The sequence below is a fragment of the Cylas formicarius genome, unplaced genomic scaffold, assembly GCF_029955315.1.
Source record: "Cylas formicarius isolate icCylForm1 unplaced genomic scaffold, icCylForm1.1 PGA_scaffold_1__22_contigs__length_36826433, whole genome shotgun sequence".
NCBI classification, from domain to species: Eukaryota; Metazoa; Arthropoda; class Insecta; order Coleoptera; family Brentidae; genus Cylas; species Cylas formicarius.
Window position 1 is genome coordinate 15,070,026 of NW_026844264.1, and position 132,421 is coordinate 15,202,446.

Sequence of the window (132,421 nt, forward strand, 5' to 3'; positions counted from 1 at the left end):
TCTTGCTTCGCGGGAATTGTAATAACAAAAAAAATTATGTTATTTTTGAACAAAATCTTGAAAAAAAAAACGTTTCGGCAATGCATAGTGGCAATATTTTCTTTCTTGGGAAGCTACTCGATATCTTACTAAAAGCCTAAAAAAATCCAAATCTTTTGAAACGCAATCGATAGCAATTCGAGATTTTCTGCCCTATATGGACAAACATTTTATAATCCTATTGATACAATCTTTATCCGGCCGTCTCACAGAGAGATCTTTTCGTAACAGCGACTCTTATTGCTGTGTTTTACATACAGGGTGCTTTGATGCGTTAATATAAAACTTCAAGCGATGAACCTAAAGTAAAAATTTTCATAAACAAATTTTATGACCATGGTGTCTGGTGGAACACCCAACATAACGCTACATTTATTAATAGATTTTTTATATCTTATATATGTTTTATACATTTATCACACTCAATGCAAAAATTTCAAATTCGGACGGCTGTAGCTAAGATGTTTTCGTCATATGCAGAAATTTATCAGCGCTGACCGAAAGTCCTGAGTAAATCAAACCAACCGATAAATTAAAAAAAAAAAGTGAATTAAATTTTTTATTTAGTCAAATTTTGGAGCGATGCTGTCAAGCCATTATTTCTAATTCTACTTTCAAATTTAATCACAATGTCAACAACATATATCATGGTCATTTTTAATGGTCTATTGGTATTGGGCTAAAATTTAGGAGTCGATACATCCCTATTGTATGAGACACAAGCTTGGTGGTAGTTACATTAATTTTATTCAGCACCTTTTCTTCCTCTATGTTTTCGTCTCACCCTGTATACATTGAAGAAACAAGTTAAACCGAAAGTTTTCCGTATTGAATTCGCAATTTTATTTAATTTCGAAAACAGTGTACCCGGCCAACACCACACAGCAGCCGTTCCCATGCCGACGACACGCCTTTTCTACAATTGAATTTAACACACTCCGCTTCTCTTTACTTCCGCAACAGCGATTTTAAATTCCGCCCGTTCAACGAAAAAGGCAGCAACCCTTTCGCCATTGTACGAGTTCAATGTTTTAGAAAAATCACACTGACTTAATTATGTCGTATCAAACACAATAAAAAAACAGTTGCACTGGGCATGTACCTCCCGTGATGATGTTTTGCTGAGTTGGGGGACCACCCGGTAAATTGCGTCGCAAATTTGGTGACTACAGATTTTCCGTTCCTATTTACATTTACCGGTTCTTATTAGTAAGAAAAACGGTAAGACATATGGTACGATAAAAATTACTTTGTATTTGCAATAGCTTATGTGTTTGATTATTACATAAGTATTATTTTTGAAAAATTATTAAAAGATATACAGGATGAAGGACCAAAAAAACAGGGTTTTTTATTTCATAAAAAATTACTATGTTTGACTACACAACTAGACTAGATTTTCTTTTTTACACTACTTTTTACGGCTGGTTAACATCTTCCTTCTGCATATCAGTCTAGGAGAAATGAGAATGATTAGTTAGATAAATAAACTTGGGTGCATAGATTTTCAAAAATGCAAATATTTTTTTTTAGGGTCTATTCAACTGACAAAAAAATAAACATGCTATTTGGAAGACAATTTAATGTGGTTTAGTATGAGGTTAAATTTGTCAAGAGTAGTGATCTTTTATATGCGTAGCTAGATAGTAACAAACTTGTTGTAGACTAAAATTAATCGCCTTTGCAACTGGAATTTTCGCATTATTCGTTTGTAACCATTAGGATACCGTTTAATTGTATTAGCTTAATGCATACTACACCGCAAAAAGCCGCTCAAGTTATAGCTTTAATGGAAAGTGGACTTCTCCAGTGAGCTGTTGCTGGACAACTGGATATGACACGCGCAACAGTTCGTAGAGTATGCCAACAGTATGAGGAGACTGGATCTTTTACTAAGAGCCTTGGAACAGGCAGAATGCGAATTACAACGGCTCGTGATGACAGTTTTATTGTTTCAACAGTAGTAAGAAATCATCACCTCAATGCGATTCAAGTGCAACAACAGCTCCACGAAATTCAAAGAGTGGCTATTAGTCAGGGGACAGTGAGGACAAGACGGAACCCCAAAACAACTGCAATTGGTCTAAAACTTACTACAGCTCATCGACAAGCACGCCTACGGTTTGCACGCGATCATCTCAATTGGAGATGGGACCAATGCGGGTCTGTTCTGTTCTCAGATGAGACCAGAATATACCTTTTTGGTAATGATCAACGAAAAAAAGTACCGAAGACCAGGAGAGCGATTTGCAGAATGTTGCAATGAAGAGCGAAGCCCTTGTAGAGGTGGTTCCTGCACGATATTTGGTGCAATTTCTATGTACGCAGGAACCGACCCTGTTTTCATCCGTAAGCGCGGCCGTGGTCACGAGGCAAGAGGTTTAACAGGGATATTTTATCCGATCACGCGGTACCATATGTCGACTACATTGGAGAAGAATTCATTTTTATGCATAACTATCAGACCGCAAGGATCGTGTAAGATTACATTACAGAAGCCGGTTTTCGAGTTATGGAGTGGACAACATGCAGTCCCGACCTCAATCCGATCGAATATTGATGTGATGAGCTAAAACGGAGAATTTGAGCTAGACTTCGTACCTCAACCTCGATCCCAGAGTTTATTGTTGCAGTAGAAGAAGAGTGGCTTAACATTCTACAAGAAACAGTAGCGAACTTGATTTGATCGATGCTTAATCGAGTAAGAGATGTTATTAGGGCAAGAGCGGGTGATACCCATTATTAAAACATAAGTGTTTAGTTGGTAATTGTTAATAACCCTATTTGTTTTTAGTAATGAAAAAAATTAATTTGACTCGTGCAGTTATTTTGCTATGATAAACCTAAAAAGCAGAAATAAATTTTAATCAATTTATACTCGTATTAAAGCATATAAAATTGTCTTTCAAGCAGCATATATTTTTTTATCTGATCAGTAGTCTCTAAAAAAAATGAAATTGAAGTCAAAAGTTCACAATGGACTGATTTCTATGCACGCAAGTTTATATTAGTTATTAAAGAAAATTAGTTGTAGTCATTTGAACTAACATACCGCCGATTGAAGTAAGAAATATAGTGGAGTTTTAGGGGTCTTCTGATAAATTAAAGGATTGTTTTATTTAATTATTAATTTTAACAAAAGTCTACCTAACAGGCATGAAGCCCAACTAACAGATAGGTTGCAGAATAAATTGCAGATTAAGTTAGATATCTAAACAAATCAGATATCTAGAGCTTATACTGGGAACAAAAAAAAATTGTCCAAATATGTGAGCGCAATCAAACCAGTTGTTTAAAATTTCAAAGTCGGTAAATATTGGTAATCATGGTGATCACTAAAAGACAAATAACCAAATTTATTTAGTAATATTGGATGCGAAAAGCCTTGTATCCCCCACTGCGTAAATTTTAGTACCATATTTGAAAAACCCACAATGAATATTTTCTTGGCGACCAAACTTCTGATATGCATACTCTAACTTTTTGCATTCTCGTACGAGTTTCATAATATTTTTATTACTTCTGTATTGTTAAAGTCTCTAGTGCAACGTACGATAAATCCATAGCTTTTGGGGGCATCCGCCCAGTCACCTTATTAAGTGTTAGAACGGGAAGGAATTTTATCAAAAAATCATATTTAACAGGTTTTCTGTTCTCTGTACAAAGCTGCAAGTTATTATTTCGGGACTAATTGTTGATTTTCTCCGAATTATGTAGGAGAGTGAGACAATCCTCAAAGAATTGGATTTAACAGAATATAACAGAAAACCCACATCAAGACATTTACCAATGTCATTAAAGAAAATGCTTTAAGCCTTGAGCAACGCTTGGAGAAGGAATGTATTCATCGGTGTGACCATAGAGGTGGACGTACTGAGTGCGATTAGACAAGTATGAAAAAAACAAGTTAAGAAGCCATTCAGAAAATCCAAAAGTCGAAGCTGTGGATTATAATTTGGGATCCAACCGTTCAAACGATTTTGAAGAATCAAGAAATATGACGCTCACTTGAGAACCTTCATCGATAGCCTAAAAACGTAGCATAAAAAAATTTGCTCCTTTTAAATTATCTCTATCTATAGCATATCAAACTCGAGAGGTGATTCTTAAGAATAAAAAGGCGAATATGTGCCGAAAATGATTGTACTAAATATCAAACTGTGCACCACTCACTTTTTTCAATTCAACTAACCAAAGTTTTTAAACTTGAGGTTTAATTTCTTGTTAACAGAAATTTATTGTAATCTACTAGCCTACCTTTTATTCTTAGAGATTAAATTTAATTTCATTTTTTTTTTAAATTTAGGAGGTATACGGACGAATTTTATTTTTATTTTATCAATTTTAATTAATATATCAACACGATAATGATCGAAACACAATAGAAGATTTGCATACAACGATTAGCATATGTTTAAAGCAGGTGCACAGTGATATCGTAATTTTAAATTAAGCGTATCGGTAAACTGTATGTTAATCGTAATCCTTTAGTCAGGGGATTGAAATAAAACCGTAATAAAAGGGCGGCGAAAAGATTTATGCAAATGTTACGAGCGCATTGCAAGAACTGTGCTGCACTTGAGGGTACAAGCTTTAAAAAAAAAACTCGTTAAGTACTTTCTAGTTTTTAGAGCTATTTTGCAAAACTAGAATGTATTTTTCAAAAACGTTAAAACTTATTCAAACTTTTTGTGACAAATATATGATCATTTTTTTTCCTCTTAGAAAGTGGTATGAACCCTTAACGCCCCAAGATAACGGTCCAACTTGGATCATGTGGATGGAATGCGCATGTGCCTGAATCATTCTCCATCTGCAAGAGATTTGCGTCCAAAAATTATGCAAAACGGTTATTGAAATTTATGCAAATCGAGAACTGGGTAGTAGAAATTAACACGTCACGCCTTGCACTATTATTTAGATTAAAAAGGCGACAAGTGTAGTTTGCATATTATCTACATCTGCGTATAATAAAGCGTTGCGCCCCTACATCTCTCGATAAATAATAAATCAAACTCCCAAAGGCTTCGAGTTAACCATCAGATTTTCGAATGCGAAACGTTAATAAAGCAAAGATAAAATTTTAGTTACGCTAATTCTTCAAAATCTAGACGAACCTTCAGCAATATGCCAATAATTTTTTAGGGAATGAAAATGTATTTAGTGGACGAACGTCCACCTAAATAATATGGTCGCACTATAAATTGGATAATAATGTACAGAGAAAGCTTTTAATTTGAAAGCTCCCCCTCATAAATCATCAGATATTTTATGTACCTACGTACGTTGGACCATTTTTTAAAACAGCAATCTCCACACACTTTACTCGTTTTTTCCCATATAGCTACTAGAGATATAGAGGCCTCGCCTATGCCGATAATACAAGAACTTATGAAGCAACTATCAATAACATTTTGAGGTCCATTCAACATGCCCATGCGCAATGGTCTTGAGGCATTAAATAACCAATACGGGCACTTATTGACAGAACGTAAATAAGTTTACATACGGGATTTTTACAGCAGTGTTGTCTTTATGCCTAGATCTAGTTAAATGTTCTAGGAAAACAAATGTGTGAAATTCGCTGTTTAGAAAAAAAAATGGTGCAAAGTGTAGGTTAGTGGGTGAAATATAGAAGCATGTATGAAACATCATTAACTTCGGCGGAGTACCAATTTTTACTTTAATAGTGCCACTATATTATCTAATAGCTATATGATTTCTTATCAACAATTTTATGCCATCTGTGGAAGACACGAACGTTCAGCGGCCTTGTTAAATGTCACAAGGTCTTATTGGTTGGAGCGAGGTTGGAAATGACGGAGGCCCACGTGATGTCTCAACTCAGATGTGTTATAAGCAGCGTCCTTTTTTTTCGCTACATCATACCAAATCACTTTAGCCTCCTCCACGGTCGCCGGTCATCAGCCGCTACCATCACATCTACAAAGCATTGATGTCTTGGCGAATTGATCGCTGCTACTGAGTCGTAGTCACCGACGACCGGCGACTGTAGAGGAAAACGTGGCTTTTGGTGCTATTGCGGTTGTGACGGCACAAATGCAAATACCCTAGCGTATTTGGGCAATCACGCTAACAGATCAACGAAGTTGTATGAAAGACCATGCTAGGAATAGGGTTGAGTGGGTTTGGTTCAACTACCAAAATTCTTTCTTTCTCCCTTTTACGGGTGCAATCGGTATAATTCACAACACCAAATATGGTTTCAACCTCGAAATGCAGCAGATGACAGACCACTGACAACCATCACTCAAAAAGTTATTTTCCTTTTTGTTCGTCTTGATGTCATAAGTACAAACTACTGTCGTAGCAAAACGCTCCAACATATGCAAGAAGTCTCTACACTGTTTTTATTGTTTTTGAAGTTTCAAATTAGTTTTATATATTTTTTTATTTTTAATTGTGTTCCATAAATATTTGATTTTGTACATTTTCTTAAATTCTCTCTACAGTTTACGGAATTATGATTCAAACAAAATCAGCACTGTTACATTTCATATGTATTATCATAAATATTACACTTTGCAATCTAGTTTTGTTACAATTTTTACAGAATTTTTTAAAATGCGCGCTGTCACATTAAAATATCGTTGCAAAAATAACACAATGGCACAATTCGAAACAAACACACAAAAAAAGGGAAAAGTTACAGACAGGCAAGAAAAAATATATAACCATGCAATATCGCAATTTGTATTACACCGAATTAGGTCCCTTACTGCTTCATCTCACTATAGGGCGTTCGATATGAAAGTATCAGAAAATATGTTATTCCGTTTAAAATAATGGATGCTAACCGTAGTGGACGGACTCTTCAACTCTTAATATTAAATGTTACTTTATTTATGTTAATTTACTTTAGGTAAAAAATATACTGCGGTTTTTTAAAGGTGATTTTTTCTCAACCGATAACAATTTTATGTACATATCAATATCAACTATCATAGGACTGATCTAAATACCTGCGCCTTTATGTCAATGGATTTTTTTATGGGTCAAAAATCAACACAATTCCTTACAAAATAGAAATATCACATTGTTATTTTTAGTAATTAACGCGATATAAAATTGTTTTCTATAAATAAATATAAATTATTATAATGTGAATTAGTAACAAGAAAATCAGTCAGTACTATACCCCAAATGTTATACGCTATTTGTTATGGTTTTCAAGAAATTATTAAAACATCAAACTCAATTATCATCTTTACCAAGTGTGCGTGCGGTTATTTTCGCAAACCATCATTATTTGCCAATCAAGAGTTAAGTAATGTCATAATGTTGGTTATAGTACTCAAATACTAGCGTTCTTGAATGCCACCAGGGGCACTCGAGCGTTTCGTCAGTCCAACGAGTTGACCATCATCGTTTCCACCTCACGAAATAACGCCCCTACGGTACCGGGCAGCGTCACTTTCTTTACAGTTTGCGTACGCAATTGGGACAACAGTTCGTGGCACTTTACCGATTTCTTGTACCGCTCCTCGCGAGGTATGTCCACGCCGAAACTACCTACCGGACACTGGATATTGCTCCGTATCACAGGCCCGAAATGCCTGAGAATTAGTTTTAGAGTATTGCAGCCTATTGTCATATATCTGAAACAACAAAAACGAACACTTTAAATAAAGATTAGAAATTTTTATTCCGCTCAGCGATTTTACTTTACTTTTACTACAAATTAGCGAATTATTGTTGAAAACATATTTTTGGTTCCTCATAAAGTTTTTTAATAAACATTTATTCTCTTACTTATTTATTGAGCTAGACCTTTTTTATATTGAATAATACAAGAACAGTGGAATAAAAAACAACATCACAAAATCACTTATTTTATAAATTAAAAAAAAAACAAATAAAAAAGGAATAAAAACAAGGACACCCAAAACATTTTAGAGGTAATAACACAACTCGTTTCTTCTCCTAGGTGTGCCGTTTTCATTTACGAATTAAAATTATGAATATCAAGTTTCAATAAAATTTTCAAACAAGGTTTCTAAATAAAACTGTTCTGAAATAAAGTTTTGGTTGGTTGGAATATATATATATATATATATATATATATATATATATATATATATATATATATATATATATATATATATATATACACACATTCGGTTGAAGATATATTTCCATACACTTTAAAATTATAACACATAATGTGAAACAGTCTGTAGACCGCTCGCAAAAGGTTTGCAAAAAAATTAAGTCCTATTTCGAAGTAAAGAATATATCCTTAGAATATAATAATAACTTTGAAACACTCTATATATCAAGTCGGTGGTTTCTGTGTTAAAATAACATGTGAAGTACAAAAATTCTTACTTACTGCTCATATTTGCTTTGAACCAAATCCAAGAGCTTTGGCAGAATAATGACACAAAGATCCAGACTCCAGATTGTGCTGAAATTAATTAGTTAAGGAATTTCAATCAATTACAGCGGACATCCGAAGAATTCCATAGAAATTTCAACGTAAAGTAGCTTAATGCCTGCAATAATGGGCACATATCATTCGTTTGTAAAAAGCGGGAAGAAGACGTAGAGATGATTTACGATGATTTTTTTATTTTAAAAAAACTAGTAACTCAAATTTCTTTTAACATTCATTGGGACAGTTCAAGCGACATTGTCAAAATAAATGGCGCGTCTTTTCAAAGTAGAAAAAAATGTTCCTGACACATTTTTATATAAAACATCTTTTAGTGAAACTGACCACATAAATATACACATTAAACAAAGAAAAATGCGACGAGCATTCGCGAATTTCACATCTTTTGAAAATGCGAATCTAGACCGTGCTTATCGAGATGTTATACCAATTCCAAAGTAAAAGTTTAATGACTTAATTGTTGGTTGTAGCTTTTACCGTAGAATAGCTTAGCTTTTGTTTACATGCCATGATAATTCATCAATAATAATCTGATAGTTGTTTCTTTTATGTTAGAAATAATTCCTACTTCGACATGTATCAAAAACTATAGGTCGATTATTTTTTAGTTATAGCTTTTCGATGTTTTTGTAGTTATCGTTTAGGTGCCAAAGTTTATAACGGCACATTTTTTAGTGTTTTATTTCCCAGTTATTTTTTTTTAAGTATCTATCTCGCAAATGAACTTGCCATATTATATTTTTATAGCTATTTTTATAATAAAGTGATGTTAAAACTTTGATCTACTGTTTTACTGGGAATTTTATTAACAAAATCGATAACGGCACAAAACTTAAAAACATTTAAAAAAGAACCTCAAGAAATACTTTTTGTTTTAAAAAGAGAACAATACAAAACAATATGTAATTCAAAATTTTGTATTAAGTAGAAGAGTTGATATGAGTTATTTCAATATTTGAGTTTTTATTTTCCTAAATCACTGATTTTCTCGGAACTAGTGGATCTGCCACTATTGCAGCCAGTGAGCGATATAATTATAAAAATATACGTACTACTTCACGTTAATTACACTCAACACATCGACGAGTACGCTAACGTCGTCCATGGTCACGGCGGCCTCTACAGCCGATTTAATATCTTTGTTCGTCAACTGCGTCAAAACGACCTTCATGCTTCTCATTCTAGTCGATATGATACCCGACATGGGTTGATTTCCCCGCATGAGTACGCCCAAACCTTCCGCTTCAGACATTTCGGGCAGATGCTGGTGGAAACCAAACAAACTGTGGTTTTTCTAAAAAAAAATAATTCCAGCAAACCCAGTTAGAGTAACGCAAATTTTTGTGAAGTGTTACGGGTAAAAAGTCATCCAACTCCAACCCGACGGGTTTGTCGATGTAAGTAGGGATAAATTCTGGTTCCTCTACAGGCACTTCGTCTGGAGACAACTTTGAACTTCTGACGTATATATCGACAGGTTGATTACTAATACTGACGGGTCGAATGGCAGGTTTGTCATTTATTCTGGCACCGTTCGTAGCTTTAGTTATGGAAACGTTAGGTACACTTGAGTTACGACTAGGTTTGGAGAAAGAATTCTTTCTCGAGACGTTTCTCGACGAAGAATATCCTAACAAACAAAAATAGAGCCATATAAAAATAATAAATAATAATAAAAATAATTAATGCAATGTTACTGTGTGCGATGGGATGGAAAATTTATTTATAAGTTGGTTATGGCAAACTTGAACTTATGTTTATATATACACTATGAAATTTGTCTTCTAACATCATTAGAAGTTTAGTCAGGTATATTAACACACACCATTACGAGATTGTTAAAAAATATTTTATTCGGGGGTGGTGTCAGTAAATTCTTAAATTACCCTACGTGTTGCGTGATTGAAAACGAAACTAAAATTTTGTGTCAAATTGTTATCATCAGAGCGACTCGACTCGGTTACCTTTGTTAATGTTAGCTTCTGAAGCGCTATGTTTAATACCGGCACCTTTGGGTACTTTTTCAGGCACATCTTTAACGCTACCTTGTCGCTGGAGGTTGAATTTGGGAACATTTTTTATTCTATTGGCGTTAGTAGTCTGCAGATTTTCTCTCTCTTGTTGTCGGGTCAATCGACTGAGGTAGACCTAAATTTAAAGAACGCAAAAAGGAGACAACATCGAATCAAATTCAATTTGCGATAATAAAAAAAAAAATCCTTAAAGAGCTGCCACAATTTGTTGGTGGAACTGTATACAAAATAAACTAGTAAAACACTTAGAAAATTCAGAAAAGTAAATAAAGTGCTTGAATTTGTGTTCATTTTGACATTTTAGTTCAATTTGTCATTACTATTCCCACTTTCCAGAAAAGCAAAAACAATTATTATCCTTAGAATATCAATGTTTGCATGCACTCTACGCCATGATGAGATCATAAGATAATATTTAAAATTCGTTGGTAATTTACATATTATTATACTTCCTTAATAATTGTTATGTAACACTAAATAAATATAGCTGCAAAACATTAGTCTTGATATATAAATAAACTGCGATTTGTCCCATGCATCAGCAGCAATAGGTTACGACAAAACTCACGTAACATAGTTTTTTAAATATAATTTTAAATACAAGATTCAAATTCAATCTGTAATCTGAATTTATGTTAAAACCGTGGTCTGAAATTTATATGCAAAATATTTACGTCTCGAATAAGTATTTCGCAAATTAAATTACGCAAACGGGCAAGCAAAAATCTCACGGCATACTTCCAGCTTTCCACTAGTTAAGCGTTTAAAGTGTAATTGAATGCCAAAACATGAAATTGGTTTAAAAGCATTAAGTCTGAATATGGGATTTATCAAAAAAATGTACTGGTGCGGAGTGAATTTTTAGTAAAAGTTCCAAAATTTTGTAAGAAAACGCTGTTTACATAAATCCTGAAAAGCTAAAAACCTGACGCTTCAATGCGGGGCTTCATCAAAGCGTTTTTAGTCATCTTTGGTGGATTTCCAATAGAGCTTTCTATGCGAATTAATATTTTTATATTTCAAATAATATTATAAAATTATGTAAAAAGTTGAAAATTAAGTGAAAGCTCCCATAAATGGACACTCACGGTTTCACCAATTTTGTCCGCTTATGGGAATTATCCTTTAACAAAGAGGACTTAAAAGGTATACATATACATATCTAATATGTACTTTATACATAAGTACATATGACACTATATTACATTAACATTACATTTCATGTTACATTCAAAACACAAAAGACTTTTGATTTGTATTAATTGCAGATTGTCATTTACCTCCTAATATCTTGCCAAATCGCAAACTGAACTTTTTCTTTACTTAAAAATATAACAACTTTCCTTTTTTCGGTACCACTTAATGTTGACATTCATAAAATTCCGAATTTAATGCACAGTTTTCTAATAAGCGGTCCCAAAAATATCGTCGGGCTATTAGACTTTTTTGTTAACTTATGGAAGATTTTTTGGTTACAATGGGAATAAATTAGTGTCCGCGTCCCTTTATGAGAGCGTCCGCTTGTCCGATAGAGACGTCCGTTTATTATTGCTGTACGCAAGGAGAGCTTTCACTGCACTATTACAGTGTAACAACTTTTTTTGATTTTACATTTGACTCTAATTTGCATCTCTAATCACAACGCAGAGTGAGCATAGAGTTCGGTAACTTCGATAAAATGTGATACTATAATGCAGTTGCTACCCAAAAAAATATGAATTCATAAAAGCACCCTGATACAGGGATACCATGCGATGATTTTTCGATAGTTTTTGATTACCTATCGTTGCATAATATATAAATGTACCTGGTCTAAGTTCGACTTTGATCGCGAATACTGATTAGGAGCGATTGTCGGAGGATCCGAATTGTGATAGTTGTTCAGATTGTTGTCCAGCGAGAGAGCCTCGAAGTTCTCCTCTGTGGCCGTGTCGCCTAGTATTTGCGGCTCTGCGGGATTGAAATGCCCGTCCCGCTTGGTAACTGGCAAAATAAAAAAGATCTCCAGATGGAACGTAAAGAAGAACTAATAACAACATACCCGCTATGTAATCTCTTTCGGGTTCCTGAAACGGCTCCGGTTCCGGAGGCGGTGTTCTCGACACTGTAACATAATGACATTTAAATCATGTTTATTGCGAAGTAAATGCCAAAGGGGCATACGCGAAGATAACAAAGAGTCAAAGACCATTGATTTATTCACAATGTTAGCAATAATCTGGGAAAACCTGGGAAACAACAATTTTATTTTATCCAACATCTAAATAACCATGAATACCACTCCAAATTTTAAATAAATGTTCTACATCATTTTCTATCACGAAAGTCAATTGCGTTGGATTTTTTAACATTTTGACGCTGTAGGTATTTGAACGTTATTTTGGTAATTTTTAATTACCTATTTACCTAAAATTACCTAAAAGACCCAACTCTCGTTCACCACTCATAGTTGGGGAGCGTTCACTCAGAACAAGACTTGTCCTTAATAAATTAATGTAACAAAAAATAAAGAAAACAAACAGTCCGAACCGAAAAAACACTCTTGGATATGCTTGATTTGGGCTAAGCTGTGGATTTACATGCAAATTTAAATGGATTTAACCATAAACTTAAACGCACGCTCTAAAACTGTTCGATTAACATTTTATGTAAAAAGTGGAGATATCTATTTCTAGTCAGAAATTGTTTTAGTTTAAATCCCAAAATCCGGAAGTCATAATTTGAGAAACATTTTGCGGTAAATTTCGAAACTACATAGACATTCAAACTGGCGCAATGAGACAGGCAGTGACGCAAGCATCACGGGTAAATGATATATTAACACAATGGTGGTCGCAACGAAACGCGGCTTTAATGGCACGCAAACTCTCGATAAAAATGCGACTGTTTCGAGTAGGTATGGTCTGTCTCAAAGTATATTGTTTGCTCCACGGTCAAAGGGGTTATTCAACACTGCCACTGACATCACCTGAGTCGCCCCTGGTTGTTACCCAGAAGAAACAATAGGTATGAAGATTGTAATAACTTTTTGGGGGAGTGTCCGTTAAAAGCCAAGACGATATACTTTGACGCTGACAATACATGAACACTTTGTTCCTTCTCGGCAGATATGATCGTTAAGGTTTCCGGCGCTTGTCTAGTCTACCAAGTAAGTACGAAAAAAACTACCGATATCGGCGATTCGATCAGCTGCTTCCCCGGAAGTGCTGTAACGCGTTCTATAAAATACTTCGCCTTCTTCGATGTTAAGAACGTGAAATGGGCCAATTTCGTGTATTGAAAAAATCTATCGGCCGAAATTATTTTGATAATTAACAGAAGATTTTCGATAAGCGTAAGCAATTTTGTACAATTTTTGTATCTGGCGATAAAATCGCGAGTTTGAAACGTCTCCGTATAACACCGAATACATTTATCTAGACCGAGTAATCTTCTTTTTGAAAATAAATAACAGAGTGTATTTTTTTAATCAACATGTTCAGACTATAATAAACATTTTTCACCCGATTTTCGTGAAAATTGGAAATCATCCAAATCTACTTTAAAGTCAAGGCAAGTCATTGATTTTTTAAAATTTTGCTACATTTTCGAATATGCCAACTATGGACAAATTTTTGGCCATTGAATTATATTTTACTTCGTTTTTGGCGGAAACATTTTTTTATGTGGGCCGCGTATGAATAACATAAAAAAAACGTAGACCTAATCTCTTCTATTAGCGTTTACCTAGCTTAAATTGCTAAATTCTCATACAAATAATTGCATGGTCGGTATGCGTCATATTTAATTAATTTTTAACAAATAAATTAATTAGTTTTAGTTTTTAATCAAATGCGTCCAAAATATTAGCTTTCTAGGGGAAATAAAAATTAAAAAATAATAAAAAGATAATTTCTCCAAAACCACTCACTATAAACAATTCATAAGAATTGAGAAACAATATTTAAATCAGCCCGAGATATTATATTTAATGGGCTAGCGATTACATGTAATTCCTCTCGTTTTCTAACCAATATTTAATTCATTATTTAATTATTCAGTTGATGAACAGCAGAAGCGAATTTATGCAGGATTTCCTGTGTTTTATGAATACATTCGTTTCTTACGGGCCGCGCTGTTGATAATTAATATTCCGGCAACGCTATCTGTAACTTGAATCTTAACTTAAATTTAATGCACGCAAATACAGAATATAAACGTTCATTGCAGTTTTCCTTGTATTAATAATAGAACAGATCTTGATAGTAGATGCGTTTTTTTTTTTCTAAAACTATGCACTATGATAAAATCGAAACCATAGTTGTGCTGGGTCACAATATATTAAAAGCAATATTGAAACCAATTTATTACCAATAAACTGGATTAAATAAAATTTTCATATAAATCTTAAATTATTAACAAACGGTGAAACCAAAAATATACCTGGCTGCAACTCCATAATTTTTTCTGACCCTTTCATTTTTGTTTATAAAATATTATAAATCATCAATCATATTTCAAAATTGGGGTTGAAAAGATTTACTTTATCATGATGATTTAACGCTTAATTATTTCCTCATTTTACAATGATTTCAATTTGAAAAACTAATGCAAAATACAATTTGTTCACAATTTTTCGTTACAAGTCAACAATTTTAAGTGTCAATTGCGTGTTGTCCGTATACAACTGTATATGGTATAAAAAAACAGGGTACACCTGGACTGTAATTCTATTCATGTTACAAAAAAAGACAGAATGTTCTCATAATGTAAGTAGTATACTTTAAACAATTTAAACCAACCGAATTCTTAATCTTTATTTAGTTCAACGACCCCAAGGAGACGAATTTATTTTCAGCCTTTTAGCTATAGCCAGGGAGCAATTGGCAACTGTATTTCATAATATTAGAGTTATAGAACAAAAAATTGACAACATCTGGTACTTACGCCCCCTTCCCCTGAATATTTCTTTATAATCCTTGAGGTTAGTAATATCAGCAATGGATTCTTCTTCGGGATCAGTGCCCGATGTGTTTTCTTCAATAGTTTTTACATCTAGAGTGCGTCCTTTTAGACTAATCGGTCGTTCTGCTTTTGAAAAACTCTTTCGTAGACTGGAATTTGGTACAAAAGGACTGGCTGGATAAGGGGACTCGGTTGAATCTTCTGAGCCCAGAGGAAGGCATTTTTTCAGGTCTACTACGTAAATTTGGACGTTGGTCAGGTAGAACGATGCTCCAACCTTAATGATAAACAAGGAAAAATTAAACAGCAGTTTGCTGTAGATCAATACATTTATTTTGATTTTTTTTAAATTGAAAAATTGTTAAAAGAAAAATGAAAAAAATAAGATAAGCAACAAATAATCAGTCTAACTACAAATAACTAAAATAATTATAATCTGTATTTTAAAAAATTAAGTCACTCAAAGATAAAACAGCTGAAAAAAAATTAATTTAGTTTTGATTAATTATTTAGTTATGTCTAGAGAAGCAGATATCAGAAATGTTAAAGACATATTGTTTGGCATGAAATTTTCTGTTTGCGATCTCTCTCCTTAGATTGAATAATATAATGAATAACTGGACTTTAAACATAGACACTCTTGGGAGGAAGTACTAAAGTATCACCACGGTTTGACCTTGGGTTTAACATTAACCAGAGGTGCTTTCAAGTAAATAATTAAAATTAATTATTGATAATGGTCGCAACTTTTTCAAATTTTTATACATATTATTAAACCGCATTTACAAATTTATTTGATACCTTCCTTTTTCTAAAAAGTCCACTTTCATATCTATTAATGGAGCATAGCATAGCATTTTCAAATATTTTAACCTCTCAAAGGCTAAACAAATCACTATTACTTTCTTTGTACTACTAATTTGATGAGGATAAAGATAATTGAAAAATTAGTAAGTCACAGGTTTTTGGAATCAGCACTGTCTAAAACTATGTACTCACCAACTGATTTTGAGCAGTTGAAATATCACAGACTCTTCCCCATGAAACTGGTATGGAATCATGTAGTCTACTGGGCTCCCAGCCAATAATTTTTAAATAATCACGCACTCCCGTAAACAAACACTCACCATCGGGATTAAAATATAAGCACCGTACAGCTTCTAAATCATTCTCGCTTGATACTAAATTAAAATTTTCCAGGTCAAAGAAATGCACTGTGCGATCTACGCTACCGGTTGCTAACAAAAATTCATGAGGGTGAAACTCTACACATGTAACAGCATTTAAATGGTCACTAAAATCTTTTAACACACGACCCACTCTTAGATCCCAAATTTTAACAGTAGCATCATCACCACCAGATGCCAACCACTGTCCATCAGGGCTGAACTTTATATTATTCACAGTGCCCTGATGTCCATTGTAAGTATAGATTACTCCCTTTTTACGGGTGTCCCACAATTTTATTGAGCTATCTGAACTGCCTGAAGTGAGCAAATCTCCATACGGATGAAAGTCTGTACATTTTATCTTCTGTTTATGACCATTTAGGGTTCTCACTAATTTTGCAGCTTCCAAATCCCAAACTTTTAGGGCACCTGCTCGTGATCCTGCACACACCAGTTCTTCTAACTGATTGAACTGAACACATTCAATTGGGGTCAAGTGCCCACTAAGGCTCATAAAACAGCTCTCTTTACCCACAGCCCATAAGTTAACTTTCTTGTCATCTCCTCCTGTTACCATCACTCGTCCGGACTTGTGCCCCAAAGCAAGGCAATTCACATTGGCATTGTGGGCCATAAAATCTTCTGCAAATTTTTAATATAAATACAAATTTATAAACCTTCATTTCGTAGAACTTACGAAGCTTCCATGATTTCCTGCTTAAAGAAGCCATTGTAGCATAAACTATTTTTCACAGGACATTTGGTACTTTTGTTCATTGTAATTTACTACTCATTGCTAAGTTCCATTAATTGCAAATAAAAAAAAAACGCACTGAAATGAAAAAGTGATCGCTAAGAAAACTGCAAGATATTTCCTTTAGAAGTTTGTCGTTTCCATTTAAGGTTTTATGAATCAGCTCAACAGAACGTAACTCAAGGTAATTTTGAATAAACAAATAGTGTATATGCACAAGTGACAGAACAATTCAAGTATTCCTTTGATACTACAAATAAAACTAATTCAACAAGATCAACAGATTCTACCATAGTTAATAAATAAACTAGTTCTTACCTATCAAGGTTATTCCGTAAACTCATTGACGTTATCGTAGATAAAATATATAAAATTATAAAAAAAATATGGTAATAAAGAATACGTTTTAAATTGTGGCTTTACTATCAGAGTGTTTTGTTTGTTGTTTGTCCAGATATATAACTTATGGAAAAAATGTTTTATTTATTCTATGATTTTTACCCCGTATTTGGCCGAAAGATCCTAACAAAATCAGTAATAATAAACAGGAAAACCATAAAACACAGAATGCATTACTGATCTGTGCATAAATGTAATATTTATAGAGGACGGCTACGTAAAAGACGGTAAATGTTTGACCATGGCGTAAAGTTGCTGTTGACTTTCTGCATTTTAATTGCATAGAAATAAACAAGTTTTTGGTGTTTCTGCTGTTGTTGTTGAGAATATATATATGCAGTGAAACATTTAACGCTTTCTACATATTTGTCAGCCTAACCTATGACGGCATAGCTAGCTAACTCATCCACCCACGATCAGCGAATTTATGGTAAAAGAAAGTATTTCACAAAACTAATTACTTTTGGAAATTGTCTTTCAATGAATTTCGACAAAGCATTTTTGGAAAAATTATAATTAAATTAGGATTATTATATTATAACAAGCCTACCAAAAAAATATATAAATTGCATTTGAGCGCCACTTAAATAATTACTGTTAAGAAGGGTAATTAAAAATAAAATATAGAAACATAAAACAAGTCAAATACCGCATAAAAAAATATTTACATTCCAAATATCATGCGAAGATCCTGAAGAGACAGCTTGCTTTGGGTGATTTGTTTAGTCCCGGAGAGCATCCCGTCCGCCATTTGGATTTTTCTGTCTTGCAACAATTTGATGCGCTCTTCGATGGTGTCCGCGGCCAAAAACTTATAGACATAAACGGGTTTACTTTGACCTACTCGATATATCCTGTCCTGAGCCTGATTTTCAAGTTGCGGATTCCAATGGAGGTCTAAAAGGAAGAGATGATTGGCTCCAATCAAGTTTAAACCCACACCTCCAGCAGTCAGAGATAAGAGCAACACTTGAACTTTGTCATTAGTATCATTCCACTTGTCTACAATTAAGACTCGTTTGTTAACTGGTACTTTTCCATCAAGCTGATAGTAAGGAATATTGGCTTCTTTTAGGTGGAATCCAATTACATTTAGGTACGACGTCCACTGCGAAACTACAATCGCTTTGTCTGAAGATTTTAAAACTCTTTCTTTAAGCAATTTGAACATAGCTTTTTCTTTACTGCTCTTCCACTGTTGCGAGAATATCGGGTGGGATGAATTTAGCAGTCCCTTCGATGCTTCTTTTAATGACACTTTTTCATTTTGGCTTGGATGCATGACCCCATCATTATCTTCATCTTCATCAATATTTAAATTGCTCAGTTGCTCCAACAGATTTAATTCAGCGCTTTCTTCATCTTCATCGTCCCCCATATCAGTATCTTCTTTGAGCATAGATGTTATTAATAATGGATGGCAACATATTTGCCTTAATCTAAGTAATAATACGAGAATCTCATGTTGACTAACATTTTTTACTTTGTGCATTTTTAACAGTTTTGCCCTGATTTTAAAATATTCAGCGTTTGGGGCACTCTGCGAACTTTGGGGCATCTGCTCTTCAAAATAGTCCTGATTTTTTTCAGCTCTTTGATGCAAAAATTGGGCAAATAATGTCTGAGAGAATATTAATATCTTGTGATAAACACTCATCTCTTCTTTTTCTAAAGACACCCGAGTAACATCCCATTGCTTTGATGGTAAGCAGGTAAGACCACCACTCTCCATCAATTCCGATTTCGTTCGTCTCAGCATCAATGATGAGACTACAGTGTGAAGCCTCTCTTGACCTCCGGCAGTTTTATCACTGACCCATCTCTTCCATATTGGCAATTCATTAAATGGAGAGCATCTTAGGAATTTCAAAAGGGCATACATATCAAGTTCTTTGTTATGTAATGGTGTACCAGTAAGAGCCCATCTGGAAATACCTTTTAGTGCGCAAACTGCATTTGAACTTTGCGACTTATGGTTCCTGATTTGGTGAGCTTCGTCCAGTATAATACGACGCCATTTTATCTTGAATAGAGCGCTTTCCTTAATATTTTCAATACCAACTATGGAGTAGGTTGTTATTACTACTGAGTATTCCGCAAGCTTCTTGGGGCTACTCTCTCGTTTAGGTCCATGGTAGATTAAGTGTGATATAAGACCCCTATTTAAACGACGTTCGATCTCACCTGACCATTGCTGGAGCAAACTAGCTGGGCAAACAACTAATGTACCTCCTTTGAAAGTATTTTTTTTGCTCATAAAGTCAGATTTCTTATCTTCATCCAGTTTATTTGTCTCAATACTCTTAAGAATCAGAGAAATCATTGTTAAAGTTTTGCCTAGACCCATATCATCTGCTAGGATTCCTCCAGATGGTTTTTGAGTCTCCCTGAATATAAGCCAACTTAAGGCTCTTTGCTGATGAGGCATTAGTGAAACTTTTAATCCTTTGGGATCCTCTGTATAATCATTCTCTTTAGGGCATTTTTCTAGAGAGCCGTGAAGGCGATGCAATGCTTCTAATGTAAGTGCTCTCTGGGAATTATATGTTGCCACTGCCTGTGTACCAAATGTTTTAGGTAAAACTGCTTCAGTTCCTGCTTTTAAATCATTCCAATTGGCCACGGAAGGTTTTACTGGTCCCTCTGGATCAGATTTAATCACAATCATTTTAGCTAACTTTTCTCTTTCAGCCTCTAAATTTTTTTCTATATTGGCATATCTAAGTTTTAATAAATCTCCTTTATCTGGTAATGCATCCAGTTTAATTGTACGAAGCATGTTTGCCACTTTTGCCACTTGCTCTTCCAAATTCTTAACTTTATTTGTTTGTGTATAATATTCAGTAGAATTGACACTAAAGGGTAAGGCAATAATAGGGTTCTTTGCAAAGCCCATCTTTGATTGCTTCTCAATTAAAACAGTGTTTTCATTCCTCAAATTGATTGCTTGCGGTTTCTGTTCTGATTTCTTTGTAACAAATGATAACAAATTCCCCTGTTGTTTTGCACCAGAAAGTTTTTCTTTTACTGTGGGTAATTTTACAGGGCTAGGCTCATTCTCACTGCTACTTATCTCAACAATATCTTCAGTATCAGAGCATACATCCACGCTTGAACTACTATCACTGTCACTGTGAATAGTTTGCAACTTCTGTCGATGCGCAAACCCCTGCGAGTCGAAGACGCTGCTGTTAAATATCCCTTGATTATTCAGTTTAAAGTCGCTAGAAAGTCTTGTATTGCTTGGAATATCGTATTCACTTTCATCACCATTCAACTGTATATCGTCTTCTTTCGAAGAGTCGTTATTTTTTGAATTGTTTGAAGCAGAATCTTCAATTACATTACTGTCGTCCCTTTCCGGAAATTGGTCTCGACTTCGAGAATCATCGGAATCATCTGTAAAATACGGATCTGATGAATTCATTTTGAGATAAAATTACTTAAAGGTTGTAAGAGTTTTAATTTTCAAAATTTAACGCTGTCCGTTAACCGTCACGGCACAAAAAATATGCTTCTTCTTTTTTACCTTTCACAAATTGCTTGTCGTTATTCGGCCATTACCGATACTGTCATGGAAAGAAACTTTAAATTGTCTAAAGTAGAAGATGTATTATTATTTGGTAATCCTACAATTTCCAAATATAGTGGATAGGAAAATTTTAATTGTGTAAAATTATATAAAACGTTAAAATGAATGTTGATTATTTAATACTGCACATTTGATAATGCAAGTTATATTAACTGATATAAATTAAATTGAGTTGGTTCAAGGGTGGTTTAAGAAAGCAACAAATGTTTTATTAAATTTCGTCACTGCAGGATTAGCTAGTATTTTGACTGGAATTTAAATTTACACGAGAGTACCAAATTTCCAAATATTTGGTCGAATGATCGTACCAAATTTGCCTAATTAATAAGGAAGGTTGAAGAACAACAAAATCGTCTAATTATCTCTGACCAGACTATTAAAATTAAATCAATGCATTTAAAATCATTTTGTGTTATCTTATTTCAGCTCTTGTACGATACGTGTAGAATAAAAGCGTTGCATTTTATTAACTGAAAATTTTGATTTTAATTGTAATAATGAATTCAACAGCATTCGAATTGTTTCGCCAAACAGTATTATTAGTGTTTCCTCCTCAATGTATCGACATTTATTTTCTAGAATTCAATTATTTGGATGGTAAGTTAAAATAAAGTAATCCACAGATAAATGCTACTTAATTTTTTTATTTTAGTTCCCTGTTTCAAGGCAACTTTAAGTAAAGGTTTAGGATTGGGTATTATTTTGGGTTCACTATTGGTGAAAGTTCCTCAAATTGCCAAAATATTAAGGAATAAGAGTGGACAGGGAATAAATTTATACAGTGTGACTTTGGATCTTACGGCAATTACGATTTATATGTCCTACAATTTTGTGAAAGGCTTTCCATTTAGTTCATGGGGTGACACATTCTTCTTAGCCATACAAACTGTGATAATTGGGGTTCTTGTTTTGTGGTACAGCAATGCTAGTGTACAAGCAGTTCTGTACTTTGTGCTCTATATTATTGGTTGTGTTGTACTGATGGGTGGAATAACACCTATTGAGTTTCTCGGATCTTTGACTGCTGCTAATATATTAATTGTTGTATCAGGTAAAGTTCTTCAAGCATGGACAAATTACAAAAATGGACATACTGGGCAACTTGCAGCAGCTACTCTTTTAATGTTATTGGGAGGTTCAATGGCTAGAATATTTACTTCCATTCAAGAGACTGGTGACATAATTAATATTCTGACATACATTGCCAGTACAATTGCAAATGCATTATTAGTTTTCCAGTTATTTTATTATTGGAATGTTAAGACTAAAGCTGATTAGTTCGATGTGTTTATTTGTTTTGAGATATTTCAATTCAAGTGGTTAATTATTTAATATACCATTGTTTGAAAAATGATAGTTGTTTTATTTACATATTTGAGAAGCTAATCATTTGGATTATTCAAGTTCAACTGGTGATTGGTGAAATTAGTAGGTAATAGAGTTTTTTTTTTTTGTTGAATTATGTCCAGTTTATTTTGCAATTTGAATTTGGAATAGATTGGAATGGAATAGATTATTAAAAACAGAATTTTGATAGTTCTGAATATTTTTAAAATTATCTTTGGCCTCTTAGATAATCCAAGTAAAACCGATTAATTTAGAATTTTAAACGGATGAGTGACACTGGCAACTTGCATTTCCGAAGGTCGTAATTGTGTCAATAATTTTGAGTACCTACTCACAGAAAAAAATAGTTAAGATACAATTATAGGATATAATTTGATAAATGGATTGCATCCGCCATCTATCATGAAATAATTTAAACTTGGTCTTCCCGTTGAGCGTTTGGCATTAACTGGGTAAATTTCTCAATATATTATATACATACATACGTGGTGATCACGAAATAATAATTTGGGAATCGAACTATGTGTCCCCTAGTAATTAAGGAGTTTGGAACTGGTTTTCTAAGAATAAACAATAACAATCAAACGCGACTACTCGTTTCTATGCCTCTAATTAACTAGAGATTCTTTTACGAACAAGAAACTTGAATCTCATATTTCAAAAACTTTCTAGAAAGCTTAGATTATTGTAATTAAACAATTTAAAAAATGGTCGCAGAAATCTCTCAAAAATTCTTCTTCAAAAAAAAAACTAACCAAAATTTATCAGAGGGAATTGGCACATAATCTATCGATCTGTCAGTTGCATCTTTCTATTAGAAAATATAATGGCCTACTGACGGTAAAAGTTGATGTCGCGCAATTATGTTTTCGTACTTTGGGCCATTTTCTATCTAAATAGCGTTCTCCACATCCTTAACTTGTTTTCATAGAGTATTGAGATCGAAGCATATTTTAAGACAATACTGTCGTAAAAATGCTACATTTAAAGTGAACTTGTCGAACTGTCAGCTGCTATATTGGTTTTTGAGCGCCGCTAGGCGTAATATGAAATATAGGTGAAAGAGCATAAAAAACGTTTTAATTGCATTATTTTAATGTTTAAAATATAGTACGAATATGTAGAACAGTTAAAAATGGTCTAGAAATTCACGCAGGACATACATAGCTATTTTAGAAATTTTATTATTATTTTTTTAATGAATTATATAAAGGACATATTTTTTACCTATTTTTGATAATCAAAAGTATTTTATTAAGATTAGGTAATATAAAATTAAATTTTAAAAAGCACAGGGACTTTGTCATCATATTTTTTAATATTAATCTATTTGGAGACGACAAAGCTGTGTTAATAAAAGTCTAATTAATAAGTAATCATCTCCGTGCCCTGATAGTAAAATAGAGGTACTGCACCTGCAGTAGGAGTTATATTATTAGCACTGAATTGAAAAAATAATGAATAATAACTACTTCTGATCAAACGCGGTGTTTTTAACTTGGCTATTAGCTCTTTTCCATATTGATTCAACAGTCCCGGTTGTAACTACAAATATTTTTTAAGCAATGAATTTTAATATTTTTTAGGAATTCGAATATTATATATATATTATATATAATTTTTGTACATAGTAAATTGGCTATTATTTTATTTTTTTTAATCTTACACCTAAGTACCTCTATCTTTTATGAATTAAAAGCAATTCCTACAAGACAACTCCTATAATATAAATTTAAAATTAATAGCTCGGCTGACGCCAAAGCCTGGACATTTTGGGGAATGTAAATTACCCCTAACTCTCAAAATTTCATTCTAGTCTTTTTTTCTATTTAATTGAAATTTTATTGGAACATAAGAACCCGATAAACTATCGTCAGTAATTTTTTTGTATTTGGCAGTACAATTTTTATAAGATATTATAATACCTAAATTATAAATTCAAATTTGTAAAATCCGGATATAAGGGTTTCATTTCAATTTTGCTTCAAATCAGAAATGAATTGATAAAATATGAATGGCTTAAAAATGAGATTTTCCAAATAGTAGGGTGCGGAAAGCGGATCACCTCAAGTCAAGCTGGTGTGATACGATTTTGCCTTTGGTACAGGCGTTTTCTTAATGCAATAAAATTTCACCCCTCCCGAAACGTTTTAACTGATTTAAGTCAATAAGAATGTCCGGGGTCTATTTTCGTAGATAGAAGCAATACAACGGCATCGCGAAGTTGAACGGACTTATACTGCGGATCAATATTACAAAGATTTATAATTAGCGTGGGTTGATGGTTTTAAATTTAAGCATAAGCATTATTGTTCTCCAGCGTGCGCTGAGTGACGGACTGAAGTAAAGCGTTAAGCGTGTTTTGTCCATTAATTTAAACAGGAAGAATCCCAACAATTGACATGAAACTTACATCAAAGGCGGTATGCAACGTAATACACAAAAGAATCTACAAATACAATTTTGACACCCAGTCAAAGTTCTCTTCTGGCAACTTCTTAAATCAAATGGGATATTAGGTATTCCTTATTTAAGTTTAAGCTTAGGATTATTTTTTTCGTAAGGTTCGAAAACATAAAAGAATATGCTGAACAGTTATTTAAAGTAAGGAAAATTTAATGCAAAATTGATAGATTCGGACGGAAATATTTTCGTAGAGATTAGAATGACCTTCAGCGCATGTCCCTAAATTTCACACTTGATCGATTGGGCGAGATTTGAAATAAAAAATCTTCATCGAATGGCTCTTCTCAAATTTTTTTCGAGGCAGCTTAAAATGGTCCTCTATTATCAGAATAGCCTGAGCCTCGGAACATATGAATGAGTCTTAGGCAGCTGACATTGATTGTTGAACCCATTATGCGCATATTGAATGTCCCTTCTCCACATTTCTAGCAGGTCTTTTTAAGAAATATTGCATCTTAAGGTAGCGCAGGCTTTTTTACCTAGGATTATGACAGACAAAGCAGTCCAGTTTGACCATTACCAGTAAGCTTAGACTGCATTTTCAATAGTTTCAATCCTCAATGAAGTTTCGCATTCAACTAATGCGCATTCATAAAAAATATTCTTCAGTCTTCAGTAGGCCGCAAATGACACGAAGATAGACTTAAGTAAAAGTTATTTTGTCTGCACCAACCGCGTGGGTTTTTAGGTTGTCCTCTTCCCACAACTGCCTGCGATAGCCGCTCGTCGTGCTAATGTTTATTTATGTATTGAATCTCTCTCTTTCTCTCTCTCCTTTGTTTTAATTTATGAAAATTTTAGGTAGATCCTTAATAATCCAAAAATATAAGAGTTCTACCATTCGAAACTGATACGAACACATTTTTATTCACGTGCATTAATAAATGTCATTTAATCTCGATATGTTGTCGCCGAAATTAATGTGCCGAAGTGGTTGAAGTGTTATTCGGAAAATTGGGTCGTGGTTTTTGCGATATCGTAATATTTCATAGTCAAAATTTCAAATTACTGTCATTAATTCAGTTGGTGTTGAGATACATCTTATAAGTACTCTCGAATTGGTCTGAATTTTTGCAGGCATCGATCCTTCCTGATTTATTTCTTAATTTTGTACCGGAAAAGTGACGTTTTTAATATCAGAGGTTCAGGTCCAGAAGTTATTTTGATTAACGAGATTGTTTTTTAACCGTTTTACGCTCTAAGCCGTGATCGAATATCGTAGTAAATAGCGAAAGGGACATTGCCACTTAAAATTGTGATTTTGCCTGAGATTGTGGATAGTAAACCGTTTCAGGCTAAATTGTATTGGCTAGCCTACGTCACATAACCAGGGCTGGGTTTACTTAAAATAAGTGTGTGACTCATGGGTCATCAGCATATATTTTTCTATTTTATTTTTGTCTTCTTTTGTTTTTATTTTTTAAATGTTTGAATGTTTGCCAAATGTTTGACTCTGCGTTACCTTTTTACTATGCGTTTTAATGTTGTCTTAATTTTAATGTCACGTTTTCTTTATTTCAGCACTTCTAGGTGATAATAATAAGATTTTTGCATCAAAATCTTCCATCGTTCGATTATCAAGAAAAGGCAATGGGCTGTCGTGGATAAATCCGAGCCTGGAGAAACCCAGAACAATAGCGGGGCGATACGAAGCAAAAACGGACGATTTATTAAAGTAACGACGTGTGCCTGCTGGAATTTATTGGTAATGAAGAAAGATGTAAGATTATAGCGAATATTTTACTAGTAGTATAGTGACATCCGCAAAATGAACAGTGTATCGGTTGACTAAAATTTTGGCACTAAAACTACCTAATGAAAAAAAGTTGAACTTGATAACAGTCATTTAATGATAAATGATTGTGTGATGTGCTTGGCGATTTCAATCATTCACAACAAAAAATTAAGATATAAATATGCTTTTTGAATAAATTGAAAGAGGAAAATATTATAAATATGATAAAATGCAATGAGTATTCAATTTTAACATTATATGTATAAAATAGTTCATTTCAATGATCCAATATAATCCAATCCAAATAAAATCTTGAAATTACTTTAACTTTTATGATTTATAAAATAATAATTTTTAATTTGTATAATAATACTTTTTATTAAATACATGCACCATATTTTTATGGAATATTCTACGTCGAAAATAAACCCTAGTTTTTATATAAACATATGTCAGGAAACGCCTTCTTTCCGAGGTAAAGGCTGTTGAAATTCTAAGAAAAAACTACTTCTCTATCATAATTTTCAAACAACCTTACATTACATACAAATTTGGTACTGAAAAAATGGCTTGCTGTTCGAAAGCAGTATACAAAATGTTAATGAAAAATCGGTTTAAAAATTGTGATAAAAAATAGGTTTTAAAATGTCTCTTAAAATGTATCTTGGGAAACAACTTTTTGCGGACATATTTTTATATAAGAAACTAACACATTTTCGATGTAGGATATGCCATAAAAACTTGGTGCATAAATTTCGCAACACCCTGTATTAATTACTGAACACCCTAGTAGATGCAAGTAAATAAGCTTTGGGGTGGAGACCTGCTTATATGTGGTAAAGGGTAGCCGTTCTTCGTAAAGCAGAATCTCTGCGTCGGTAGCGTCGTACCTGAAAGACTTGCAGTCTGGTGGTTCCGTTTCGAGAAAAAAACGCGAATGGGTTTGATTTTATACTCATGTGTGTCGCGAACGCCGGAGTCTTCAGTCGGCATCCGGTAATAGACCGTAGTGTGCGAACGAGCTGGAGTATTATTTCGAGTTATCTGCTTCGTTCCCGATAGCATCATCAGTGAGGTGATACCAATCTTTCACACTTTGGTTCAATAATTGTTAAGGTAATTATTCGGGCTTTTGTCGAAATATCAACTATTCCTTGTTTATTTATTTTTTGGATTTTTTTTAATTATAATTTTGTTCTAAATTAATCGTCCATTTTATTTTTAAAACAAAAGGTCGAGGGCGAGTATCGTTTATATTTAGCGGCAATTATATTAGAAAGGACGCATAATTGCATGTTATTGTATACGTACGAAAAACAATTTTTTAAATAAATGTTTTTTTATAACTGTAATATTTTTTTAACAAAATCCTTAGTCAGAAAATAGCAGTATGTATTTTTGAAGAATATTATTTGAAAAAAGGATAAAAACACACGTGTTTGCCTATATTTGTGAATTTAACCAATTTTTTTTATTTCTCTAGAAGGGAAAACAATTTAAATTTTCTTTCAAATGATAAAATCAAGTTAACAATTTTTATATAATCATATTTACCTATTTTACTTATGTAATAACTCACAGATTTATTATTTATTTATTTAATTTATTAAGTGTCATTAAGATAGATCTAAATGTTTCCATGTTCGAAATATTCTATCATTTAAAAAATTAGTTATTATTTAGGACAGAATTATAAATTTTTAAAATGTCAATTGACCTCGTTCCAAATTTATTTCATAAATGGCGGTAGCAACTCCCATAATGACCAATTTTGGTAATCCTAGCGGTTTTCCACATTCTCACAGACGCATCTTGGGGATGTTTGATTTTAAGACACGCGGACATTTTCTTGCCTATAAAAAACGCTGAGTGCAATCGAAATCATAGACACCTACGCGCACACGTCAATTAGTTGTAAACACCGTGTCTTCGGTAAATACCACCTGTTGAAGTCGTGATTATAAAGACTGGTACCGACTTTGCTGCTTTGGCGACCATTTAGACCAAATGAACTGCAATTTTCTTTTGCGAAAATAAAAGGCTTTATTGCGCTTTGTCGCATCACTCACGTGCCTATATAGTAAGATGATATGGAGCAATTATCCTACAAATTCCAGGTTTAAGTGTTACATGGTACCTATTATTATCGACGATTAGCTGAACATTTAAAAAAAAATCCATTCAATTTCCGAAAGTAATATACAAAACACTTTGTATAATGCGGGTAATCAATATTTAATATAATGCAAAAATAATTCCTTAAATCATAAGCCGTATTTTCGCTTAGCAATTTAATAAAAAATAGTAAAATTACTACTCAGCTTAACTACATTAGTTTTATTTAGCGAGCAGCTTTACGGTATTTCTGTTAATTGAATTCATATTCATTTTACCTCGAAAGACTTTAATTCATTAGTTCACCAGCAAATTGGTCACGATGCTTTTATATAAATATTAATTTTTCTACTAGAAATCAAGTAGAACTATATTTTTAGAAATATAATTGATTTTTCCCATTATTAATTAAAGATAAACAGATCCTGCAAGTTATTAATGAAACATAGAATTGTATCAGAAGCTTATACTTTATTTAGATCGGAATCGTCTTGGATTCCGTCATGTTCCGTGTTTGTGAAATACCTCAAACGCGCACACGTGTGTCTAAACACAAATCATCTGTCGGTGCATTCCGGAAGTACGACTGGCCGTAATATAACCATTCTGAAAGAAATTGAACGTTTCTTGCATTCCTTTGATTTTGTAGTATGTCGATACATACTACAAAACTAAACGAATTCAACTATTTTGCCAGGGCGTTAAGTCAATAGCGGCAGCACATTCGACAGTTCAAAGTATTAGGGCAACTATAGTTCAATTCCGTAAAGAGAGAGTAGAAATAAACATCTTAGCTTACCACATAATCATTTATCTAACACCTTCCTCTGTCGGGTCCTACTTTGGCGTGTTAAAAACTTAAAAATTGCAAAATAAAAGAAATAATCATTAAAGATAAATGGTAATTACTTTGCAAGTTTTGCAAATAGAAAGACTGCATTTCTTAAATTATTATTAGATGATATTTTTAATGTGTAGCAAATTTGCTGATGAAAAATGAATCCCTCAAAAATTATTTTGGAAAAATTCGATATAGAACTTGCAGGAATACTTCTTAACTAATTCAAGATATTTGCCTCATTTTTACTTACTGGGCGTTAAATCATCTTCACCGCTCAAAGTTCTGACACACTATTGGTCGTCGACAATGAATCAACCATTATTTGACAACTTCCCCTAAATCCTTATCTTTGACTAGAAAAGCAGGTCGACGACGTGGTTGACGAGTTCATAGTTTTGAGGACTTTCTAGTTCAAAGAGTAAAAATAAACATCTTAGTTTATCAAATAATCAGCTATCTCAAATATAAATGTTGAAACACTGGAACCCTTAAATTCTTATTAAATAATATTTTTTAATGATTAGCAAATCCTATAACGATCATAAGCAATTTAATAATAAATGATAGCGCAATGAAATTCGCAACAAGGGAGATATGAAAAACTATTTGTATTCATAATTGTCAACTTATACTAATTTTTGTATTTAAAATGAATTTCTTGAAAATTATTTTTTTATTTAAGTTTTATCAAAAAGCATTTATTCATTTATCAAAATTAAGTAATCCCCCCCAGATATAATACACCTGTGCCAATGTTTTTTTGCAATCCTCTAAGCACTTCTGGTACAACCTTGAGTTCTTCCAGCGATTTTTTTTATCTTCTCAATCGTTCCAAATCTCCTTCCCTTCATGGATTTCTTGAGTTTTGGGAACAGGAAAAAGTCGCAGGAGGCAATATCCGAGGAATATGGTGGCTGAGACATGATTGTTGTTTTGTTTTTGGTCAAAAAGTTAAACACAAGCAAGGATCAGTGGGCAGGTGCATTATCGTGATGCAAAATCCATGAATTGTTTTCCCACAATTTGGAATGTTTTCTTCGTATTACTTCTCGCAAACGGTGCAAGGTAATACTCTTTATTGACCGTACGACCTTGTGGTAAGAACTCTTGATGTACTACACCATGATAATCAAAGAAAACAGTAAGCAAAACCTTGACATGTGATCGGTCTTGGCGATTCTGGGTTCTTCCGTTAGGACGACTGGGCTTTGGTTTCGACGTCATAACCATATAAACATAATTCGTTACATATCAGGATCATCATCGACGTCATTTAAGAGCTCTTGAGTGATGCTCTTTCGACGGTCCCTTTGTTCAAAATCAAGCAAAGTAGATTCACCATATGCCGTTGTCAACAAAATACAAAATTTTATACAAATCCTCTATTCGATTTTTTTTGACAGTTGGAAATCTCCGAGCACACAAAACACGTCTAACGCTTGTTTCTCACAAAAAAAGTAAATGTGCAAACTGGCTGGATCTGCGAACATATGTTAGGGACACCTCCTACGTGTGCACTGATATATTTTTGATGCTAAATCTAACAGGAAGTTGTAAAATATTGTGCTCGTAATATTATTGACACGCTCGTATAATCTTCGTTGTGGTGTCAGAAATATTTTTAGAAAATTTTTATTCACTTTATGCCAATATACTCGCCACGACTATAAAATTTACGACCGTGCATTGCTGTTTTGTTTGCCGCATTGGCAATTTCAAACTATTCCGCACCATTTTAAAGACAACTGAACCGATCGTTTGCTCAACTGGGAAAAATGGTCGTGGTCTGGCCGCGAAAACAAAATTTTTATCCTAATGGGCATTTTAGGCAATAAATTTCAATTGCGCTGACCATCTCTAACGTCTTCTCAATTGTTCACGATTTTTTGTTTATTTATTTTAAAAATATTAAAAGATATATGAAATTAATTGAACAGATAATAAAAATTACGGGAATAATCAGAACTTTTTGTAATAATTCATATACGCATATGCGTTGTTGTTTTTGTTATTAATTGAATGCTATTAATAATCCTTGCAATATGATATCTTCCATTGTTGCCGAAATGTAAATAGAAAAAATTTGAAAAAATTAAACGTCCTGTACTGCATTTCTTAACCGATATTCATACTAAAACTTTTTTTGTTGTAACTTATACACTTATTTTTGTTACTCGGTTCTGGGTAAATTCATATTGAAAGTTTTTAGATGTAGGTTAAAATTTTGAGTTAGATTTCTTGTGATGCTCGTTTCTGTTGCCCAATTTGTTTCATTCGGGCTATCATTTTCACGTGAGCAAGTTTCTCGCAATAAAATGCAAGGCCATTATATTTGGCATTTCAATAAGTTATAAACTTAAACACTTTCTCCGAAAATTGTCTTCACTTGCAGCATTTATATACCTGAAGTGCCGAAAAAATGCTCTCCTGTCCTTTATTTATTTTTATTTGTGAAAATCATGTTAGTATAGTGGAACATTTATGTCAACAATTAGCAACAATATACATGGCCAGTTTTTTTTTAATTCAAGCAAAAAACCAGAACGAAGTATACACGACCAGAAATTAGCAAAGATAGTGATGAGAAAACAGAGCGCTCATATTTCTCTTCGGAAATATTAGTTTTTTTTTGTCTTAGAGGTAATAAAAGAAGACACATTTTCGAAATTTTAGCCAACATAAAGTCAAAATATTTCATTCTTTCTCTTTTTCTCTTCTGATGTTACAGAAAATCTGAAATCTGATGTCAAACAGCAGAAGTAAGTTTCAGTTACTTGTATGTTTTGTTCGTTTTAGACGGACATAGCCACGATTTATTTACCACGGTTGACCATAAAAATGTTGGTTGATTCAAGTCTGATGTCAGCTAATGCCGCAATAATAAACATTTCACAATTACCTTTGTGATTCACTAAATTTTCTCGAAGTTTGGTTTGTTTAAATTGCGTTGATAACTACAAATAGTGCTGAAAAACCCAACCATATATTCCGTTCGAACCGTACGTTTCGATACAGGGTAAGTCGAAAGAAATATGCTGGTAGTGGTGAGGTAGAAATTACTCTAAAAAGTGCGCAATAGTCGCTGAGTACTCTATTATAAAAAATATTACAAATCAGGGAATATGAGAAAAAAAAATATCTTCTATGACCCTTTATTTAATAACGATTTTTTTGCCAAAATTAAGTACACAAATTAGTTTAAAATTTTCTATAATTATTGTAAATCATTTTCATTAAATCATACGAATGTGTTTCATTAAAACTATACGTAGATTATGAGCCACCTCGTATGATAATTTAAAACGCTACCATTATAAACAGCAGATGCTTAGGGTATTTCCTAATAGGCAAGCGCAAAAATGACAGCCGGCTACGTGCCATTTTATCGGTTATTTATTATCGGATTAAGGACGTTAAATCATCGATTTTTAAACTTTGATATCCTTAAACAGTAGCAATTGCAACACCGCGCAAATCACAGTTAATACGTGCCCATTTCGTAGTCGGTTGTCTGTTTCTATGACATCTGCCACGAAAGGATCTAAACTTTCAATGTAAATTCGTTTCTTAAGTATGTTTAAATGACTTCCATTTTAATTTTAATAGTATATAATGCAACGATTTTAATAAACAACACTTTAGTCACGAATGGATCACATGAATAAGGAATTGTTGCATACTGTAGTTTTTCTATGACTCTTAGTTTTTGATCAGTGCATCTTTTAGCACGAATGTATTTGCATGCAATTTATGGATACACCCCATCAGAAAATATACTTCAGCTTGCTCTTTACTCTTTCTTATTAAGTTTAGTTTGTAGTAAAAAAATGTAAAAAAAATATAAACTTCCCGAAAACTTAAAATAATTTAAAAATATGAACAAATAACATAATATCTGAACAAGCTGGGCACTATCGCTGCAGACGAGTGGGTCTTAATTTATATGTATGGGTACGTTCTCAGTTCCGAGATGTACTTATATGAAGTCGGAAGCTAAAAATGTGTAATTTCCATTCGCTCGACCTACGACCTAACCTGAAGTTCACAAAGATAAAAGGCTGTTTTTAGAGTACCCAGCTACAGCACTTAATGATTACCTGGGACTGAGATTTTTGCATGTTTGACGTGACAAAATGGATGGTGTTCGGTGGTTCTTATGCGAATGTGTTCGCGCCCACGGCAGTCCAAGATTTACTACCTCTTCCGCTGTTAGACTGGTCGTTTTTAAAATTAATACAAAGTTGTTCGCCTTAATGACACGGATCACGTACCATATACCGAGTAAATTTTAATTTAGTGTTCGTTTGATTGCTTGCGATTTCCAAAAGGCAATTTTCTTACCGTTTGCTACTTAAGACTCCTCTTGCGACCGTGAATAAGTTTTAGCTAACGTCATTTAAAATATCTCACAATGAAAAGAAAGAGAATAGCTGCCAAGCATTTAAGATTATTTTTCTTCAATTGAAGATTATATAAAAGAATACATTTAAAGACTTGTGTCAAATGGAAGAAAGGTCAAATTGAGTACACTCACACACCTATATCCGATGAATTTAGATGATGTGAGGAATTAAAAAATAGGCTTTCTAGAAAAACACCGCTTGAAATATTTTTTATATTTTTACACTCACACACCTATATCCGATGAATTTAAATGATGTGAGGAATTAAGAATAGGCTTTCTGGAAAAACACCGCTTAAAATATTTTTTATATTTTTTGATAACGGAGTGATTGATTTGATTTTAAAATTTTAGATAAAATATGCTCAAGACAATTATCACCATGAATTCTCGATGTCAAAAAATGAACTTTTAAATTTTGTAGGCATTTTATTGTTCTCGGGTCATCATTCATTGCCACATATTTAGCATTATTGGTCTACTGATGAAGACAAAGGAATTGATCTTTTAAAAAAGTGTTTGAGCCTCAATAGATTCCAATTGATAAATCAAAACTTGCACTTATCTGACAATCTGTTGGATAAAAATGATAAATTTTCAAAAGTTAGACCCTTCTTTGACGTAATAAATAAAAAAAATCTTCCGTTTGGCATATTTTCGTTCAACTTATCCATAGGTGAACAAATGGTACCTTACTTTGGCCGCCATTCCTGCAAAATGTTTATAAGGGGTAACTATTTCTACATTTAAAAACTAATGGTTATTTTGCCTCCGGTACTATCCGGGAAAATAGAACAAATAAATGACCAATGGAAAATCATTTGGACCGCTTATCCTATCTTTCAACATATGAATCTGAATCAAAATTTTCTATTGTCCGTTGGCACGACAATTCAGTTGTAACTGTGGTAAGTAAAGTTTCTAGCGTAGATGTCCAAAATGTAAAACGCTATAATAGAAAAGGACGGAAAGATGTAAATTTAATATGGGTGGGGTAGTTTTTAATGACAACGGAATTGCTAATTACAGGTGCCAGATATTTGGAAAAAAATGGTGGTTGTCTTTATTTTGTAACTCACTGGATTTAGTGGTGAATGCATGGATATTGTATAATATTGTCAACGAACAAAAGATTTCCCAGGTAGATTTTAAATCTTACATTGCTTTGCGACTTTTAGAAACTGATAAAACAATTACTCAAAGAAATCTTGCACCTGCCATAGATGAAGTGCGTTATGATAATCAAGGTCACCTCATGATTGTTCATGCTAATAAAGCCCGAAGGAGATGTAGAACCTGCCACAGCCACACAATTTACGTTTCTAATAAGTGTAATGTACATTTACACACTTTATGCTTTGCAAAATATCACCAAAAATGAAACTGGGTGTTACCAGTGGTGCGCTCACGCACCATAAAATATTATGCGTTTTTTTGTATCAAATCAGGTTCTATTTGGAAAGCGATCTACTTTTAGTTGTTTCCTGTCGAATTTGAACATTCTTTTGTATATTTATGCATAAGTTATATGTTACATCTTATGTGCCCCAAAACATTATTTAATGTTTTTTCCCAGTGGTTCGTTTACGCAGCAATATTTTTTTGTATGTTTCGAGTTTTTACTTTTTTTTGACACCTGTAATGTATTCTTAAGTGCAACAAAATAAATAATTTCAGAGCAAAAAAGTAATTTTTTATTTTTTTTTATGCTTGGGATAATATGGGTTAGAGCGTGGTTGCATGATGTGCGTTGAGGAATTTTAGTAAATTGTTTCATTATGATTGCATCTACCAGCACAGAAAATGTTCGTGTCTTAAGTGACTACAAGCAGTGGTAAATAAACTATGGATGAATAAAATTAGATCTATCATTGACTATTTGCCTATTTTAAATTGCCGCTATCAGGTAGCGATAGTGAACAAAAGTAAAGGGTAATTAACGAATCATAGTGAAACAACTATAGATGAACTCACAAAATGTTCATGATCAAAGATTTGTTAATTAAATTTAAATAAATTTAATGCCTATTGGTTCAATTTTGTCTATTTTGTTGCCATACAAAATTTTGTTTGCTATTATATAACAAATTGTTACTTTTGGTTAGTTATTTTTCAGTTCTCACGATTTTTTGTACATGTGCTCACCCCATATTTTATGCTTTTTCGGTAAAAAAAAGTCTCATACATACATGAGTGTTTTTCTTTCTAGAAATAAGTGGAAAAGATCCCTCTAAAAAACAAATGTTCTGTTGTATAAAACCTACCCGCTGTCACTTTAAATGAACTAGCTCATTGCAATATGCGCAGGTCGACATTTAAATATCAAAAATACCCACGCTAATTAACTTTTAAAACGTTTCTCGCATCTACTGGAACGGACTACAGAAAATTAGTAACAGGTGAAACCCCAAATCGGATTGTTTAACGTGAAGATCGTGTGTTTTATGTTTCACGCTGCGTTACCGCAGTTGCAAGCGTTAATTTGTGCTTTTCACTCGTTTATTGCAAAAAAAAAAACAGGACAAAACTATAAATCAGGACTTGAAATATTTATATAGAATCGGCGCCATGTGGTGTTATCAGAGAATAGAAAACGGGGTTTAACGGATTTCACTTAGATACGATTTTATCCATTTTAGGACTCAAACGGATTTTCAAATTGCGGTCTTTAGCGCTGTCTTTTGAAGAAAATATTTGTCTTTGGACTAGAGAATAAAAAGTGATAAAGTAGCAGAAAATGCGTTATAAAATTTGGCATACATACATACATGCTTCGAATTAGCCTTAAAAAAATGGAGGTTTTGATCATGTTTTAAAAATTTAGCGACCTATTTCAGTGCTTCATTTATATAGTATTACTGTGTACATGTGAATAATATGTTACATTTTGCAACTACCTTTAAATAAAGGTATTTAAGTCGACCCCGACTGTACGAGTAGTCAGCAGCACCATTTTTAGCTAATCTACGATAAAGGTTGTCGGAAAGGGATTGTCTAAATAAGTAATTTTTACTATTTCTTTTATTTTGATTTATAACGATTTAATGACTTATTAAACACGGCTTTCATTATCGAGATTTTTTTGTATTTTACACTCTGTATTCGTAAATCGGTGCCTCTGTAAATGTGATCTTTTATTCTTATTGAAACATACTTAGGGAGCACCCTATATAAAAACTTGTAGTTGAGGTTTGCCCCATCAAACATAAATCTAAAAATAAATTTATGTGTTCCGTGATTTTTTTGAAGGAACGGCCAACTTAATGATATGTTGCACGAAAGAAAAAGCAATAGGCGATTCTTTACGACCTTTAGTTGTCACCGTCGTCAGACGAAAAGCTGTAAAACAGACAATAAATTGTTAATGGTAACTTTCGACACAAAATCTAATGCGATAAATTGCATCAACGTTAATTTTAAGTAACCTTAACAGAACATTGAACAAAAAGAGTTACAGAAATATTATATAAATTAATTTAATATCTAAAACAAATAAAACAAAAGAAAACACTAAGTTAGCATGAATTTCAGCAACCATTAGAGAAAAAAACTTCTCGTTTTGACAGATGTAAGATCATCATCAGCGCCATTTGTTTCGTTTTTTGAATCGTTTTTACTTTTTCTAGTGGTTGCTCTGTAAATATTTTTTATACCATTTTCAGCCACTGAATTAGATTAATGTTGGTATTTTTTAGATAACGATGACCAGTTAAATGGTTCACAGGTACTAATTATTACCAGGTATTATTATTATTAAAATTTGTGTTTTGTGACATGTATTTATAAACAATAGAAAAAATATTTGTTTAAAAAAATATTTCTGACCCTGGTTAAATCATATTTCATTCCTATTAAACCCGTTGTTGCTTGAAGATACATATGATTTTTTTGACAACAGATTAATTAGAAAATGTATATGGTAGTGTTTATGACGAGAAGTCATTCTTTCGATTTGGCTATTGCGAAAGTGAATTTGGCAATAAAGGTAACCCGTGGATAAGTAGAACCTAAAAAATAATTGGTATATATTTTTACGTTTCAGATACACAAAACGAAGAGCATACGAGTAGACGTGATCTATATTCCGAATGTAAATTAGCTATTGTGCAATACAACTCTGGTTGGTCTGCGATGATGTATAATGTTTATTGGGCATTCTGACCTAAATTATATCAATATAACGAATCTTTATTAGCAAATTAAGCGAAGTGAAAATTGTGCCACCCAAGGAGACTTTCGCATTTGCTGTTCATATATTTCAAAGACGTTATGGGTCATTCATTTTTTAGTTGGTTAGTGACGTCATCGGTTACTCTAGGCAAAAATATTGTCTCTTATACACTATTAATTTGTGCTGTTCGGAACATTAATCTCACATGCATAAAATTTGGTCGTTTTTTCTGTTGATAGAAGTTTGAGAGAGAGAAATAAATAATGTTCGTGCGGGAAGAGATGACGTCATTGTTTTTTCTACTGGTATTGATATTTTTTAACTTCATACGATTGACTACATTTGTTTTTTTTTTAATTCCTGAACAACAAATTATTATAGACTTCCAAGTTTTCAGCTTCAGAAGTAACCTTCTAGATGCGACTCGTGTGGTCGATTTCATTCATAACCATCGTTTTTTTTTTCTGTCCGCAAAGATTACCGTCGCATTTTTTCGGAACACAATTAGTCGAGATTAGTCTACCGAGGAAACTCAGGTCTCTTGTTCGATGTTATCAGACGTGAGGCCTTTTGTAGACCGTTTTTCGGAGTGGCATAAATTTGCATTTATAAGACCGCATTCCCTAAACGCTGTGCGTTTGGTCGGTTTTGACCTGATTTACTCGGAATTTTTAAAGACGCCGAAGTCACTTTTGCAAAAATAAAATACATTGACGATGACGTACGTTTGTAGATATTGGTAATTAATAAACTGCCACTAATTAGACTGGAGGCGATACATAAAATTTTAAGCGGCTGAGCAAATATACCTTAGCTTGGAACAAGATAGAAGCGTAATTTTAGATGGAAAATAATTAACTTTCATTTCATTAAAACTTAATTTAGTTTAATATTTTTGATGATGTCCTTCAGCAAACCAAAACTATGGCTGACCTAAACAAATCTTATGAGTATTTTTTATGTCATTTGTATATGGACTTTCGACGATGAAATACTGAATTTTTGTGCTTTGGTCTTCCTCACACCTCAACACCTTTTCTTGTGACTATCTACGACTGATTTACCAACAAACACATCTTTTTCAAACCTGCAAAATCTTGTTTTTTAAATAGATACGACATGACATTTTTGGTCAAAAGTCACTCAAACTAAAAGAAATTAAATTGAATAATATATAGGGTGTCCCAATTAAAATAAGGAAGGTAGAAAGGGAGCCTCGAATAACCCTCGATTAAAAAAAAATTCAGAAAGTGTTTTTTAACCTCGAAACGGACGGCTACCGTGAGAAACCATGCAGATATAAATTAATATTGTACTGTTATGCTCATGTGGGTATTTATATATACGTACTTTCCATAAGGATCGATCCATCGATGCGATGGCTCTGCAAATTGATTGGTACTGAAATAAACAAACTTCCGACGTAATATATTATGCCGAATGGAGTCTGCAAGATGTCTACTTCACCGGCGATTTTAATAACGAGGAAGAAATCGAAACCGGTGTTTGCTTTACATTTAACCGAAGTGCTTGGAGATGTTATATTGACGACATGAACCGCAACATGCATGGTGCATTCTAAAATGGCTGCAAATGCTGTTTCTTTCGTTCGATCTTTTAGAAAGACTGATATTCACGATATCCACTCATACGCTTCATTTTCATTTTTTCCTTGTCGATCCATTTATTAAAATTAATAAGTACATATTTAAGGTTTGAAACTTGTAAGTTATACTTTATGTTATTGAAAAATTCTCTATATTATGTGACTAACCAGCCGAAGAAAGATTTGAGGAAATAAACATTCATTTTTATAAAATTGTACTAGGGTTACTTGTCCAAAAGCTTGAGTTGTTGATCAAAACTTGCGAAACTAACCATGGAGCTTTAAAACCTGCAATTGTTTCTATAGAAATTTATAAACTTTCAAGGACAATAAATATTTTGACATAGCGATCACACCCGCAAAAGTGGGCTTGAAAATTACATATAATTTGTTGTCATGTTTTTATTTAAGGGAAATTCATAACGACCAGTCATAAAATAGGTAAATAATATAATCAAACGACACATGATTTCAATTTAACTTGCAAAACCGTGTAGTAGCAAACAATTACAACAATTGCAAATTTATGAATTATCGGCACTTTATACAATAATGTCAAATGTCAGCAAAATAAAAACGTTAGAAACAGGAAGACGTGGGGAGTTATCTATCTACCTGCAATAAAACCCATTTAATAGTCCTAGAGCTAATGTAAAATACAATTTCCTAGTTATGAAATTTAGTGAGTGCTAATTCAGAAAAAAAAATCTATTATTTCATTTTTGCATGTCATACATATTTATACACTTTCATGTAATTTTGGTGAAGGAAAATAATTAAATATTTTTAGTTTTTAGCAGTAATAGTGACGAATTCAATGACACAGCATTTAGATATACAGGGTGGTACGAAAAAGTAGGGCAATCTCTTAACATTATATCCTTTTGACTATTTTCAATATTAGATGATGTAAAAGTTACCCTTTCAAATTTTATATTGTCACACGCAGTCTCGGTAGGATTTTTCTCAAAAAAACTCAAAAAAGTAATGAAAAATTAGGTTCATCTTTGTTTAACTCTAGTAAAATTTTGATTTGAAGCTATTTTACGAGATATTTTTACTTAATTGACCGTGTGTTGCGACTTTTTAACAATTATCAGATAAATAATAACTGATGGACATAACAAAAATTTGTTGCTTTTAAAATTTTGGTTTGGTTTAATTAACTTCTCGAAAAATGTTGGTCAAATAAAAACGTAATTTATAATTGCAACTAATTCAACTAAAAATATATATGATTAACTTTTTTGTAACACCCTGTATTTTCTTTTTAAATCTCTTTAATTGTTTTCTTATATTCGAAATATCCGTAACAACTCCGAGGTCCGACTTAATTAAAGAACGTAATTATTTTTCCGTAAAGTTGACAAATTGCTCTGCTGATAGATATTTTAATTGATATCTGCGGATCTATTTCTGTGTCAATTTAAATGGCGCGTTACTCAGGATACTATTTTTAGCCGGTTGTGGTAACAATTAAAAAACTTATTAGGTAAGCGGCGAGGACATAAATTTCATTAAAAAGAGTTGCTGCATTTATTATCGTTTTGTTTGATTCCTCATTCATAAATAAACTAGTGTTGACATCATAATTATAACATCTCCATTCGCTGATTATTTCAATTTTAATTGATGGTTATGCGGCGATGATGTTAGTGCACCGTTGCTTTTATCTTTCTGAAAATCTCGGGAAAGGCTAATGGGTTTGCAATTACACAAATGATATATTGTTTCTTCAGAGGTGACTCTCGACAAATTATATTCTAATCACAGACTGTAGCCCTTAATTTTTTGTTGGCGCGGAATGCGCAAACACAAACTATCCCTCTTAATTAGTTTTAATTAACTTTTGTATTGCATGGCAGTAGAGCACTAAGTTAGGAAAACCGGTGATTACTTAATTTGTTAAGTTTAATGTTTATATTAGCGTGTTAAAATTGGTCAATGATGATACGAAAATGTGGTCCTGACCAAATAAGTACACGTCGTATTGCGTGGGAGTGTAACAAAAGGCCATTTAAAGCGATTAAATGTTCCTACGGGTTCTAATTTTAAGGCTTTAATGTTAGTAATAATACCAGTATATTTGTAGGTCAGCAACCGAGGAAGCATTCGAATATTTTTCTACGAACGTGAATTAAGTGAAACAATAAATTCTCCCACATAAAAAATACACCGAGTTTTCAACTAGTAAAATGAGGTGAAAAATTCCATCCTTCAGTTCACAGAATGTGGACTTAGTCGAGCGATTGGAAATTAGTTTCAGGAATATTTAAATGAACGAACCTAAGTAAAATAAAACGCACATGATGGGTTGTCTACCTATGGGTTGTCCCAAGAAATAGTGTTGGGTCGTTTAGTTTCACGCTTTGAATTTTGACATTTGTCAATTCTGACAGTCATGTCAGTGAACGTATTCGTGTTGTTTTGCGAAAATGTACCCAAAAACTAACGGTCGCAGAAAAAGTATAGTATGCAACACGTTCGGGAAACTCGTGAGTCAAACGCCGTTTACCGCACTTGTTGCATAATATACTATTATCAATGTGTGGACATACCATACTTTTTCTATGACTAGTAGTTTGGTTAGTTTGTAAAATAGCTCAATCAAATTGACTGAGTAACACGTGACATGACCATCAGAAGACAGACAGACATAAAAATACCATAAAAATCTATCGAAAACATGTGATGGCTCCCAAACCGGTGACAAAAGTACCGGAAGTGACCGAAATTGCTCGCGAACTTGGGTAAAGAAGCTGTCGTATTAAAATGAAGCTTCCGCACGTTTGATCGCTGAATTACTGAAATTACTAATCCATGAAATTACTAATGGTTGATATGTTGCGGATAGCTGATATTGTAAGTGTTAAACAAAGCCCGGATACTATATTGTCTGTATTTAAAAATAACTTTTACGGAATAATCTCTTTAGAGCTTTTAGAGAGACTTACACTATAGTGAATTACCTAAAGGATTAAACTTTAAATGGTAATATAGAAATTATATAAAACACATTATTGTATTTTAATATATGTTCTGTTAACTTTTTTGCTGTTATGTTTAGCTTTAGTTTTTTATAATTAAAACTGTTTAAAAAAATAGAAAGAAAGACAAAGTATGACTGGCTAGCAAAAGGAGCTAACTTCTCTGCTCATTGTGAGGTGTTTTGCGTCATAATAATCTCTATGAGTGTTTAAAAATGTATCACATCTATTCTAGAGATGTTAATTTTAGAGAAATCTAATACGATAATGGACATTCTCGAGACCTTAGAGGGCTTCAACTTTGAGCGTACCGTTATTCACTGCTCGAAAAATATTTATTCATGTGAGCTTCTTTTCTTTTCTCTCTGTTTTTCCGTTCCTTTCTTCTTCATACGGTAAAATTATAAGTAAACAAATCTGAATGATGACTTCGTTTCGTTTCGTTTCGTATACCATGTCTTACGAATGCCATACCTTACGATAAATGTCAATTATTTTCTTATGCGCGCGTGTTTTATTTCATTTCGACCTGATCTATCGATTAGTTCAGTTATTCGTACAAAAAAACTGTCAATATTGATACTCATATCTGTTGAAACTCCGACTCCTTGTCCTTAAAAGGCTAATTTAGGTTGCCGCTAAAATGTGGAGCGGGTTAATAAAAAAACTTAAATTAGGGTTATTTTCACAATCTTTGGCTTTTACGGCATTTTAACGAAAAAATGTCGCACGTTACATCGAGTTTAGGTTCGTTAATTTTACGACCTTGTTTTTCTTTCAAGGTTGATCATTGTGAAAAATCGAATCCTGCTGAAAGCTGGTCGGTCGTTCCAAATCACACGCTCAATTTATTTAGCAAAGCGAGAACACGAAATGACCACACGTTATAATGAGCTGAACCCGTACAATAACATGTTTTATTGAGTAAAAAGCAAGTTGGGCGTTAAACTGGTTCTTGAACTTGACCCATATGCTTTCTCTAAGTTGTGTTAATAAGAACCTAAAAATAGATATTTGCGATTTGTTTAGCTATTGCCGCGTTAATATTAATGGATGGTAATTGAAACTTTTAGAAAAATATGTTGTTCTGATTACGCGCGTGATGTCATGCATGGTGACTCGTGCTGATGGTTATCACACCCACCTCGACTTGTCTTTGTAATGTACTGTAATAATTAATTATTGTGGTAATTTTTTGGTTCTCTTTTATTTGTTTTTCTGTTTTGAAACAAACGAAACTAAAAGTTAGAAAATATTACTTGTAAAACATTTATATTACACTAAAATGAACCCGGAGGAAGAAGCATGAGTGCTATTAATAGAACAACTCCTCGCGTAGTAAACTAGTATCCAAAACTAAGTATAAATTAAAAAATAAAACAATAAGTGCGATTTGACTGAAATGCAATTTAATGTTTACAGAAACCATTGTAATACAGTTTAGCATAAATTAGAGAGAAGCTTCATTTTTAAACCTTTTGCGATTGTATATATTTTATATACTATTTTTTTCTATTTTTACAATTTTATTGAAATTAGACCACAAACATTTTATTAAAATTATTAAAAAATATACTCAAAATTAGTTTGGTTAATTTGAGTCAAACAGCAAAATAAAATTTCATGTTTATTAGCCATTGCTTTCATTAGTGAATTGCTAGGAACTTATAAATAGTTTAACATATATTTTTATTATTAACATTACTGCAATCCTTTATCAAAAACAGATGCTGTGACAATTCCTATTTTTTCTATTTTTGGTCTGTTTAAGGCTGAGCAAATAAAATTCAAAAGCAGTAAAGCTAGCGCCTTTAATCAACAGTTTTATGCGGCGTTGTTAATAAAATGCAAATAAAAGCATTTTAAGCCTCGCATTTTAATTCGTGGAAATGAAATCAGTCTAAACATTAGTTCCATTTTTAGTTCATTTCCAAGTCGGAAAATCCAGTAATATATCACTCGCTAGGAGGAATTAAGTGGGTATATAAAATTGGTTAATGGAGTTGGTTCCTGATTTGAAAATTTCGGCTGTTAAATAATAATTCGAACTGAATTCGGTTAATATTGATACGGTTATTTTCAGGACACGGACGGCAAACTAAAAGATCGTGTGAATGAAAATGTAGTTTTCCTTTATATACGATATGTTCGAGGACGAATTTCAACTGGATTGATAATACGACAACTATGAGTTGGAAAATTTTGGAAATATTGATCGCGATCGTTTGTGTAACATCAGGTAAGTGCTGTACGAAATGTTATAACGAAATCACCAATGAACAATATGTCCTAATTACAATTTTGCGTATAATGTTTAAATTAAACGTCATTTAATTATAATTCAGGATAAAAGCTCACTTTATTCAAAAAAATTTAATTTTATGAATGATATTTTTAAATTATTTATGAATTATGTGCTGCACAACTATGGTTTCTGGAAATTTATTTCAAAACATTTTATAATAAGGAGTAAGTCGAACAAAATGATTGCACATTGAAATAAAACAGATACTAAAATAAATAAGAACTACAAGTTCAGATTTTCACGAAATTATATATTTCTTTGACATGAAAATTGTTTCGACTATACCGTGTCTTTATCAAATGTGATCACATTCGATAAAGACACGGTGTTGTCGAAACAATTGTCATGTCAAAATATATAATTTCGTGAAAATCTGAACTTTTAGTTCTTATTTATTGTGATAAATGGATTTTCATCAAGTAAAAGCCACCTCAGTTCAAAACGGATATTCCCTGAAATAAAGATTATTATAGTAACTGGTGCGCAAGAAACACCGGAAAAGCAACTGGTTAAAAGGAGTTACGTGTGTCCTCCAAATTTCGTCAGGTTGAGTCACAGGTGTTACTTCTTCAGTGGGGAACAAGCCACATGGCAAGAGGCCTATTATCAGTGTCAATCCATGCACAGCAACCTGGCCATAATAAAGAACAACAATCAGGATAAGCTTATAAGGAAGACGTTGAACAGAAAGACGTTGGGTAAGTAGGTGACCGTAAGTAATTGTAGATTTCAGTAGTTACACGCGGTTCAAGTGCCCAACAGATATAATCACTAATGGTGGTTTCAAATCGACAAGCCGGCGAAAACAGGCGGGAAGTTAAGTCAACAGAACTGATTCTTTTTTAAAAATTTCGATTATGGTTTGATGACTAATTCGTATGTATAGGTTTAATTTTAATTTTTATCTTTCCGTTGCTCGGTTGAGTCTAATAAATAAAGGAGGAAATGAACATAATGTGGTATAATAATCTTTCATTTCACTGATTCCACCTCGTGTATTTACCATTTATGCTATTACGTATTTATTAAATTTAATTTTTAAAAATGTATTCAAAGTATTTCGTTGTTGAGGAGGCCGCCAAAATTACCAATTTAAAGTAAAAGTGCTTAAGAAATGATTTGTTAATAAATAAACGTTGCCAAATCTTCTATTTATTCATAAAGATTTAAATATATGTACAAGGTGGCGTCACTAAAACTGAAATTGTCACTTTTTTTGTTTTAGAACTATGTCGTTTATTTGACAAGCTTTTAAGAACATTGCCATAAAAAATCCTTTCTAACTTTTGTTAAAAATGTTTTTATTATAATTTTTAAGGTTATGGTGTATTTTAAATACTTCAACTGATAATTGTTAGTAATTTCATACATTGTTGTCTTGTGTTGTTTTTCTTCGAAAACTTTTCGATGTTATTTGATCGCAAAAATATCGTTTCTACCAATATTCTAAAAAAAATCTCATGAAGAAAAAGAATTCGACCAGATGGACATATGATATTTAGTATCTTTTATTGCAGAACCTCTGGAAAGGTGGTTGGGAGGAGTTTACGATTGGCATCAAAAACAGTGGAAATGGGCCGCTTCCGGGAAGCCTTTGACCTATAAAGGATTTGCTGCCGATGAAAATCAGAAAGACAACAGTTTAAAATGGCACTGCATTATCATTGATCCTTCTGCGCAATTCAGGTAATTCTACTTCGACCAGAGTTATAGTGCTTATACGATCAACCACAATATTAACTTTGCCTACTGTTTATTACTCCAATAGCGCAGCCCCTTATAGAACACCCTGCCGAGCAAACCCTTATCCGTAACTATTCCAGGGCCGTCCTAGGAATTTATCTACCTACGCTTGCAAGCGGGATATCAGTATGTTTTCAGTCTTTTTCGCCGAGCAATTCTTTTCTATTACGTTCTATGTCACTTGTTTTTATTGCTTTTCCTACTTCCCCTTTTGAATTTCCTATAAAATTGTAAACATTCAAAACAATTTGTTTAGCAGCAGTCTTCTAAATTGTCATTAGGTTCGACTACCATCTCCACTTTGTCTTCAAATTCTGAGGTGTTTTTCATGTCTTCTTCTAACAGGGGCACATCTGCGTTATTCCACGGTTTCCACATTTTAAAGTATTAAAAAACAGGAACCTACAAAAAATGTTTATTTGTAAGATTCTAATAAATATTTATCTGTATTCTTATGACGTACCTTTATCTACTGCGAATATAATCTATAGTTTTAAAAAAGACTGTTGTTGTTTAAAAATCAAAGAACTATGTAGAAGACATAAAAATACAAAAGAAGAATGTTGTTAATCAACAGGCACACAAGACAAAAATCATTATTTTCAAACTTACCTGTAAGATAAATAAAGTACAGGTACTTGCCCTTACCCTTTGAACTATCCATTGAAAACAGTCTCGCAGGGTCACATTCAAATACCTCCTTAATATATAGGAACATATTGCAATTTAAATTATACTCTTTTACATATAATCAAATAATCAAATTTAAAACGGTCCATTTACGTTTCAAATAAAAAATTCAATTTTCTACAAATATTCGTTGCGGTCCATCTCACGCAATACCTACTTAACGGATGATTATTTTATCTGTTAGGATGGGTTTTACCACGGTCCTGCGAAGGTCTGCGGTTAAGGCTTAAAACGACAAAGCAATATATGTATTGCGTATTACTTTAGACGCGTAATTATAGACGAAAATATTTTTTGATAACTGCGAAAATAGCACCACTCCAAAACGTGCGTTTTTTCTCCAGGTGGAGCAGTCGAAGTTGCCTCGAGCGGAAGCATTTCATCTGCCACAAAAAACTCATGACAGTAACCAACAGAGATAAGAAGAAGCTCCTGCGACAGTACAACGTGAATAAACTCAACGAAATACCGGTTCCCGACATACAAGGCGATATTCTCGATAAAAAATCCGCAGCTAATTTAAAGCTACACCGACCAGCGAACTTATACCAAATCGAATTAAACAAGGACCTTAATGCTCAATACGCATATAGAACCAACAAAAGGAAAAAAAATAAAAAGAACAAATGGAAACTACCTCCACCTCAGATCCGTCAGTATACCAATGGTACCATATACGTGGAAAAATCTGCGGTGGACAATTCAGACGTTCCCACAGTGGTGACGGTCGGGAGCAGCTACAATAGGAAACGGAGAAATAGAAGTGAGTACAACCCTGGGGAAAAGTTATTTTCTTTTCAACAATTTTACTACTGTCCCACTCCATCGTGCTTAGCCCTTTAAATGAAAAATTATTTATTATGTATTATCCTTAAATTTAACTTTTGATTCCATTTAGCCTATTTCATTTTATCTTTCTTAAATCGATTTCAAATCATTTCATTTTTTTTACCTTCGTCTCGCGGCAAAAAGCATAATTATTAATAATAATTTTTCAGGAGAAGCAAAAAACGAAAATGAAACTTTGCATACATCATTGTGACTTTGAAAACGTTGCGTTAGTAAGTTAACTATGGATCACTTTAAACGGTATTCAACAAAATGTTTACATTAAAGGATTAATAATTAATTTAATTAACTCAGTTTTCAAATATTTTGCACTTACGTTCTTGCGCACAACCTTCTTGCTTCGGCAATTTACACTACTTTATTATACGATATTTTTTGTTGGTTGTTAGACAAGATAATTTTCCTTTATTTAATTATCACTAGGGGAGTTTCTTGTAACTTCAATGAAATTAAATCTAATAAACAAAAAATTTCTTCGATAACGACATATCTTATTGACAAATGGCGGGGTCACAAGATATTGTAAAATTTTGTTTATCCGTTGCATTGTGTTAATCAGGCATCTTTCTATTTTAGTCAAAGATGACGAGTTGCTGAAGAAACCCATGGGCAAGCTAAAATGGCGAACGTACAAAGAAATGGACATAAAACACCCGTTGCACCCTCGTCCCATAGTTGAGGAATTTAATTTGGTGAAAGAGCGGTGAAATTTTGAGCGAATTTTTGTGTAATTGTGCGTGTGCATATTTATTTTCCAAATACGAGACGATCGATAACAACTTTTTAAATATATCAATCGTTTATTACTAAGCAATGTACATAATTCTTACTTGAATCCTAAATGTCCAATATTTATTTTTGAGAACGTGCTGCTTGCAAATGCAAATACATATTTTTATATAGTATTTATTTGTACTTCTTTAAGCCTTTCAACTTTCCACAAGACAGATTGAAAAGAGCGAAAAAATATTTTTGGAAACTATTGTTCTTGTTGCACTGTAGCAAAAATTGCAAAAAATATTTCATTTAAAAGTGCCCAGTTTCTGGCATATTCGAAAACATTATCTATTGTTCCGAAAATTGGAAATGACTTTTTCCAAGCTAACTGCAGCTTTGCGAAGCGTGCAGTGGAATGTAAAGTTGTTTTTTTAAATGAAACTTCCACATATTACCAAACAAAGCCGCATTTATATTTACAGTAACTACCGCGTGTCGATGTAGGTACATATATCTAACAAACTAGATTTACATTAGTCATACGTAACTAGTCCTAGTGTTATTGTCTAAGTAAGCCTATCAAACAGATTGGCAACAATTATTATTAAAGGCACGTGAGGCTAGAACTGGCAGTGAACATTATTAAAAATACACAAAAGCCTATCTAATTGTACCTCTAAATTTGTCGGCTCAAGATATAACTTCTGGATTATTTTTATTCTCGAACCGCAATTAGATAGCTGAGAAACAGGAAGAATCCACAGTCAAAAAATCGAGTAACAGATTATTGCAAAGTTCGTATTAATACTGATGAAAATACAATACAATAAATAATGGAAAATTTTAGCATGTTAATTTGTAATTAGTTCGTAGCTTTGGGTAAGTATTTAGGATTTTTCCTCCTACTTCCCTTGACGACTATCGTCGCCTGCGGCCTCCTGGGCGAAAGAATCTGTTTCACAGATTTTCCTTTCACCTGACATATGTAGTGCTTCTTTTCCATTATATTGCTGAAATTCCACCTGAAAACAAATCAAATACATTCGTGACGAGATTGTTTACGAAATAATAACCACAAACTTACTGATACTCAAACTTTGGGTCCATCATTATAGCCGCTTGGTGCCATTCCATGTAACTAAGAACGTTACTTTGCACATTTTTGGCGAACCCGGTGTATTTCAGAGATTGTCCAGACTGCGCCCATATCCATCCTCCTTTACGTCCGTTGGATATTCCGCCGATCCACCTCTCTTGCTTATCTATACAAGCCGTCAAAGTTATATAACACTGCGTTATGTATAACGCGGCATCAGTTACCGGTAAATCCATTGAGAAGCATCCTCAGCTTGTAATCTTGGGATTTAGATCTTACAATCGCTAACTTTGAGTTGTTTTGGTCACAGCGGTAGTAAGCTTGACTCCAGGTGACCGCGTCTTTGCTCAGCCGATAACATTTCCTTCCCAAAGATATCCAATTTTGAGGGCAAATGTGATTAATTATTTTCGAGTGGTTGTCATTGGGCCTCTGTACTAGAAAGAAATTATTTCTACAGAGTGGATTTGTGTTCCCTGACACAAAAACGGTGTATGATAAGAAAAAAATTGAAATTAACATTTTTGAATAAGATATTTAAAAAAATCAATCAATTGTAAACTTATTACTTTCGAAAATGTGAAAGAAAAACTGAAGATCTTTAATTAACTTACTTATAGCTTAGCTAATTTCAAAAAAATGTTAAGATGTTTCCTGTTGATTAGAAAGAACCATAACCAGAACATAAATTGTATTTTCGTAGATTTATGCCATAAGTATTTTATTAACATTTTGGGGCAAGAAACCTAACTTCAAAATGGAATAGAAAATGATAATCACATAAAGAAAAATAAATACTCCTAATTACTTTAAAATTCCAAAATATATGACCTCGCCATAAGGCCCTGTTCAAAATAATGTGACAACCTCTTGGTTCTGGTTTACAAACACCCCGTAGATGGTATATAGTTGCACGCACGGGATGTAATATTTACGAATGAAGAGACCGAATAATTTTGCATATCCAAAATATTAGAGGAATTTCAAAGCGTCGAAATTTAAAATTTATATTTTCGGTCACGTTACGAAACGACATTTGCCCACCGGGAATTTAATCCGGTCAGCGGTAAAGATAAAAGTCGTAAACAGCGATAACGCCAGCGTCGGCGTTTTGAAAACATCTCACGTATCGAGGAGAAATCGGTAGGCCATGCTAAATAGTGCACTTCCTGCGATTTATTTCAGATCGGGTATCGTTGAGAGTGCATAAAACTCGGGTAGGTACATTTACACACGTTTTCTAAACGTGAAAAGAATAGTAAACACTGCTTCCCATATGCGCATGCTTTAAGAGAGATCCCGCTGTCGTAATTTGACTCAATTGTGAAGTTTCTAATTTAATAAAAGATTGAATAAAACGCTATGCACTACAAATATCAACCATCTCGCTTGACTGACTGACGCTGTACTAATAAAACTATTGTATATAAAGTGCCATTTATTCAGAGTTCACAGAATATGCTTGTTTTACCTTTGTACAACTGAATGGTATTTTTTCTAAAGCACATTTGCTTATCTACCTTAGATTGTAAAAAGGTTAACTCAGGGTTTGGTTAGAGTAGGTTACGTTAAGATTGAAAGCTTTATTTTACGGTTTATTTGTTCAGCGCTAGGTAAGGCAGTTCCGCCAGCTTATATCATTATTTCAATCACTCATACAAAAAAAATAGCTTTATTAAAAAATCCAGAAGGACTCTCTCTTGATGGAAGGGTCTGGAATATTCCATCATCTCCCGGGGCGACTTCCTTGATAAATCTTGAACCCTTGACAGCAAACCACTATCCCCTATTTCCGTCTGGTACCCACCGGGTGCATCCGGCGTGGGTATCGATTGACGTAAGAGACGAGACCGTGGACATTTTCTTATTAAAATTTACTCCCAGAATTTTCTTACGAGACATTCGGTCTCATTCGAACTCGATACAGTAGTCGAAGTGCACTTAACTTAAGTCCGTAGACATTCTCAAAACTCTCCAAGAGAACGGAAAAATTGATAGCGTGAACGATGGCTCGCTCTACCACTCTAATTTCATAACACATTTTGAACCGATTTCTAATAAACGATTTTTTTAAACAACTTATTTAGAACTGTTTAAAATCTTCTGGATTCCTTTTGCGACGGTTGATTGTGTAGAAAGAAAGGCTAAGCTTCAATGTTGTCTGATTTGTAATTTAATTTTTAATACACGGATTTTACATGGAATGTTTTGCTGTTTTATATGATCAAAATATGTGAGACATTGCTGAAGTGTACTAAATATGAATTTTTCCGTAATAACTTAAAAAAATAGACAGCCACGGTGGAAAAGTACACGCTTTACTATGACACGTTACCAAGCTATTGTTTAAATAATACAATACAAACACACAATATGTTGTGCCTCTCTTCAAACGTAAAATGTTACAAACAGTATAAAAAGTTTTACTTTCCATATTCTTGAGTATATTTAATATGGTCATAGTGTTGGAAGTATAATTTATTGGAGGCACAGGCGGCAAAGTAATATTTCTCCAGGTTGCACGATTACTGCTTCAAACGTGTTATTTTTCTACCGGTCCCACATAATAAATGTTGACTATCAATATAAAGTTTTACAAGTTCCGCCGAATTGGCGCAAAATTATTAAAAAATTCCTCGGCAAGAATATGATTTTTAAGATCAATTTTAATAGATGGAACTACGATGAGAATATCGAATTTTCCTGTCGCCATAGCAACGATTAATTATTAAATGTGTCCAAGGCTATCGCCGCAAAACAATCAAAAATGGCTTGACAAGATGCTCGCGTTAAATATTTGTAATTTAGCCAGCATATAAAACAAATTGCAACAAAAATGGCATGAAATGTATTGTTAGTGCAATTCCGCGTTGCAAAAGATTTGCAAGTACTATTGCAGCACTTTAAAATTGATTTTAATTTTATTTGTGTAATTGTTTTCGTGATTGTCGTATTATTTTGTCATATACAGTTGCTGCGAAATAAGAGACATTCTTTAGATTCTTCGGTTAAATAAAAAAAAAAATCCCGAGGCACTTGGGTTCGATAATGCCTGCGAAACATGTTATTTGACTATTATCTACATAAATAATTTTCTAGCCATTGATAATTAAATTACCATAATGGCCACGTTGATTAGATTGATTTTGCTGTAAATGCAATCCGACAGTCTATGGACATATGATAATCGTAGACGTTTTTTAATTGGAAAGAAAAGAAGAACTTCAAATTAGTGATGGTCTTTAGGGACAAAAACGGTTGTTGTACAGGGGGACCGGAAATTAAATAGATGCAAAAAGGAGTCAACATAGCCTAGGAATGACCATCTAAGTATTCTGTAAAGTAAAAAGAATCAATAAAGCAAACAAGACTTGAACATTTAAATTTGTTAGGAGAGGATGCCTTGCATTTTTTCTTCCACTGGCTGGAGAGATGGCTTGGACTATTTGCTAAAGACCCTCTTTCACGCACTTTAATTTCCTCTGTTCATGCTCGATGAACACGAGCAATAAGTTGCATTGCTTATAAGTTATTGTCAACAATTAATTTATATTTCGCAAACCGGATGATAACTAAAGTATGCTATCGTTGTTTTTTGATCAACTTTTCGAACACCGTATATTTAAAGAGATTCGATACACACCTACGCATCTGCTTCAATAATTACCACGCAGGGTAGTCAAGCCGCTGCGCTTAAATTAAGATAGAACATTTTGCGTATGACATAATAATTCTCCTTTGCAATGCATGTGTTGGTCCATCAAAGACCACAATTTATGGAATCACCGATGGTTCAGTGTGTTTTATTGCTTTCGTGTTCGTATTTATGAGCGAGTCTAGCATAATAAATCTTTTAGCCTGGCTACACATAATTCACAACGGAAAAAATTAGTTTTCCTCAAAATATACAGGACGTAATCTTTTCGTATATCTTAATTACTCACTTACTGCTGCTGGTTCGTTTGGGTGCAAGTTTAGTCCGTTAGTTCTTAAGATTTTTTCACATTTAAACTTTTGCCGTCTCGAAAGGTTTTGGGTGTCGGTAATGCATTTGTCCAAGCTTATTTTTCTCTTGAATTTCTTGTCCACTATCTTGAAAGCAACGAGCGCTTTAGGCTCCGTTTGACAAATGTACGGTAGTTCCTCCATGCAGTTTCTCGCCACCCATCTAAAATAGAAAACTGTTTTATCATTGCGATCTGGTTGTCCACCCCCATAAACTAACTGATCACAATCTACGGTTACCTTCGTGTCGATATATCAAACGAGAGGCATATCCATTCTTTTTGCTGGTATTGCTCCTCGATGGCTGCAGGAAACTTTACAGGTTTTCCGGAAGAATACCACATCCACTTATTTTGCTTCCAATCCTTGATGGCTGCAATCCAATAGCCCTTCTTACCTAAAAATCGCAGGAAACTGTGACAATGCTAAGAGAAGAGAAAGTGAAATAAAATGGTGATAAGAAATTAATGAAGGCTTTTTCATAAAAAAAAATTAAAGAAGTGTTGGGAAACAACTTCAAATCGCCGCACTATTGCTTCTAAATTATCTACACCGTAAATAAATGCGTTTCATCAATATATCAGTCGATAATTTTAATTTCCCAGGCGTCCGGTGATGCTACTTTTATTAGAGCATCTGGATGGCGGCTAATATACAGAAATGAGTAATCCCTCGTTTATTTGATTAAAAATGTTGCGGCCTAGTTTATGATTTATAGCCGGCCATACGTTTGTCGGATTGATAGGATAACATCGCGTACGAGTTGTGTCGGGTAAGAATTTTCGGGTATTTCCCGGTAACAAACATACCGATGTGACGGCTCGTATTCCTTAAAAAATATTGTTCTAGAGAACGAAAGTCATATCGCTCAGAGAGGACAGTCAAGTTGCATTTGTAATATGCTTGGAACCACGTATCGCTTGAATTACTGAAGTGGTAGCATTGTTTCCCAATTTGCTTGAAGGTTTCCGGACAAATGTATCGGTATCTCACGCTGTTATTTTCCCTAGGTTGTCCCACACATACTGAAAAAAAAAACAATTGTCAAATAATAAGGCAAGGCAAATCATAACTTGTGAGGAGAAGCAAGGGATTTAAATTTTTAGCAATTTTCTGTAATTTTCAATTACAAAATTAACATTGGAAGTAAGTATTTTTGTTTTTTGTTTTGCAATAGTCAGTATTTCGACAAAATTAAAGCACTTATAAAATCACATCCTGAATTTTCGAAATGTAATTATTATTATTAATACAATTATTATTTCACTATTTAATGAAGAATACTAAGGTTTTAGTAGGTACCAACTCGGCAATAAAATTCTCCAGTATAAAGATGGAATCATAAGAATACTTTGAAAGTATTATCCTATATTTTGAAAGTATTATACTAGATTTAGTAAGCCTTTGTTATGTAACGTGTTTCACATATTGATTTTTCTTTCTTATATATAGAAAACAGTTAGTTTAATTAGTTTAATTTTTTTTACTCCCTGCTCTAAAATACTTAATTATGCATGATCAAGTCTGCAAAAGGATATCACCTTAAGATGGCAGTTTCATTAAACAATGTTGGCAACCACTTTGAGAGGGGACTTTAGTCACGAATTGGGACTGATCGGATATTTTCGATATATTTAAAACACTATATTTTGACGTTCATCATTTCTGATTGAATGTGTTCGTGTTGTTTTGCAGAAATATACTCAAATACTAATGGTCTCGGAAAAAGTATTTAATGAATCTAAACTTCTCCAGGCACTGGTTTATTAAGCACTAGGATCGTTTGGGCAGTACAACTAGTGACTAAAGTATCGGTAATCAAATTTAATGGATAATATACTATTTTATGATTTTAAAGTTAGTATTTTAGGGTTTATTAATTCCTGCCTATCAATCTTTGTCCAATAACACATAGGACAGAGCGAATTAGTTTCTTTGTCGCACTTTACCACAAGCAAATATGGACTGATTGGCTGTATTTGTGCCGTTGTATGCACAGTAGTCCACGCAGGACTAATTAATATTCTTTTTTCTATGAATGGCATTCTGTCAACTTCACGGTCAACAATAAATCAGTTTTTAATGTCAATTTTCTAACGATGGCGGCTGGAATACTACAGGCATACGCCAAAAAAGAAGAGATTTATGGATATGAAACTTTATACAGGGAAATAGGCTACTACATTTCGAGACTGGAGCAATACGAGAGATCGCTTAAGTTCTTTGACGAAGCACTCAAAAAAACCCCGGATGATAGGAGAGCACTAATAGGTAGATCACGTGCGAGAGCCAAAGCTATCCATTACCAAGGCGCCTTGGAAGATATAAACAAAGCGCTTTCGCTGTATCCCGATGACCTGGGCATCTTAGCTGAGAAAGCCTTGAATACGTATCTCTGCTGCGAGTTTGAAAAAGGTACAATCGTTACGTAGTGGCACTTTTTGACATTTAAAATTTTGATACGGAATTAGGTTTGGTCCAAAATTCTCGGCTCGCGCCTAAACGGCAAAAACCAGATAATTTCGTTATTGGCATAATGCACTGCTCCGACGCGATCGAGAATTGTCTCGGAGAGAGAACAGGTCGTCCACTAGCGGATCACTTTAAAATAATACGCAGGTTGGCGTGGAAGAGGAATTATGAACTGCAGAAGCCTTTCGAGCCCAAACCGAGAACCAAATCGAAAAAGAAAAGCAAAGCCTCCACGTTCCACAAGCTCATCCATAGTGATACGATTCAAGAACCCGTCCAACCTAAAAAGGCGAAAGCAAAAAAACGTAATGAGAAGTCTACTAATTGTTAATTTCATCCAACAAAGGCTACAAAACAATTTGCTTTATCCGTTGCCTCAGACGAAATATTCGATTACCTCAATATCCATATTAATTTATTTAGTGCAGGTTTCTCGATCATCCATTGCCTCAATTTTTTGCGGTGCTACTAAAGCAATTTGCAAGCACTATTCTTATATATTTGTAAAATGGGGGGCCAGCACGTTCATACCAACGTCCAACGGTATAGATCGATTCTAAACCGACAACCTTAAGTGTATTCAAAGAAACTTCTTCTATACTTATTATAAATTATAACATTTCTGCATTCCTCCTGCGACGATATCAGGAAAAGATTCAAGATATTCTTAAGGATCATATCCTACGTCATCTATGGAACGCAACCTTAAATCTATCATTAAGGCTTCTTCTCTATCACACTCCGTGAAAAAAACTGCCACCCATAAAATTCCTCGTCTCTAAGGACTCCCAAAGATTCAAAAATCAGTATTACCCCTTCGACCTATTGTCAGCACCACTGGTTGTCCAACATATTCTCTAGCAAAATATCTAGCTTCCTTATTAAAACCCTTTACAGGGAAAACTGATAGATTCGTACTTAAAAAGTATTACATTAGAGACACATGATATTCTGGTTAGTTTCGATGTAGAATCCCTTTTTATTAAAATTTCCTATTCCTGAAACTCTCATCATCATTTCAGATATATTAAAATCTGAGAATCTGGAACCAAACCTTCTCACGTTAATTGAAAAATGTTTTCTTATAACGGTCAAATTTTTGAACAAACGTCGGGAACAGCAAAATTATGGAAACGCTACGTCGATACACCCTCTTTACTCTATACACCCTAACATACGTTTTACCCTTGAATTAGAAACTAATAACAACCTATTTTTAGATATTCTTATCAACAGAAAATCAGACTTAACATTGGGTCATTGTGTTTACAGAAACCTACGATATCTTAGTGCAATGTCACATCACCATCCGGCCCAAAAATCATCGGTTATCATCTTGTTTAGAGAGCCGTAAAACTATCTCAGCCCGAGTCACTAAACCCAGAATTAAAACACATTACCTCTGCTCTTCTCTCAAATAATTCCTACATTGAGGATATTAAACGTTCCATCACAAAATACGCTTTACCACGACCTTCCAATAGCAATGAAGCCGAAAGCAATCCCACACTTGCCACTGTTGTCCCTCCTTACATTCAAGACATCACTGACAACATATCAAAAATTCTAAAGAAATATAACGTCAAAACCAGATTTACCACTTGTCCAAAAATCTCTCAACATCTTCGATCCGTCAAAGACAAAATTCCATTTGAGATGTGAGGAGTTTACAGCATTCCATGCATACGCGGCAAAGAATACATTGGAAAGACTGGAGGAAAATTTTCAACTAGGCTGAAAGAACATGAACGAGCCTTAAGACTAAGACAAATAAACTCATCAGCAGTTGCCGAACACAATCACGAAACCGGATATAAATTTTTAGTCGATAAAACTAAAATTCTTGCATTCTTCTACCAACGAAAAATCCGAGAGTCTATAGAAATCTATAAGCAACCTGACAATCTTAACCGCGACTCAAGTCTTTACCTGTCAGCAATGTGAGAATAAGTTATTCGCGACAGTGTTTATGCCTCTCATTTAGCTCCGTTTCCCTCAAATAACATAAAAGGAGGTACACCGTAAAATGCGAGCCAGTTTCATCATCAGTGTCCTGATGGTTTCTACATTCATTTTCGAAAACTTGACTTCATAACAAAATCCAAAGGAACTGGGCATTACCACCTCTTCATATATAAGGTGATCCCGTAGTTATTGTGTGTGTTTATATCCACCTACATATACAATATAAAACGAGGTACAGAGTAAAATGCGATAAAGTTTTAGTCAAGCTTTGAAGAAACCAACACTATGATTGGCGAAACGTTAGCTAGTTCGACCCAACAAATACCGAGGCAGGAGGAATCCAGAAGATTTATAATAAGTAACCTTATGGTCAAAACTCCTGATTTCCGTTTATTAGTTTTGGTTAGCTCGATTTGAGTTTTGAATCTGCTGTTAAATCTTTATGACCAATTTTTGAGTTAGGTTGCGTAGTGATAGGTTGATATATTTCTTGTGAGTAAAATTGCACACGTTCCATTAGCAGTGCTCAATGCATTATCAAGTTTCACAGTTAACTTAAAAAATTTATATATGGAGCATTCTTTTTTAAGCAGTGAATTTTAACAATATCCTTCCCTCTTCTACCGTCTTCAATAGCTCTTGTTATCCGATGACGTCCGAATCGCTCAAGTAAAAGAAAATGGAATTGAGATTTCCGACCCGTCGAACTCTTACATTTAACCGCAACAAGGGCAAAAGAGAGAGTGTACTTCCTAGCCTTTGTTAATATTCGGCACTTGAAACAATATTTTTTAAAGATATGTGTTTCATTGCAGTTGACGATGAGGGGATGAGCATTAGAGATTCGCTCCATTCTAAAAAGGCAGACGATGAACCGATCCCTCCACTCGTAGGGGCACTGCCGTTTAAGCCGCTCCAAAATTACACATCGAATCTGGAGAATTACATGGCGGAAAAATATTTAGACTCGATGTACCTGGACAAGATATTTCTAAAAAAAATACAAAACGAACCGGGTGCGCACTGCCCAAACAAAAGAGGGTCATTGAAGATCAAGCAATTAGCAATGGACTGCTACAAAACGGTATCGAACAAGCAGGAGTTGCTGAGAACACGAAGACCGTTTTATTTTATAAAATATCAAGAAGCGAAGATATCCGGAGCGTTGAAAGAAAGACAGAAGTTGGAGTTGGTGCAGCAACAGGAAACGACAAAAAAAGAGGCGGATCACATCCTCGAAAGGATGTTGGACGCCTACTCGAACAAGAAGCTGAAGATGTTCTTAAGTCTCGTGGAAAAATTAAAGAGGTATTGCGATTCGAAACCGCGAAGGTTGTTGCCCAACAAGGACGACTACATGCACGAAATTTACGACAAGGTTTGTAAGGCATTTTACGAAGTATACAGGGTGAATCCGAGCCATAGTTTGTACGAGCAAAACAAAAGGATATACGCCATTTTCGGTTTGCAACTAAGTCGCGAACCTTCGACTGATTCGGTGTTGGCGGAATTTAAAGGCTTATATCTCGATTACAAAAAACTTATCCACGAGTTCGAGCAACGACTACAAGACGCTGTTTTACCCGACGAGATATGCTGGTATTATCACGAATTGTCGAGGTACGAAGAAAGTTTGATCCACACTTATAAAGCTTTCTATTAGCTGCTTAGTTAAGTTAGTTGTGTTAAGAGTCATAGGCAAGATTGTTGTTTTGATTGAAGTTTGCCCTACTTACTATGTGTTACAAATTAACTTTGACTTAAAAAAAAATATTAAGCATGATCTATTTTCCTATTGCTTGCGGTGTTTTCTTTTCTAATGAAAAAAATATATAAAAATCGTAGGAATATTTTGGTTGATTTCTGCACGTTTGTAAGCATATTCTTTCAGTAAAAGTAAGTTTTATATTGGTCATCCAATAGCTTCTCAAATTCCTAATTGTTTATTTTGGTTGATACCCATGTTCCTTGCGTAGTATCACAGAGATAAACAAGATCTGAAGATCATATTAATAATAATCGTCTTTATTGGGATATTTTAAATTCGTGTACAAAATATTGGACAAAATTACTAAATCTAATTACATACCCACATCTCGAAAGCGCGAAGCCTAGTTTAAGATGTTGATCTCAGCTACTCAAATAATAAGAGTCTAAACTTACAAGTTTAAACACAACTGTAGAGAAACAAAATGGATAATCAGTAGGGTTTGAAAGAATTAGTTCCTTTAAATAGAATAAAATTAAAACTCAAATCAATCAATCCTCAAAACATCTTTTATAAAAAAGTGTATACCGCTACAAGATAATACAACTGAATATAAAAGTGTCAAGCGTACTCTAAAACATCTATATCAGAATGCAAATAAATGTACATTTAATTATATCACATACACACTTGACAGACACACAAGACTTGTTAAGTATAGACAATTGAAAATAGATGAAGACCGTCAATGTAAAGTAATAAAATGTTGTATTGTCAGGAAACTCCTGCGATGTGTAGGGATCTATGTCTATTATCAGATTTTTTTGTTATTTTTTTTAAATTGTTAAAGCTTCGTACCCGTTTCATATTATTTGGTAATTCATTGAGAAATATAACAGGTTGTAGGCTACGGGAACTTTAGCACAAGGTATCATGTCGGGACATCGGGACAACATTGATCATCAAATCTGATGAATGTTTTCCTATTTCGGTACAGAAAGGGAAGACTACCTGTGTAAAGTGTTAAGAAACCACGTTTCTAAAAAGCTTCTCGACATAAATGAAATTTCCGTACTTTTAAAATGTCTCTTACTGCCCTTCTCTGCACTACAAATGCATGATAGTGTGCCTGTGCTATGCTTAAATAGTTAAAAAGTAAGCATGATGAATTTACTTTCTTTAAACACTGGAAAGCTCTTATACCTAATAAGGCAACATGCCCGGGATGTCTCAGTTCCTCTACTTTCAATTAAAACTTAGGTAGTTCTTTTTATCAGCGTTTGAAACAAGTTTGTTTTCTATGAATCAGTCCTTGGTCGCTCAAAAATGGTGGAGGTTTTGTTGAGAATCTCATTTGCCAATAATTATTTATTATGACAAAAAAATCATGTTTAAACATATATTTTTTATAGAATAACTACCTAGATCAACGCTTCCGCATGGATCAGTTTGTCCAATTATTTTTTAGGCCTCTAGTAACATTATAAGTCTCATCACACTCAAAGCTGTGTCTTCTTCCTCTAGTGTATCAATAACAACTCAACTGATATATCATGTTCTATTGATCTCTGCGCTTTTCACTTTTTATTTACTATTTTATAAAATCCTCATCACTATTTCCTCTTTTTTTCCCCTTATTTCATGCTTTATATCTTTCATCCCAGAAATCTGGAAGAGATGGCTCCCTTCATATCGAGAAAGTGCAGTGTAATTATGAATCTTTTGGTACATCGATGTAATATCAAAGAGCAATAAAATAAACACTAAATTCCAATCGTGAACCAAAAAGGAAATTTTATTTTGACCTTAAATTAAGCAGTAAAATAATATGGCGATTCGATCTGCTGGGGTTAAAGCAGCAACAAGCATTGATGGTCACCTCTGGTATTCAACCTTATCTCCTTTCAGGTACCACATAGAGTTGAAGAAATTAGATTTGGCTCGAGTGTACTCGCGGAAGTGTATCCAAGAAGCGAAAACAATTCCAAACTTGCGCTGGGAATTGAACGGTACAATGCTGATGGTAAAATGCAATCTGCAGCAACATAACAAGAACGACGCTCAAAACACTCTGGCAGAAGCCATGAAATGTGCTGAACAGCTCCACGACAATGATCTGGTCGATTATATTAACAAGTGTATGGACGTAGCCGAGGGTGTAGAATTCGACGACATATTTGGTCCGCAAGAATTGGAGAAACGCGAAAAGAAGATTATTTCGATGATGCAGACCGCCAAGATGAAAGACGAAGCTTCGTACCTCTTTAAGCAGATGTCCGCGATGCCGTCGTCCAGAAGAATGACAGTCATTCCTGGAATAACGGTGAGCGGTAGTAAAGCGAAAGGAAAATCGCGTCAGATGTCTATAATGCCAGCGTTGAAAAGCAGTAGAATGGAAGATGCTGAATTGCCAGATCACCACAAACCATCCAGAGAGGAGAGCAAAGGGGCAGAGTTTATGGACTTGGTCGAGTTTCATGTGCAATAAAGATGTGAACGTTTTCCCGACGAACTTGACATGAAATTTAGTGTCAGCCGACGATGGCGAAATGTCATTTGCAAAATTCCATTTAAAATAAACAAACGACAATTTATGCGTTTGATTTACAGCCGCATAAGCCATTAGAGTAATTTCTGGGCAATAAATCTTATACACGCATGAGGTAGAATCTCCTGCGGTTAATGTCGCTGTAGATAATGGTTTGTCATTTGTGTAATACACGTAAGGAAGGTCAAGGTTAAAAACGATAAACAATGTGTGCACAGCGTGGATTGCGAATATGTTGCTCCATAATACAGTGTGTCCAAGATAAGGATTCACAGGATGGGGATCTCGGAAAAAGTAATAGGGCTCGTTTAAAAAAATATATCGCGATATTTTATTTTCCTAAAACATTAAGGACGGCCCCAGATGCATTAACGTCGATAGCATTTAAGACAAATATCTAACATTATCCTCTATCTGGAAAAAATGGAGGTTTATAGGTTGAATTCATGATAAAACATTTTTGAGAATGTTCTCTATCTCGATAGTATTTTGATATATGTAAAATGAAGAAATAAAAATAGTATTTCAAAAAGACAAAGAAAGAGTGTCTACCCAGATGTCTAACAGTAAGTGCTTTAGGGAATCATATGAGATCGTCAACAAATCAAGGTCTGAGAAGTAGCGTTAGTTAGCGTTAAAAATTAATTTCTAAGGAAATAGGTTTTGTTTAAATCAAAGCAGCAATCCAAGAAGCAATTTAATTAACTATTTTTTTTTGGTGTGTAATATATTTATTAGTCCGTTACATATATAATCTTAAACAGCAAGTTATTTGGGTAGATGATTGCTTCATAGATGCTTCACTTATGTCCTTTACTTTAGCACTCTATTAAGTTGTACAATTGCATAAATCAGGGTTGTTGAGCGCTGAGCTAAGCCTTATACGAGTATTGTAGAAATACATGTTTGTGCCTCGCACATTGTAATTGTAAACGTTTACGTTATTTAAGATAAGTGTTACTTTTAAGAAGCTTATGGGATTATTTTGTGCATTACTTTACAATGTTCGCTCTGTAACAAAGTAGCAATCTTAGAAATTGTCAACTCTGAGTACAATCTTTCAAATGATATGACATAAACACCTTTAAAGATTATCAGTTACCACAATATATGACATTATCGATGTATCTAGCCCTTCGTAGTCATCATGTTAAGTTAAGTTTAATTTAAATTCTAAAATTGTGGAGCGTTGGAGCTACTGCTTTGAATATCACGGGCCAGTTATCCGATTTACTTTCTTAATTGAATAATTCGGGATGAGGAAACGGAATTCTTGGCGTTGACATCTGCTCAGACGCTTTCAGACGTAGAGGAATCCGTGTCAGCGGCGAATGAAGATTAATAAGGAGGAGGCACGCGGAAACGGAAGACTCGCATAGTTTTGTACAGTTATATTAGAAACGAGCTCGGTGTGGGAGTGCCGCAAGGCAGCACGCTCGGCCCATTATCGTATACTGTCTCCTGTTTATACAATGAACAATATATTGCTCCCATTATTCAACACGGATTTTTATTACGCCCAAATTGGCCGCCATTATGTTATAAATAAAGGGCTTTGGCACGTGGTATATTTACTACCGGCAACTCGGGTAAACATCGAATTGAAATTGAAATGCACGGATACAGCGTGTCCATATTATGCAATATGTTCAATTAGATGTGCAGGGTATGCAAATTTGGAAAAATAAATGGCATATTTTTTTATTGGTTTTTTGAGAGGAAAGTCCAGAAGTGTCAAGAACTGTATGTTGTCGAACTATATCAAACGATTTTGTACATATTTTTTTTGTGTAAAACAAAATGCCTTAACCGATTGATTTAATTAAATGGAGTATTTTTCTTTTTTCAATGTAATAGTGTAATTTAGTTTTTTAATTTTAATTGAAAAATATTTGCAGGATTTTGAGAAAGACTCTGTCCCGTGTTCATAACTGGTGCAAAAACGTCCGAGAAAAACTAGCAAAAAATTACAACGCGATTGCAATTTACGTATAGTAGAGGAGGAAGTTTTAGGTTACTATATTATTGTAGTTTATCACATTTTTAGTTATTGTTATATTAGTTTTTGCAGGTCATGAAAATTTTTGGATTCCTCCTGCTGAGTTTCAGTCAAGCTCTGAAGAAGCCAACAGGATGATTGGCGAAACGTCAGCAAGTTCGAGTCAGCAAAAACCGACGCAGGAGGAATTCAGAAGTTTTGTGAAAAGTCATGAAAATTATTAAATTAATTTTCGTTATTCGTATATTAGTTAGGTAACGTAGCTTAAAAATTTAACTTACATTGACTTACAAATGACTTTGAAGGGAATCGACACGTGTGTAATTTTTAATTATTATTTGAGGTTGCGCTGTGAAATATTTACACGCCATAAACGACTGACGAATGGCTATAAAAGGTTCTGACTGAATGTTCTGATTATTTATGCGGAAGCAATTTATTCGACAATAATTCAAAAAATGGAATGCATAAATAATTTTCCTAGCAGTTAAGGATTTTTTTTTCCTTGTAGCGCGTATATAAATTTAAATTCAAACCTATGCGGTTAGTTTACAAAAAAATTACGTGACAATAACGCGATTCATGTTTTCCGACGCTCTAGGTCTGCGCAACGGACAATAATGTCGTGAAACACCGCATTTAAATAAAATAATGTTTAAATAAATTTTTATCTCTCGTGGAATTAGCTTAAGGATACTGATAGACACAGGTGCAAATGAATATGTAGCAGTTCACATACCTGCACACATCGCGATAGAATAAAATTTTAATATTTGCTCTGCAACTCTACCTGAATAACCAATGTAAACTAACGTCAAAAAACATAATTTTTCGTTGATAAATTTCTGAAGCACCCCGTTTGTTTTGAGAGCGTAAACTCCAGTTTGCAATGCTAATTAAAATTTTTGTAAATAGAAAACGCTATTTACTTCGCTTTTAGAATCAAGGCTCTACTGAAATAGGAACGCGCTAAAAATTTATATTCCGGCCTTCGCGATATAAGTTAATTGTGTATATACTTATTAATAATATTTTAGTAGAAATAAAAAAAGTGTGTTGTAATTGCTCACTCATATTATTCCCGTGTAGACTTTGTTAGATCTGGTAATCATTAAACACATTAGCATAGATTTTGCGATCGAAAATTTCATCTTTATTTTTAAACGAAGGACACGGCACAAGTAGGGCCTATGAAGTGATATTTGCCAACATCACTTTAACCTTAAACAAAGTCTCGTATAAAATTAAACCATAGCATTGGCTTCTGGTTTGTGTTCGATTACAAAATTTTAACGATAATAATACCGACTGGCCTAAATGCAGATGCGAAATACATGTTGTTGATGGTCGAAACCTTTACTTCGATTGTGTTATATCATTACACTTATTTGATGTTGAAACATATTATAAATTTAAAATGACAATTTGTTCAATAATGAAACGAATAAGTTTGCTTCTATGCTATCTGATTTTCATTTCTTTTTACTACTTAGCTTCCAGAATTTTTTAATGAAAAGTTATTATTGCCTTTGACAGACACGTATTTAAAAAGAAATATCGTGTAATTAAGGACAATTGTTAAAGAAAATATTCTTTAAGACATTCTGTTTTTATAATTTAATTTCGCTTAATTAATTTATATGGTTAACAATAATTATATTTTTCTACAAATTATATATAAAAAATTGAAAAGTTCTGTTTTTATAATTTAATTTTACTATTTATCAATATTAATAAATTATGAGAATATATAAATAGAAAATATAATATAATATAATGCCAAGGACGTCATCTTAATCCGCACAAGTAAAACGTTTTATATTTCTCATGTTTCCTACGATAATTGGCCAGTTTCTGGACGTCTGTGTGATTAAATTTAAGGATAACCAAGAGTAACCAAACTAGTTGATTATTTGATTCACTGACTTTAAAGCAAAAAATGTATACAAACACAGGTCAGGAGATGCATTGCTTTCCTAGATGCAGGGTGTCAAACAAAAAATAAATTTCACGAAATTTATTTTCTTTTTTTTTTCTTATTATTCGCTAAAGTGTTTTCTGCGACGCCAATAAAATTAATAGTTTTATTCTAATTGGTACTAAACTTGCACCTTACTATAGTATTTACCAACTAATGAGATTAAAACAAAAATTATGAAATTTACGGTTTTCAAATCACGGATCTTTGGCACTATTAATACATTATCGTTTTAAGTGCAAGAATATATATTCTTGTGTTTTATTAAATGGACACAAAAATAATTTGAGTTTTACGTTCATTATTAATGGTAACAATAGACACTTACCGGCAAAAATAAATATAGAAATCACACACGACGTAAGCATATTCCAAAGCATTTTATCGAAAAATATTGTCAACTTTTCACGATGTTCGCATTAATAAACGAACCTAACCAAAACAAAACCGAATTCTTCCGCGTCAAGTTAATCCCGCATACTTGCTAATTTTGCATTATTTCGACGCTAAAATATTAGAAATATAAACGGCGAACCATATTTACGAGTCGATTTTTCGGAATTCGTCAGTTTGTTTATTTTTCCGCGGCAAAGGAACGTCAAAATTCAGCAGGAATCGCGCGAAGCTCTCGGCACCGCATCTTGGACCGTTTTGAAAAATGAAAAATACACGGTTAAAAACGAGACATTCGGATTGGCAACGAGCGTGTGCGGAAAATTTAGCGACCGCAACTCCACGAGAGATTTTGTCGTTGCAATAACATCGTCCGGCACAGTATGAAAACATCTACCTCGAGCGGCTGTCTAGCATGCTTTAAATATCCAAATTGACACCGTTCTTTTAACAGAGTTAACCATTTCATAATTTTGCAACAATCCACGGACAAAACATATACTACAAGAACATATTTCGAATTCTGCACGAAGTAGCTTAACTTAGGTATTCCATTTGGATCTTTTAGTTAATTATTTTTTGCAATTTGGCAGAGTTTTCTATGTTCCACATATTAAACATATGAAAAATTAAACTCTTTTGCACCTCTTAAATTTTCCTCCTGGGAAATGTTAAGAAATCCTTTTAAAATAATAATAAAATAACACTTCTTTATTGCAATTCGATTTTACAAAAAGAAAAGTACAAATGAAACATCATGGACAACAACGATTATTCGATATAAATAACCAAAGTATTATTATAAGTGATATATTTCACAGAATTTGGTGGATGGCTATCTTATAATATAGTGCTTTCTCAGTTATCGAAAGTCTGTGATTAGGTAGCATGATATGTGTGTGTTGTGATTATGATTATGTATAATATTTCCGGTGAACTCATTTCTTTTTTTGAATATAAATATTAGACCTTCCCAAATATAGATTGTATACACAGTCATAAATTGCAATTGCCTAAAGCTTTCCCTTTGTTTTCACTTTCTTCATTGATCATCATGAAAACCCTTTTCATGTCAAAAGCACAAAAACAGATTCAAAATTAGCCCAATAAATAATTCCTTATTCAAGTTCTAATATAACTCTCGATTAGTCTGTTTATATTTGTACATACAGTTTGTATAATCACAGTCCAGATAGCTATTTGAGTGAATTTCTAATAAATTTATATTTTCTATAAACTCAGCATTTGTTTTACTTAGTTCTATGTAATCACGAATCAGGGTGAGTGGCCTTTGTTTTGTTCGAAATAAAATCATTTTACTTTTACTGTTTTGCCTAAACGACAAATTTATTTCGTCAAATGCATTTTTGGTTTCATTTATCAGCTCTAATATGATTTCTCCTGGTACTTGGATATTTGTGTCCGCAAAGTTTGTAATAAAGAAATTATTTATACACATTGGTAAGTCGTTCAAATAAAAAATGAATAAAATTGGTTCCAGTATCGGCACCCCTACACTATTTTCTAAATTTCCCGCATTCATTTTGTGTCATGATGCTTCCTATTGGAAAGATATGATTTTATCCAATTGAATGCCTTACCTATAATACCATTTTATGCAATTCCATGGTCTAGGCAATCGAACGCCTTACTTAAATCTAAAAATAAACCTATTGTTTTTTTTCTCAAATTGTCCAAGAATTACTTTCGTGAATTGAAAAATGACGATGCTAGTTGATGCAGTACGTATGCTGGGATAAAATAATATTTATAAATTTAACCAATATGAATCACCCTTTCAAAGAGCTTAGAGAAACTGGGCAAAAAACTTGGTTGATAGTTGTTTAAATCGTTTAGATTTTCTTTTTATGAACTGGTTTAATTAAAGCTAATTTAAGCTGCTCTGGTATCGATAATTTTACCATAGAAGCTGGAATTTGGTCATAATCGCTGCTGTATTAGTTATTTAATTTTATTGAAGTTTCCTGAAACTCATTTTTTGAAAAATTTTCTACAAAATAACCCCAAATTCTAAAAAAGTGCATACCACTTTTTTTGGGAAATATCGGTTCGGCCACATTTTACGTGCACAATTAAACTATTACGTAACACTAATAATACTGGAAAATCTTCTGTAAAGTTTACCGGTAGGATAGTTGCTTATATTACTAATTGGTTCAGTTAAGTAAACCATTACATTTCGGAATTGCCTGATTAACTTAGTGATCTAACAGGCAACAAAATTTGCTGACGAACTGCAAGATTAGTCGAGCCTAATTTACTGAAACTAGGATGGGTAATTAAGAAAACTTCTTCCAACGCAATTTTTCAAGTTTTAATTAGTTTTGTTTTCATATACTTGGCGGATGTGAGGTGCTATATGATCTTCTGAATTGAAGTAATTATTTATTATCCCACCGATATTGGTGGTGTTTTCTTTTGAGCTCGCACCAGACGCTCAGGCTAAATTTGTAAGCTGATACTATAAATCCCCACCCAAATCCATGGTTATCGATATTTTAATCTGGATTGGTACTCAATAAACAGTGGAATTTGTTGGTTATCGTAGATTTTGATAACAAATGAATATGAGTTTCACAGTTTTAGTCCAAAATGTGGCAGAATCGGCTGTCGTGACTCACTCTGATATAAGTTTCCGCGTCTGCTGCGAAAGTGTCTCTGCTGGATAAATGCAATTTTATAAAAATGAGTAACAAGCAAGGTTTAGTTTTGGTGAGTTTGTAAAATTGATCACAGCTTTAAAAATTGAACGTTATATTTTTTGCTTGCGTTTAGATCTACGTCCGTTTAGCTCGGATAAAAATCAATTGCATTTCAAATAAAATGCGCAAATGTGTTTTTTTCTTTGATGTTAGAGTGTTCGCGATAACGCACATAGTTTATCAGATAATTGAGTAAATAATACACGACAATCACTTCGATAGTTTTTGAGTGTGTGCCAAAAGGCAATCCTAGATTAAAGTGGTGAGAGTGATATGGAGTCAGATGCCTTGTAAAATACAGACTACTAACATTTAGTTTTCGAAATTGCTATTTCTCTCGAGCTCAAGCTGTTTGACATATCGACATGACAACTTGGATTCAGGAGTTTTTCGAGATAGCGAATAAAATTATATTCCATTTTTTTACATAATGTGTAGAGGTATTTAAATTATATTCAAGTGATGACTACATTTATTGCGATAAAATACACCGTTTACTAGATATTTGCATTAAAATACCGTCACATAAAATTGGCCACCAAAAGCTGGTATCAATTCCAAAATTGGTTTTCCCGAGAACCGTTTATTTTATTTTGATAAGCTTTGTTGAAATAGCGAAACAGAGTAGAACTAGCGGCTTCTACACATGTGAAAAAATAGAATCTAGTATTAATCACCTCTATAAATATCACCGGATTTAAGTTTACATGTCGATATCTCAAAACAGCTCGAGCTATAGGGAAATGACAATTTCGAAAACTAAACTTCAACACTCTGGAACTCACTAAAGACCAACATTTTACTCGGTATCATTATTATCACTTTTTTTACGCATTTATTACAGACTGCACTATTATATTATAGTCTGTGTAACGAATTGTTAACATAACTTCTCTTAATGCTGCTGTATTTAATATTTATTAATTTGTGTATATAAGGTGTCTATTAGTACATCTGTCAAATATTAACTAACATTGACTAGTTTTAAAAAAAGTTCATATAAACCAAGGGGAATAATCAAAACAGAATAAAGATGAAATTAACGATGTTTAAGGTATGCCTTATGGGAAATTCAAATATGGGGTAGGTACTCGAACAGTTTTTGCATCATAAGTGAAACGTTCACTTCCGTTTTACAAAATCTTTATCCCGGTATCTAATCAATCAAATATTTGTTTCACTACTACTTAGTATATTCGGAATACGACATTTTTAACATTTTCACGTTATTGAACAAAGAGAAACTATTTTCCAACTTTAATGATACTTAAAAATGAGGCAGTGTAATAATTACAATTAATGGGAGATTGTTTTTAAAGATTCGATACTTAGTAAGCATTTATTGCTATTTTAAATCTGTAAAAGTGCGCACAAGGTGCACAACATAAAAATACGATGATTTACAGATCAACTGCCCATTTTGTTAATGTTAATTAATGTTAATGTTTAATGATTCCCTATGATCGAAAAAATTACAAGTAAAGAACATACAAATTCTAATTTCTTTCAGGGTGATTATATTTGGGTGAACCAAGTTAATCAAGGAGAATTCGACATACCCGTTGGCGGACGAGTAATCGCTATCGAAAATAGCAGGGTGAAAATTAAAGATGACGACGGGGTCGAACTGTATGTGGCAAACCAACAAATATTGCGCATTATGCACGTCAGCTCGGTTAAAGGGGTAGACGATATGATTAACTTGGGAGATTTACAGGAATACGCGATTTTAAGAAACCTGCATAAGAGATACAAAGAAAAAACAATTTATGTGAGTCGCAAATTTCCAAAAAAACAAAAGTTGGCAGAAGCCTCTAAAGTTAATAAGTGTATATCTCGTTCCAGACTTATACGGGCACGATGTTGGTGGCAATTAATCCATACGAACTACTACCCATCTACACAAACGCATTAATCAATAAGTATAGGGATAAGAATTTTGAGGAACTCCCTCCCCATATATTCGCCGTGGGGGATAACAGTTACAACGATATGAGAAAAACTTTGAAAAATCAGTGTATCGTTATCAGGTAATGCTACATTGTGGCCCGCGAATGAGAAGGGGCCAACAAGAAAACTCGTTTCACTTTTTTTTTTCAAAACTGCCATTGTAAAAGGAGCAATTTTAAAGTTTAATTTTTGCAGTTTTGTTTCCTATAATGGCTCGCATTTTCGAAAAAAAATCCTTTTCTTTTTCTTGAGAATTTGAATTTCGAATAAACTGTGATAATAAAAAACGTAGCCAAAACATATAATAATTCAGATAAATCGGTGAGTACAAATAAGTACATAATATTTTGTCAATATTTTACAAATTTTGGTATAAGTAAGCAAAGATTTATTGTTGAACAATCGTGAATTATCTACATCAGAGATTTAGGCACCTCGAACATATAATCCCAATACTAGATGGCCAAAAGATTATCAAATAGGATTTGAAATAACATTTTATCGTAGAAAATAAGCGTACGAGTGAACCAAAAACATAACTACAGCGTCAGCTGAAAATTAACTGAAGTTTTTTCGACGTTGCAGTGGAGAAAGTGGAGCCGGAAAAACTGAAAGCACCAAACTAATCCTCCAGTACTTGGCCTCAACGAGCGGTCAGCATTCGTGGGTGGAACAGCAAATTCTTGAAGCCAACCCTATTCTCGAAGCGTTCGGTAACGCAAAGACGGTGAGAAATGACAATTCGTCCAGGTTTGGCAAATACATCAACGTGGATTTCAACGCGAAAGGCGCCATAGAAGGCGCCAAAATCGAACAATATCTGTTGGAGAAGAGTAGGATAGTATCTCAAAACGATGGCGAGAGGAACTATCACATCTTTTACAGCATGCTTGCAGGATTACCGAAAGAGGAGAGGAAAAGACTGGATTTGGGCGAAGCTGAAGATTATGAATATCTGAAGGGTGAGACTGCTAAGTTTGCAATCGTTGTATCTCTTTATTATTGTATCCGATTTTTCAATTCCTATTAGTCTCCCTATTTGCTAATATTTGTATTCCCAACTCACAAAACTCACAATTGCTTCACATAAGGATGCGTTATATTTGTCGCATTGCAGCAGCATTTTTATTTTTTTCTACTCACAGTGTGGTATATAACTAACCGCCGTTAATTAAACAGGTATGACGTAAAATATCTCTTAATTCGTATTCATAATTTAATCAACTGCAAAGCAAAGTTTCGTGGCTATTTTTTTGGACATCGGTGACAGTTAATAAATTAAGTATTTTTTTCTGCTCCGGTCTGTAAAATGATTAATTACACGCGGATCTAGCGTACGGAAAGCACCACCACATCAGTTCCATTTCCCACGGATCCGAGTCAGTTCGGACATTTCCGGAATTTTAACGCACAGGTTTGGAAGCAATCGGATGTTTTCGGAGATTTTGGCGCACGGTTTGAATTTTGACGTTTGTCAATTCTGACGGTCATGTCAGTGAATGTATTCGTGTTGTTTTTCAAAAATGTACTCAAAAACTAATATACAGAAAAATGTTATGCAATATATCAAACAATTTAAACACTACGCGCTATAAGCTATAATTAAAATCTAGTGGACTAGTCCGTAAGTCAAGTGACATTTATAATTTAAGTTTCCCAAGGAAATTTTACATACCGTTCACATGAACTGTTTTTTACAGTTTTCATAGTAATATCTTGCCAAGCCCAATTGAATGACTTACAAATATCATGTCTCATCAGTACAAACAAAACAGAATCGAAGCTTAAAACCTGCTTTTTGTTGCTTACATCATCTTAAAAATTTAATCCTCTTAAAAGCACTATCCTTGGATGATTTTTCTTCCAATTACAGTTTTTTTCTTTAAATAAACTACTCAATGATCAATTGTAAAAGTTAAATAAACAACATAACAATAATACATTTCTCTCTATCTAACGTACACAGTTAAAAAGATACAACAATGGTAGAACCGATCGGAACGATAAACCAATCGATTTAATGGCACCTAGTAAATATTTGGTTTGAATGGTACGAAATTTAGTAATCTGATAATCTGCTATTATTTTTAATTTGTTAAATTGTGATTTTTTCGTGACGGTTATAAAAAGTATAGTACGCAACACGAGCAGAGCGAGTGACTTAAAAACTTGTTGCATTCTATACTTTTCCTATGACCGTTAGTTTTTGGGTACATTTTCGCAAAACAACACGAATAACATTCACTGACATAACCGTCAGAATTGACAAACGTCAAAATTCAAGGTGTGGGCACGCTAGATGGGTGTGTAATTGGGTAGTTTACAGACCGGAGTAGAAAATAGTATATTATGCAACAAGTCCGGTAAACGGCATTTGACTCATGAGTTTATTTGACACGAGCGAAGCACAGCGGAGCGAGTTTTTAATAAACGAGTGAGTTAAAAACTTTACCGAACGTGTTGCATACTATACTTTTTCTATGACCGTTAGTTTTTGGGTACAGAATTGACAAACGTCAAAATTCAAAGCTGGGAAATATCTCCGAAAACATCCGATTGCTCCCAAATCCGTGCGGTAAAATCCCCGAAGTGGCTCGGAATCACGGGAAACGAAACTGACGTGGAAAGTGACGCTTCCCGCACGCTAGATCGATGGGTAATTAGGTATTTTACAGACCGGAGGAGAAAAAGTATATTATCACGTTCGGTAAAGTTTTTAAGTCACTTGTTTATTAAACACTCGATCTGCTGGGGCCCGCTCGTGCCGGATAAACTCATGAATCAAATGCCGTTTACCGCACTTATTAAACATCGTTTCTGCTTTCTACTTTTTACCGATTCGAGCCGCTTAGATTTAGTTGTTATTAATAGTTTATTATCATAGGAAAGGTTCAAAAAAGAAATTCGGGAATTTATCATTATTAAAATTTGTAGAACAAAGCAAAAACAAATTATGATGGTACGTGGTGCATTTAGTAAGAAATTTTTGTATGTTACAATTGTTATTATTACCTATAGGTAGATTCCTATAGCATATTTTTTGAATTTTATGAAATAATAACAAAGGATGCTTCAGAAGAATGGGAAAAAGTCTAAAAATGCTTTCTATAATTCACTTTTCACTTTTGATAGGGCTTAATCGTTGTCGTAGTGCAAATCTGTTTCCTAAAAATTCGCTAGTTTCCTTAATGTTTCTTTCATCTTCACTTCTTATGAGATACTTATACTCAGGTTGTTCGTGTTTTGCTTTGCTGGTACACTTTCCATGCCTGTATTTTATGAGGTCTTCTTGCCGGTTTACTTGCTGTTCCAAATTTGGTTTAGCGTCAATGGTTCTCTTTTTTGCTGACCGTATGTTTACGAATCTCTATTAAAAAGCTATTCCAGTCTTGTCTACTATCTAGGTGGTCGTACGCTCACTTGCGAGGGCAGAAACGAAGCCAAAGAGTATTCGGACATTGCCGCAGCGTTGAAAGTGCTTAATTTCACCGATAAACAAACTTCGGATATTTTTACTTTGCTCGCTGCGATTTTACACTTGGGCAACTTAAAGTTCAAATCTGGATCGTCGTCTCATTCCGAATCGTCGGAAATTGGCGACGTCGGATTAAATGAGAAAATCGCCAAGCTTCTAGGCGTTAACAAGTTTGAACTTGGCGAAGCTCTGACTAAGAAGACGATTTACGCACACGGAGATACGGTAATTTTAAATGCGATTAGAAACGAATAAACGTATTAAGTGGATCAATAGCCTTAACAACACAAAAGCACAAAGTTCATTGCTATAAAGTAATTGTTTTATACGAGTAAAAAGAGGCAACTTAAACTTTTTTTTCCAAAATCTGTAGTGTAAAATATCTCAAGAGTAGTGCTAAATAACAACTTTCCAACATATTTATATTTTCTTGTAATTGTATTTTACATTATAGCTTTAGTTTTGTAAATTGCATATAATAATTTTGTAGGTTGTATCGCCGTTGTCCAAGGGCCAAGCAGCCGAAGCAAGGAACGCGTTTTCAAAAGGCATCTACGGCAAAATGTTTATAACGATTGTGGACAAGATCAACGAAGCGATCTACAAACCAAAGATTCCTCACAAAAAGTCAATCGGTGTGCTGGACATTTTCGGTTTTGAGAATTTTACGGTCAACAGCTTCGAGCAGCTGTGCATCAATTACGCCAACGAGAATCTGCAGCAGTTCTTCGTGCAACACATCTTCAAATTGGAACAAGAATATTACACCAAGGAGGGGATAAATTGGTCGAAGATCGAGTTCGTCGACAACCAGGACGTCCTGGACATGATCGGGTTGAAACCCATGAATTTGCTGTCGCTTATCGATGAGGAAACGAGGTTTCCCAAAGGAACAGATTTCTCCATGTTGACGAAACTACATGGTCATCATGGGACTAAGAAGTTCTACCTCAAACCAAAATCTGATATGACGCCGGCATTCGGAGTTCAACATTTCGCGGGATCAGTGTTTTATGACGTGCCAGGTACATATGAACACCCTCAGCGAGTTCAGAAAAATTTTATTGTGGATTTTAGGTTTCTTGAACAAAAACAGGGATACTTTCAGTCAAGATCTAAAAAACCTCATCCAGACAAGTCAAAACGACATGCTTAAAAATATTTTCAAAAGCGACCTCGATCAAGACTCTAACGGAAAGAAGATGTTTACCCTTTCTTCCCAATTTAAAACTTCTTTGGAGTTGCTCATGAAAACTCTAGGTTCGTGCCATCCGTTTTTCGTTAGATGCATCAAGCCGAATGAATTGAAAAAGCCGCAGGTATTTTGTAGAACGACTGAACCAAGTTCGTGTGTGACCCGTTTGTTTTAGATATTCGACAGGGCATTATGTTGCCGTCAGTTGAGGTACTCTGGAATGATGGAAACTGCGAAGATTCGACAAGCGGGTTACCCAATCAGATATTCGTATCCAGAATTCGTCGACCGGTTTAGATATTTGGGTTGGAACTATCAGCATCACTAAAAATGCATCCAAGATTTATGCAAACAATTTTAGGAAAGGGCATACTACCATCTTCGAAAGGAGACTGTAGAGAATCTGCGGCTAAAGTTTGCGTCGAAGTTTTCAAAAAAGGTGAAGACTTTCAACTAGGCCATACCAGAATATTCCTGAAGCACATCGACAACGAACGTCTGGAAGAACTGCGAGCGGCAATATTGGCAAGGTATTGCAGCAACGAGCAGGGCGATTTAATCCTCAATATCAAATGACTTTTATTCAAGGTACATAGTAGTACTGCAAAGGACAATTCGCGGGTGGATTCACCGGAGGCGATTCCTGAGATTAAGAGCTGCAGCAATTGTATTCCAGAAACATTACAGAGCCAGAGGCTACAGAACAAGATATCTTCTCACGAAGAACGGATATCAACGATTGCAGGTATAATGAGTTCCATGCAGTTTTAGTAAGCAAAATATATCACGCATTCCTTTCCAGGCCATCATATTATCAAGGCAGCTTACTTTCACTTATAAAAAAGTAAGAACTCAGATCATCGGCCTACAGGCAGCTTGCAAAGGATACTTGCAACGCACTAGGGGTCAGTTTGGAAAAATTGTGGGAATCATCGCTCAGAGGCGTTCAGACGAAGCACAACTCAGAGCGAAAGGCAATAAGAACGCGAGGCACGACGCAGAAACGTTAATGAAACATCGCTTAGCTGAGTGCAATGCAAACTATGCCGCTAAACTGAAGCAACAGGAAGAGGAAGACAATAGAGTAAGTTGATTAAAAGACGACGCGGGATTGATAAAATGTTGAACGATTTTTTAGGCGAACAAGATAGTAGACAACGAATTCGCTTTCTTAGACGCATCTATAGAACCGTCACCGACAGAGGAGAAGTCCAGACAAATTATTGAAAATAGTTTGGCGGTAAGTGCTAATCGGCTCGAGCTCTGTGACGCGGTTGGGTCATATCTAATAGCATCCTTAGTAGATATTGGCAAAAACTATCCATAAGTACCAGTAGAAAAAATGATACGGCCACACTTGTCTTACAGAACCAATTAAGCAAAGAAACACTTCCGGAAGAGGATCTGTCGGAGTACAGTTTTCGTAAATACGCGGCGACTTACTTCGTGAGCGGTACGGGGCCCCAACATTCTCGTAGGGCGCCACGTAGCTCCCTCCACGAACTTCCGACTCCCGACGACGTGTTAGCTGCCCAAGCCCTCTGGCACGTAATTGGACGCTTCATGGGTGATTTCCCAGAACCGAGGGATCACCACGCGGCGGAGGAATCGCGCGTGCCTGTAATGCACCAGATTAACGAGACATTAAGCAGGGGATTCGTGAATCGCAAAGAGTATCAGCACATTGTGCAACAAGAGAAACGTTACATGAACTCCATGAAGAAGAACGATAGGCAAAAAATCATAAATATGACGTTGAAGAGGAAGAATCAGCTGCTCGAAGACGTTAAGCGCGGTTTGGTTGAAGACACGTACGCCGTCAAAAGTTATAATAACTGGATCAACGAAAGGAGAACCAACAATTTGGAGAAGCTCCACTTTATCGTAGGACACGGAATATTAAGGCCGGAACTTAGGTATTGCCTCCAAGACTGGGAATTGGTTGCTTATGAACCATCATGTAACTTTCAGGGACGAGATTCTTTGTATCATCTGTAAACAATTGACCAACAACTACAGTAGGGCCTCTTATGCCAGGGGCTGGATTCTGCTTTCCCTCTGCGTCGGTTGTTTTGCCCCTTCGGATCGTTTTGCGCCATATTTGAGAGCTTTCATTCGATCTGGGCCGCCCGGATATGCGCCATTCACCGAAGGTCGACTGAACCGCACCCTTAAAAATGGAACCCGGGCTCAACCGCCCACTTGGCTTGAGCTCATTGCCAATAAGGTTTACAACTATATTTATATTTTATTTATAGCCCTAATAATAGCCAACGGTCTTCCTTTAGGATGCAAATAATATATTAAGAAATTATTTTGGAAAATTTTTCTTTAGTTACGAGTTTGGTATGGCACAAACTGTTTAATGAACGAATGACTGCGTGTCATAGTGTCATTTTAATATGTCAGCTTCCTTAATCACTATCCCGAAGTACTTTGCACGTTTCCAGTGTTTTATCAACGGGTTTGGGATGTTTTAGGTAGATTTTAGCCACTGATGGTATTTTGACAATTGTCATACGTCACTAAGTCAAAAAGTAATGATTGTAGAAAAAGTGTAGTATGCAACACGTTGATAAAGTTCTTTAGTTTCTAGTTTATTAAAAACCCGCTGCACTTTGCTTGTGTCAAACCAAATTCGTGACTAAAGCGGTGTTTATCAAACTTATTGCATAATATACTGTACAGTCAGTATGGACCGCATTTTATAGTTGTATATCGACGTCCTTTATGTGAGTAAACAATATTTACATAGGGTGTCCAGAATCTAAATCGGCAAACGAATGAACGACAATAAATTATAGTATTCAAAATGGATAAATTAAGTTATATTTTGTTATTATGTAGATGGTACAATATTGAAAAAGATCAAAGTTTTTTCGGAATGAAAATATATTTTTTTCTCGATTGGAAGAAAAATCTAATCAACATTTTTGCTTTCTCCTGCTAGGTGAATTAGAAAATTATCAATTATTTTCTATTATTTAGATCATTAGCTTCCTCAGTCGCCTTTAATGGGTATTCGAATAACCGACAGCAATTTCCTAAAAACAAGTTGTTTTTCATAAAAGAAGATAACATTTCGAAATAAAAGTGCACTTAAACTTTCTGAAACGTTTAAAAATAAAAAAACCCTTAATTCCGAAATACATCCTCAGTATATATGAGATCATATACACTTGAAATGCCCAGGAACTGTTATCTATGTCCTGCAGTAGACTTTAGGGTTTTCGAAATACATAACCATACACCTCGATCAAACCATGTCTTTATTGTCATCTTAAGTTACCTTTGAAGTAAACACGAAATCATCCCTAATGCCATCCCTGTTTGTCGGTATAGTTCGCGTAGATTCTGTTTCTTCGACATTTTCCCTTTTGGAAAACTAATAAGAACTCATTAAAAATTTCAGAATAAAAGTTCGATCACGTTAAACGTCACTCTGCTGGACGGTTCGATCCAGACGGTGGAAATCGATTCTGCGACGACAGCCGAAGAAGTGGTCATCCAGATCGCAACCACGCTCGGCTTGAAAGATACGTTCGGCTTCTCTCTGTTCATTGCGTTGTACGATAAAGTAAGTTTTGCATATTTCGTCTAAAGTGTTTTATCGAAAGTACCCTTGTGCCATTTAGGTGATGTCGCTGGGTAGTGAAAGCGATCACATCCTAGACGCGATATCGCAGTGCGAACAATACTCCAAAGAAACTGGGCACGAGGAGAAGACGAGCCCTTGGAGGGTGTTTCTTAGGAAGGAAATGTTCGCGCCGTGGCACGACCCGTCTTACGATCCAGTCGCTACTGACCTCATTTACCAACAAGTCGTGCGAGGTTTGAAAGCCGGAGAATACAAATGCCAGCAGGAGGGCGACGTCGCGACGCTAATAGCAACTCAGTTTTACGTTGAGCACGGTTTTCCGCTCAATCAAAAGGTAAATACTTTCAACTCCATCAAAAGTAAGTTTTGCATAGCTGCTCAAAATATGAGGTCATGCCTCTGCAGATAATACAGGCACTTTTGCAGCCACCATCAAAAAATGTGCGAGTTACTTTAAAACCCGCTTTCAATCAATTAGATCTGCCATTTCAAATCATGCGTTCAAACCAATAAAACCTTACGGCGTTTAACAACCTATATGGCTGCGGATGGTTCGTCAATTCTAATATAGCAATTTTATATAATATAATATAAATATAACAAGCAAATTTTTAACAATTCAAATTTGTTCTATATAAACAAAACCAAAATAAAATGTTATAGATCAGTCAGAAATAGCAATTGGTGACAGTTCCAATATATAGATTATTATGGCCGCACACCAAATTTAGAAGGGTCTCCATTTTTAGATCTTCAGAACTTTCAATAAAAAACTCAACCTACACCGTAACATACGTTTTTTGTGATCAACGGGTTGTAAAATCAATGTTTATAAAACTATGTTTTGTCAATTTTCATACTTTTAATTTTTTAGCTCAACAAAAAGACATAATTCACGAAAAACTCAAAAGTGACAAAATTTGTAATTTTAGTGGCTTATAAAAAGTAAAAAAATTGCAAAAAAAGTCAGTAGCGTACGTCCCTTTGGCAATACTATTCGTTAGGAGTCAATCCAGGAGCCCACTAGAGTTCACAATCTAGTTGAAGCAAAATTAGCCCTTTAACATTGTAAACGACATTGCACATTTCAACAAAGTCGGAAAAAAACAATGAACAAATTACAAAAAAGATGTTTCTTCAAATTATTAAATACCGTATCTTTGAAACTTAGTTTTTCCGAACATTTATGTAGACACTCTGTTCTGGATTTGGAAGTAATGATGGTTCTCGGTCGTATCTCAAAAAGTAGATATAGTAGGTAAAGCAGCAAAAAGTTTCCAGAATGCCGCTATAAGGGAGCGTAACCGCCAAAATTTAGTAAAAAGCAAAAAAATGCCTCATTGAGGGACAGTTTTAAGAACGGGAAAGAACTATAAAGATAATTATAAAGATTTGAGATAATGTTTCAGAATTAAAACTAACCTCCAATATCTTTATTTTTAATTAATTTTAAATATTATCACTATACGCAGTTCATAAAATTTTGTTTATGTTGGCTGGTTTGTAATTTATTCTTTAGTTCTGTTTTCTGTTTTTTCCAATTTAGCCAATTTTCGTAAAGAATTAAAATAATGCGATAGAATAACGAGGGAGGTTTGTTCAAATAATTTGGTTTGTTAGTTTTAAACGTCGAAATTTTACTCCAAGGTGGCCGACAATTTTAAAAATTATTTTCATCATTTTCTCTTGATCGACTGATCCATACTGAAAAACACCAATTCTAAAAATGATTTATTTATTTAAATTCCAGATACTACACAGCCGTATCGGCGAATTTTTGCCGGTCGAGTTGGTTAAACAAAATCATGGCAATTTACACGAATGGGAACAGCGCATTGCCGACGCGTTTTCCAAACTGATATGCGTGAAGAAAAAAATGCCCGCGGCCAAAGCCAAAGAGATCGTCGTAGTTTACAGCAAAGCGACGTGGCCCATTTTGTTCTCCAAGTTCTACGAAGCAGAACAGATATCCGGTCCCGAATTGCCGAAGAAAAATGTCATAGCGGCGGTCAACTGGACCGGTATCTACTTCATCGATGATCAAGAACAGATACTTTTGGAACTGACCTTTGCGGATGTTTTCTTCATTACGTTCGATAATACCGGACACGTACCAAAGTTGATGTTTACCACAGTAAGGGAGCCAGCAATATTTGGCCGTGTCAAAAACAATAACTTTTGTAGGTGAGAAAGGAAGAATACGTTTTCCATATGCCGGATGCCAAAAATATCTGCAATCTTGTGCAAGGTATAGTGGACGGGCTCAAAAAACGTTCGATATACTGCGTGGCCACTCAAGACTACAAGGTAATTGTATTTACTTTTAGATGTTCTAATTTCAACTAAAAAGGCGGCAACATTATATCATTCCAGCATCCAACCAATGTGGAGTCGTTCCTCTCCTTCAAGAAGGGAGACCTAATCATCCTTAAGAATAACTTAAACGGCGAAGCTCTAATGACGTCCACTTGGGGCTATGGCGAATGCAATGGTCGGGTTGGCGATTTCCCAACCGAATCCATTTACATATTGCCAACAATGTCGCGCCCGCCTCCAGATATATTAATTTCATTCCGAAAGGAAGGCGTCACCGAAAAGCAACATTCTGTCTCCGCGCTGACGACCATGCAACGGATGAGGTTGTACACCTTGGCACATTACGCCGAAGATCATTTCAGAAGTGGTCGAAGGCTGACAACGGTAGGACGACCTTCAGTAATGACCGCGGCAAGGAGGAACTCGAAAGAAGAACTGTGGAAGTATACCAACGAACCGATCTATCAGCCGTTGCTTCAAAAACTATTGGTCGACGACGAGGCCAGCAAAGAAGCCTGCAACATATTTACTTGTGAGTATATAATAGCTTTCATAATCTTTAATCAATTACGCTGCGGCCTTTTTCTTTCAAGCAATTCTTAAGTACATGGGAGACTTGCCCGCACCTAAAGCCAAGTACAGTAACGAATACACGGATCAAATCTTCGAAGCCGCTTTGAAGAACGACATGCTGCGAGATGAAGTTTACTGTCAGATTATGAGGCAGCTGACGTTCAATCGACTGACGATAAGCGAGGAGAGGGGATGGGAACTCCTGTATCTGATAACTGGTTTGTTTATACCCAGCGCCAATTTGCTGGAGGAAACCAAGAAATTCTTGAAATCTAGAGTACATCCTTTCGTGGAACCTTGTCTTCAACGGCTACAGGTATATTTAAAAAATCATATATATAAGCAAGAATAAAATGAACTGACGCTATCGTCCATCTTGTCCACAGAGAACGCAAAAAGTGGGTCCCAGAAAATTCCCGCCGTATTCTATCGAAGTAGAGGCTATCCAGCACCGCAGTATGCAAATCTTCCACAAAATCTATTTTCCGGATGATACCGATGAAGCGTTTGAGGTGGACTCGATGACTAGGGCATCAGACTTATGCAATACGATCGCCGTACGTTTCGAATTAGCGTCTACGGATGGCTTCAGTTTGTTCGTCGCGATTGCCGACAAGGTCTTTTCTATTCCGGAGGACACATTCTTTTACGATTTTCTCAGCGAGCTTATAAATTGGATTAGGGCTACCAAACCCAGCTGGGGCAGTAAGTACTTCAATGCAACTTCTTCTCTGCTGGTTAGTTATAGTTCCTTTCCAACTTTTTAGGCGCGGCATCAGTTCAAGCTCAGTATCAGGTGTTCTTCATGAAGAAATTGTGGGTCAACGCTGAACCAGGAAACTGCTTGAATGCCGATCAGATTTTCCACTACCATCAGGAAGTTCCCAAGTATCTCAAGGGATTCCATAAATGTAACAAAAGAGATGCTATTCGACTTGGCGCATTGATTTTAAAAGCCCGATTTGGTGAAGATCTAGACGAAGTTGAAGAGGTTGTAGCACGATGTTTTTAGGCAGAGACATAATTTTTGCATAAAACGATGTAAATAATATTGCAGGCAATTCATAACAACGTCAAGAACTTCATTCCGATGGACGTGGCTAAGACGGCAAACACATCGGAATGGAAGAAGAGCATCCTTGCTGAATATAAGATTGTTAGGATAAGTTCGTCAGAAGCGAAAACGGAATTTTTAAGAATAATCTACCCGTGGCCCACCTATGGCTCGACATTCTTTGAAGTAAAACAGACCACGGAACCTTCATATCCTGACATCGTAACGATCGCCATCAATATCCGCGGAGTTAATATTATCCATCCACAAACAAAGGTAACGGGGTTTAACCAAGTGAATATCAAAGTAATGTCGAATCTGTTTTAGGATATTCTGGCAGTGCACGAGTACTCGGAACTGAGCAACTGGTCCTCGGGCAATACTTACTTCCATTTGACAGTGGGTAATATTATGAGAAAGACGAAGATCCTCTGCGAAACATCGCAAGGATATAAAATGGACGATCTTATTACTTCCTACACCGACTACTTAAAGGAAACGGCGAAAAAAGAGAAAAATGATATTTTTGTGATATAACTGATGTTTGATTTTTAATATAAGCCTAAACTTTTTAACATATGCTTGCTTAGTAAACCTATATACTTTAGAAGTCATCATAATACAACATTAATTTCTAGCACACTCCTAGATAATCAAGTACCCATTGGGCGACTATAAATATTCATATTTATATGATTAGAATAGGCCAGCGTGATATATCCGAGAGTTAATCATAATGACCGTTCGAAAAATGTTGTCAGTTGGTCAAAAATTTTAGAATTATCTCTCGGAACTCTAACGTTTATTTTACGGAATAACCAATTAAATTATTACGAATTTTGCAAGTTAATAAGATGCTATTACATATTTTTTACAGAAGAATAATAATACCCCTCTAAAAGCTCGGAGTCTGGTAAAGTTTAGTGAGTAAAATTTTGATCGCACGAAAGCCATATACAATATGTTTAAAATAGACACATTTTTAAATTCACTGCAGCGAACAATAAAATCGTATGGTCAGTGTAAGTGTCAGTTGTATTTAGGGATATACTACGAAGAGAATCATACAAGTACTTTTTGATAGCCCAATATTATGTACGTTTCATATTTGACAAAAATTTAACCACCAATTAATATTTCTTGCAGTACTTACTATAGCTTATAAAATCGTCCAAATTATAATGAAGAAACTTTAACTGCCAATTCACCAGATAAAAATGCTGCATTTTGTAGATACATGGTGTTGAAATATTGCGAAAAAAAGTGGTGTTCTTATTTTTAGAAAAACTTTTTTCGATTTTGCTTTCACACTTAGTAGGCACCTAAAAACAAATTTATAGCATAAATAAGCTCGTTTTTATTTAACCAGTGGCGCTCGTGAAACAGTTTTAATTAATTTAAATATTAAAAATACCGGTACGCCAATGGCTTTTACCTTGATCGATTCTAAACTGATCAACTCTACACTTTTCTCGCTATAACGAAACGTTTTCCGGAATTTTATCTTTATTTGCATATGCACTTAATTCTTGTAGCATTTTTTTTATTACTTAAGTTAATTGAAAATGTCTCTCGAACGCCACTCGATAAACAAAAACAAATTTATCTATGCGATCAATCCTAAATAAATAGCACCAAACTTGCAGATATTAGCTTAAATCCTCTCTTTCTGGGTCATATAGTAGAGTTTCCTTCATGATTTCAATCAGATTTCTGTCAGAATCGGCTTCACCGCCACTTATTGTAACAAAAACGGCATCAAACCTGCAGATATTAGCTTAACACCTTTCTTGTTGGGACAAAGAGTAGATTTTTCTTCTTGATTTCAATCAGATTCCGGTCAAAATTGGTTTTACCGCCACTTATTGAACGAACTAAATAAACCAAAGTACATCTGTGCGCGTGCAGACGTATTCTTTCACCCCCTCCTTCCAACGTCTAATCGAAGGAAATCTTCATCAAAGCCTTCGGAAATGTTGTAGGCATGGCACTGAACAATCTGCGCTATGCGGACTTCTCGATGAAAACATGCAAGATCTACAAAATATGTTGAATAATGTCTTCACAGTTAGCCGAGAATATGGTCTCACATAAGACCCAATATATGATTGTCACCAAAACTGAGGCGCTCAATGAACAGTTGTGTGTGGAAGGTGAAAAGCTGGAAAGGGTCAAGGTAAACTGTTCCGTGGATTACTGCTTGGAAATAAGGATTCGCATTAAGAAGGCCCGTGCTTCTTTTATGAAGATCAAAAAACTGCTCTATAGCCGCGATCTGAGCTTGGACCTAAGAACACGGATGCTCAAATGTTGTTTTTATATGGTGCGAGCAAAGACTAGAAGCTTTCGGGATGTGGGCCTAGCATAGGATATTGAGAATACCGTGGACAGAGCATGTGACCAAGGTGAAGATTTTGAGAAGAAGGAAGAAAATCCTGCAAGAAGTGAAAAATAGAAAGCTGCAGTATCTCGGCCACTTTATGAGAGGTCCTATATATGACATCATCAAAAAATTTTAGGAAAAAGATCTGTTAGAAGGCTCAAAAATTTGAGAAACGCTACATTCAAAATAGAGACGGTACATGAAGAATGAACGAAAACGGCCTTAAACCAGCTGTTTTAGGGTGGCAAACATACCTATTAAGTTTGGAAGCAAAATCTAGAAAAGACATTGAACGACAGGGGGCCTAAGTAATAACCTTGTGGGACTAAGTTTATAGAGCAACAAGCCCTCAAGTCTGTCGAATGCTTGTAAGAAGTTAGTATAAATAACGTCAGTTTAACCATGCTCTTAAACCCATATCGATAGACTGCTATATGGTTGAAATGTAGTTTCTTCCAAAGGTATTTTTTTATGAAATTGAACACATCATTTCTGTAACCTTTTTTAAAAGCTGGACCCACATTTTAAAATAAATTGCTTAAGGAATAAAACAATCCGCGTTTAAAATGAAGTATTTTTATTATATTTGATATGACAACTACAAAATATCCTTCGAGTCTGATTCTGTTGCGGAAATAAACCAAAAGGAGTGTGCACAGGAAAAACTAAGTATATAAGACAAATGAGCAAGAACGTAAAAAAAAATTCGGAAAATTCGTAGCCGGACCTCCAAACATGGTAACATTGCTAATTCTTCTGCGGACAAAGTAAACTTAAAAGAAAACAATAATCAACCGACATTCGACAATAAGAAAAATTTTTGGAATCGGCCGCATCAGTATACATCTTTCAAACGGCACTTGAGCTTAACTTACACTATCATAAGGGTTCAGTCTTCATTTGCACACTTAAGACGATGTAACTATTGTCGAAACATCGGCTTTTAATGAGGATGATTATAACGGATTAACAATCATGGCACAATCAAAACGATAACATCCAAGCAACACTGTACACCTTCCTTCCACCTTTCATTGAACTCACGGACTTCTTCACGAAGGAACACGTTTCGGCACACGGTCTTTACTCACTCCAAATAGATGCAGTTGCTTCAGGAGGACGTTCTTTTTTTGAGTTGGAGGATAATAGTTTGGAAGGAATTCAAACGCAACCCGTATTAAACGATATTTTGATATCTCCCATATTTATAGAAAATACCGCCAACTCAAAACTGAACTGACAGATTATTTAAATGCCCTATGTAACGGAAAACTAAATATAACCGTAGCCATTTTTTATTGGGAAAAAAAATTGTTTCTCTCGAGTTCGAGCAGAGTTGGTAACTAATAAAGCAATACGCATGTCGGACATTAATCTGCCAATCCAGAAAGGGCAATTTGATAATCAGCAAGTTATACTCATACAATCCGAAATAAGAAAATATCAACGGAAATACAATTTAGGCCACATTTTAGCGGGAAAATCCTAACGATTCTAAAATTAAAAAAATATTCAAAAATATACTTACATCATACGCAATATACTTACATACAAAATAACGATCGCACTTCTTACATTCTAGTTTTCATACAGCCTTTTATACGCCGGGGGCGCGAGCCGACAAGTACGCGCGACATGGAGGTGCCTAGTGGGCATTTATAAAATTACGTATACCGCTTAAAAAAAAAATTGCCCCGCGCATTGCCGACCCTTTTGCCCCGCGACAAAATATCACACATACGAGGAATCGATAATTATAATTACCCGGAATTATAATTACTTTTAATATTGGGGAGGTTTCCTCTCGTAAAAATTACTCTGATATTGACTTTATTACAAAACTAATGGAATTCACGTTTTTGGCAACTATAACGGAAACGTCCCCAAATCACAGATTCTATAATTGTTAAGTTCGCCCAACCCATTGGCATTTCCCACGCATCCGCCACTGATGGAAGAATGTTTTGACATAATCGTTTTAGAGCGTAAGAACGAAAAAAATTACCCGGCCGCAGGTTTCGAACATGTCAAATCGGATTTGCATTAAAAGAAAAAAAAAACTTAACCTACATACCATTTATTTCAGATGGAGTTAAGTTTTCGTACAATGCAACACCAATTTGACACGAATTGTATATAAATTTCATTACTGTTTGAGAAAAACTCTAGTACACGGGCCACTTATATGATCCACCAGCGAGCAGCATCCACCCACGCAAGGCACGAGTCTCACATCATGAAAATCTCGCACCAAAACAAACCACTCCCATATTTTCCTGAGCATATTCATAAATTCATCATCGAACTGGAATTTTTGCCGGAAAAAGGAAACATCGAAAGTCCAAAACCATTTGGTTGGCGTGGCGAAATTTCGATATCAACCATCCGGCAAAAGAAGTGTAAATGAAATTTTAATCAGATCCGATCGAACAAAATGTGGTGGTAAGAGTTCGTATTCTTTGGTGTTGGTCAGTGAAATTAATAAAGTAACGCAGCAGGGAAAATATTAACTCCACGGTTATTACATTTTTAAAGGAATAGCAATATACCATATTTTGTTTGATCTAAAATGATTAAAAATGAAAAACGTTTCAACAAACAATCGCAGTTTTTGAAATATTTTAAAATGTTTACAATAATTGTCCTATATAAAAAAAAAAACAATAAAAAGTGCGTAACCGGTTAACCAGTAAACGGTTACTATGTCTGGACAAATTGTTTGTTGATACGTTTTGCAGTGAAAACGCAAACGTCACAATCATCAAACCTGATATTGTAAAATGATTACAGAAAATTTTTATTGTTTCACACGTTTTTTAGTCAGTCTCAGTCACTCGCGCGGCACAACTGAAAAGAGTACCGGGAACAACAGTACCATGTCAGTCCGTCGATCGCCCTCAACACTACTCGCTTCTTAACTAGCCGCGAAATCTGCAAGAAAAAAATGATAAAGTGACTGTCGTGGTTGATAATTTCGCATTAGACGTGCTGTTAATATAAAAACAAAACCTTGGTATAGGGGTACTAAGGGCCAACAAAATTCTCCACAGTTTTAGAGTCGTTGAAGTTCTCAATCTAAGCGCAACGCTAGTTGCTTTTGATAGTCTCAAGTGTGACTATCAAGCATATTTGAAAAAAGTCACAAGTTTTTTAAATATTTAGTGGACATTGGTTGTTCCGTTTATGTCAAATTTTGTGAAACCGATAAATTTTGGCTTTTTGAAAGCGCCAAAACTTTGGGCGGCTTTATAGAGGGTGTTCGGAAACTTGGAGGAAACATTCGAAGTGTTAAAATAATAGCAGCATATATATAGCAGTAACAAAAATTCGAAATTGTAATATTTTAAGAGCTTAAGCTTAGCTAGAACATTTTTTTTAATTTCCCTGTATTTTATTTATTTAGACTGACATTGCAAAATAGAACAGATTGCCTTAAGCAGAATCCCAAATCCTCAAAAATTGTTACTCTTGTATTAAGTCCATAAGTTTTATCCTTTAGCAACAAATCAACTTTTTTTTCTCAGCTGTGATAGCCCATAAGGAATATTCAACTACTGAATATCGCGATATGCATTTTTGCTATGAAAGAGCAAATGGAAATGCAGATCAATCACGACGGCTTTATATCGAGGCTTATCCCAATAGAAACGTTCTATCCGCTAAGACATTCACCAATATACACAGACGACTTGGTAAAAGAGGATAATTCAAACCTGATAATATGAATAAAGGGAGACCAAGGTATAAAAGAACATCTGCCAGAGAAGAAAGAATACTTCAAAATGTGGAGGCTGACCCGTCAACGAATACGCACAAACTTGCTGCTCAGGAAAGAATTGCTGAAATGATCTTTGACTCTTTCATGTTCCAAGCACTGTATGAGGGTGATGAGTAATTTTATGCAATCAAATTTTCGGAAAAAGTCAAAATTACCCGCAATTCTTAAATGTAATTTTGTTCACTGATAAGGCTGCATGGGCAGGGATTATACGAGATAATATTATAGGACCTCATTTCTTTAACGGACCGCTTAATGGGGTATTTGCAATTTCTCCAAGAGGAACTACCACCTTTGCTGGAAGAGGGAGCCTTGCAGTGGAGCCGAAATATGTGGTTAATTCAAGATGGCACTCCACACTATTTTACACTGGCCAGTCAAAGAAATTTAAATCAACATCCATGATAGTTTGGCGCGGACCTCTAGCTTGGTCGTCTCGCTCACCAGACCTTAATATGATGGACTTCTTTTTTTGGGGGCACTTAAAGTCTTTAGTGCATGAAACACTTATAAAGATATCCATGATCTACGATAAAAAATAAAAAACGGTTGTGAAATCATTAGAAATAGGCTAGGCGTGTTTTTGATGTTTAGAAATGTTTACAAATGAACGGTGGGCATTTTGAAAATGAATTGTAATTAGCGTTGTATACTGTTTAATTCCCGATTATTATTAATAATTAAAAACTTATCAACTTAAAACAATTTTTGAGAATTTGTGATTCTGCTTAAGGCAATCTGTTCCATTTTGCAATATCTGTCTAAATAAATAAAATACAGGAAAAATAAAAACAAAGTGCCTCTGGTGACAGATTTCTGAAACATTTTATTTTGTAACGATGACTTTTACTAAATCGGAGCTGTGCGTAAAATACCAGTGGTTTGAAATGAATTGTAACGATATTTCTTGAGCTTGATGCACGTCAAACATTTATTTATTTTTATGTAAAATATGAAATCATTTAATTACCAAGGAAACGCAAATTGAATCGACCTCCAATACGTTGAAAATTATTTCCGTTTAAATTTTATTCTAAACTTATAATGTCCGTAAGAAGTTTTGTGGTTATCTAGAAAACCGCCAGAGGTTCGTTTTTTTTCATACCGATTAGTAGCCCAGACACCATTGAAAATTGTATTTTATCATACTGTTCATTTTAACATTTTCATATGGGGCAATGATGAATCAATAATTAAGTTCTGTCACAATAGTAAATAGATGTGTTATTTTTGGCAAAACATTCACTTTGAAAATGAGGGGATATCCTACGTCACCTATCAGGATCCCTTAAAGGCGAATCAATTTAACCCATGAATCCAGTGAAATATAATCACGACGAAGCCAATAAAAATTGCAAAAGAAATATAAATTTGATTATCGAATTGCTTTACTATTGTTAGTGGTGATTAACATCAGCCTTGATTTAAGACAGTGATAAAACAACAACTTATTTTGTTGCTTTCGGCAATATTTTATCTATTTTTTCGTTAGTCACGTCAGACTGCAACAAAAAAATATGCAATCGCCAACGAGAATTAACAAAAATATTCAAGAAAATATTTGCAGCAGTTTATAAACACAAAATATGCCAATCGGAAAAGTTATTCTTGATTAGTGAACACCACAAGCGTTGCTACTTACTTAATAAAATTTTTGTTGCACTTCTACTAGCTTCCTGTGCAAACATTTCAAAAATTAGGTCAATAGTTGCCTTTAAATTACCAATGTCAAATTTCATAAACATGCCTCAACTGAGGTATAAACTGTACATTTTAAATTTACGTTTTTTTTACGGTTTTTTCTTTTTTATGTCCTCCTCCATTAATGGAAGTTTCTACGTTTAAAAACAGGAAATTTGAGAATACAGGAATTTTAAAAGACAAAGTCGATTTAAATAAAACGGCTTTGCCAAGCTTGAAAAATGTTCCCGTATTTTTCCATTAATTTAGATGGAGCGCCATTAAAATAGCCATACAGTGGAATATTTGAAAGTTACCGTAAAGAGGCGGGAAAAAAGGACCGCCATTTGCGATCCGTGTACCTCTATTAAAATTCTGTATTTTACACTATTTATGTCTACAAAAAACGCTATTTTTGATTGGGTGTGCTAAATGTGTAGAAAGGACCAACCATTTTAAATTTATTTTCATAATTCTGGGTAGATGTTGCTGTAATAAACGCCATTAAAATGAGAAATGTGAACTTAACAAATGCTCATCAATTTTTAAAATCCTTCTTTGGGATGGAAACATAATTGGATAGCGTTCTATAAAAATATTTTTCTTATCTGGGCCCCCACCATATGGATGTGGTGTTCTTCATGCGTGAATCAATTTACAAATGGATCCAGTGAAGTATAATTATGACGAAGCCCAAGAAAATTGCAATAGAAACATAAATTTTATTATTGTTTATGGGGATAAACATTAATCTTTGTTTAAGAGTGACATAGTAAAAACTAATTTTGTAGGTTTAGGCAATATTTTGTCTGTTTTTGCATTTTCAGGAATCAAGAATCAAATATTTTGTTTTTTCGCAACAATGCTTCTCATACACATTGAACTCTTAAAATGCCAAGGCAAGGAATATACCTGAGTTTTAGGACACCCCCTTGCCGTGAAAGACATCCGAAAAGCTAATATTCTTGTCAATTCAGGTTGTGGAATAAAAAGTCAGCAGTTCGGTGTTATTTCATTAATGCAAGAAAAAAAAATCACTCACCAACTGGCTGCGGGAGCCGACGTCTGGACGCCCTGCTTCAGTTTGCGCAGCTCCTTGGTAGCCCACGTTGCCAAAGTTTTGGTGCGTGAAATCCTTGACCGCCTTCCCTGCGTCATCATCTCATTGATGGGGTCCAAGTCCAACAAAGGAAGCATGGGAGGGCCAAAGGCTAAGCAAAGATCCCCGACAATGCCAGCGGCCACTGCGACAGTAGCGTCAGAATGCTCCGCATCTTGGGCTACCGTCATGATAAACTGGATGATGAATGGAATATGAGGTTCTAGCAGGGCGACGTCCGGTGACGGTGTAAGCCCATCACCCTTCAACCCTTGGATGATGCCAGTATACGCATCTAGCACACCCTCGCGTAGCTCGTTGAGATAATCGATCATGTCAAAATCATTGCGATCCACCTAGAATGAAGAAAAAAGCCATGACAAACCAGTTATCCAGATGAAAAGCTGACTTTCAAAAAAATCATATGATTTTTTATTATTTTTAAACTTTAGCCCTATTCAATGGTCAGCGGAGTCCATGTGTGATCTCTCTAGACTTACACAATTATTTTAGATTTTCTTTTTTGGCAAGATTGTCCTTTCTATTCAAACAAAAATACCAAGGAATGTTACTTTAGAAAGTTTCTGGTATCTTCCAGTGTTCTCAATATGGATATTAAACGAATTTTGATGTATGGATTTATTTAAAACAAAATTAATTCCTTCATCACCTGCGCTGCTGAAGCTTGCACCAACGTTGCCAGTACTACGTCCAAATATTTCTTGAACTCTGATCCTATACTCAGAACAATATCCCCGAAAACGGACAATATTTGAGGCTTCACGCTCCTGTGTACAGTCGGTTCTCCCAAGTTTTCTAAGAGCAGGGTCATGATCTCATCGCAATAGGGCAACGCCTTCAACTTCAGCGCCCGGAAAATGTCCCCAGTCAGACCGACAGCGGTAACACAAACCTGGATAAACAAATAAATTAATAAATTAACGAAACTTTATATTGCATACTATTTTAATTCCAGATTAAAATAAAAGTGGTATACAATACAAAATTTACCATACAATATAATTAAAATAAAAGGAAATATAGATAACATCTGGGAATATTTTTTTAAAGCTTTATATAAATAGCTCAGAGTTATTATAAAGGAATAATAATAAATAATGAATTAAGAAACCAGTAATTTCTTGCTACCACTTTCGTTTATTATCATCTACTTTATTAAATTTTAACAAACCAAATACAAAAATACAATTAAATTAGAACAAAAAAATGTTCAGATTTTCACCGTTATTTATTAAAATTTCACAAGGGAGATCTATTTAAATCCAATTGGTCATTAAGTAATAGATTGGAATATCTCATTTTATTAATCTCCATAGCTTCCAAGAAATTTTGTTTTTTTCTTTTTACTTCATTATGTAAAACACCAAAATTATCCTCAATCTTATTGTTTTTTTGCAAAGTTTCTTGCTAGGTTCTCCTATGTATTTTATTATTTTATAAATTTTACGTTTGGATAGATATAATTCAGGGTTATTTGAAACTGTTTTTTAGTTATAAACTTATTTATCAAAGAGGGTTCGTAACCATTGTTTTAATTCTTTTTCAAAATTTTCTGTGGAAAGTGGTATATTAAGTAGTCTGCGGATCAAAGAACAAAGGGCAGCCTTTTGTGTGGGTGAAGATGAATTCAGTTATTATGAATTACAGTGTCCGTGTGTGAGGGTTTATAGTAAATGGAGAAATCTAATTTGTTCTGTAATTTAGTTATAGTTAAGTCCAGAAAGTTTAAAAAGTTATTTAGTTCCGTCTCTATTGTAAATTTTATTTGCTTAGGTATGGAGTTAAAATGATGCAAAAATAACTGCAGTTGTCTTTCCGTTTCAGTGAAACCAGCAAAAACATCATCTATGAATCTATACTACCAAGATATCTTTTGCCCAGAGGATATTAATGTATGCTATTTTCCAAATGAAAATTTCTGCAAGTAGTGGACTAAGTGGGTTTCCCATAATTTATCTTCGATAGCAATGTAACAGTGACCATTAAATTCAAAATAACTTTTGTCTAAACAAACTATTAAACTATCTAATAGGTCTTGTTTTATGATAGGGTTGGCTTGTCTCTAAACAATTTAACTAAGTAATTAAAATAATAATAATAATACAAAAATACCTAAAATTGCTTACTTGATATTCCTGGTGATTTTTCAATCCCAAATATAAAAAGGGCTTGAAAGCGTCCATGTACTTTATGAAGCCCTCACCCAGCACTTCGACAAGCGTCGAAACCGCCATCAAAGCGTCCTCCTGAACTCCGCCGCTTTTATTGGAATTAAACATGGTTAGCAAGGCAGTCATAACGGCATCTGATATTTGAGGGGCGTCATCGGGTGTCATTTTGCGCAGGACGGATTGCAAAGTGCCGCAGAGCAGCGACTGTAAATCGTTGAATTGGGAACGATCGCTGTGACTGCTGATGTGTGATTCCATTTGGAGGACCTGAAAAATTTTACTCAACATGTTACACTGTTTCTCATGCGCAGATAAAATTGTTCATTACCTGCTGCAATCTCTCCAAAATCACCATGGTCGTCTTCTGCACTGTGACATAACAATCCCTGGGAGAATTCTTAACCATTTCCATTAAAGCTTCGTACGCAGCCGGTCTTAAGTTCGCTTGAGCTCCGTCAGGCCTGTCTGTTGTTTCCAATAATCTTTGTACGATAAATTCAAAGTACTGAGACAAAACGTATGTTTTTGGAGCACCAAAATCGCCAGAACCACTTTCGGATGAAGCCGATTCATAAGCGGCCTCGGCTAGGCCCGAGAACGCCCAACACACGTTGGCCGCCACCCGTGGCTCAGCCTTTAGGCCGGTTATAAGACTTTCCAAAAGCGGCTTGAGGAATGTTTCGTTGATGGCCGCTTCTGGGATAATTTCACATATCCGCCCGAAAGTCCAAGCAGCTGTATCTCTGACCTATAGATAGGTAGATACATCTCTATTAAACTCAAAAAGAAAGATAACAGTATAATACTAAGGTCGTAAGAAGTTTTATACAATCATGCAGGAACACAATCAGACTCATAAAAAATGGTTTGAAAGGCAAATATTTTGTTGTTATGTTATTCATCACTTGCATACTAAAGAAGACTTTCTGTAGCAAATAATTCTTTAGTTCAAACTGGATTCATCAGTCTTATTTAAAGGTGAATTATTGCAAACCGCAATAAGTTAAACAAAATACTTACAGTTACGCTGCTGTCATACATGAGCTCGATTAAAGTAGGCATTGCTTGCTCCACTAATGGCTTTAAAGTACTACTTTCCAGACCGCCCAATATGGATCCAAAAGCCATTAGGGAAGCGTCTCTAAAGCGCCAATTGTCAGATTTGATGTTTTCTTTAATGAATGGTAGCACATGGGACACAATCTCGTCTTCACAGCAGGTGGCTAACAACATGAGACAGACACCGGCTGCTTTGCTAGGATTCCAGTCATCTTCATCATCCAGCTCTTCCTGCTTGGTTAGTTTTTGAAGGAGAATGGGCACAATATATTGGAGGGCACCCTTGGCATAGTGCCTTGACACTCTATAAAAATAAACCATATGGATAAGTTTATTTTAAAAACCTTTTGGAATAATTGAGGGAATAATTACTTCTAACAGGAAGAGTACATAAATTATTCACCTGCAAGGTGGTCTTCCAGCTTCCTGTGCCTCAGTGTCCTCAATAGCAAGATCAACTTCCTCATCACTGACATTTGACCAGAATTCAATACCTTGGAGAGCAACGGCATCATTTTCAGATTTCATAGCTTCAAGGGTTATGGGAAATAAGGCGGGTGCCATGTAAGTTTCCATGTGTTGATAATACAATGACATTATTTTAACAAGACACTGAAGTGCTGCCACTTTAATTTGGGTGTCTGAGGACTGAGTTGCCTCGCATACAACTTCCATAATGTAATTTCTTTCAGTTGGTTGATCAAAGTTGGCTTTTGTAAATTCCAAAGAATTAAGTAAAGCTTGGGTAGCTGCAAATCGTACATGATTGCTTGATTCACTGGGTCTCATTCCATGTACGATTGCTGTGAGAATATCATTAGACTGCGAGACCAAAACATCAGAATCTATTTCTTGACAAATATATCCAATGCTTTCTAATGTAGCCTCCTTTTGCATTTCTGATGTGGCCTGAACGACATTGTTGACTAAAATTTGAATAAGTTCGGGCCATTGCCCTTGAGGCAGTTCTGCGACGGCTATGTAAGCTACACATTGTGCTGCAGAGGATGGTCGGTTCGTTTCTGTGCCCAAGGCACCCAAAACCTTTAAAAAAGTACAAAAATGTTACAAAATAATCTTCTATAGAAATGGGTGGATGGAACTAATCTTAGAGATAACAGTTAATTCAGTTTGAAAGAAAATGTGACTTCAACTATTTTTTAAGATAATCAAAACTATAAATTATGTAAACATAGTATTCTTACATTTTTCTTTATATAGCTTCGAATATCCTCTGGAAAATCTAACCACCTCTGCTGATACTGAAGTCGAATATTATGATCTTTAGATGTGAGTTGATTCTTGAGTTGCAGGCCAGCTGCCATTCGTGCCACTTGCCCATTACCTCCATGACGAAGGATATCCGAGAGAGTTTTAATAAAACCTAATAAATTAGTTGCAGCTGCCTGCTGCAAGAACGAAGATGCTTGCTCTAGTTCATTTTTATCTGGAAATCACCAAATTCATAAATGCAACTGGCCAAAAAAAAAGGAATATCAAAAAAATATCCACACAAATAAGGAAAAGTGATAAATTCAAACTATTTTGATAAACAAGGAAAAGTAGTGACATGGAAGATAATGGCAACGCGACAAAATGGAAATGGGCACTTACCCGGAGAAACAGTCTTCTCTAAAATTTGAATCAGTTGAAGAGTTTCTTGATGCATTGTTGCTTATAATTGAGTATGTTAAATCTATATTTTACGATCTTCTGTACGCTCTATTCTTAAAGATTTGCCGGCGAACACCACATGTAAGATGATTCAACTGGCAGATTATACGAGAATCGACCGATTGTCAGTTATTCCTACGCGGATCGACAATTGAAATTACAACCGGTTTATGTTAAAATAAGTAATAAATAATACTATATACTGTTACTTAAGGTTAATTTAGTAAAGTTATGATATCGCTAGGCTTAAGTTAGAACTTTTCTTGTCACGTCGTAGACAATCCTTACTTGGAAACGAGACTATTTGCCAACGCGTACTAAATTTACCGTTAAAAGAATGAATCAAATGGCAGAAGTCAAAACTGACTGTCAAAGAAAAATTGCCACCATTGCAGTTTCCTACACCGCCAACACTCCAACAATTCATCCTAAACCTGTTTTAAAAATTCCAAGTGGAATTTTATTTGATTTGACGGGCATTTTGATATATTCGTGACTACGTTATTTAACACTGGTATTGACAATTCACATCCCAAACCAAACATAAATATACAGCCGCTTAGGTCTTACCTTTTAATTATTAGCCGGCATTGAATAGGAAATTATGTAAATGTCATTGGGCCTAATTCGAATCACCCTGTTGTTAAAAATTACAAAAAATGTCTCTGATAAAATAAAAAGTTGTTAATAAATTCCTGGGGAAATGAACTTTAGGAAACTTGCTAAGAGAGTGCACCACCTGACAATTACAGATCTCAGCCAACAGAGCTCCTGGTTCTAGCACCATCAAGAGATGGCGGAACAAGACCGTTTATAAAAATACCCATTTTTTCGAAAATAGTTAACGAACAATTTATTAATTAATCTGGCGCATTAATAGCTACATTGTTATAATTTTTTTGTTTATTAAAAAGCTTTCCATTAATTACAATTCTCCATAATATTTAATGGATTATCTACATATGCCTTGCTTAAGCAATAGATATTGCTTTAAAAAAAATGTTACCAGATTAAGACTTAGAATATTACAATTAAAGGAAAGGTCAGATATGGTAAAATCATTAGTAAAAATCATAATCTGGATGTTATATTTGGATAACTGTTATTTCCCTTATTATCAAAAATAACCTATTCAAATTACACCTTCAATTTATATGGATTTATTTTGAGCTTGATATAAAACCGAAAAATGTATTATGTTTTCAGTTATGTGCGAAATCCAATTTGTCTTGGGCAGCAATTTAGTTTTGACTATTTTACGACTTCCTTGATTGTGTTCGAAAATAGAACGTCTCTATTATTTGCCAACGAAATCGAACAAAGAACAAATAAACTGAAGAAAAAGAATGCAATTAAAATGTTTGTCTGGTAGGCAACGATCAAAATAGTCTCCTGTTATTTTAAAGAAGGTAGAAAAATTGCAAATTCTTAACGCTCTCTTACTTCTTCTCGAAATATGTGCCGGTGCACGTCTTTAATCAAGATAGGGACAGAGAGCGGTGATATTTTTGACTGCGTTAGAGTGTAATATAAACTTTGGTACAATACATTAGTGAGGGAGCAATGAGAAAAATTTTTATTTTACATTTAAATTCGATTAAAAAGACTTAGGATTATTGTGAATTTATGAACACACGGATGTATTAAACTAAAATAACTTTATTAATAATGAATACACTGATTTTAAATTAACACTCTCTCTCATGTTAGGTTAGGTTCTGTTCAACAACGTTTTCTCTTCTCCTTTTACAGTGGATAAATGACAAGTAATCACAACAAGGATCACTTAAGACATTGTGTTTATTTTCAAATATAGCGCAAAAAATCTAGTTTGTATTTCAACCAATATATTTTAATTTAAGGTATCTTTTTCACTAGTTATTATTAATAATATATTACTGATTTAAAATAATGTACACTTAGCTCAAATAACAAGTTACATAAAGAGATGTTATTAGAAAAATTTTGATAAATTAAATACTCCTATAAGAAGTATGAATTAGAATACATATATCAGACAGAACATTTATTATAGGATCCATACTCAGGTTACACTCAGTTTAAAACATTTTTGAATCCGGGCTGGCTGATTTTTCTTATGAAAATGTTATCTTCGGTGGAGATCTTAGAATAAATTGTTAAATGAGCGTCTGGAATAGCAATGTTTTCATAACGTTTATAGATCACTTAGTAGTTCCAAAAACAAAATCGGTATTTTTATAACACTAGTAATCTATAATGATGAATATAATGTAATAAATTTGTTATTAAAATGCCCCGATAAGGGAGCTTAATTAAACTAAAATAAAAGCCGTATAGTTAATATGTAGCATAAAAACTATGATTTCTCTCCAAAGAAAACGTATGTAACACAGATTAGTAGAGACCGATTTGCATATTGCCTGCCGAAAGTCTTGGAAATAATTATGAATCTGCAAATTAGAGAACTCTTGGATAATTATCAGCTCTTATGGTAGTCGAGTTCTCCGAGAATCACCAACTACTTTAACAACAACAACTTTAAATTTGAAATGAAAATTTTGAATGTTCCAACAAGGCCTCGTAATTTGGAAGTAATTTCAGATAATAATTTAGTTGATAAAATAGAATGACATGAAAAGACAAATTCAAAATTAACGAATTCACTGGTCAATGTAGTGTTTTATAATGAAGGAAAGAAAGAATGGTGCTACTTTTTTCAAATTAAAAGATACGACGGAAAAAAGTCGAAATTCGCATTTGCTTTGTTTGTCACAAAAATATCATTAACAAATGTCCCCCACACTATTAAAAAAAAATACTTACCGAACCGATGTTCACAATTACGATTTTACGCTTACGCTTTATGATTTCGTGGACTTAATGCACGTCTTAAAACAAATACGTTTCGTGGATCTTTTGCTCTTAATATATACAAACTTTAGATTAATGTTCCAAATAAATTACAGAAGCCAAACTCAACGGTTTTAATTAAAATTCAAAAATTATTTGATGGGGACATCTAGTGATTGAAACTTGTATTTTTCTTCGTTTTTACAAAAAAAATGCTGCTCCGATGTTGTCCTTTTCTTCATACCTACTAACTAAACAAGTAGGACAGTTAATGTAAGAATGTAAAATTTGTTAGGGTATTTACTTTTTCAATCAATATGTTAAACTTTTCCCTCATGATTCATATTTTAATTACCACAATATTCAAGAGAACATTTAAATTTTTTTCTGATCCTTTTGAATCAGAAAATTTAATACGGTGGAATTTCAATTAAACTTCATAAAATTTGGATTTGAATTTTCTATTTGTACAAGTAAACACCATTATTTAATTAGACGATGTATCGACAAATTGAATAACAAGAAAATCATAAAATGGTGGTTGAGGGGGCGCTCAGTTTTTTTTTTAATTCTGCCGAAAGCGTGCAATTTGACATGCATAGTCCACTGAAACCCATGTTCACATATCAGCAGATTGTCAACTACTTCAAAATTAATCCGGAATTTAATACTTTGGTGGAATAGTTTTAGCTGACCGAGAGAAATAAATAAATAAAATTGCTCTTATTTTAAGGTCGGCGAAGGTCAGCTAGGTAGTTTGCCGTAAGAGATATTTTTTTTAAATGAAATTTAAAAGAGCAATGTTATTATTTTATTATTGGCTAATCTGAGGATGTTTATTAAGTAGTCCAACAGATGTATACCAGAAGCAGCTTTTAGTCATGGACTTGTTAATTTTAGGTATTTCATACTGACAATTGAAGCCCGTTCCACGGAATTGAATGGGATTTCTGCAAATCAGTTTTTCCAACAAATATGAGGGGCATCCAGTTTTAAGTACTTTGTGAAGAAATCAAGCAAAATGTAATTCTTCTCGGCTCGATATATTTAAATAGTTGATTAAATTACATGATCTCTTCATTTAAGGTTATAAATAAATCGAAGACAGGAATTCTTCTTTTTGTAATTTATATTTCGTCAAAACATCCAAGCAGGGTCCATAGACAAAATTACAGTAATTTAGATGTCTCAAGAACAGTGCTTCACAGAGATTTAGTTTAGAATATCTTTATTTTTATAGATGTTTCGGGAACCTGTGTACGAAATCATTATCAAAGATGATTCCCAAGTTTTTACATTCGTCAACAACTGCAATTTTAACCCTATTTATAAAGATATCCAGGTTTTGGGTAACTCAATGCTTAGCGGGCCCAAAATATATTAATGCAGACTTATTCGGATTTAATTTCAAACCATGATCATTATAGTATTTAAAGACCGATTCCAAGCATTTATTTAGTATCCTTGCCGCGTCAACAGCTTCAGAGCGGGAAAAAGAAATATGTATTTGAGTGTCATCAGCATACCTGTGACTATTGAACTCATCAAAGCAATCCGACATATCTGCTGTATAAATAATGAAGAAAAGGGGTCCTAATAATGAGCCTTGAGGGACCACACTGCCGACTTCTAAGGCTTTCGATTGAATATTGTCAATCGAAACTGGCTGATATCTGCGGTCCAGATAGGTATGAATCAATTGCATCATCTTAAATTTAAACCAGTAGTATTTTAACTTGACATAGAGCATAGCATCATTGAGGGTAGTATAGAAAGCTTTACTATAATCTAATAAGATGAAAGACACTACTCAATACTCAGCTAGAGCAACAGAGCAGCTCATGAGCGAACTTAAAATTCCCAAAAAATTTAAAGTCCTATTCTATTCACAGCTATTTCTAGACTCTAGAAATTTCTAAAAAAAGCTTTTGAAATCTGTCAAGATTTTCAGTTTATAACCGTTTCGACTGTGCGACAGGACATCGCTCCAACCACAACCGCTTAGAAACGGATCGATTAATACGTCAGGTAAGCACAAATATTTGGCAACAATTTAGCGCTTAAAATGTTTCCCAGACTGCGAACATTCTTGTCTGTCGTGCCGCAAGAAAAGCTCAGACGTTGCTTTTCTTAGAACCCGAAGAACTACCGCATCGACCGTAACCGACTATTTCGAGTGGAAATTTAATTAATTCAGAAAAAGTGCAACGACCGAAAATACGTCCGGCACTGACCTAACGTAACCAGACACAATTATTGTGTCCCGAAAGCGGGAAAAAGTTAGGAATATTCAGCTGTTTACGTTCGTCTGTCGTCTACGCTGTAAGCGTTTTTCGCTTTTCGAGAAAAGCAGGACGGGATTAAACGCAATGCGAAATAATATCGAATCGAGTTGTTCCATAAAGAAAAAGTAATAAATAATTTAGTTCGGTAGTAAACATTGGCACTGTATTCGCCAGCGCCACCTACACTACAGGCCTAACAACTAACTTGCTCATGTGAAGGGGGGAAATTTCACTTTTTAATTATCTTGCATTACTTCAAATGTAATAAAACGTAATAACAAATATAAAACGTAACAGATTTCAAAATAAAAATACAAACAAAAATAATATCACCGCGAAACTTTTTGCAGTTGGTCCCCCAGCATACCATGAAAATAAATAATCGTATTGCGGTTAAGCTAGATTATAACCACAAAGTTTACAATCTTTTAGATTCGAATGAAAATTAAGCAAATACCGAATATGAACATGTACGTCGGATATATTATTATTAGATAGTATTACGGCAATCCTTGGAATTAAAAAAAAAAATGTCTTAAGTAACTCGGCCTAGAGAAAATGCTGGACATAAGGACCAAGTTGTCACCTTAAATTTTATAACTCGGTTTCTAGAAACGTTTCCATGTTAACCATGGTTGAAGCGTGTACTATTTTAAAGCTGAGGCAAATTCAAATCTTTATTGTTTAATGGCGTTTGCCCTATTTCTGTAAGAAAACTAGTAGCTGTTATTACTATGTTGATATGATATACATACTTGCCCGTTTTCAATTATATTGTCAACTAACCAAAACTACTAAACTTTGACAAGAATAAAATAACATGACAGATGAGTAGCAGTTGTTCACAAACCAAATTTGTTTTCATGGCAGTTTTGATAAATAAAAATAAATTATTTCTGTCATTTTCCATATTTTACTACTTAAATAACTCAATAAAATTGATTAATGACCGAGTTACTGATTAAAACTAATTTTTAATGAAAATGCTATTTGAAAACGGCTAAGCATGTCAAAATGGAGTCATGTCAGTTACAGTGCAATTTGGTGACCTTCGAAGGTAAAAACTAATAAAGATAAATACTAAAATTTAAGTTCGATTAAATACATAAATATCATTTGCAACCTAAACAGCGTTTCATTAATAGCGACCCATAAAGTGGAAACTTTTCCAAAAACCCAACTTTTGCGGTTTTCATTGGGTTGTTGGCCGCTTACTGAAATGAAATAAATGCATTTATGCTTTTTCGGGAAAATTATTTTTTTTTGCGATTATGTCACCTGGTGGTAAGGTAAGCAATCAATCACATTCACGTCAGTCAAAACATCATTAATAGCCCTTTTAAACGACTTGAAGTTTATTAAAAAATGCATTTATTTTAGAAAGTATTAGAAGGTTCCCCACCACTTTTTTTGCGTCGAAAAAGGACTCACTTTAACATTAAAAAATTTCTTTCTAGAAGTCGAGTTTTAAAATTTAAGATTACGATTATGCTCACTACTGGCCATTTCAGAAAATAGTTTCCATCATTTTCCTAATGCCGTAACCTCGTTGCCCTTACTAATACACCTGGCTTGTACTCTGCACAAAAATAGAAGCTAAAATGTGATAGAACTTCAATTGTTAAATAAGAAATCCTAAAAAAAAAGATATTTTATTTAACTATACAATAACCCCACTTTCAATTTACCTTTGTTTCGGTTTGCGTCATTTTCACACACACCCACAAAATAATAATAAATAAAATATATATTAGTAATGTTTTGCGCTCTTTGGTACTCATCACCAATTAAATTACCTATGATAATCGCTCATCTTGTAAATATAAGGACATCTTAGTTGCTCTATAGACACAGTAGAAATTGAGTGCCGATTGTTTGTATTTAAGTAGACATAACTTTTATTTTATTAATTTTCCCCATGCCCGCACTACACCCGTATGCAAAGTGGTAAAGGTTTTTCATTACAACTCAAACAGTTTATTTTTATGCCAAAGGCATAAACACATTTTTCCTAAAATTCTAAAAAAATACCGTTTTGATTATTATTTTAATATTCCTTAAATATTTCGATATCGTAGCAAATTTGAGCCCCAAAGAGTGTTTGTAGTGAGTATTCCGTTAAAAAAGTTCTTTATTTGTGTTTTATTGATGGTGTAAATCCTTGCTGCAACGAAAAACTAAAACTATCAACAAAAAATCATCTGAAAACTTGGTGGTTTTATATTCCGTTAAATAATAACAAAAATTCTGTATAGCGGGTTGCCGATCTAAGAACGACGTTTTGTACTTATGACAATTTGGTAATTCCTGTCCATATGACGTTACTCTAAACTTAGCGTACAAAAAATATCTGGACAATTTCTTTAAAACTACGTTGTACGTTACAGGGCAATGCATTTACGCCACCGTAGTATCACTTCAACCTGGTATACTTAATAAGTACCTAACAAGCCTTGAAAATTGTCGCACCTATCGGTATATTAGTGATTTATTATCAATTAATACAAAAACCGTTTGCGTTAGTAAATAAATCGTTGCCATTGGTTCGGGTTCGTTTAAACACACCCAGCTTAGAGGGATATTATTATAAGTCACAGTTGTTGGTTCGCTTTTTATCGCCATAACGACGTAAAAGTTCTCACGTAGTATGAAAGAAATTTTGAAATGTGTTTATTCCTCAGTACGCGGTCTTTATTGCCGTTTAATGTTACTGCCTCGACGGTTTCTCGTTAATTTATAACAATTTTGAATAATAAAATGAAGTGCAAAATACATCCTTGTACTTTAACGAGTTGTGGAAATAAATACTGCGGCAATGTAACTTTTGTTCTAATTGGTTACCTTAGCTGTTGGTTTGTGTGGTACAGATTAAAGCTTAAGCAGTTATGGTTAAAACATTTTTAATTGTGTTTACAGTAACTCCAGCAATTTTTTTTCCAAATACCCTTACTGGAACTTAGTACAAAATCAGGGGAAAAAGAAAAATTGCAAGCCTAAAAGATAATGGGGCAACTTTCGTATTAAAATTTTTGCTCTGCCACTTGCAATGAACCCTGTACGTAGGTGGCTACGCAATTATAAAATATGACCCGATATATTTCGTACGGGCAATTAAATATTTTCAACAAACGGTTTTTTTTATATGTTATATATATTTTGCCCGATTTGGTTGAAGTTTGGTAATTTTATGTTAATAAACACTACTAGATTAAAAGTCCAGTTCATTCCAGTCCTTTTTTACAATGTGTTATTTACAACCTTTTAGACGTTTGACATTTCTGTAAACATTTATTTTTTGGTTTCTTTGACACCCAACAAATTTAGTTCTAACAAATTAAGTCTAAAGAAAATAATGAAAATGAACATCCACGAACTTCGTCAGAACGGCGTTTATATGACTTTTTTATGGACGATGAATCTCCAGTCAATAAGTGTTTTTTGAAACACAGTGTGTATAATATACTATTTTATCCCTTTTTAGTTATTATGTTAGCCTGGTTTTTGAATTTGAAACTTCAGAATTTTCTCTTAAGAATTTTAATATTATTTCAGAATATTTTAAGATAAGAAATGGTATTTTGTATCTCCTATGGTATTTTTAGAATTTAATATAAGAGTAACATCGGTGAATCAGTATTAAGTAGAGTTTAATATTGACGATAGATTCAGAGCATATTAAAACAAAAACGAAAAAAATGTAACGTATAACGTATAATGTTGATAATTTCTATTACCTAGAAGGCACACAAAATTAATAATAAATTAAAAAATCGAAAATGTTTTAGTTAATTTATTTTATTGTCAAGGTAGCTTTTAATTTTACTGGAATGCGTATATCTGTATTTATATATTTTAAAATAGCAGATTTGAGGGGGTACTTGTTACCTTGTGATAACTTCTTAAAAAGACGGTGTCTGTTATAGCATATACGAATCACTCTTATCGTCAAAGCGGTAGAGAGCTGAATGCATTTTCATTTCTAATTTTTTTGGAGGCAGAATAATTGATTATATATTAACTTTTCGGGTCTTTTTCGGCAATCAAATATGAACATTTATAGAATAGACAAATTGCTTAAGCTAGAACAATGATTATATTTAATAAAGACGTTTACATGTATGACACCAGATTTCATAACGATATTTACAATTATAATGTCAGAACTAATAAAGGCTTTTCCAATCCAGTATTCCAAGCAGTATGTACTTATAATAAGTTTCCAGAAAATTTAAGACATATAAATAAATATATTAAATTTGTAAAACAGTTGTATAATAGTAATAAGATTAAGTAATGGGTTGTATACTTACCATTTTTTCTATTTATTCTTTTTATAAGTTTATTATTTGTATTCTTGGGACCAGTGCTTTACGGATGGTTTAAAGAATTCTCAATTAATTTTTTTTTGTTACTTATTGTAATTTATTTTGTTGATTAATAAAAGAATTTTCAAAAAAATTATGTATATTCGTAAGCACTTCGTTATATTAGCGTGAGTTGTATTATCTTGAAGTTCTTCTGGCAGTTGCCCTATAGTTGTTCAAATCGACTCTGGACTTAAAGGTAGGGAACCTTATATAAGTTAGGCAGAAATGCCAGAAAGAAGGAATTGCTCCACTGCCAACTTTCGGTATGACAGCAAGTCCAATCACAATAAGACATACTTTGCAAGTTTTCTCTTCGCAGTTCTAGGTCTTGATGAGTTGTGAAGGAAATACGTGGTTGGAAATAGGTGGTTGGTGTGGTGATGATAAAAAGATAAAGTTGAATTCATTTTCATTTATTTAAAAGATTATATAAAATCGATATATTTATTATCTGGTGGACTTTGGTTGCTAACAAGGTTTTTTTTTAATGGAAAATAAATTTCTTTATTATTATTATGGGTTTTTCTAATGCATATTATCGCAATAAGAAGTAAACGGTTCAAGAAAATTTAGCATATTTATCCTAAACTAGAGCCCTGCTAAGCTCTTCGTGTTTGTAACTAATATTTATAGCCCATTAGCAAATATTTAATATCATATTCAAATCCTTAGTTTAATGAAACAAAAACTTTATCTTGAAAAAGTTTAAAGTTATCTCCAGAGAGTTAAGATATAGTAATATCAAAGACAAAGCTGAAACTCGCACAAACTTTCTATTCATTTTTGTGAGTGCAAAAAAGCTCTTTGACGTTTGCCACATCACTATTTGTCATCTTGAAGCTGACGAAACGAAAATTTGTGAAAAGAAAATGTGGAATTTCTAAATATTTTCAGTACAAGAATATGCACAAGTTTTGAGCCGCCCGGTATAGTTTTGCAATATAGTCGCCCAAGATAAATGGCAAAATTGTAATCACGTCGGCGACGTGAATCCATTCGTAAATATTTTCTCCATATACGGAGAAAAACCAGCAGAACGAAAAACCTCGCGATTTATATTCACGCTTTTCAATGCGGGAGTCGGTGTTTCGTTTACTTAAACAGCACTTTGCATTCGACATTGCGGAATTGAATCTTTGCGGGTACATATACGTAATTATTAAGGCCCGACGGTTCATACTTAAACACAATAATCGAACGATCAAAACGTATACCCGAATCGGCATGTAGCTGCGGCGGTCCACGTCGAAAATCGAAAAAATTACAGCCCGAAGCTTTTTTTTTAAACCTGCGAATTAAATGTAATTTTACATTTACGTAAACAACTTAATTTAAGTCGAGTGCGCCCCTGGACCGCGGCGAACGAAAATAACCGCCGAGTGGCCGTTTCCAGCTTTTGGAACCATACTTTTTCTGTCTGGTTGTCTTAGATCAGTGTTTGAACTCGAAAATTGTTCACGTTGAAATTCCATTGTTTTGTTGGTCGCTTTTAAGATGACGTCGCGTTTATTTTGTTTTGGTTGTGGGTTGGCGGTTATGTAGGCATAATGTGCTACTCGTAAAGTGTTTATGTACTTTGTTACTTGAGAAACTAGTTGGATTTTATACGAACTAGTCTCGTTAGTTTAATGGAAAATCATATGTATTGTATAGTTTGTATGCTATGCAAGGTAATTCATTAATAACACAGGTCTACCGTGATTTTGATGGTTGAAAGTTGTTTGCTTGTTTGTATATTTTTGAAGATCCTTTTTTTTAAAAAACGGCATATTTTTGCTCTATCGCTTCATTTTGTTATAGCGCTCTATATCTTAACAATGTTATTTTATTAATATTTATACCTATGACATGAATATGTTTGTTCCATGTTAGGCATGATTTTTAAATGATAAAATTAAATGTGATAGCCTGCTTATGTACAGTTTGGTTGTATTGGTCGTCGTGCTACTGTATCCGCAGCTGTTATCTTCGTTGTTGCCTATTTCTAGTCTTATAGAACGTATATATATGGAAAGAAGACATTGTGTGAACAATCCAAATAACTTTTGTTATATCTGTGATAGTTATGTCGTGGTAAAGAAACGGCAAAGTGAAAAATGTATACCAAGGTTATTTTATTTGTTTGTCTGTTTGCGTTGAAGCATTAAGAAACTGGCAAAAAGGTGGAAATTTTTGATGCTTCTATCGTATGGCGAGAGAAAAATCACAGTAATGATTGTTATTTTTGTTCTTGTAATGTTCAAGGAGTCAACAGAAACAATAAGAAACAAATTGTGTATCCCGATCTTAATTCTACTATTCGACCAGTTCCTCATGGACCGAATGTAGCGATGCCTACCGCCCCAAAACAACTAGAAAACGTCATATCATCAGAATCAGATGAATCTAATTCCGACCCAGATGACTTAGATTACACACCAGATTTCATAGAGCCCGAAGTGATATACCAAGTTGGCATAAGTAATATTTTGAAATTTGTGTTTCTTTCCGCATTCTGATCCTCTACACATCTTTTTACATGCTCATTTACATCATGTTTATTGAAAATGTCTGCTCTTCACAACACTAAAATATGCTTAATAAACCACCACTACCACTACCAACTTGAAGCTGAGATACTATTATACTTAAGATAGTAAATGCCGTGTGTTTCGACAATTGGCAATTTTAAAGCACATTCTCCTTATGTATGCCTTGTGTATGTTTGAAATTGTCCAGGCTTAGAAAAACTCAATCCCAATCTCAACAAATACCTGATGTGACTTCAATAAGTTTTTATCAAATTTAGATAAATACAAATCAATGGCGTTTATATTGAACTTTATAAAATAATATCCCCATTTAGCATTAAAGCATAGTTTCAGAGCACGTACATATCTTTAAAGAATTGTGCTTAATTTTTGATACATTTGCTGTCAGACTCCTTGGCTTTATTCTTCTTATGTGCTACAATTTCAAAAATGTTAAAACAATCCCATTTTATTCGTATGCCTGACCTAATATGTACTCATTATGCAATATTACGAAATTGAACAGGCGCAAAGAAGATTCCTCAAGCGGCTAGCTTTTGTCGGTGGTGATTTCTAGGCTACCAGGTATAATTATTTCTATTTAAATTTACTTATAATGAACTTATCTGCTCAGAACTTATACGTTCTCTGTTTCGCATACCTTGCTAATACAATATCTGACCATACTACTACTTGTGAATGCGAAAAGTAGTATGCAACACGTTGATAAACTTCTTTAGTAATCACGTACCAAATTAAACTCGTAACTAAAATAGAATTCATCAAACTTGTTGCATAATATACTATGACCAAACAAATGTGATATTTAATTAATAAGTAATAGTTGGTTTAGTTGGAGTGACGTTAAAGAAGTCGGTATTTCTTTAGTTAAAAATTTATAAAATCAATTTATTTTCCCTCCTAGGATATAATTACTAGAATTGTGCCGAGTCGCTGTTTCGGTGAATCGAGTCGACTCCAGTCAGTTTATATGGTACTCGAATCATGACTCGAGTTCGGGCGGACTAGAGTCTAGTAACTCGAGTCGTGAAATTCGAGTCCAGGATTCGAGTCCAAAATTCGAGTCTGGAAATTCTAGTCCAAAGGGTTAAGCATTGACACAATAATAATGGGTAAATCAATATTTTTAATGAAAGATAAATATTAAATAAAAACAAAGAGCATAGGAATTCTAAAAAGATAATTAGAAAAACATAAAAAATAATTTAAAAATTTCTCAACTTAGAGTCTAGATAATATTCTATAAATTTGAGACAGCTTTAAACAATTCTTTTAATGCTAGATATAGTAAGCATTATAATCTTTTTTTTTTCGACTTTACATTAAGTAGGCACACAAACTCAATAGCTTAGAATACAAAGTTTGGTAAGCTATCCACCTAAACTACCTAAACCGAACCCAGAATACAGTACAAAACTAAATGAATATGAAAAAAAAAAGATGTAAGAAAATGAAAGTTATTTGAAATAACTGTTCAGAAACAGTATTTGGTCAACCTTCTTGGACTCCAGTCTATTGCGGCGTTGATTCCATAACCGTCTAGCCTTAGAGAAAATTCGTTCCGAAGGAACGGAAGTGGTTGGAATGCATAAATACTTTAAAGCAATTTTATAAATGCCGTTGTTGGTGATTTTGCGAAGTTCCCAAATTGTAAGTGGATTGGCTTTTCTATCCAAATACGGTAGCTCTACGTACTGTTTCACCTTGATGATTGCTGATGTTTAGGGGTTTTCCATGCCCGAAAATTCCAATACCTTTTTATCTAGATGCTCCCATAACTTCTCGCCAGTCCCCTCTGAAGTTATCTGCTGGGAATCTGAAGATGAAGTTGTACGTGTTTCGAGACGTGAGGTAGATGACAATAGAGATCCATTACGTACCTGGAATTGAGCTTGATATTCCTGTGTTTCCAACATCATCAACTCGTCAATAACAAATTTTTGAGCATTATCTGCATTTGTCTCGACGCCAAAACCAGCTTTTTTAAATCTTGGATCCATGAATGTTGCTTCAGCAACAGTTTTATTGATCTCATGTCCGCCAAATCTTCTATCGAAAACATCCAGTAATTTTATGTTTAACCTGCTAGCGACTTCGGAATTGGAACTGCAACTTCTTAGTGCCGTTTGTACTCCTCGAATAAGAGGTATGATGCAGGATAACGTTGGATATTGCTCGCCAGATATAATACCCGTCATTTGTTCCACAGGTTTTGAAACACAAAGGCACTCGTGCACCTCGATCCATTCGTCAGGGTTAAGGTTATCCGGACAGCCAGGTAATGAAGAAATTGCAGCAGAAAGAGGTATCTTGACCTTATCGAAACGTTCGAGCATATAATACACTGAATTCCATCTTGTTAGGACATCTTGCTTTAGTTTTAAAGGTTCCAGCTGCATTTGTTCTTGAACCTGTTTTAATTTATATGCAGCATTATTGCTTCTTTTGAAATAGGCTACTATTGCTCGGCACTTTTCAATCAATTGAATTAATAGTTCATTGTTTTTGATGGTATCCTGAACCACCAAGTTTAATGTATGAGCTACACGACAGTGGTGACGTTTTTGCAGAATATCAATAACACCTTTTTTTAAATTAGCCGCATTGTCAGTTGTGACGCAAATGATTTTGTCCAAAATATTCCATTCGGTTTCCAATATATTTTTCAGTTCTCGAGCTAAATTTTCTGACGTATGGGCATCCTTAACTTCCCTGGTGGATAACGTTAAAGTTTTAGACGTGCCATCATAAATGAAATGAATTGTCAGGGTCATGTAGCTTTTGCTGCTATCGGAGGTCCACTAGTCTGTTGTCAAAGCAATGTAATCTGTTACTTTAAGCATTTCTTACGTAGCCTTTCTTGCCAAAGAATATTGCTCCGGAATTAATTTTTCCGAAAGAATCTTTCGCGAAGGTAGCTCATAATTAGGGTTAAGCGCACGAGTATACTCCTGAAAACCTGTATTCTCAACGACTTGAAGCGGCTGAAAATCAACACACACATGAGATTTTTTTAGGTGCTTTAACAAATTAGTTGTGTTTTTGAAATCTTTAAACACAGAGTCACAGTTTTTGCACTTTATTTTATTGCCGTCGACTTTCTCAAAACACTTCCACACACCTGAGGTTTTTTTCGGCGCCATTCTATATTAAATTAAATTACAGTCAAATCACAGTTAGTATTAATAAACAATTAAATAAAGTCACTCTGAAATACTCAGTACTCACAATAACTGCTAACTAACACAAATCAAAGAAATCAAAACAAAAAGTTGCAGGTTCAAACTTGCCCGCTGCGCCACTTCATTACTTAAGTAAACTATTTACTCGAATACTAAACTCTCTAGTCAGTTGGACTCGCATGAATAGAATCGAGTCTGCGAGTACGAATCGATTCTTTCTGATTCGAGTACCTGAATCGAGTCCGGCGTACTCGAATCAAAATAAAGTGGTATTCGAGTAGGCGAGTACAAAGCAGGAATCGAGTCTGACTCGAGTCAAACCGTACTCGGCACATCGCTAATAATTACTCCTTTTAAATTGAACGAAGATGGTTAAGAAGAAAATCGCAACAATATCTTTATCCTTCTGGATATGTTTATCCCAATATCATTTGTAAAAATAATAATATATATCCAGGTGCACAGTCCTAGATAAGATGAAAATTTGGTTTATTATCACAAACTTTGTTTCGCAAAAGTGTCGACAAATATTTATGAATAAATATCCCAATAATTTATAACAAATATCCATACTCACAGTCTAGATTGCTTTAGCGACTAGAAAGTTATTTTATTTTTGGCGATTATCGATTGCATTTATTTGTTTTTTCGAAAAATAAGATCTAAACAATATACAACAATAATGTAATGCAATGCGCGATTGGATAAATCAGACCTTTAGTCCTACTAGAAATTTATATAGGAGTTGCCTATGCTCATAACATGTACTTTTAAAGTCACCATGAAAAAATATGAGGGGCCATTCAATAGGACCATTCATGTTCGTGGACATTTCAAATGTCATTTTCGCAGTTTTCTCAAGAAAATTAAAAGTATTTGTTTAGTAAATTATTTACATACTAATATGTATACCAAGGTTCTTTTATTGTCCTGTAACGTGGCGGACAAGCTATGGTACCTCCTATATACCTACACTTAAGAATGTTTGAAAATTCGCGTTGAAAATACCTAACACACGAAGACAAAAATCCTAAAAAGTTGGATCCTTTCGCAACGGTGACATCGAAATACTTTCTAACAATTTCCGAATCGTCTGAGAACATTTGCGCAACACCGTAGTATTAATAAGTGTTATAGGTAGAAGTTTAATTCCGCAGTCTGCGATATATAATTACCACAATAACAGTAATCGCTTCACAGACATCCAGGTTTTTTCGTTTTTATTTATATTTCTCACGTTTCTTATAAATAATTGTACATTAAAGGCATTTTATCAATTATTTCCGTAAGCTACAATTTGCTAATAATTTAGCGAAATTCTTGTTCTTCGCAGTCCGTTGTTCTGTACACGTATACTGTTATAATGTCTGACACTTATTGCATTTAAACGAATTGTATATAACACCTAGGATATAATTACTCCTTTTAAATTGAACGAAGATCGTGAAGAAGAAAATCGCAACCATATCTTTACCTTTCTGGATATGTTTACCCCAATATTAATAAATGAATATTCATCAAATTAATAATAAATATCCAAGTGCAGTCCTAGATTAGATAAATATTTGGTTGATTAAAAATATTAATAAATATAATATGATAATAATAAAAATAAATAATATAAGCAAATATTAATAAATAAATAACTCCATAAATAATAATAAATATCCATATGCACAGTCTAGTTAAGTTAAGAATTTGGTTTATTATCGCGCACTTTGTTTCGAATGTCTGGCCAAAGGCGATGGTTACTCCTAAATTCCTCGAAAATTGAGGGAATTGGAGCCAACTGAAGACTTCATTGGCATCCAGATTCATTTAATGATGAACTATACTATATGTTTTATTGTCGAAGAGAAAATATTTCCTATTGACAAGCTTTAAAGACACAAGGAAAAAATGCTTCTATTATTTTATCACAAATAAAAGACAGAAAATTAAAAAAAGATGAGCAGACATGAACTATCCAAAACGGAACAGGATGAATCCACTATTTATTACCACAAATTTAGGAAATGTTATTGGCCATATTGTGGGCAGGGTTGTTTCTTTCCTTAAGTTGTTGAACTTTATCGTTGTGGGAAGAAGCATCTTTAACATACGTTAGCAATGCCTTTTTCTTAGTTTCTAAGTTAGCCTTTTGATATCTTCTTCTCTGAGAAGGGAAGTTTTCCAAACAGTTTTAAAAGCAGTCCAAAACTTTTGTTTTACCTGAAGCGAAGGAACAGCAATTATTTGAAAGAATTTGTCCAGGATTAAGCAGTTCGAAAATCAAATCCCAACACTTTCGCAATGCAGTATTAACCATTACATTGTTATTATTCTATTAGTAACAACAATTTGCCGGCGCGGGCGACTACACAATGATGTGTAAAAGCTATTGTTAAAGTTTTTTTTTGATTTACTAAAGCCGCTTACAACACCAAATACTTGTGACAAAGGCAATAATGTTGAGCGCGGGTATTTGACCCGAATGATTTGCATCGCGGCGATAGTTTTAATTAATTTCACACTTCAAGACTGGCATTTTGCATGCATTAAGTTACAGTTGATGGGAGATTGCACCAAATTAATAAATTCCCTAATATGCATCAGAATATTTGCCGCAAATTTTAAAATTTCAAATTCCAATCCGATTCAGTTACAGTTACAATGAATAAAGCAATAAAGGAAAAGTAGATTCAAACTTTACTAGAAGTTTTTATTAATGATGTTATATTCACATATTTTTTCGGTAGTTGTTAACTAAAATCCATAATTTTGTGGAACCGATCGGTTTTGTATTTAATTTGTAATGCGACAGGGTATAATGGAACTATCTACTCAAATGTTTTACCCAACAAAAAATTATAAGTCCACAATAACTATGAAAAGAACAAAATATAGAGACAATAATATTGAAGAGTAATATTTTTTTATATTATACTCAAATGGTAATAAGTGAGTAGACAAAATTCGTTAAATAAGTGTTAAACAGTTTTCCGAGAGTTGCACGCCTAGGTAACTCCAAGTATTTATTAGCGTTGTATAGCCTGTCTTTTAATGATATTATATTCACATGTTTTTTCGGTAGTTGTTTATTAAAATCCATAATTATGTATAACCGATGGATTAAGAATTTAATTTTTGATGCGACGGAGTAAAATGAAACTTTAACTATTCAAATGCGTTCACAACAAAAACTGATAACTCCAAAGTAACTACGGAAAGAACAAAATATAGAGACAATAATATTGGGAGGTAATAAAAGTTTTTATATTATACTCAAATGGTAATTAGTGAGTAGACAAAATTGGTTAAAATAGAGTTAAGCAGTTTTCCAAGAACCACTCATGACACATCATGCAAGATTTCATTCTTGAGTTGTACGCCTAGGTAGCTCCAAGTATTTATTAGCGTTGTATAGCCTGCCTCTTAATGATATTATATTCACATGTTTTTTCGGTAGTTGTTTATTAAAATCCATAATTATGTATAACCGATGGATTAAGTATTTAATTTTTGATGCGACGGAGTAGAATGAAACTTTAACTATTCAAATGCGTTCACAACAAAAACTGATAACTCCAAAGTAACTACGGAAAGAACAAAATATAGAGACAATAATATTGGAAAGTAATAAAAGTTTTTATATTATACTCAAATTATAATTAGTGAGTAGATAAAATTGGTTAAAATAGAGTTAAACATTTTTCCAAGAACTACTCATGACACATCATGTAAGATTTAATTCCTGAGTTGTATGCATAGGTAGCTCCAAGAATTAATTAGTGTTGTATAGTATTGTATAGCCATTAAAAAAATTGTTCTTACTTAAACGATAAGGAAGGAGTGGGTCAGGTATATTTATTTCTCTCTGATATAGTGTTGACCATTTGTGGCAGTGTTGAATAATGGTTTTTACTGTGTGTTTCGAAAAAGTTATTTTACGAGAAGCAGAACAGGTTGTGAAAAATGTGTATGAAATTTTAATCAGTAGAGCAAGAAGCTTTAAAAGAAACCTGTCTACTTACAAAAACGGCAATATCCCTTATTATTAATGGAGAATTGAAGAAAAGGAATAAAGTTAGTGATTTTTAAACCTAATAAGAAAGACAATAAATTGTCTTTATCAAAGCGAAGTCGTTCCTACCTTGGATAAACTGAAAAAGAAGCTAGAAGAAGATGAAACCAATACAAATATAATCCGTGCCACCCTTCATAGAGTTGTTTGTAAAATGAAATTTAAGTACCGCAAAATGGACAAAAGGCAAGCAGTATGAAATCACACAGATGACGCACTTGAAGATTTAATTGCCTTAAGGAATTTTAAAGGTATCGACTAGACAACAGATCCATCATTTACAACAACGATATAATACCATGAGCGATTGGATGAATCAGACCTTTATAGCTACTAGAAATATATTTAGTGGTTGCCTATGCTCATAATGCTGCAAATTTTGAAGTTATCATGAAAAAATTATTTATATATTCGTGATTATTTCAAATGTTCTTTTCAATCAATATATTGTCATTATAAAGGTCCTTTTCAACCAATGCGACATAGCGGCGTTCAACAACGCACTTGGCAGCTATTTTGTGAAATTTAGGACCATGTGCGGAGGATCATTATCCTTTCCACGAAAATATCATCCTGCTTACTGGCATTATATTATCTAATTGCTATTGGCGATTTTGTAATTCAATGAGACCACTGCCGGAAAAAATATTACTGTACGCTTATACTTGCGTTTATTCTTTGTGTTATATTGTTTAAAAAATAGTTCGTTTTTTATAGTTTTCAATTTAGTGTCCTAATGAATTCGAATTCAGTACGAGTGTTCAAAAACCCTTAAAACAAATTGCTCTGTTGATGGATATCGCTCAAGAAATGTTAAATAGAAATTATCTCAATTATAATTTTTATTCTTTAAATCTACCTAACATGACCTTTTTCAATATTTAATTGTCCCTTAATTTCATAGGGAGTACTTTTAAATTTGTTAAATTAAAGGCATACTGTGAAAATATGCGTTAAGGTATCGGTTCCAGCAGTAAATCCAATTAAAATAGCATATTTTGTATTTAATAATGATTCGCCTTCTACAAAGTTCCGGTATCGATGTTACATAAGATGTTGCCTTTGTGTCATTTTCAACGATTCGCGATTTTACAAATTTATCTTAAATATTAGTAACCTATGTTCACTTAAACTAGGATATAATAACAAAAAGAAAATAACAAACTATGGACAGTAAAAAAATATATTTCATTCAGATGGCAGTACTACAAATCAATTAAACAAAATTGGCTTAATTTAATTTTAAAGCTATTTAAAGGAACACCGAGGTAATCAATCAAATTTATTTACAAAGGGGCTATCCTAGTTAAAGGCATATTCTGCGCATGTCGAGTATTACTCAGTACAGGAGACAGAAGGTGACTTTTGACTCCTGAGTTTCTAGAAGGGACATGAAAATTAAAACTTGACAGAATACAAGGAGAATCAATAGCGCCATTTATCATTCGAAAAAAAAAAAAACAGAAATTTTCTACGGTCCTCGAGAGTGGCCAGTCCATGGAGCTCCCCCACTTCAATGATTATCCATTTGTGAACCGCTCTGGCCCATCCGATACCTAAGATACCTTAGAAAATTGTTCTGCTCAGCCTCAATTCGGGGTTTGTGAATTTCGTAAAAAGGAGGCCAGATTGTTGACCCAGACTCCAACATGAATTGGACATATGAACAGTACAGCATGAGAATACATCCCAAATTAGGGATGTATTGCTATCCCAAATTATCAAAATCTCCAGACATTCTCCACACCAGACCCAACTTACGGTCAGCCTCAAAGTTCCGCTCAAAACGTTGGTATTGTCGTTTGCGCAGGTAAAATAAGCTGCTCAAAAGTTCTAAGGTTAACATTACGTTTTCTAAGTAAAATGGCCACTTGCAGGTACACATCTCAGTACTCTGACGAAGCCAGCAGCATGTTTGCCGAAACGTCAGCCAGGCAGAGTCTATACTCGCTGCAGGAGAAATGCAGAAGATGTCTACGTACAATTAGTGGAAATAACAAAATTATCGATATCAAGAAAATAATTAGGGAAATTAAACATATTTTGTAATCTGGTGATTATAGATTTCTGTCCTATGTTAGTTCGATGGAGCAATATACATTGCGTTGTGCGTTGCACTCACGAATCGACGCGATAAAACATAACGTTGGTCGTTTCTTCTCATTTTTTTCGGTTTTCGAAACTTTGTTATGCAAGTTATATGAGTACGAGTGATTTTGAATATTCAAATCGGAAATGAAAATGAAAATTATTTAGATAATGCGCTGCAGTTTAATATAACAGTATTTATAGATCATTTTCGAGACAGCGTTGTTGTATGTTTTTAAAAAGTCCATAAACACTACAATCAACAAGAGAGGTCCTCATGAATTCGATTATTTTTTACTTGCGCATTACCAGTAGTTTGGAAACGGTCAAGAATGGAGATCGACTGTGCGAACAAACCTTTTATTCATATTGTAGATTATAGTAATTCGTATTTCGCGTTTGCCAAATATGTACGTATTCAAACTTAAACTTGCGCACAAAAATCCCTAAGTCACTATTATTATATAGGTATTCTATACGGCATATAAAATTACCTGATCGGAAGGTTCGCCAAATTCCAAGCGCTAATATATAATTGCAGACTCGTTACCATTTATAACAGTGTGTTAAAAATGCTGTTAGTGAAAAAAAATTGTGGTAACAATACCTATCTGGTTAGATCTTTCGTGTTCCGAGGTAATTGCAGTTGACCGTTAATTTGTAAACGTGATTATCATTAAAAAAAAAAACATGACAGGTAGGTGTAAATGGTCGTTGGTAGATGTTTGTTATTATTTTTTTATTAGATCATTATCTAGTTACATCCAATTTGTTTCGAATAAATTCTCGTTCATTAAGTCGCTAATTATATCGTTGAAAAACTCGGTGCACGTTCCGAAGCGCAAAGATGTTATGAATTCGTATCCGAGCAAGATAACAACCACATTTAGGTATTTTAACGAGAACAGTTTTCCGGGTGTTGCGTAAATAGAACCGAAGGTATTTGGATAGAATGTAACTTCCCCGCGTGTTCTAGGCTCTACCACCACGGTCGAGATTATAGGTGAAGAACTTGGTTTAATTTGTAAAATACACTGCTCCAAGCAATGAACGCACCATTTAATATTTTTAGGAAAGCGAGGAGGAATTTCACTGTAAAATAAACTGAACGACGAATGTACAAAAACCAAAATAATACAATTAAATGATCGAACCCCATCAAATCAAAATGCATCGTTCACATTTAGGTTAACTAAATATATGTTTTTACTCTCTACTCTAAAATACCCTTTAAGACTTCAGTTTCGTTACTTATGGTTGCCACGTTTCTGGTATTTTAGTCAGGATATTAGCTACGGGTAGTATTTTGACGATTGTCAATTCTGACGGTCACGTCACGCGTCACTCAATGAAGAATGTATTCGCGCTGTTTTGTAAAGACGTACCTAGGAACTAATGGTGGTAGAAAAAGTGAGTTGATAAACTTGATAAAGACAGAACTCATGGGTAAAATGCTAAAATTGTATTGTATTCAACACGTTTATAATCTTCTGCAAAAATGTACCCAATAACAAATGGTCGTGGAAAATACGTTAATAAACTTTTTCAGTCACTCGTGAATGAAATGGAGTTTATCCATTTTGTTGCATAATATGCTATTATCAACTATTAAAGTTAAAAAAATATCACTATGGGAAGCAGAATTTAAAAAGAATAATAACGCAAACCAAATATCAGCATATTTATTTAGGTAAATAGAAATAAACATTAACATGATGTATTGTTTTGTAAACACCATATACCAGAGATATAGGGGAACTTATGAAGCAACTATGAAGAAAAAATTCGAGATCCATATAATATGCGCATGGGCGAGATTTATAATTTCGTTTTTAATCGATGATCTTGCGGATCTAACAGATAGTCAATAAGTTTGAGTGCGATATTTTTACTGAAGTATTTTTTTTGAAAAAAAGCCTAGATCCCTTGAAATTTTCTGGGAAAACAAGTTAATTTTGTCGAAATCGCTATTTAGAAAGAAAATGATGCAAAGTGCAGGTTGGTGGTTGCAATATAGAGGCATGCGCGCAAAATCATTACCTTCTCTACAAAAATATCAATGACGCCAGCGGCGCATCAGGTTTATCGTAGTAGGGCCAGTATATTATATTATCTAATTGCCCTATCAAATTATATCACGACAGCTTACGGCTCAAAACTAGTCTGATATGTTATAATACTTTTATATTAAAAATTAATCCCTCTTTATAGTGCCACAATAAAATACAAGTGGTTACATTTAAAATTCGCTCACACCCTGAGGTGATATTGACTAGTCATGACTTCCGCATTTCTTTGTCGATGTTGGATTTTCATCAAGTGGCGCAAAGCGTCGTCCTTACTCTACGCGTCAGTTTAATTGTATGTTTGTTTAATCTCATTATACAGGTTAAGGCCGTGAAAAACTTGCATTTTTTGCCCCATCTTATTGGTAAAGTAGGCTAGGGGTAGGGGCCCATAAATGTGTGTTATTCCAAGGCTCACTCGCAACTGGCTAGAATAATATGAAAAAGATAGGATAAAACTAGGGCTAACTTGTAAAAAAAATTGCAAAATCAACTGCGTTCAAAGTGAATGAAATAGAGCAGTCATTCAGGCTAGGGGAGGACCAAAGCTTTTCTAATTAAAATAAGACTTTTTAATGTATGAACCTTTTGGATAAAACTTTTTTTACTGAATGCCTCTGAATATCACAACCAATCCCAAACTTTATAGAGAATATATGGAAAATATTTAATACATTTTAAATAGCAGCACCTTAAGAAACTGTTTAAAATAGAATCGTTTTCTTTTTCAAATTTCATAAATGCCACTGGTTTCGACCATTTTCTTTAGAGGTTATGCCTTGATGCAGTTTAAACGGTATCTGATATTGATTATCTCTAAATTTGAAATATTAACGGAACTTTATACTTCCTTAGAAGCCCAATCAAAAAAAAGACAAACATGTACCCCGGTATCGACCTACACTCAACACTCACTCAAGACTGTCAAGACCCATTGTTTCTAAATTATTAGTCAAAAAATGGAAAATTTTGGCTGCCCTACATTCATACATACTCCTGTTGATTTTTTTTAATTGAAACTGAATTTACATAAAGATACTTCCTTCACAATGGATGATGTTTGAGAACCAACAGCATTCTGGCGCCATATTCTGTAATCTCAAAAAAATTGGCATTTAAAGTTTGGGTTGTCATAATGTGATACGGTAGCCTACTGGAAAGACATAACCAAACTTTCGAGCTGAAATGGTTGAAAGATAGTTATTTTCATGATAGACGTTTTTTGCCAAATTCTCTAAAAATTAATTTTTATCTGTGCAATAGCTCAAGAGAAATATAACATATAGTTTTAGAATTTTTCATATTATCTAAAAATCTAATAATCTATGCATATACTGCTTAGAAATATAATATATACGTATAATATTTTAAAAATAAAAGCCGTAACTAAATTTTTGAATGCTTACTTTTTTGTGTTCTCCATAATAATCTTTTTTAGGGACATACATGTGGAAAGTCCAATGAAGGTGCAGGTTAGGACTCTAAATTCATCAAATACCCTTCAGAGTTGAACTGCGATACAATGTAGCACATGTTAAAAGTCCACTGACAAAATGGATAGGATATCAAATATCGGCCATAATTTTCCGTTTGGAGAAAGGTATTGTGTGGCGTCAGAGCGAGGGGCGAGGAGGTGAGCTGAAGAATTTATAGTGTTTAACTTGAATGGCCGTAAAGGGAATTTATGTGAAGTTTGTCGAGCTCTTTCGCGAAATTCTTATGTAAAACATTAGCCGCGATTGTAAACAATTCCTCGACGAGACGGCGTTATTTTTCACGGAGATTAATTAATTCAACATCATTCTGATTTTGCAGGTTTGCCAATCTACAGAAACGAGATACTATTTACTAAACTTCTGGATTTCTCTAGACTAGTCATCCTGTTGGCCTCTTCAGAGCTTAATTGAACTGATTGGCGAAAACGAGATATTTTGGTATATGCTTTGGAATGGATCAAATCATTTCGTGATGAGCAACATTCGAACAAAAATGACACTTTCAATTTACACTAATTGAGCAACAGAAATATTGATCTCAACGGGCGCATTCAGCAGAGGTAGCAGTTGCGGAACCGTAATTTCTAGATAGTGATATTATTTTTCGAATACGTTTACTTTTTGCTCTTGTGTTGCTAACTGAAGACTGGCCAGACATACTGAAAAAGAAGCTGAACATCAGCTTTGAAGTCAGCTGTTCCAATAAACTTGGGGACGTTTATTTGTTCATTTCCTTTTATTTTTAGTTTCTGGTCAAAACCCGAATGTCGATGTCGATGTCGATACAAGGCTATTTCTCCGATTTTGTTAGCTACTTAACCTACTTGCCTGGAAAGCTGTGGAACAGGCTCAACAATTCTTGCAGAATGTTTGATATTTAATAATATTTCTAAAAATTAAATATTTTCAATTTCTGAGGAACAATTAAAATGTTTCATTTTTAGAATTAATGAAATATACGACGACAGCAGCAGGAACTTTATTTATTTCTTACATTGTTTCCATATCTAAGTAAAACATTAAACTCCATTAAAAATTTCTGGATCTTTACTAACGGGTTTGTTCAGGAACAAGCGAGTGTTTAATAAACGAGTGTCTTTTTCAAAAAAACCTTCTCAGGCTACTGTAATATTATTTAGAAAACTTCTGGATCCCTCCTGCGACGGTTCTGAAACTGTTTTGATTAAGCTCTGAAGAAGTCAACATGATGATTGGCGAAACATCAGAAAGTTCGATTCATCAACAACCTTCTCAGGAGGAATCCAGGAGTTTTGTAAATAGTAAACGAGTGTCTACAAATGTGTTGAATACTATTGAATTTTAAAATTTCAGAAGTTACATTTGTTTATCGAGTTTATCAACGTGTCGCATACCATACCGAAAACATCCGATCGCTCTCATACCTGTGAGTAAAATATCGGAAATGTCTGAAGTGGCTCGCGACCGTGGGTAAAGAAGATGACGTGTTAAGGTAACACTTGCTCTTGATTCGTGAATAATTTTTTTTTTAAGTTATGAAAGACAATTTTTAAATTTTAAAATAAATTGAAACACATTTACAATTTTAAAATTATTTTTTTTTCAGCGACCATTAGTTTTTGGGTGTATTTTGGTCGAATATTCAGCTCTGATAAATTCCTTGACGTTGTTTAATTTGTATTGACCCTATATAAAAATTATACATTAACGCCTCTCGGTTTCGTTAACACATAAGCACATAAATATTAGGTTTTGTCGTAGCTATCCCATTAGCAATTTCCAATTAGACGAGCTTTTTCATAAAAATCTCGTAAGACGTATTTTTATTATGGCGGGCAATTAATTATTTTTGATTTATTGCGGTTTTTTGGTACGAATGTCAATTAATTAATTATTAAAATATATTTCGACAAGTGTGTGGTAAGGCAAATAAATACATACAATAACGGGAAATAATTACACCCTAATGAATAAATTATAAATAAATATATTGGTAGCGTTTGAAAAGAAGTTATTCGTATGCGAATAGTAGGGAACACATTTAAGTTATAAACGAAGTCTAGTTTAATAATAAAATTTCAATAACTATACTATAACCTTGATCGCTTGCCTGCTTCAATTATATAGAACTGAGTGATGTTGACCGATACTCAGTACCGTATAAAACCGATGGTAATATGGACCCATTCGGGTTGTCTGCTAATTAACTTAATCTTCCATAGAATCGATTCTGTTTGAGCATTCGTGCCACGATATTAGAAGATGTAATTAACGTCACTTTGTGCGGGAATGTTTCCCGACAATGGAACGCAATAATGATACCAAGAAGAGATATTTTTAACATCCTACTTATACTTTATTATTTAATGATAACATATAGGTAAGTCAGGAGAATTGATGCAATTGCAGTTTGATTAATTTACTACTTAATATTAATTTATGTGCTATGGAATGATCGACATTTCGGAGAACTCTTTCAGATCGGACAAAACGCCTATTCTATTTAAATAACGTTCCTTAATGCGCTGAAATTTAACCAAAATTAACGCAATTGTTGTAAGGTGGTCGAAAAAATATTTAAATATTTTAATGACGCTTCTAATAAGTCTAAATTAAACACAAGTTTTATACCGGCTGATATTGTGAAAACCACCCTGATGCCGAATCGATTCAAATCAAATAAAAAAGGCATTTTTTTGCAACCTTATTGATCCCAAAAAGACGACTGTGGCCTCAACCAGACGTCTCACTGTCAGACTGACAACCTGCACACCTGTCAAACAATCCAACATTTCCAAATTGTCGGAAAATGTTTGCGTCAATAGTATATTATGCAACAAGTGCGGTAAACGGCATTTGACTCACGAGTTTATTTGACACGAGCGGAGCGAGTTTTTAATAAACGAGTGAGTTAAAAAGTTTACCGAACGGGTCGCATACTATACTTTTTCTACGAACGTTAGTTTTTGGGTACATTTTCACAAAACAACAGGAATACATTCACTGACATGACCGTCAGAATTGACAAACGTCAAAATTCAAAGCGTGGGAAATATCTCCGAAAACATCCGATTGCTCCCAAATCCGTGCGGTAAAATCCCGGAAATGTCCGAAGTGGCTCGGATTCGTGGGAAACGAAACTGACGTGGTAAAGTGACGCTTCCCGCACGCTAGATCAGTGGGTAACTAGGTATTTTACAGACGGGAGTAGAAAAATATTTTGACAAAATTTATTTATTTAATAAGCTTCAAAATCTAACCAACAAGACCGTTGTGTGTGGTGTAGGTTACCCTCCTCCACTTCATACCGTTTATGTGGGTTGTTGTTCTGACTTGTTTCCAAACTACACTGATTTCAATTAATTTAACAAGAAGCAAAAATCTTGTTATGGTTATTAGGTTAGACCATATAGCTACTACAAATATGTAGGGTCTATTAAGGAACTTATAAAGTAACTGTGAAAAACTTTTGAGAAGGTCCATTCAACATGCGCATGCGCGAGATTTAGAATTACCTTTTTGATCAATGACCTCGCGGCATTCAATAATCAACATGGCCGAGGACAGATTGTCAATGAGTGTTAAATGTGTGGAAATCGCTGTTTAGAAAGAAAATGGCATAACGAGCAGGTTAGTGGGCGAAATGTAGAGGTATGCGCGAAAAATCATTACTTTCTCTACGAAAACATCAATGCTGCATTTTTGACGTAGTAGGGCCCCTAATTATCTATTTGCTACATAGGTTAGACTATAAACCAAATATGCTTGTTCTAAATTAATATTTATAGCCGAACATTTTACAACTCACCCGATGTAATTTGATGTATACAAACATTGTGTAAAGACTTGATTGAGAATGTTTTACTCTAAACAAATAATACATAGATACGATTTAACAAATAAAGAGAGACAGTTACTTCAAACTATCAAATAAGAATATGGGGCTTACTAAATTAAAAAAATAAAGACCAGTAAACAAATAGAATGCACTTTTGTGGGCATTGAACTATACTTTTATTCATTTATTTATTTATTTTTTAAAAAATCTACCTAACAGGCATGAAGCCCAACTAACAGTATCAATAATTACATCACGAAACTTATACTAATAGATTGCGAAAAAAAATCCAAATCGGGTAGAGCAATGTATTTGGAGCACATTGAGCAACTAGGTGGAAATTTTAAAATATTTGTTCATGGCGTGAGCAGAAAGAATGTGTTACCATGTTTAGAGTTTATATGGGGAAAAAAATAGTCTAAGTAATCCTGGCGATCACACATTAACAAATCTGTATAATAATATTGCAAGCCAAAAGACTTGTGGGGGATATACTCCGTCTAATTTAGCTATACATGTTTCAAAAACATACGCTTTTCCAGACTATTTATGTGACAATTGTACCCAGTAGCCCAAACTACTGATGCATACTATAACTTTGCCCTGACGTACGAGTTATATAATATTTTTTTTAGTTCTGTATTGTTAATGCCCCTAGTGCAAAGTATGATAAATCCATAGCATTTTGAAGCATCTATCAGTACCTTATTAACATGAGGCACAATTGAACAGTGCTAAAAGACACTGCACTTCACTTGACTGGAATGCACTGCAACTGATTATTTAGAGACCAATTGTTGATTTGCTCCAAATTAGGCGGGAGAGTGAGACAATCCTCTAAACACTGGATTAAAAAAAATATTTTTCAACGTCATTTTCAATGTCATTAATAAAAATGTTGTATAATAATGGCCCCAGTATTGAGCTTTGAGGAACGCATGAAGAAGCAACGTATTCATCGAATGTGTGACCATAGAAGGCGAAGGTACGAAGCTTATGGATGAGAATATTATGATCTAACCGACCAAATGCTTTTGAAAAACCCACATATATGACGTCCACTTGAGAATCTTCATTGATAGCTTCAGAAATATACTGAGACATAGTAATTAGATTCTTAATTACAAATTTAAATAAAATAGTCCTATAGTTTGCAATTTGCAACCTGCAGTTTTTTTGGGTAAGGAAACAATTTTAGACATTTTCCATATACCAAGAATGGCTTCGTTTCTCAGACATAGAATAAAAAGTGGTTTAGCCAACACAAAACGATAGATGTAGAAGGAATTGAATCTGGATCCATTGTTAATTTAGGTTTAATTATTTTGAGAGCTTTTTCCACCTCATATTCGGCTGAATTACCATTAATACCATTAAAATTGTTGAGAAAATGATTGTCTAAAACCCAGTGCAAAGGATATGAGTGTATGTAACTCAGTGTTGTTAACACTCAGCTGGGTACACTTGAACTTGATACTTGGTATTTCTCTTTTGTTTTCAATAAACGGCCAAAACGTTTTAGTTTTTTTTAATGTCATATTCAATTTTCAGTAGAAAATTTTTATTTAAAACTTTGTAATTCTGGTGGACTACCCGTACTTCTAAATCTTTTGTGAGATTCCGATTTCTTTTTTATATTCTATATGATAATTGAAAATAGGGAGGATACTTTCTATTAGCTGACTTTCATACAGTTTGTCATAAATCAAAGAGCAGCTAGACTCAAGATCCGATCATTAGGTAAGAAATGACCCATCCAAGTTCTTCTGGACTAACACGCCCATTGCACGTTCTATCATATAATGGGATAATGTTACGCAGAACTAAGTCCAAAATTTTATTTTATTTGCTATTTCTGGCCAAACTATTCTGTGAGAGGTTTATACGGCACTTAAAGTTGCTAAGCAATGTAACACGAATAAAATTAAAGGATTTTTTGTAAATATATTCAAAACTATTGTTAAGGTGAAGAAGGACACTTTAGTTTGATTATTTTTCGGTGCGCCATCTAGGTTTTAAATGGAGAATCATCGAGTCTTAAAAACCAAGTTTATGTGCATGCTACACAGATTGCTTTGCTTAGGTTTGTGAGAAAACTTGTTTGTGGAGGTACAAAAAAGTGTTTGTGAATCAATCAGAATTTACTTGGGATTATCAATAATACTGTACTGCTATTTGGATTAACATTTCATACAATGTAATGTACGCAATGCAGTTTTTGTAGCTGATCTGGTAAAGAAAATGTCAACCAAACTCTAAATTATCGAGGGAGTGATTTTGTTTGATAAAAGAACATTTTGCGATCCACTGGTAGTAAAGAATTAGACTGTTTTTTGCTGTTTTTGAATTTATGACTAATTTATGTCATTTTAATAACACATGTGACAAGAAATTCTAGATTACTTTTACTATCGGAAATCGCAATAACATAGTGAGTGAAGAAAAAAAAAAGCAAATTCTGGGTTCAATTTCACGCACGCTTCAGACGTGAAATTTCTGCTTTGCTGATTAGAATTTGTTTTTAATTTTTCGATACCTCATTGGATGGTCGGTTGAACGCGCAATCAAATTTCCGCCATCCAATTATTCCTCATTGGAATTCTCGACTGAAAATCATCACCGACAAATAAGGAATATGGCGTCACGTGCTCCGAGCTTCCGTCATGCCTCAATAAAATTATATTAGCAATTGAAAAGTCGATTATCCCTGCGAGCCTGATCGATATCAGCGGTAGCTGGCTGACGAATTACGTCACGAGAAAGACGCGTCATTATCTCATGACGCATGACTTTGAATGTGCCGAAATAGATTTCCTCGGTAATCAAACTTTAACCACAGTTGGATTGTCTCTCTCAAGCTCGAAATACCGCTATAATTGGAGGGAAAATATTTATTTAACATTAGGGAATAACTTTTGGGTAATAAATAATATATGACCCCTTTGAGCAACTCCACGCATGCAGGAAAGTTGGTATATACATGTATTTTTTTACCTTGTCGTTTTCTGTCATACAAGTCCCATATTTTGAAATGATTTCATGGTCTCTAGTATTCAGTAAGATAAATACAAATTTCAGCACACTCAAGGCTATTTATCTTTTTCTTCTGGCTTATTATCTAAAATATCATAAAAACTCTTCGTTTTTCCTTTTTTTTTTTCAAATTTAAGGTCCTCCTCTTCATTCAATTTCTTTGTTTTTTTTCTCTTTTCTTGCTTCGGGTCGTCTTGCCCAAAAATTTGGAAACGCACGCTATGTTAATATCGCAAAAAGTCCAGGGCAATTATGAAACTTCTTTGATGGCTGATTTTGCAATGAGCAACTACCCCACAGAAAAGTTCTGCTGCCATTTTATTCCGACTTGCTATCTTCTTTAATACCGACGCCAGAGTATTTGTGTTGTTAGATATTTTCCTAAGAAATTTGGGAGTTACCGTCACTTTCCAATTAACGAAAAAACGCTATAGCGACATAACAGAAATTTGATACAAATTAACGGAAAATTAAAATATATCCTGCTATACCCTTGCAACAATATAAACCCGTAACAGAACTATTTTAAACAATTACGTTTCCTACGCAGTACCTATCGCGGTAACGTAATTAGAATAACGGTATTAATATTTAATGAGGCGAGTAATACGGCAGCCGCGCAACAACACAAAAGAGAAAGCGAAAATTGGTTACTCGCATGGGGATGGTCTTTGAATGGGACCGCCTCGCTTGTAGTCGCGTGGCGCAACTCATGCGTCGTTGGTTTTTTTTTCTGCACATATCGCGCGATTATGTGGGGGGATTTCGGCTTGCAAATAGTAATGGGATACTTGAATACTGACAGAATTGTTGGATTATGGGCGAAATCACGTGTTCTAAGTACAAGCGACAGAAAACGAATTCAAAATTAATTCTAACCTTGGAGAATTTATTGAACATAAATTTTGGAAACCATTACCTAATTTAAAACTTTAAACTCAAAAATTTACCGATACTGCGTGTTTAACCTTTGCCAGAGTTTCTATGAGACAAAGTAGTATGTTATGCAACCAGTTTGATAAACTCAATGCGTATGTGTCCGCACGCTGAAGATAAGTGGATAAGTGGGTATTTTAGAGTAGGAAGTAGATAAAATGATTTAAATCTATGAAATAACTATTGAACCTGAATTATTGTGCCTCTCCTCAAGTCAAGTTCTGAAATAAAACAGTCTCAAAATGGCAATGATATAGAATTTGAAATGCTCAGAAACTCAAATTATCAAAAGCCAGCATTTGCCCGTACTATGTGGATGTGGATAAATTTTGAAGTTTGTTGGTTTAAAATTGTCAGCCAATATTCAAACTAAAAATTACTAACTAGGATTTAACACCCTTGTTTCCTAACTGCATCTATCTACGAGTCTGTGTATGTGTGTGTGTCTTGTGACAAAAAGTTTCATACTTTCCTTTATTCTCCTTTCGAGCAGTGAAGATCGATTTTGGGTTGTTTTATATTGTGTATCTATGAGACATTGCCATATGCCAAAACACAATCTTGATGTTTTTTTTTCAGCTACACTATGACTTTTTCAGATTTGACATGAACTGTTTAGTGTATTTTTATTGGGGTCGCTATATTAGATTTTTAAGTAGTTTTTAAGTAGTTCCTTTGGTTCTGATTTCATTGATTTATCATTTATCATATTTTGACATTTGGAAATTAGAAATATTATTTGGCTTTGATTACAATGGAAAATTTTCTATTCTAAAATTTTTTTTACAAATGAGATCAAGCTACACAAAGTTTTATATAAAATGTCTTTTTCAGGTACTCAATTGCGATAATCGTTCCGATATTTCCATCACTATTGAAAATATTTATTGCCCCAGCATACGAATAAACTGGTTCATGAACTTGAACATAATGGTGAAAAAGCGTCCTTTTTCCGCACACACCTGGTATGTAACATCTTAATCAGACTTCGAAAGTCCGTTAGAGGCGGAGACAAATTAAGTGAATTAAACCTATGGCAAGATTACATCATACCAATATCGTTTGCTATTGGTTGCCGTTGACAGATATCGCGAAAAAAACATCTTGCTGTACAACAACGATAAATTATTAAAATAAACCTTATGCAATTACGGGAGATTTGCACAGAAATATGGAAAGAACAAAAACGTGCACTTGTTAACAGGAACTTTATCATAGGATCAGCTAATTATTTGCGCTCAAACGGAACTTTTAAGTTTGCGCGACGGGGATAATTATGAATTTCTAAACATTTGTAAATAGATAAATAAAGCACCTAACCATTAATAATACGCCTCGTGAATATGTGCACTATATCGTTAGCGCACAATAAATTACCATTTTTTGCCTAATTTGGTCGATGATTTATTGCAGAGGAACGATCAGATTGAGGCACATTTATATTTTTCTAGAATGCTTTAGGTCACGAGGAAGAAATATATAATAATAATTA

General features: G+C 34.1%; 8 protein-coding genes across 13 annotated transcripts; 4 read left to right on the forward strand and 4 right to left on the reverse strand.

Annotated features, from left to right (window-relative positions):
- Positions 1-6,542: 6,542 nt before the first annotated feature.
- Positions 6,543-17,635, reverse strand: LOC132696548 (katanin p80 WD40 repeat-containing subunit B1). Its single transcript, XM_060661435.1, has 10 exons — positions 17,299-17,635; positions 16,432-17,243; positions 15,415-15,709; positions 12,530-12,592; positions 12,296-12,471; positions 10,420-10,603; positions 9,811-10,085; positions 9,508-9,749; positions 8,393-8,467; positions 6,543-7,658 (listed from the first exon to the last, which is right to left on the reverse strand). The coding sequence occupies exons 1-10, from the start codon at positions 17,330-17,332 to the stop codon at positions 7,403-7,405; spliced, it is 2,412 nt and encodes an 803-aa protein (XP_060517418.1). The 5' UTR covers positions 17,333-17,635; the 3' UTR covers positions 6,543-7,402.
- Positions 17,636-18,312: 677 nt separating this feature from the next.
- On the reverse strand, positions 18,313-21,242 carry LOC132696499 (transcription termination factor 2). The gene has a single exon (XM_060661357.1). The coding sequence runs from the start codon at positions 21,179-21,181 to the stop codon at positions 18,419-18,421; it is 2,763 nt and encodes a 920-aa protein (XP_060517340.1). The 5' UTR covers positions 21,182-21,242; the 3' UTR covers positions 18,313-18,418.
- Positions 21,243-21,709: 467 nt separating this feature from the next.
- Positions 21,710-22,697, forward strand: LOC132696550 (mannose-P-dolichol utilization defect 1 protein homolog). Its single transcript, XM_060661436.1, has 2 exons — positions 21,710-21,943; positions 21,999-22,697. The coding sequence occupies exons 1-2, from the start codon at positions 21,844-21,846 to the stop codon at positions 22,622-22,624; spliced, it is 726 nt and encodes a 241-aa protein (XP_060517419.1). The 5' UTR covers positions 21,710-21,843; the 3' UTR covers positions 22,625-22,697.
- A 5,010-nt stretch (positions 22,698-27,707) lies between these two features.
- LOC132696705 (uncharacterized) lies at positions 27,708-49,487 on the forward strand. 2 transcript variants are annotated; one of them, XM_060661688.1, is made up of 6 exons: positions 27,708-28,010; positions 45,100-45,255; positions 45,795-46,019; positions 46,824-47,007; positions 48,099-48,517; positions 49,180-49,487. In XM_060661688.1, the coding sequence occupies exons 2-6, from the start codon at positions 45,204-45,206 to the stop codon at positions 49,308-49,310; spliced, it is 1,011 nt and encodes a 336-aa protein (XP_060517671.1). In that variant the 5' UTR covers positions 27,708-28,010; positions 45,100-45,203; the 3' UTR covers positions 49,311-49,487. The 2 variants fall into 2 exon arrangements, with proteins under 2 accessions (XP_060517671.1, XP_060517672.1); XM_060661689.1 differs by having other exon boundaries at positions 27,830-28,010; positions 46,839-47,007; positions 49,180-49,484.
- Positions 49,488-49,771: 284 nt separating this feature from the next.
- Positions 49,772-67,850, reverse strand: LOC132696704 (secretory phospholipase A2 receptor-like). Of its 2 annotated transcripts, none has more exons than XM_060661687.1 (7): positions 67,420-67,850; positions 55,231-55,446; positions 54,662-54,818; positions 54,365-54,584; positions 50,641-50,848; positions 50,405-50,582; positions 49,772-50,342 (listed from the first exon to the last, which is right to left on the reverse strand). In XM_060661687.1, the coding sequence occupies exons 1-7, from the start codon at positions 67,469-67,471 to the stop codon at positions 50,183-50,185; spliced, it is 1,191 nt and encodes a 396-aa protein (XP_060517670.1). In that variant the 5' UTR covers positions 67,472-67,850; the 3' UTR covers positions 49,772-50,182. The 2 variants fall into 2 exon arrangements, with proteins under 2 accessions (XP_060517670.1, XP_060517669.1); XM_060661686.1 differs by having other exon boundaries at positions 49,774-50,342; positions 50,641-50,853; positions 54,361-54,584.
- On the forward strand, positions 56,516-63,146 carry LOC132696702 (outer dynein arm-docking complex subunit 4). Its single transcript, XM_060661685.1, has 4 exons — positions 56,516-56,836; positions 56,893-57,198; positions 59,674-60,478; positions 62,475-63,146. Exons 1-4 carry the CDS (start codon positions 56,521-56,523, stop codon positions 63,052-63,054), a joined length of 2,007 nt encoding a protein of 668 aa, XP_060517668.1. The 5' UTR covers positions 56,516-56,520; the 3' UTR covers positions 63,055-63,146.
- A 2,257-nt stretch (positions 67,851-70,107) lies between the features above and the next one.
- On the forward strand, positions 70,108-84,925 carry LOC132696616 (myosin-VIIa-like). Of its 3 annotated transcripts, XM_060661544.1 has the most exons (24): positions 70,108-70,217; positions 71,718-71,978; positions 72,053-72,237; positions 72,743-73,119; positions 75,562-75,857; positions 76,123-76,657; positions 76,710-76,951; positions 77,003-77,132; positions 77,189-77,357; positions 77,416-77,572; positions 77,630-77,911; positions 77,966-78,067; positions 78,196-78,743; positions 78,799-79,054; positions 80,240-80,404; positions 80,463-80,759; positions 82,176-82,559; positions 82,610-82,732; positions 82,799-83,273; positions 83,335-83,630; positions 83,701-84,019; positions 84,082-84,305; positions 84,372-84,644; positions 84,696-84,925. In XM_060661544.1, the coding sequence occupies exons 1-24, from the start codon at positions 70,191-70,193 to the stop codon at positions 84,903-84,905; spliced, it is 6,333 nt and encodes a 2,110-aa protein (XP_060517527.1). In that variant the 5' UTR covers positions 70,108-70,190; the 3' UTR covers positions 84,906-84,925. The 3 variants fall into 3 exon arrangements, with proteins under 3 accessions (XP_060517527.1, XP_060517528.1, XP_060517529.1); XM_060661545.1 differs by lacking the exons at positions 70,108-70,217; positions 71,718-71,978; positions 72,053-72,237 and having other exon boundaries at positions 72,949-72,990; positions 73,043-73,119; XM_060661546.1 differs by lacking the exons at positions 70,108-70,217; positions 71,718-71,978; positions 72,053-72,237; positions 75,562-75,857 and having other exon boundaries at positions 73,051-73,119.
- Positions 84,926-87,311: 2,386 nt separating this feature from the next.
- On the reverse strand, positions 87,312-98,545 carry LOC132696743 (importin subunit beta). 2 transcript variants are annotated; one of them, XM_060661750.1, is made up of 9 exons: positions 98,174-98,545; positions 97,765-98,006; positions 96,963-97,603; positions 96,521-96,863; positions 95,829-96,248; positions 95,456-95,767; positions 93,979-94,221; positions 93,252-93,664; positions 87,312-89,682 (listed from the first exon to the last, which is right to left on the reverse strand). In XM_060661750.1, coding segments are annotated over exons 1-9 (2,670 nt in total). In that variant the 5' UTR covers positions 98,229-98,545; the 3' UTR covers positions 87,312-89,681. The 2 variants fall into 2 exon arrangements, with proteins under 2 accessions (XP_060517733.1, XP_060517732.1); XM_060661749.1 differs by lacking the exon at positions 87,312-89,682 and having other exon boundaries at positions 93,248-93,664.
- Positions 98,546-132,421: the final 33,876 nt, after the last annotated feature.

Excerpts from the sequence above, each read along its gene's own strand:
- LOC132696548 (XM_060661435.1), bottom strand. The coding sequence starts at position 17,332 with ATGGCTTCTTTAAGCAGGAAATCATGGAAGCTTC. Across the intron at positions 17,244-17,298 it reads CAGGAAATCATGGAAGCTTC|AAGATTTTATGGCCCACAAT; the intron begins GTAAGTTCTACG and ends AAAAATTTGCAG. Across the intron at positions 12,472-12,529 it reads CGAAAGAGATTACATAGCGG|TTACCAAGCGGGACGGGCAT; the intron begins GTATGTTGTTAT and ends TTATTTTGCCAG.
- LOC132696499 (XM_060661357.1), bottom strand. The coding sequence starts at position 21,181 with ATGAATTCATCAGATCCGTATTTTACAGATGATTCCGATGATTCTCGA.
- LOC132696550 (XM_060661436.1), top strand. The coding sequence starts at position 21,844 with ATGAATTCAACAGCATTCGAATTGTTTCGCCAAACAGTATTATTAGTG. Across the intron at positions 21,944-21,998 it reads AGAATTCAATTATTTGGATG|TTCCCTGTTTCAAGGCAACT; the intron begins GTAAGTTAAAAT and ends TTTTTATTTTAG.
- LOC132696705 (XM_060661688.1), top strand. The coding sequence starts at position 45,204 with ATGAGTTGGAAAATTTTGGAAATATTGATCGCGATCGTTTGTGTAACA. Across the intron at positions 47,008-48,098 it reads GATCCTTCTGCGCAATTCAG|GTGGAGCAGTCGAAGTTGCC; the intron begins GTAATTCTACTT and ends TTTTTTCTCCAG. Across the intron at positions 48,518-49,179 it reads TAGGAAACGGAGAAATAGAA|TCAAAGATGACGAGTTGCTG; the intron begins GTGAGTACAACC and ends TTTCTATTTTAG.
- LOC132696702 (XM_060661685.1), top strand. The coding sequence starts at position 56,521 with ATGGCGGCTGGAATACTACAGGCATACGCCAAAAAAGAAGAGATTTAT. Across the intron at positions 56,837-56,892 it reads CTGCTGCGAGTTTGAAAAAG|GTTTGGTCCAAAATTCTCGG; the intron begins GTACAATCGTTA and ends ATACGGAATTAG. Across the intron at positions 57,199-59,673 it reads AAAGGCGAAAGCAAAAAAAC|TTGACGATGAGGGGATGAGC; the intron begins GTAATGAGAAGT and ends GTTTCATTGCAG.
- LOC132696704 (XM_060661686.1), bottom strand. The coding sequence starts at position 67,471 with ATGCTTTGGAATATGCTTACGTCGTGTGTGATTTCTATATTTATTTTT. Across the intron at positions 54,819-55,230 it reads GAATACGAGCCGTCACATCG|GTAAGAAGGGCTATTGGATT; the intron begins GTATGTTTGTTA and ends TGCGATTTTTAG. Across the intron at positions 50,583-50,640 it reads GCTTCTCAATGGATTTACCG|ATAAGCAAGAGAGGTGGATC; the intron begins GTAACTGATGCC and ends CGGCTTGTATAG.
- LOC132696616 (XM_060661544.1), top strand. The coding sequence starts at position 70,191 with ATGAGTAACAAGCAAGGTTTAGTTTTG. Across the intron at positions 76,658-76,709 it reads AGTGTTTTATGACGTGCCAG|GTTTCTTGAACAAAAACAGG; the intron begins GTACATATGAAC and ends TGTGGATTTTAG. Across the intron at positions 80,760-82,175 it reads GTTTTCCGCTCAATCAAAAG|ATACTACACAGCCGTATCGG; the intron begins GTAAATACTTTC and ends TTTAAATTCCAG.
- LOC132696743 (XM_060661749.1), bottom strand. The coding sequence starts at position 98,228 with ATGCATCAAGAAACTCTTCAACTGATTCAAATTTTAGAGAAGACTGTT. Across the intron at positions 96,249-96,520 it reads TGTATGACAGCAGCGTAACT|GTCAGAGATACAGCTGCTTG; the intron begins GTAAGTATTTTG and ends ACCTATCTATAG. Across the intron at positions 95,768-95,828 it reads TTTTGGAGAGATTGCAGCAG|GTCCTCCAAATGGAATCACA; the intron begins GTAATGAACAAT and ends AAAATTTTTCAG.